Source organism: Excalfactoria chinensis, chromosome 2, assembly GCF_039878825.1.
Source record: "Excalfactoria chinensis isolate bCotChi1 chromosome 2, bCotChi1.hap2, whole genome shotgun sequence".
In the NCBI taxonomy this organism is placed as follows: domain Eukaryota; kingdom Metazoa; phylum Chordata; class Aves; order Galliformes; family Phasianidae; genus Excalfactoria; species Excalfactoria chinensis.
Genome location: NC_092826.1, coordinates 112,349,424 through 112,493,602, shown reverse-complemented (window position 1 = coordinate 112,493,602; position 144,179 = coordinate 112,349,424). Strand labels below are relative to the sequence as shown.

The window sequence follows — 144,179 nt, the reverse complement described above, 5'->3', positions numbered from 1 at the left end:
GCAGGCCTCGAGACTTCAATGCATGGGGCTTTGTGCTGTTGTAGAGTAGGGCCAAGGGCCTTGTTAATAAAAACTATGAAACGAGTAGAAATCAGACATCTGGGTCATCCCAAGGAAGATGTAATGCTTCTTATGTACTGCTCTGAAGCATTTCTACTACTTCTTTGATGCATATTTTATAGAAATAAATACATTTTGTGTAAGCTTCAGAAAATAATCTTAGAATCATAGAATTATAGAATCATTTGATTTGGAAGAAACCTCTAAAGGTTGCCTAGTACCACACAGTGAACAAGGGACCTGCAGGTAGATCAGGTTGCTCAGAGCCCTGTCCAGCTTGACCTTGAGCATCTCCAGGGATGAGTTCATCCACCAGCAACCTGTTCCAGTCCTTTGCCACCCTTATCGTAAGAATCTTCCTTATATCCAATCTAAATTCCTCCTCTTATAGTTTGAAAGCATTTCTTGTCCTGTCACAATAGACCTTGCTAAAGAGTCTGTCACCTTCTTTCTTACAGCACCCCTCTAGATACTAAAATGTTACTAATGTTCTATATTGCTACTCTTTTCCTCTCTCTTTCAATTGTACTGCTAACTACAGGCAGTACATTCATTTAGCACACTGTGGAGATGTGTCCCTTTGTTCAGTTTACAAATTCTTCACCAAGAATGTGTTTGTTATTTGGATTTGTTAAACAGGAACACATTTGAGCTCTGGATTATTTGCCAGAATTTTGTATTAAGCCAAGAAAGAGCAACAACATATAATCAAATCCATTATGACTGCATTAAGATTACAGTAGAGAAAGGAAATTAAACAAAATATTGCACAAGTACAGCTAAGAACAATGAAGATATCTGAACAATGTCATAAACACTTATTACTACTTACATAAGGACCAGTTGTCTGTTTACTCTCAAGCCTGAGACTGACTTCCATTTTAAGGCTGCCCTCAGATAAGGTCATCCTCTGTTAATACGGAATCATATCAAATATAAACTTGTTTGTTTCTCAGCAGCTCTCAGCAGAACTGAAACCATTTCTAATGTGACCAGACTCTTCTTTCAGTCCTGACAATGGACAAACATCAGAATGAAAAATGAAAGTGAGATGATAAAATTGTAGAGGAATCTATCAACCTTAGGAAAAGCAGATAGATAGATAGATAGATAGATAGATAGATAGATAGATAGAGTTAATACAGATACATTTATAACTTAAAGTCATTACTGTAAACACATAGTGGAGAAGTAGAATTTAAAAAACACTTTAAAAAGTGACTCTAGAAGGGGAAAACAGGTAATAAATCAGGTACAGTCAGTTCCAAACAAAATATGCCTTTCTTCCTGATGCAGGGAGGGAACAGGGCAGAAAAAGCAAATGCATGCAGATGAATTCCTAATAAAGACAAGAGGTACCATGCTCCACAGAAGGCAAATGGGACTAGGCATGTCAGTCAAATCTCTCTTCTTGCCAGCGTGCAGACATGAAATTTGCACTTCTAGCCCTGCACCTGGCCTACCAGCCAGAGAAGCATCCTGGTTACCAAAAGGTATGTTTGCAAGCAAATGGTCTTGAGCAGGAAATGCTTTAAAATTTTGACTTTCTCTGCCGGCATCTTTTGATTAAATTTTTTTAGTGCACGTCAGATTATTGGGCTGATTGGACTTTGTTAAACTAGCTACTGTGCTATTAGGGCCAGCCACTTTCCCTGGGTTTAATTTATCAGTTGATCCAGAAAATAATTATTCATGATGTTCTTAGAAGAAAGGATTATATTTCAGTACTTCTCTAGAGAGAACAGCTGAGACAGAAAGTGGAGAGAGACAAGAGAATATATGGCATGCTGTGCAAATGATATGGTTGTCCTTTCTTCCTTGTGTAATTCAGTCCTCACCAGATTTCAGCAGGCAGGCTGCACTGTTTGCCTTTCAGAGCTGATGGTTTAGAAATGCCATCTATCACTCTGCCACAGCTCCAAACATGGCAAATGACTTGCCCAGAGCATGCAGCTCGGAATAGCTGGAAAACATTACTTTTCACCCAGAATCTCCCTCTCCTCATTTGGCCTTTTTAGGTTAAAGAAAACTTGCTAGCACCATAGCTCTAAAACAGTACCTAGCTGCTGGAGATATGAGTAAATTAAACTTATTGCGTCTTACTGGAGCAAAACTGATGCAAATAGTTCTGAAATCATCCCACAGCCATACCAGGAGCATTTCTGCCCAAGACTGTCTGCTCTCATGCATCCATTCAGTAAAAATTAATTGGAGGGGAATTCTTACTCTTCCTAGGCACAGCCCTCTTGATCACAGCCAGCATTGCCACTGCCTTCTGGTAATAACATCAGTGCCTTTTACAATTAAATCACACAGAGGGCTGTTGGTTTTGAAGCAGTTTCCAAGATTTGAAATGTGCTTCAGTATTTATAGAAACAAATCCATGGAGCCTTTTTTTCATATGCAGAGAATTGTATCATCATGTCCATTTTTTTCTGGGTGAACCCTGAAAACGTGCATTGCCTGGGAGGGGGATTGGGTGGCAAGCTCTGCATGAGGGGGGAAAGCAACCAGGGGTCCCACTGTCAGCAGATGGTCCCTAAAAGAGGTGTAGAGCTTCTGCTTTGCCATTCAGAGTTCTACCTGGCCGCACAGAGCTTGCAGTCTGCACAAGCTCAGTGTGTTGAGGACATGGGCAGCAGCCAGAGCTGTCATCATATAGTCCACACTTGTGGGAGCACTGGGAAGCTGGTGCCTGGCAGAGAGCCTGGTGGGGTGCCCCCAGAGAGACCCAGAATTGTCGGCTGTAGAAAAACATGGATGAGGTAAAAAGATCTTATGACTAATGGAGAGTGGAGGGTATGGGGCTTCTACTCATGCACCAATGTATACTGTTATACTCCTTCTTATTCAGATACATTTCCTGAGAATGTATAAATTTGATTAAAAGATAAAGCCTGCCACGTGGAATCAGGCTGCTGAAGCATCTGCACCAGTATCCAGCTGGCCTGGAAAAAAGGCTTACAAAACCCAGTAAGTGGCATGGAAGGGAAAAATAATCCTTCCTAGCTGCTGTCTCATAGAGATCATGCTATAGTTGAAGCTTGGCTTCAACTATATATTCAACTATATTAGAGACTATTCACAAATTTCTCTTTTGTGGGGGTTGGAGTTATTTGTGGCAATAAAAAAGTAACTAGTTAACGAATAACATTTATGTGAGAATTAATTTGTGCATGTGTATGTTTGTACATTTTTATGGATGTGAACATAAGCATCCTCCTCCACAAATTTAGAGACATATATAATACTATATGTAGTACAATACATTCAGATTCTCCTATGATTTATTCCAGAGATCTCTATCTGCCTCTGTCTTGATACACCCTCTTTCTTCCCTCCTTTCATAAGGCTTCAATAAAAGCTCCAAATCCAGAGGAAGATGGTAATGCTGTACAAACATTTGAAATGTGAAAAGAAGTGAAAGAAAAATAGTTTCTGTTACCCAGAGCTGCGAGGGATAAAATGAAGGCTGATCAGTTCTGTGTAAAGAACCAGAGATTCAGGTCAGGTATAAACTTTTCTCAGTGCTAAAGCAGATCAGGCTGTGGAATAAACCACCTGAAAAGATCACTGAGCCACATCAAAGGAGGGATTGTGAAGCTGGAGGCTTTGGAAATTAGGATTGCATTAGGATGCAGCTGAAGAGCGCCAGTGTGTCTGGGTCAGCTGCCTGACCCTGACACCTGCACCTCGGGTCAGTTTTTATTTCATACGCCATTTAATGTGACTTGTGGCTGATCTGCATGTAATCAAAGCTTGTTGGGCATATCCTACAGCAAAGTCTCATATTTTGGCTAAGCTTATGCAACAGCAAGAGCCATGCTCTTAATTCCCTCTCTGGGCCGCACAAACCCAGTCCCTGACTGGTTCACCATGGTCAAACTGGAAACGGGTGCTCCATCTAGTGACAAAGTCTCATTCCCCACGTCCCATCCAAGTTCTTGTCCTGGAAAGCCTTTGAAAGCATCTACAACAAAGGAAGGGGTGTCTGCAGCACCCCAACATCAGTTTACTTCTGTCCATGAAATACTGAAAAAATCTTTACTGCTATCAGCTGGTCACCTGCCAAATGTTTCTGAAGGTGTAGTGAATGGTGCAACAGTAACATATTATAACAAAGGTACCTAAGAAAGAACTGCTTAAAACTTGTGAAGGGTAGAATTGATTGTTAGGACAGGTGGACATGATGTTTTCCTAAAGTACTGTCCCAAGTATTGTAAACACTTCAGGCAGAAAGTCTTAGAAGCCTTTCTGTTTTCAGATCGATTAACCATTTTACTGCAGGCAAACAGATAAACACGTCTTGCAAACACTGCATCTGGCAGAGAGGTTTGTAATGAAGACAGTGGGTTCCTAATCTGTGTGCCAAGTTGCTTCAGGCACTTTTGGGAGAGATAACACTGATGTATATAAATAGTCGGTACAGAGGGCATACAGGGTGGTAGCCTGCAGTTTGTAGTTATCACGCTATGTGCATTGCTGGCTGCTGCTCCTTTCAAGGATGTGCTGGTATTAATGCAGTTGGTCTCCTAGGCTGGGCATTCAGCACTGTAATGCTGAAGAGATTTCCCTTTTTGGCTTGTATTGTGTTTGTACTGAAATTCATCATTATATCAAAAGAAAAGGAATTACTGGCAAGAGAATGACTTGAAAGGTTCCAAATGGTTTTCTGAGAAAGAGGCTGTGCTAAAAACAAATAGCTATTTACGTACATACATAGTGTGAGGATTATCACCTCGGGAACATATTATATAAAGCAGTCAAATGTGGAGCACACAGCTCCACACCTCTACGTGCCACGGTGGGAATTAGATTCCTTTCCCCTCTAAACTCCTCATTGTGCCAGAGAGAAGGGATCTGGAAGGCAGCTCCAGGCACTAAATGAGTTGCACAACAGCCATCACCTCATCCTGCTGGGCTGCAGAGACTTTCTATTTTCAGCTTTTCACTCCTGTAAAGAAACACATTTAAGCCCAAAGAGGACTGACTTGCCATAGACAATCAGTGCCTCACCTGGGCATAGCTGTGGGCCTTTCCTGTTTATTCTACCATGTCCTAGGGAGAATAACTTGCTAGAGAAGAGCAGGGCTTAGTCCATCACATCATTAATTTTGCTTACTAAGATATTGTGCTGTTCTTCTACAGTAGAAAACCCAAAGTCACACAGTCATCTGGAAAGCAAAAAGAAAATGTAATTTATGTATCGCTTGTCAAGTTTTACTAACTGCAGACTGTTGTGTTCTGCTTAGGATCAGAAAAATTAGTGTGAATAAGTATTCAAGAGAAACGGCCAAGCAGCACCTTGCAGTTAAAAGGTTGCTCTTAAAAACTGAAGGAAAAATAAATTCTGTGTGTATGAATATGGAGCAGAGAAATATAACATAATACTAGCTGAATCTTACCAAGAAGCCCCAGTCAAGACATTACCAGAATGAAGCACCTCATGCAATATGCCTGAGAACATTTTCAGCACCTGTAGCTACAGATCTGTGCATATCAAGTTTGCCTTTATTTGAAGAATAATTAAATTGCTCACATCTTCCTGGAGACAGATTTCAGGGGCAATAAATTACAGGGGCCAGCAGGTAATTAGAAAGCTAAATGCTGTCCTTTCCAATTGCATTTATTTAACTAACAATCTTTTGCTTACAGGACATTGGAAAGAGGGAAAGTAGAATCACAGCCTGTTTAAAAACATTAGGTCCATGGTAGCTGACTAGATCTGAATTGATGTAACTGTGTCCAAGCCTGGAGCCCCCAGTACAAGAAAGATGCAGAGCTCCTGAAACGAGTCCAAAGGAGGACAACTAAAAGGATCAGAGGGATGGAGCACCTCTCCTACTAAGAAAGGTTGAGGGAACTGGGCTTGTTTAGCTTGGAGAAGACTCATGGGGGACCAAATTCTGGCCTTCCAGTACTTGAAGGGAGTGTATAAAAAGGAAGGGGGACAGCTGTTTACCAGGGTGGATAGTGATAGGACAAGGGGGAATGGTTTCAAATTCAGACAGGGGAGATTTAGGTTAGATATTAGGAGGAAGTTGCTCACACAGAGGGTGGTGACACACTGGTACAGGTTGCCTGGGGGGGTTGTGGATACCCCATCCCTGGAGGCATTCAAGGCCAGGCTGAATGTGACTCTGGGAAGCCTGGTCTGGTGGTTGGCAACCGTGCAAATAGCAGAGGGGTTGAAACTAGATGATGATTATTGTCTTTTCAACCCAGGCCATTCTATGATTCTATGAACACATTTTCCTTTGCATTTCTTCCCATTATGCTTTGTAGCAGACCCCATTCTCAACTGGTTGTGTCTGAATCACACTCTCTCCTTGACCACTGCTAGTGCATGGTTGGTCTGTCTCTCCCATCCTTCAGCCAAAACAAGCACTTTTTCTCTCTGTAATTTGTAAAATGCCTCAGCCTATAATATTCTACCCTAGAAGGTGAGCTTGGTTAGGAAGCCACAGGCACTGAAGCTCAGATATTTTTTGTAGAAATACATCTGCTCTAAAAGTTAGATGCTTGCATCATCCACTTTTCTAGCCTGGGGTGCTGGGTAGCTAATACGTGCAGTAGCTAAATAGCAGCCTTATTTTTTAAAGGTTACATTGCTTTTAGCTTATCTACATTATGCTGGGCATAGTATTACTGGCATTTCATGACATTGGGGTTACCTTTATTCTGACAATAGCACAGAAATACCCATGAGCTATAGCATGATTTAAGCTCTTTGTGATGGATGTACTTAAGGGAGACCAGCAGAAAACAAAGATTAAACTTGAGTCAAAGAAGTAAACTTTTTCCAGGTCTATGGTCTAAAATTCCATTCTACTCATTCCCAATCACTTAGCCCAGCCTGATAAACTACTTTACATGTGAGATACTCATAAGCTTTTAATGTCCTATTTTATGAAGCCCTTTCTGTTGAAAAGAAAGAAAGCAACATATTAGATAGAGCACCCTTCAGCTATAAACTAGAGGATGAAAAATAAGTTTTTCCCTGTGTGAAACTTGGTGATTCTTAGAGATGCCCTAAATGATTAAGAAGTAAAAAAAAAAAAAAAAAAAAAAAAAAAGGCAAAGAGCCAAAAGGTGGACAAGTTTCTGTCTCTTTTCTGTGCCTTTGAGGAAAATAAAATTTATATATATATCATCATCATCATAGTATCATAGTATCATAGTATTGTGCGAGTTGGAAGGGACCTTAGAGATCATCGAGTCCAACTCCCGGGATTCGAGCCCTCTGTGTAGCAGAGCGGCACTTCTACCCCCTGCTCCACAGGGGGGGATTCGAACCCGGGCCCCCTGGTGTTGCAGACGGGAATTCTACCGCTGCACCACCGGAGGCACACAAATATATATATATACACTTTTACTTAAAATTGTGCAAATTTGTGACATGGGTCAGTTATTAACACTGGTTCAAACCAGCTCTTTGAACAACATCCAGAAAACAGCAGAAGGCCTGCTAAATTTGATGAACTGAACATTTCTGTACTCTAACTTCTACACTGAACTTCTTTTAACTATTATCTTTTACCTATACATCAGTGACAGCTTCAGCTTAATCAAGAGAAAAACAAACAAACAAAGTAACACTGAAGAAAGATTCAGAAAAGGCTGCTGTACATGACTTTCAGGCTCTATCTTCCTGATTCACAGATTACAGATCATCCGAGATCCAAGGTGAGCTGTGGAGATGAAGCAGAGAAATCTGGCAATACTGTGTCATCACAGATGAAAGCACTGCTATTTGTTTTGGTGCCATACGAAATTTCAACACAGACTACAGAAGCATTTCCTTCTCTGGAATTCATCAAAGCTTTTGGAAGAAACAAGTAAGTCAGAGGACACTACTGAACAAGGTGAAACGCAGTAGTCAAACCAATCACAGCTCAGACTACGATGGAAGAAGTGAGATGTTGACATGCTTTTACTTAGTATGGAATGGATTTAAAATAAGCACTTATCTACTGTCAAGCTTGAAAGCGAAGCTGAAGAAGAAATTAGCTGAAGATGAGACTACAAGGAGATTTTCACTCTATTGACGTCAGTTCAGGTGGTTGAAATAGGAATGAAATTCTAGGAAATACTGGCAATAGATAGCAATAAATACTTAAGGATGTGAAAGCTCTTAGTCATGCTAGGTATCTTAGGAGGCTTTATCCAGAAGGAACATAGTATCTTGAAAAAGAATTGGGAAACACAATCTGGATTTCCAGGATGATATGTTGGATGGAGGGTAGTTGTAGAGAGAAAAGGTCGCACCATGTTAGACAACATAAATAAACAGCAACATAGATTATATATAAAGGAAATGCATGTGCCTCTTGCTCTGGCTGAGGGCATGTCACTCTGAGTGCTGTATCCTAAAATGTAAGTACTCCAAATTTATTGATGTTAGATTAGTTCAAATGCTCAGTCATCCCTTTTTAAAAAGAGACCCTTTAGAATAGAGACACTTAATGCTGTTCAAGGGCAGTTAATGTTAAGGAGACCATTTAACTGTGTGAGAAAGGCTTTTATTTATTTATTTATTTATTTATTTATTTATTTTATTTATTGGTTGTTTGGCTGGTTTTGGTTTTGTATTTTTTTTATTAAGTGAGCAGGCAGTGTTAACAGGTAACTGATTTGACACTAGATGTATTGGTGACCTGCAAAGCTTGATGTAGAGAAAAAAGTTGGCAGAGGAGATAAAGAGAGTGAAAGCTGGTTTAGCAGTTGAATGTAGACCTAAAAACAAAGAAATTCTTAGATCTAATTATACTGCTCCTACCTGTTTATTGGGTGGCAATGGGTGCTGATAAAGCTTAGCAAGTCTTGGGAGTTGGAGAACTGTGTTACCATTAAGCTGATGCAACGAGGCTTTAATGGGAGTGAAACTGGCTACTTCTCTGCTGAGATGGTTTAACTGTTTTAAAAGAAAATATATATAAATACACTACTGATTTTGAAAAGAAAGCTTTTAGTACCTTCAGCATGAAATCTTGAGAATGAGTCATGAAACAACTTTAGTAATTATTAGAGATTCTTATATTTTCATAAGTGCTAATGTTGCTATCAAAGGTAGATCTACTTCTAATTCATAATTCCTTCTGACTGAAAAGATTACTTTCATCTCTGTGCAGTTGATACAAACCAGTGATTTCTCAGTACAGGGGTGGGAACTTGGCAATATTTCCCTTCCTGCTTGAGTGTTAAGTCAACTCTGACATTTTATACAGTTTTAATTAAATCACTGTGATCTTTGCAGGTCACTGTTTGGTCTGACAGTGTTTTAAAGCTTAACATTCAGAAGTAAATTATTTTAACAAATCCACACAAAGATTCTGAAATGAATCCCTTCAGTCTTGAGACTGCACTGTCTGTTATCTCTGTTTTGAAGTAAAACAGATGGTTCATATTGCAAATGATGCATGAATAGGACTTCCCCAATGTGATGCAAATGGATCATTGAAACTGGAGTTGTGCAGATGAAAAGAGGCTGCTGTTGGTAAAAGCTTCCTGGACAAACATCAGTATTAAATATATTCTTTAGTTATGTTTCACCACCTTCTAAAAAATAAAACATGTTCAGAAAAACAGAAGAACACAGAAAAATGGTTCCAAGTGACTATTTCAAGGAGAATGAAAAAGCTCAGTAAGTCAGCTCCTGATTCTACTGCTGATCCCTGTTGTCAACTTAGGCAAGCACGCTCACATAGCCTCTCTGGGCCACAAGGTATAACTTTGGGGTCACAACCTCCTGCTGTGTATTGTCTGTCTCACACATTCAATCCATGCATGTTTGGAGCAGACATGAATTTGCATCATCTGGCACAACCTCTGTAATCCAAAGATGAACAACATCTGTGGAGCAATAGCATGATGGGAGCAATATCTGCCTGTACTAGAATGACTTTCCACATGCACAGAACTGTATGAAAGATCTGTGATCCCTTATAACAAAAAATAGCCATTTCATTTTAGCAGACCTTACTGTATTCACCGCAATGTAATTACTTGAAATAACTTAGTAGTAAGATGAGTTAGTGAGAAACAAATCTAAGTTCCCCTTCATGTGCCTCATTTAGAAAAAAGGTTTGAGCTTTCAGCCTATTCCTGTAATAGTTAATATTTGTGTTTCAGTGATCAAAATGAAATATATTCTTAGGCTGGGAGTATTCTGGCCAGATTTCTGTATGCTTTTCAGTAACTGATTCCTCCCAGCGTTTCCTCTTTCAGAGGAGGAAAATTCAGATTTATCTCAAGAAACCAATATTTGAATGAATAAGCTTTTGCCCTACTAATTTTGGCACTGAAAGTGCACAACAGCCATCTTTTCAAATGCAGTACCCAACTCAAGGTATAGCCAGCTTTTTTTCTTTATTTCTTTTTTTCTTTTTTTCTTTTCTTCCTCTTTTAATTTGTTTTTAGTTTCATTGAGTGTGATTTTAGTTCACAAAATAATTTAATGAATTATTTATTTTGGTGTTTGGGCCTGGTTGCCCACAGGTTTTGCTGATTTGTGAAATATCTGAAAGAGCCAGCTGCAACAGGTTTATCTGTTTTCCTATTTTTTTATGTTAAAAATCACATTGTCTGAGAACTACCCCCTCCCACACATGCTTTTGCCCAATTTATCATAGATCTGCCAAATTTCAACCTCTTCAGAGCACCCAGCTCTGAAGGAGGCCTAGCACATACCCTGCCAGCAAGAAACGAAGAGGACCTGGAGAAGCAAAGGTTCACTGTATGGGAAGTGAGGGTTCATGCAAGGCTGAGAAAGAAGCATTACAGAGCATTTAAAAGAAAGAAGCTATACAAAATAGAAATGACAGGGAGAAGAAAATTTTTCAAGTGCTGTTAGTATTTTCTGGTTCCAGCCATTGAACTTTATATGTATGTACTACTTTCTCCACAAGCTTGCTGAGGTACCCAATGCTTGTCTCAGTGTTTTTCTGACACCATGGGTACACCTGCTTGTTCTTACATGCTATGGAGATCATCAAACTGGTGGACCCACTGGGGCTTCTTGCCTAGTAAGTCAGATTATGAAGAAGGCAATTTGTCTGTCATAGCAAGTGATGCAGGCAAGCCCTATAAAATGAAATGATCAACAATCTGTGCATGGAATCATGCCCATTCTCACAACATCTAGAATTATTCCCTTGACTTTTCAGGGCTCTTTATCTTCAAGGCTCCATGAAATCATTCAGCAACTAACAGTCACTGCTTTTACTGGAGTGGGAAGAGAATGTACATTTTTGCATCTGTTTGCTTGGCTCCTGGGACTTTTTCCTGCTTTTAACATTCCCTGGCAATGTGTCGTGCTGAGTCTGTGCCTTTGGTGGCAGCCACTGCACAGAGGGACCATGCAGGCAGAATAAATAACAAGAGTGCTGAGAGGCTTTCCTTGATACAAATGGCTGTAGGTTGGGAAGAGGGAGCATATTTCCTTAGTACAGAAAAGGCCCCTACGGCTGATGCTGTAGGAAACTAATTCATTGTTGTCACTCTCAGTTCTGGGAAGGGGCAGAAGAGCTTTTTCGTATTCCTTTGGTTCTGCTGTGTAGTCTGCCACAGCAGTCAGCATTGGTAAAACCAGCCCTGCTCTCATCTGTTCAAAATATCACTGTTATTTCAGAATGCTGATTACTCAGACTCCAAAGCAGAGCTGTGTGAGTCTCATAAGCCAGGCAACAAATTGTTGTGCTGAAGTGGCAATGGAATGGAAAATGGAGGCAGGGTACAAGCAACTCACTTAAGGGACCTGGCAAAGCTGTGGGGAAAAAGGGTTGTGTCTGAAAGAGAGCATTTAGCTAAAGAGAACATTCAGTCAGCTCTTCAGCTGCTAGACTCCATATAGAACACTGCATCCAGCTTTGTCCCCTCCTCAGCACAGAAAAGGCACCTATACCCAAGAGAAAAGGGCCCTGCAATCAGGTTAGGAGCATTTGCCCTCTAAGAAGAGGCTGAGGGAGAGGGGCTTCTTCAGCCAGGTGATGTGATGATGGCCTGCAAGGAGATAACTGAAAAGTTGGAGCCAGGCTGTTGGTAGTAGGGCACGTCAGGCAAAAAAGAGAAAGTGGATTTCTAAGTTTTCATTGCACAGAAAGTCAGGCAGCAGAGTAGGCTGTCCAGGGGATTTGTGCAGTCACTCTCCATCCTGGGAGGTTTCTCCAGGCCCAGCAACATAAATCCCAGAGCAACCTGGTCTGAGCTCAGAGCCAGCCTTTGTTTGAGCTAGAGACCTCCTGACATTCCTTCCCACCTGAGTTACACTGTGATTCTGACTACCAGCTGCTCTGGTCACACTAGATGTCATGGCAGCCCTGCATATCTGATGTCCAAGAAACACCTCAGTCATCACCTAAAAGAAGAAGCCATCAGACTAACTCCAGATCACAACAGGCTAATGCTGAGGCCTCCAGACTATAAGTTTGTGTACATATATATATATAAAAATACAAAAATAAAATAAAAATAAAAATAAAAATAAGGAAACCTTGTGAAGTGAATTCTGTCACTTGATCTTTGTGTATTCAATGCAGTGATAGCAATATGGGGCTGCAAAGATTTCAGTCCAGAAAATTTTCCTCCTTGTAGGAAATTAAGACTCAAAATTCCTGCCTGGAGGATCACTGTTCTCTTAGAGGTAGGCTGCTGTCAGGCACTCTGCAGTTTGCAAACAGGAACTCTGAATACCTTGTATCAATAGAAATAGCTAATTATTTCAATCACCTGGTGATGGTGTTGTAAAAAGGAAAAATGCATTAATATAGGAAATCACCTTTCTAGCTTAACATGAAAAATGCATTAATATAGGCAATCACCTTTCTAGCTTGACATATGTCCCTTACAAAATAATGACAAAACTGAGACATTTAACTGATGAAAATATAACTGGAGATAAAAGTGTGTATATTATTTCATGACAGTCAACATGATGTTGCTAAAATAAAATAAAATAATAATCTTGTCAGAGAAGCCCAATTTTATTGGGAATTACATGTTTGTTTGATAAAGACTGTTGTGTAGACGTAAAAGATTTCTGTGGCTTAATGTGTTCTGTTCGCTGCCTTTGAATAATCTGAGCTAAAAAAAAAATAGTAAAAAAATAGTAAAAAAGAGCAACTGAATGGCAAGGCTGCAAAATGAGCAATTAGTGTCAATAAAGCTTGTTGTATTAGGCGAAATACGGGGATATCGGGCTGTCACGCGACAGGCCCTCCCTAATTTCTGGAAGGATCGATGACGCGTACAAGAGAGGCGTACACGAAGGGCGTAGGTTATATAAGTGTGTGTTTGCTTTAAGAAATCGCCATTTTACCGCTCACCCTCTTGGTGTTATTTCGGTAATTGGCCCAGCTGCGGACTTCTAGGGTCTTAAAATCTACAAATGGTGACCCACCGACGTGATAAGCTGCGATTTATAACAGTGTAGACTGATAAGGAAACTTAGAAGACCTAGAAGAGACGGGGGCAGCTGTTAGCATAACGGCAAGGATCCTACCACGGGCGGCGGTTCATTTCCCTTTGCCGCGGGTGGTAGAAGCCCGGGACGGAGAGATCGTGGCCAAGATTCTTCGTCGGGGGAGAGACAGAGAGCGCTCAGAATCCCCAGGATCTGTCTGGGAAGCGCCCGGGGGCGGCCGGAGACGTGGGCCGGGGCGACATGGAAGCCGTTATTAAGGTAATTCTTCATGCTTGTAAACTTCACTGTGGAAAACAAACTCCTTCTAAGAAGGAGGTTACAGCAGTCCTCTTGCTGCTGGAGAAAGAAGGACTATTAGTATCCCCCTCTGATTTATATAACCCTGACAACTGGGATAGAATTACGACCGCGTTATCTCAGCGAACGCTAGCCATCCGTAGGGTGTCGGAATTCAAGGTCTGGGGATTTATCTTAGAGGCGTTGAAAGCGGCTCGGGAGGAGAAACTCGCAATCCAGCGCGCTAGGGAGCTATTGGGGTTGGAGGCGGGGGGGAATCTTGTCTCTTCTGCAGGTTCGGAAGGGGCCAAGATGGCGCCGACCTCCTCGTCTCCACCCAATGCTTCACCTTCGAGAACAATCCAGAAGGAAGTTGCGCAAGACCGCTCTGACCAGGACGACACCCAGCCCCCACCTCCTTATCCTGCTCGGAACCTATATCCTTCCTTGAAACCTTTTAGGGACGAAGGGGGAGGGCGGCCCCCTGAGGAATGTGGTGATGTCAGTAATGGAGCTGATAACAGCGGGCAGCGGGTGGGCGGTACCTCCCCACCGTCAGGTTCTGCCTGCCAAAGTGTTCCCTCCCAAAAGGGGGTGGATCACTCCGCCCCACAAGATAGTGAGCGTGGCTGTGGGTGTGGTGATCTGAAGCGGGCAGCCCAAGAGCCCGCCCAGGGGGGATGTGGCCCCACAGCACCCCCCCTCGTGAGCCCGCCCACACTCACTGATTGGGCTCGGGCGACAGAAGATCTCCAGGCAGCCGACCCGGCAACAACAACGTTTGCCCTTCCGATAGTTGTAAAGCAGGAGGGTTCAGCGTGGACCCCTCTGGATACCAAGGCGATTACTCGCCTTGCTGAATTAGTTAAGAACAAGGGTCTGCGTTCTCCGGTGACTATGTCGGCTGCTGAGGCTCTTATGGCCTCAAGTCTTTTACCGTATGATGTGACCAACCTGATGCGGGTCATTCTTGAACCCGTGCAGTATACTCTGTGGTATGATGAATGGAATAGATTGCTTCAGGTTGTGGTGGCAGAGGCGAATCGCAATGCTGACCACCCAGCCAATGAACGTGAAGGTGAGGGCCGAGGGGCTAGAGTCACCCGGACCACTCTCCCTCGCCTTCTGGGTTTAGCAGATGGTATGGTGGGATCTCCTGATGGCCAGGCAAGGACGCTTAGAGCAGGGGAGCTGGCTGCGCTTACAACTGCAGCCCTCACAGCCCTGCGGACAGTGGCTAAGGTCGCAGAGCCTGTGCTCCCATGGACTGACATCAAACAGGAGCCCTCTGAGTCATTCTCTGATTTTGCAAATCGTTTGCTTCGTGCTGTTGAGGGGTCTGACCTGCCCGAGGACGTTCAGTCCTTGGTGGTGATAGATTGCCTCAAGCAGAGATCGCTTCCGGAGATTCAACAGATAATTAGAGCGGCGCCTGGGACTTTGACCACCCCAGGGCAAATTATTAAGTATGTGTTAGACCATCAGAAAAGCACCCCACTGACTAGTGAGAGTTTTGCGACCTGGGGTCTGATTTTGGGTTCTCTTAAAGCCTCCAGGATGGAGGGGAAGCTTGTTGAAGCGTGTTTGTCGCTTGGGCTTGTACTTGACCGGGACCAGCCGGGAAAAGCAGCTGAGAGATTGGATCAGGGAGAGCAAGTATTACAGCCAGTCGCTGCTCCAGTGCTAGCTGCACCTCCCGGAGAGGGAAAAAAGTTGCAGTCAGCTGTTGCTTTAAGGGCGCTGGTTGCACCCCCACAGGGAGATGGCGAATTCCAGTCGACCGCATCCCCTCTCGACCCCTCTCCTTTGTCATTGGGGGGCGGGGAGTGCGGGCGCGCGGTTAATTCAAGTGGTTGGAGAAGTAGGCATGTTCCAGACCCGGGGGGAGCGCAAACATGGTGCTATCCCGGGGGGGGGAGTAGCCAGGTCCAAAGGGGACCGACAGGGCCCGCAGCTGCAAGTTGTTCGCTCGCTGTGGCTCCTGCTGCCTGCCTGTCAGGCAGGGGACCGGGGCTCGATTCGCCGGCGCGGAGCCGCTCCGCCTTCCGGCATCGGGCTGCTGGCTGCTGCCGAGAGTTTTGTTTGCCTCTAGCTTTAAACACAGTGGAAACTTTGACGGTGCATGGCCCTGTGCTCTCTCATGACACTGAAAGCCTCGCATGCGTGATTCTCAAGTGGGTGCAATACACACTCTGGAAAGAAGGGTGGATGACAGAGCTTGGGAGAGTGTTGGCTGCTGAGCAGGATGATTCCTTTCACCCTGTGCATGGTATAGGCATGCAGGGGAGGATTGGAGCAGAGTGCTTGGGATATAAGTTTAGTCCTGAGATAATGCAGCTGGTGGGTCTTGATATTCAACCACATGTAAAGACACTATGGGATGTGCAGAATATGGTAGGAACCCTCCAGTGGGTTCGGAGTGCTTTGGGAATGCCTTCAGGATTGAGGAAACCCTTGTATGGTCAGCTAAAGGGATCCGATGCAGAAGAACTCAAAAAACGGTCTAACGAAAGGCCTGCAGTTTGGCAAAAGATCGTACAGAGCTGCATGGAAGGATCGCTTGTGCAGCATGAGACTCTTAGTCTCAGGGCGATGGTTTGGCAGGATTCCAACAGTAGTTGGCAGGCTGCTGTCTTCACAAACAGAAAGGTCAGCGTGCAGATGCTTGAGGTGATGGCTGTAACCGCTGCAGTGCACCTCTGGCAAATGATACCCTCTAACATTGTTGCAGAATCCATCTTTGCAGTCAAGCAGTTGGCCCGGATGGGCCAGGAGGGTCTCTCAAGTACAGAGGCTGCTGAAACTCTGGAAGAGGCCTTGGTCTTCCGCACAGCTCCTGTTGCACCCTTACGTGTGTGTGATCACTCTGGGGTGCCAAGCCTTTTGCCACAGGTAATGCAACAGCAGATAAAGTTACCAGCACACCTGTCATTGGCCTGGGATCGCTGCAGATCTGGCAAATGGATGTCACCTGGGAGCCTTGCTTGTCTCCCTGCCAATGGTGGGTTATTGCTGTGAGTACCTCCTCTACTGTCATTATGGCCACTCAGCATGTCAGGTCTGGCTCGACTGCAGTCCGATACCATTGGACAATCGCTGTTGCTGTGGTTGGTTTACCCAGTCACGTTAAGGCTCACAATGGGTCCTGCTTCATTTCTCGCTTTACTGACTATGGGAAGTGGGATAAGAGTTCCTTTACAGGAGCAGTCAATGGGGAATCTGGTACCTGAGGTTGTTCTGCTCCTGTTGGTCTCAGTGATAGGTATCGCTCGAACAACAAGTGCAGGGACCTTTGGGATTCAGTGTGGAATTGTTGGGTCTCAGCCAACTTAATCTGTGGTTGCAACTTCACTTATCTCTTAAGGTGTGATCTTCTTATCCTATAGGTTGAGATTCTAGTTACCTAGTCACTACATATCGAGTACGCATTAATGCAACGATGGTGCATGTTGCTGTGTGCTGATGAGCTGATGGACGCTATCGAGGATATGGACAGAAAGACTTTGAGGGATGTTCACCATACAGAGAAGATGCATCAGGCGTAAGAAGAATGAAGAGGGATGGAAAACATCGCGGACGAGAATTGCTTCTCGAAAGGTTCCTGACAACAAGAGGACTATTCAATTACTTGCTCCACACAGTTGTGGTGGTGTTTTCATAACATGGTTGTGCCTTATGCTACTAATTATATTATAGAGAGTTTGTTAAGGTTTAGTTAAGGGTTTGTTAGGAATCTGTAGTCTTGCGTATTGTAACGGGTTAAGTTCTCTTAGCATGGGGAGGGGGAGATGTTGTATTAGGCGAAATACGGGGATATCGGGCTGTCACGCGACAGGCCCTCCCTAATTTCTGGAAGGATCGATGACGCGTACAAGAGAGGCGTACACGAAGGGCGTAGGTTATATAAGTGTGTGTTTGCTTTAAGAAATCGCCATTTTACCGCTCACCCTCTTGGTGTTATTTCGGTAATTGGCCCAGCTGCGGACTTCTAGGGTCTTAAAGTCTACAAAAGCTCAGATATGATAAATTTAGAACTTACTAAACGGCAGATTGCAAAGCTGTTGCTAATGTGAATTTTCCTCTGAATGAATCTGTTTCTAGTGGCATCCCGTGGTGGCATGTACCAGAAACAGCACTGACCAACAAATTTTATCACTGTTCTGGAAAAAATGTAACATTCCTGTTGATGTAAAATAAATCTGCGAACATCACATGCTGGTAGAATGGAAATAAAAATGAGAACAAGAAAATTACGTGGAGTCATAATTGGGTGTATGGAGTCTGATCAAACAAAGCTTTGGTCAGGGTACATGAGCATAGTTTGCAGGCAGTTTTTGTTGAGCAGTAACACCAAGAAGAGTCTTGGAGTTGTCACGGTGCAGTACAGGCTGCCACTGTCTGATTCTGGCAATGTAAGCAAAGATAATGCCCAGCTTCATGATCATGAGATAAATAGCAGGAGCAGGCAAGCAGTTTCACTAGAACTGAAATACTGAGGGAAGTTCTGATACTTGCACATTGAAAAAGATAATGTAAAATGAAAAAGGCACATAGATGATATAAGACCTAATGGCTGAATGAAAGCACTATATTCTGAGAAGTCTTGGTCTTTGTGTTGTAAGTGGTTCAGTAATAGGAGGTAGTCTGAGAAAAGGGAAGATGGAACACCTAAAGTGCTTAATCTAGTTAACAGGTTCAAATGTTGGAAGCCAGACATGACTGTACTAAACAAGATGTACTTTTTTAACCAGGGGGTTTGAACATTTGAAAGAAATTACAAAAAAAAAAAAATAGGAATTATGAATCTTTGACAAGAAGAAAATATTTTGAAAAATAGGTTTTATTTAGGCAGATATCACTCAGTACAGTATAGAAAAAAAAACTTTAACTGTCTGAACTTATCTGGAAGAGAAACTTTTGCTATGTAGATGTACCTATCCCAAAAGACAGGAGCAGCAAAGCTGGTATCAGAGTTGAAAAGAAGAGACACTATGACACCCTCCCTCCTATCATCCCTTAAGTCTCTTGGAAATGACCAGTGGATGAGCTTGTGAAGACAGTCTTATGGTTATGATTACGTTTTTGGCTTACTTGCCTATACTATTAACCCAGCCAGTTTGGGGCTGGCTGTGCTTTAGCAACACTGGCTATAAGTTTTGTTGCATGCTGTATGGTTGTCATAGTCACAATTCTTCTTTTTCATAAGGGAAGAGGGCCATATGCGTCTATTCCCTTCCTCTGAGCAAAGAAGAACCATTGGAAAAATATCTTGCAAACAGAAATCGATTTTCTGAAATCTGGAGGTAGTAAACAATTTGTGAAAGAGATATGAGGCACTGTGCTTTCTCTCTGGAAGGATACCTCTCCATATAACTGAGACTGGCCTTATAATAGCTATCTCCAGCTGGTAGGAAAGTTATATATGTACTCAATAACAGCAAACATCAATGAAATGAGCCTTTAGAGGTACCCTTATACTGCTTGACTCACCTTTATTGATGTTGTGAGATGCAAACTGCATTTCTAATAGCAGTAGCTGATGGACCTCAGTGACAGCCAGGGGAGGCTGCAACAGTATGGGGAAGGCAAATTTAAATTGTTTCTGGGTGTCCTAAAATAACCTTTCAAGGGACCACAGGTACAAATAGGCAGGTAAAGTCAGTATCACTATGGATGCTACTCAGTTATGGAGTGGAACCTCTTAACTGCAATTGCTTGAGTAAAACGGGGATGGGAGTTGTCTGCCTAAATGGGAGTCACCTGGGCTGCCAGTTGACCAAGGCTTAGCCATCACTATAGCCCAAAGTGTGATTCAGCTCAGCCTTAAAAAGGCATCCAAAATAAGGCAGAAGTATACTGTCTAAATGTTCTCTCTTCTCTCTCTGTTGTCTTTGTAAGGAGCTTGTTAGCAGCTCAGTTACAGACAACTGTGCTGCAGATGTCTGCCTGTAATCAGCTCAACCAGCTCCTGGAGTCTTGTGCTCTTACGCCCAACTAAATTTCTCCCATATATCAGTGCTGGGAAAAGGCTATGATGTGCCACAGTCATGCTTGTTATGTACAATGAAAAGGGGCAGATGTGATTTCATTGTCTTACACATGCACAAAAGACATTTATGCAGGCTGATGAGCACTTACTGCAAGATGCATATGGAATCAGTCCAAGCTCTGGCCTTTGTTAGCAATCTTTGGACACCACTCATGAGACCATGAAAGAAATTTCTGATTTTTTTTCTTGTTCACTATGAATGAGGATTTGTCTGGTACTGTTATCAAAAGATGACAGACCCATTCCTTTAGAGATACCTCACTGCAGCCTTCCAGTACTAGAGAGGAGCTTATGAGCAGAAGGGAGAGCAGCTTTTTACATGGGCAGATAGCGTGATGACAAGTAGGAATGGCCTTAAACTAGAAGAGGGGAAATTTAGGTCAGATGTTAAGAAGAATCTCTTTACTCAGAGGGTGGTGAAGTGCTGGCGCAGCTGCCCAGAGAAACTGGATGCCCCATACCTGGAGGCATTCAAGTTCAGGTTGGATGGGACCCTGGGCAACCTGAGCTGGTGGGTGGCAGCCTTCATGGCAGGAGGATGGGAATCAGAGAATCTTTATGGTTCCTTCCTACCTAAACCACTATTCTACTATTTTTTGATTCCTCTTACTAAATGGAGACAGAGAAAGCCAGTTTGAACTTTACACCAGAGACACACAGATAACATGATGGTATGGTTTTGCTGTGCTGTTATAATCTGCATCACAAGTTAATGTAGGACTGCCATATTAACAGATGAAAAATGTAATTGGCGGCATTATCTGATGGCTGAAAAAGGAGCAATGAGTTATTTCCTGTAGCTGTTCAGTGGCAGTAACAGCGTCACTGGAAAGTTTGCACAGAGCTCTCGGGGTATCTGTGCTCTGTGAGATGCAGTGCTATTTTGGAAAGCCATAAAACTAGTCAAGTGTCTTGAAAGTATTTCTTTATTTCTTTTATTGGGAAAAATATCCTCTCCTTCAGGGATGGACTGTGAAGCAGTATGACAGAAGCCAAGATTAATTCAAGATTCCTGGCGTTTGCAGTAGCCAGATAAGACTGTATTTGTATTTTACATTGAAGACCGCAGTTACAGCTTGATAGAAAAGAAGGGAATTTGCACGTGACTAACAGAGCATAACACGTTTAAAATAAATGATTAACTACCTGATAAACCTTTCAGAATAACAACAGCAATAAAATATTCACTAAATACCTTATGAATGTATATTTTATCATTTTAGCTGCTGACTTCAGTGGTCAGTTATGATGTTCAGGGTTTGAAGTGGCCTATAAAATGTGCTGTAGGAAATCAGAAACAGGTTTTTGAGACATTTCAAATAAAACCATAACACCAATAATTTTTTTACATAAAATAGGGCCTTGACTTCATAATACAGAAGTAACGGAGGGCCTAAGATAAACATTTTTCTCTTTCCAAGGCTCATTTTCTGCCTTCCACTGAAATGCTTGCTTTCTCTAAGAATTGGCTTTACTGTCTGAGACCAAATGAAGACTTAATTGCAAATATCCTTTTTCTGTTGTCATGTGTTGCACAGACAAGGAGATGCTGAGTGCCCAAAATTTTCTTCATTTTCCAAGACTAGATGCAGTAGATGAGTGGCAAGAGGAATCTAAGTGAATGTATTATTCCTTAGTGAGATAAGGGAATAACCTGCAATAGTTGCACTAGTGGAAAGCATCTTGTTGATGGCACCAAATAAAAGAGGATAACTGCATCTGGCAAGTACAATGTGTCTAACAGAAATGTGAATGACCCCATACTCTCTAAAGTGAGACCCAGCCAGCAGGCAATGGAAGCTATATACACGCAAATCAGCAGTGATGTAAGGGGTTTGTTCCTGTGAGAACAGAGTTTGGACTTGGCCTTCTAACACGCAAGCACAAGTGACTCATCAGAACTGCACCTTTGTGAACTGTGGAAGATGCTAATGCAGCACGTGTGGCTTTTAGTATTTGAGTGATTCCCAAACACATTTGTCAGAGTCAGTATGTCACTACACACACACAGATAAAAAAGGTAAAAAGGTAAAACCTTTTCCCGTGGGAATTGTTTTACTTTGATTTCCTGTTCCCAAAGCCTTGCTCAGAGTGATTTCCACCCCATTTCCCCACAGCAGATTCTTCTCTATCCCCCAGTATTTTCAATACCATTGCAGGGAGTTCACCAGCATGATGATATCTGAAATTACCCTGCTTTTTCATTATCTTCCTGACTGCTAGTCAGAGGATGTTCTCACATGAAGGAGGATTTGTGAGAAGACTGTCATCTCTGCATGCTGCCCCTGACTTGTTTCTTTTCTGCAGTTCTCACCACTGATCTTTGCTGCTCAATCTCAGTTATCTGATGAATCTAATCTGCATCTTCCCCCTGATCCTTGACTGAAGGAAGATACCTTCAAAACTGCAGCTCAGCACATAGCAAGGAAGACAGTTCCATATTACCAATCTCTTTTAAAAGCAGTATCTCTGCATGCAGTATTTTCTTCCCTTTGAAATCACTCCTTCCTTTGCAATTTCAGTGATTTTCATCTGTCAGCCCAGACTTCGGAACCCGATGCCTGAAAAGAACTGATACTGCTGTCACCTTCCCCCCTACCACCAAAGCCATATGTAATTTGACCTGGTATATTTGGGTTCATTACTTTGGTGAAGTCCAAGTGCCTCTATCTTGACTGCAAGCACATGTCCATCCCCAGTGAGGTAAGAGTTTAGAGGCAGAGGCCAGAGGATTTACCTCTCAGACTCCATCTCTTTCTTTCCATTGTGAGACTCCAGAACATCCCATGCTTGAGTGAAGATGCATGTATGCTATGGTTCCTCTCAGGTCAGCTGAGTGTCCAGCTGTCTGTGTGCTGCATTCAAGCGTTCATTAGCATGAGACAAATATAAGCGCTCAGCACATTTTTCAGATTATTTCTTCCTTTTTCCCTTCTAAAAAGGAGCTGCCATTGATATCCTTTCTCTTCCTAACAGTTCAGTCATTGCTTGCCATTGCTTACTCAAATCCATTGGTATTTCACCCTGGGGATGACCATGCTTTTTGGGGTCATGTGGCTTGCAGCCAAGGTGAGCAAATTTGCCTTCCAGCTCTATTTGCATGCTGAATTGTCCATCACACTTTTATGGAGCTGGAAATTGAGTAACAAAAAAGCCTCCTTAGTGGGGTGCTCTTGGAACAAATTTTTCCCTGCAAAAAAAAGTAGGAAAGATGCTGAAATGTGAAATGATCCTTACCATTCCTAGTAGGGTTCACAGTGTATCTCGACTTTATTTTTAGATCCCTACATCTTTTTTGACCATTTATTATTTATCTCACAGCTTGGGAGAGGTCCCTTTTGCTCATCACTCTCTGAACTTTCAGATAGTCAGAGACTCCAGCTTGTGCCTTTTCCTGCTTTGATTAGGTATGGTCCAATAATCCTGACAAATGCTGGCAGACTCCCAAAGCTTGACTTGCTATAAAATAAGCTTAATGCCCATTATTTTATCCCCAAGGTACTTCAAGTTTCTAGAAGGCTCTCAGCTTCAAGTTTGGGAGGCATGAATAAGACAACTGATTAATTACAAGAGGTATTTCATACATCTTTGGCTTCAGGAAGAGGGGGGAACCTCCTTACCTGCCAGAAACATGCTTGTTTGCTCATGTGGCTACCTAGCATGGGAGCAGTCTGCTCTCTCTTTAAAAATCCTCTCAACAAAAATGAAAACTTTTCCAGCATTTTTTTTGTTATTTGTTTCCATGTATAAGACAGAGTTCTACCTTAAAATCTCAAGCATCTCATTCCCTCACGTACATTTCTGGGATCAAATACACCACATTTTCTTTAGCAGGAGCTAAATCCTTTTCCTCCAGCCTAGAAAACTAGCACTGAAATTTGCTGTCAGATAGTAAGTGTGCCACATCTGCCAAAGTACGGAGGGCACAACCCAGGGTGAATTCAGGAGTTATATTTTATGACTCATATGACCTGTATGAAAGAGGGACGTTGCTGAGCCAATAGAAAGCCCTCTGAAGGAGATTTACTTCACTCTTCCTCCTTGGTCTTCTACTAGACAGTAAAAATTTAGTTCAGTATCTGGATATCTCCAAAGAGCAGTACTTTGAAGCCACACACAGAAAGCCAGGATGAGCACCCAAAGAAACAATGTGCTTTTTACATGTTGCTTTCATTTCCCTCTCCTTAGTTTGTTTGAGTCTAAAAAAACCTGTGTCAATTGAGCACAGACGGAGATCATCTTCAGCAGAGACACATTGGAAAAGCCTCTTTCCTGCTTTCTCTGAAGAGATGCTGCTCTGTCGCTCTTGCAGTCATTTCCAGACTGTGTGTCACTCCCCTCCCCATCTCTGTAGTGATATCTTGCTTCAGACCCATCAACCTGTCCATGCCGGTGGCCATCATAGCCCACCCATGGCATTAACAATGGTAGGAGGGTCATCCCTCAGCTCCTGCCAATTCAGCTTCAGAGCTGCTGATGTTCAAAACTCTCTGTTCCAACACAGGTCTTCCTGCCTCCTACTGGTACTGACCTCTGGGGCATCCCTCTTCTCACATTGATGCTTTCCCTGAAGGTGCACTTGGCATCACCTGCCTTTCCTCCACCCCACCCAGAATGCCCTCCTCTCCCAGCAGTCCCCAGGCTGAGGAATATAGGACAAAAAGGGAGGACTGTAAATACAAAGGGTTTACCTGTGGCACTTCCCTAACAGCATCCTAATCCTTTGGGCAATTTCTTGATGCATTTCCCCATGGACAGAAGTTTTCAGCTGGGTTGAAAGAACATCATTTTTTCATTAAGTGAATTGGTTTTACTACCAAAGCTAAAGAGGTGACAAATGAATGACATCTGCTAGTTTCCCCCCCAGCCTAATTCCAAATGTTTAGATGCTCTGAGTGCAGAAGCCTGCAGAAAAGGGGGCAGGAAAACTGAGCAGTACTATGAAAAATGAAAATGATCTTGATATCAAGAACACTGGAGTATAACTGAAAGCAGATGAACTTTTTCTTTTTTAATGCCCACCCTAGATACAAAATGAAAACAGTAGCTTTTCTAATATAATAAAGCCTGAAAAAACCCCTTCTAACTAAGAGGCCTCTGAAGGATGGTAGCAGAGTCATCTGACAAATGCCAAGTGATGCTATATCCTAAGGTTTCTAAGAAAATCCAGTATTAAAAAGCTAAAAACTAAAAAAGCTACATAAAATTGTCCAAAATGATCTGAAAAATATTAAAATTTAGCATAAAATGAGATGTATGTTTAGACATATAAAACATGTTAAAAATGAAATGAAATTAAATGAACTCTTAAAAAAAATAAAAAAAGATGACAGTAAAACTCACCTTTCTCCTGTCCATGGCCAGTGGTGGACATAAATGTCCAAAGCATGTGCACTGGAAATGCGAGTCTGTCCTATAAAACAAAAGAACGAACTAGACATGGAAGGTAGTACCAATAAAGTCACTATATCCATATTTCAAGTGATTTTATGACTGATGATGATAGATCCTTTTCTGGCTATGAGGACTGGTATATAAAAGAACTCATTTTATTTCATTTTCCTTGAGCATGCAGAAAACGAATCAATCAAACATAGATAATATTGTTGGAAAGTTTCTTCTCTGAATATTCAATAGGCCATATCTTTAGCCTGTGTGTATCAGGCATCACTGTTTTTAAATTAATTGAGCATCTGGCCCAATATATTGATGGTTCTGTTTTTAAATTATTATTATTAATATTTCCTTTTATTTTTTAATAGGCATTCATAAGTATTCTAGCAAACAAATCCCCCAAAGAGCTGTTATAAACCTGTGGGCAAAACCAATATGCCCTCTTGTGGAAAAAAATATCAGAATGGTGTTAAAGAGTTCCAGAAGCAACTCAGCCTATTTTTGATGTTTGTTTTTGTATCATTATTTATTTATTTATTTATTAAAGAAAAATGAAGGTTTAGGGCTCGATCAGGTTGTTTGTGACTCATTTTGAACCTCAAATTCTATGTATGCATGCCTTTTCATACTAAACAAAATCCAGTAATAGTATTTAAAATCTTTTCCAAATACAAGAGGAAAATGGGAGTGCTAACTGATATTAGATGTCTCAGAGTACATTTCTGTCTAATCCTTTACTTGTTTTCTTCTATTAATCATTAATCATAACTATTTCTTTTGTTTGCTTGTTTGATTTTTTGTTTGTTTGTTTCTCCAAACACTGTTTAAATATAAACTGCTGTGCTCAGTTGAATCAGGTGAGGAATCGGGGGTAGAATGTAGGTGTTGCCATACTTCTTAATCAGAAATCAATCACTTGATATGTTCTTGTCTATGTCATTACATCTTCTGGGACCTGAGGCCATGCCTTCCCATATGCTCAGATACCTGCATGTTTGGAGGCCTTAGCAGCTATACCTAGGAAGAAATCCTTTTATTATTTCAATGGGTATTGAAGCTTGCCTCTAAGATCCACAAATTCATCTCTCTCCAATTTATTACCTACTTAACTAAGGGCTGCACCCTGATTCTCTTGTCCTTCAGTCCACCGGAAATTCTTCTCCTCTTAATGAGGTGACAAAAATGATTGATAGTGCCTCTGTAATTATCTGCCTGCTCTTCAAGAACATTCAGGTAAGACTATCTGTCCTTGCACATATACGTGCATTTAGTTTGTGATCATCATCATCACTTTTTTCATTCCTTTTCACAGGCCCAAACAACTGCTTCCTTAATTATTATCTTACTTGCTCACCAACTGGATTGAAAGTATAGCTCCAAATGCAAAGCAACAAATTCTATGCTTGCACATACCTTGCTTGTGAAGCCTCAGTAAGGTCAATGACAAGTGCAGAATATGAATCAGAGCACACATTAGCCTTAGAGAAACACACTCTTGTATGCTTCAATCTATTACTTTCATTTAACATGTCTGGGTCCCAAATTAGCTTTGAATCCTGTCCTTTCATTTGATGTGCCAGTCTGCAGGCCAGGTTTCCGTATTAGCATCCAGAGTCTAACCTTTGATGGATGCAGTTTTTCTCCTGAAGGGTTTTGTTTGAAGTCCATGCACAAACCAGATGGTAAAGACAGATTTACAGACCAGGACCTTAATTTTGTGTGGATGGAATGCTTTAGAGAACTGAATTTGAAGTGAAAAGATAACGTTATTTGCTTTTTATGTAGGTAGAGAAATTGTATCCATTTATTCAGATTACAGCACCTAGGAAAACATGATTACAAATTAAGTTGGGGACAGGAGTGGGGCTGATAACACCCATTTTCAGTGAAAAGAAAATTTAAAGAAATGTTGCTATGTAGGATATCAGAAAATTTATTGTGGGTTTCATCTTCATAAGAGAGTGGTAGAAATTCAAACAGACACAGATCCATTTACTTCAGTTTCCCTTGGCTGTAGGTAAGAAACTTGTGACTGCATCACTTTTTTTTCACTGAATATTTGAAAGTGTTAATTGCTACTTTTCTCAAATGACTGAAAAATTAAGGTGTTGATGCTGAGCAGGGAAAAGAACATGATGCAATTTTACTAAGCATCAGGTTTAGTTCTTAGGAACACGCTAGGATTCCTTCAATAGATTTTAGTGCACAGAACTATCCATACAAACTCTGTCCATGCATAAACATACCAACATATCTGCAGAGAATTTTTCACTCTGCCATTACAGAAAAGGCTTCACTGATCATGTCTATCTCAAGAAGCATATTCCCATATATTTGCAAGAAGGCTCACCACAACCAGTTTTAAACTTTTACAACATAGACGTCTACAATAAAGAACTCACTGTAGTCTCCCTCCAGTCAGTGCAGTGAGATAGGCATAGCTTATCTGTCACTCAGGCATCATTTCCAGAAGAGGAGGAATCATGCCCTAAAGCAACTTTTTTCTCTCCTACCTGGGAGATAACTCCTTTTGGTCAAAGGAATCCATTCAGAGCTTTCCTTCTCTGCATTTATACGGGTTGGATCTAAAATCTGGGCTGATATAAAGACAAGATTTTCTTGGGCTGTTTCAGAAACCTTTCAGGGTCAGAGGAGACATCTGGATGGAAGGCTGATGGCCTTTTTTATTATCTTACTTGGAGGGAGAAAGGAGTGGTAAGAAACGGACATACAGCTATTAGCATCCTTGCAGCTACTCTAAAAGACTGCTACAGTATATCCTGTTATTTCTTATGGTTCAAGCATAATGAAATGTGCAAAAGAGTTTATTACACTACAACCTTTTAAGATCTGTTTTTTGCAATTCAGATGCAGCATATCAGGACTACAGTTTCACTGCCATCATTATTTTTTCATAAATTCAATCACAAGGTTCTTTCAACCTATCAGCTAATGTCCATACCTAAATATGTTCTTCTAGCCACTGGAACTAATCATTATGTGCCCCATATTTCTCCTCCAGACACTCCCATAAACCCCCTTTCAATCCTAATCTGGTTATTCTAATCAGAACAGATGAACTCTGCAGCTGTTTTAACTACCCAGTCAGTAAGAAGAGAAGGCTTTAACACTGGCACCAGTGTGGATTTTGTACATACCAGTTTTTTTTTGCCCCGGGAACAGGAGAAAGAAAACATTAAACTATTGTTGTTGATTGGATGTATGCCACATTGAAGAAAATCTTGCTGTTACACATAAGCAGAGTGACATGTCCAAAATGATGAGCTTCCAGTTTGGTAGTTTTTGTTATGATGTCAATGAGCTTTACAGCAGTCATCATTGCCTAAAACATAAATGCACATACTAGGCAGAGAATAGGAGTGGTTAGATGATATTCAGTACATTTCAGTGATATCATTATATTACATAAAGATAAACCAAACTATTCTGTTCACTTTAAGCCAAGCCGATGAAAATGGAGATGCAAGATTTGACCTTGTGGTTTTTGAAGAGATGTTGAAACATTCAAAAATAAGCATGAAGAACCAGTACAGATAAAATGGGTGCTTGCTATATCTTCAATGAAGGCAAGAGTTTTCATCTTAGTAAAGAAGGCCAAATTGTTAGAATCTGAAGAAATCACAATTAGGAAGAAATTATACAGTCACATAAATGCACAATAAATTCTCCAGTGTTTTTCTACTCAGTTTGAAGGAGCTACAAACTACCACCTACTTGCCACTGGCCATAACATCCATTCAGTGGGGACCTGCAGTATGATAGCTAATGAGGTGCTGGTAATATATATTCAGAAAGCACCAACTAATTGAATGTGAGCTTTCAGGTCTTGCTGCACTGAGACCACCTGCCCAGGGCACAGCTCTACCCTTTAGGCATGTTTTTGGCCTCTGCAGCTCAGTGGAGAAGTTTTCTGGCACTTCCTGGGATGAAGTCTTCTGTGAGTAATTAGCCTATATAGATGTATTTTGAGGTGAAAACACTGAGCTTCCTCTCTGTTAATTGTAAAATGTTTAGCTTTTGGCAGACTGTTGTTACAGAACAGGCTTTGGAAGCATTAGCATTAGAGTAAATAGCACCAAAAAGGCAAGCATGTTACCCTGAAAAAATGGTATGTTATTCAGCTATCCATGTGACTGAAATGTTTAACTTCAGTGCTTTCTTGTTTTAATGAAACATGCCCCATTCTTTCTTTCAGGAAGAGAATGTCAGCTAAAAAGCATAATGATAAAAAAAAAATTAATTATTCAGAGTTGCTGAAGACAAAGAAAGATTTCTTTCTCAGTCAATTTACAGTGAGTCAGTCTGTCAGGGCCAAGAATTAGCACACAGTGAAAAGAAACCCGAGTGGGTAATTAACAGGAATAACAGCAACACCAGTGATGAGAGTTCAAAATGCCAGAAGCATAAATGTTCTTCAGATGCTTTCATTGTCCAGAACACTAGAAAATGAGAGCAGTGCCCTTTTTTTCTCCAGGAACTCAAAGTGAAACATTTATCTTTATGACATAATTCATGCCAACCTCACTCTCAAGTCCTAATCTTAGGCACATTAAAATGAATAAGGTCTTTTTGTTCGTATCAGTGAGTACTTCATCAGACCCTTTGCTCTGAGGAATGGATTTTGAGGAGAGAGCTGCTCTTGCTTCTTGAGATATATGGCTTTACTTTTGGACCCAGAGATTTCTAGTGCTAGTGGGAGGTGGCTACTTGAACTACATATCTTTCTTCAAGACTATGATTCCATAATCATTAAGTATGGAGAGGATCTCTGTTTTTAACAGGGCAGTAGTTTTTAGTGTAATTAGGTATCTGCTGTGCTGGAAGTTGGATACAGAAAGGATATAATATTATAAAAATATTAAGAAAAAGTTCACACTCAGAATCCTAATTCTGTGACGGCGTTGACGAACAGGTAATTCAATCCAACATTCCTAGCATGCCAAAATCAGTGGCATGTCTTGGAAGAAGGCTTCAGATATCACTGGTAAGAATTTATACCCATTACTACTCTTCTATCTGTTACCATGGTATTAGATGCTCATTTCATCACGGTATCTTAAGAATTCACACAAGCAAAATTCACTGGAACAATACTTTATTGTTAAAGTAAGACAGAATCAAAGACATAGGAAACTGATATCCTTATTTTGATCATGGTAAAATATAGACTAAATGCTCATGTGGAGAACTCTGAATATTGAATAGCCTGCTATTATGCAAATTATACATGCTAGTACAATAGAAGATTTTGGGGGAAGAGTTTCTGTTTCTTGAACTGTAAATGTATTTGTGCATATGGGATTACCACTACTAAATCTGATTATTGAAAGTATATTTAAAACCAACCATACTTGTGAGTTATTCCAGTTTTATTCTTGTACAGATGCATGAGCAGATGTTTATTTTTAAGATGAACTATGGTAATTTAAGAAAGAAAGAAAAAAAGAGACTGCACAAATAAAGCCACATATGATTGACAGTAAATTATATTAGAAAATGTCAAATGACAAATTCTGCATATATGCCCAAGACTCCAAATACCTATTCAGATATTAATCAACTACTCCATACAGGAGACTTTTGGCTCTTGGCTGTTACACTTGGTTATACAATCTTGGTAACTCAGAGAAAGTGTCAGAGGGTCAGATGCTGACTGCTTTGGTTCCCTTCACATTCCTGTCACAAGCAGACAGCCTTAATGAAGACAGAGACCAGAGCCACCTCTAGGGCTGTCCCTCACTCTGCTGGCATCTGGTCATGTGTAGTTGGCAGCCGCTTTGTGAATCAAGTGATCCCTTTCAAGAAATGCTTAAGCCAAAGATTAGAAAGGAAAATCAGCCCTTTGTATCCACTCCTGGTGCTAAGGATACCACTTGGAGGTAACAGTTGGCTTTCCAGTAAACACTCTTTTAAACATCGTCATTTTTCACCCAGCAAAGGTTACTGAAGTAATATGTCGGTGCACAGCATTCAGTGGTAAGATAGGATCTTACCATTAATCTCCTCATTTAAAATGAAAAGTCTCCTCCTTACGCACAAGAGGATTTTAGCCTAGTCAGGGTCAACCCATAGGTCTCCCATTAGTGTTTTTTGCTCAATTAATTCTTTCAAGGAACTACTGAACCTACATAAATATTGTGTAATCTAGGTTAAATAAGGAAATAGTGTAATCAGAAGCAGTCACAGGGAAGGAAAGACAAAAAAAGCAGCAACAGGAACTCAGTAAATATGAGGATATAAATAAAAGGACAGGTGCTATCTTCAGTCATATAACATGACAGGGACTCAGTAATTGACCTAAAAATAGAGGCGACTAGAAGAAAATACTCTGAAAAGCTCAGTAGAGGCCACAACCTCAGCTGGTGTAATTCAACGTACTTCCACAGAAATCTGCACAGAAGTGAATCACTACAGCATAATAATGACTTATACACTTATGGAAGTGGCAAAAATAGCACTTGTCAGAAAAAATTACTCAAAGCTACAGAAAAATGCTTACTGATGTAGACCACGTTCTGTGAACAGAGCTGTGATTACTATGTTACGCTTGCAGTAAAGGCAAGCAATGCATAGACCAGGTTAATTTTAAATACACGTTAAGCAATAAACATTTGGTAACTATGATACAGATGGTAACAATCCTAAAAAAGAAGGGATCATGTTTATATTTTCCTCCATGACAGTATTTTTGGAATGACAATGGCTAAATCAGAATAAATACTTAAGTGGATCATGCTCAGCTGGATATATACCTGATCAGATTTCAAACTTTGTCAATTTTTACCTTGGATATAATTATACCAGGCTCTGGAGAATTGCTGAAGTAAAATTACTTATCAGAGGAACTGCAGATTTTAAAGGACAGACATTCCACATCAATCTATGGACTATAGGACACTGGAAGTCCGTTTCAGATGATCTAAATCTGAATTTCATATCTTTTGATATTAGACCTCAGTTTTATTCTGTTTCAAAACCCAACTGTTCAGCTGCTTTTGGATCCCATCCCGGGCAATTTCACTTTTGTGAAACCTCAAGAGAGAATAGATGAAGCAGTGCTAGTTTTCTCTTTGGTAGACTTTTTTTTTTTTTTTTTTTTTTTTTTTTTTTTTTTTTTTTTCCCCACTTGAATAAAAATGTTTCATAAAGTAAGAGAAATTCAGCTCCAAAAGGAGTAAACAGGAGAAGCATGCTTTCTGCCTTTCATGCCAGCCAAGAATACTGCTAAATCTGTGATTTAATCGCTGACATTTTATGCAACGGTCTATAATTAAAAGCAGAGTTTTCACCCGAAATGCATCTTATGCAAGCAACATATGTTTTGTGCAATTCAGCTTAACTGTTCTGAGTGACTGAAGGAGTAACTTCATTCCTGGAGATCTGAGACCGGGCTGTTTCCTTATAATACTGCTATGCTACAGGAAGCCAAGCTCAGCATTACCCTTGCCACCATTACAGATGCCCTTGTTGCATATCACTCTAGCGCTGTGAACTTTCACAGTGATGCACAGATTTCACCCCCGTTAGTCCTGTTTAAGCAGGACCATTTGACTGCTGAGACTCCATGCCTCACGAGGATAAATGCATACAGAGGTGGTTTTCTCCCAGAGTAGCTAAATGCAAACTGCTGCAGCAGACTCAGCTCCTCAGGTGCCTTTCTGGGTCACTGCATCCATTTTACACATTCATAGGTGAGCAGCCTTCTATGAACCATTTCAAAATGGCATACTTAAACACAATGGAGTAATGATAAATGGTAGAAAATGCTCTATTTTCTGTCACAATTATTCTGCCCAAGCTGAGGAATGGGTGTATTATTTCTAAAGAATTAGCTTAGCCAGAAAGCATTATGGAAGCACGACGGTTACTGGCTTTAAAAGGAAGCCAACACATTTTTAAACTAATTAAACCAACAGCTTTGATTCATTATTTGCAGTTGAATAGGCTAAAGTGAAATAAAACTAACATGAATGCCTTTAGGTTACAAGATAATTTTTCAAAAGAACAGTACAGTAACACGCATACAGTTCTTCTCCAAGCAGCAGAACCAAAATAAATAATAATAATAATAATAATAAAGCAAGCAAATTTCAAAAAAAAAAAACAACCAAACCAAACAAACAAACACACACACACAAAACAAACAAACAAACAAACAAAAAACAAACCAGACAGAACTATGTGGAAAACATCAGCTTCTCCAAAAAAAGAAAATGCAGATATATAGTTTTTTCCCCATCATTTTGAATGAGCTCTTCTCAAATGCCTGGAAATCTCTTTTAAGAGCCAAGCAGAAACTTGGCACCATATCGATTTTTTTGCTGCATGATCATGAAACCCCACATAATAGGATAATATAATAACATTTCTTGTAATATGTATCCTTTGGTTTGTCTTGTCCAGAAATGTCCTAAGGATTTTTAAAATGTTTTCTTTTTTACCTGAAATACTCACTGAGCCTGTGACCCAACTACCTTGTCATCCACAAAACATGTCATCAGCTGTCACTGAAAAGCTCACAGGATGGTGCCAAGTGAAATGATAGTCTGATGTGTGGCAAAAAATATACTGATGCTTTGATTATTTGTATTTAAGCATTTTATGCATTTCTGAAACCACACAGCTAGACACATGTTTTGTCATCACAGTTTCTTGTACTACATCCTATTTATGTAGCACTTTGTCTTGTCTAAAATGAGCAAGTACACACATGCATGAGTATAGTCTGCCTTCTTTTCACAAGAGTCTTCTGTTATTTTGTGGAAATCATGGAATCACGAAGTTTGGAAAAGACCTCTAAGATCATTTAGTTCATCACCACTATTCCACTAAACCAAGTCCCTCAGTGCCACACCTGGACATTTCTTGAAGACCTCCAGGGCAGTGACTACCATCTCTCTGGGCAGCCTGTTCCAATGCCTTACCACTTTTCTGAGAACAAATGTTTCATAACAGCCAACCTGAACCTATTGTGGTGCAACTTGAGGCCATTCCCTCTCATCCTATCACTGTTCCTGGAAGAAGAGGCTGTCTCCCACCTCGCCACAACCTCCTTTCAGGCAGTTGTAGAGAGTGATCAGGTCTCCCCTGAGCCTTCTCTTCAGACTGAACAATCCCAGTTCACTTAGTTGCTCCCCTTAAGACCTGTGCCCCAGATCCCTCACAGCTTTGTTGCCTGTCACTGGCCATGTTCCAGGGCCTCAACATCTTCCTTGTAGTTAGGGGTCCAAAATACAGCACTTGAAATGTGCCTCACTAGTGCAGAGTACAGAATGAATAAAGATTACAAACACTGCTTTGAACTTTATAAGCAGTTATGGGAGATGGGCTAAGGATCAAAAAGAGGCATAGAAATGCTAGGGAAGCCTCGCAGTAGTGTGCTTATTTCTCTCCTGGAAGAGGCAGGTACATCTAAGACTATGCAGTACCAAGATTGCAGAGCAAGTCTGTAGCAGTGCACCATCTATCAGCAAATCTGTGCACACGTTTGGTTAATAAAGGGAAAATTCTTTATTACCATTTTGTGAAAAAACAAACAAACAAACAAACAAAAACAACACAAAAACATCGCATTCAGATTGTTTGAAGTCATATTTATTTTATATTCACCAGTCTGTGTGTTCTCCATTTTGACAGAAAATATTGTCTTCAATATTGACACTGGACTAGAACAAGGTTACCTGGCAAAATGGTCAGCAGAGCTGGTGTTGTTTTGAGACACATTTCTAAAACAAGAAATTGATTAATTAACAGTGCTCCACCGTGGCAATATCAGTGCTGTGATCATGATGAATACTATTTGGTCTCAAAAGCTGAAAACACCGCAAAAGCTGAAAACACCGCATTTTTTTAAACAACTACAGCATTGTCTTAGATGAGATGATATAAGGCCTCTGGCAAGGTACGTGGGAAGAGCTGACATGTTTTTGTAGGCCAATTGACATAATTGGGAGACAAACAAACAGCAGTTTCTGCTGCTTCTGCAGTTTGCAAAAGCTTGTCTGTTGTTTTTTTTTTTCCCTATTTTATTTTCTTCTCAGTTATATCCCCAAGTTTAAGAAATGACAGTACCTTCCCACTTCTAGAACAAGCACACTAACAAGGGAAAGTGTGAACATGCTTGAAGACTTAGAAAAATGCAAGATTTTGACAACTTAATTCAAAACCAGCAAACTAAACAGAAATCTTTGCATTAACCTAAGTGCTTTTATGGTAGTTAGAGATGATCAAGAACGCATTGTATTCTCTTTTATGTAAAGTTTTGCACTTGCTTTGCTCAGCTGAACACCTGTTGCCAGCAGTGGAATATCTTCGTAGATGTTCTCAACATTCATAGGTCTTAGTTGAGGGAAAAGAGTTTAGATAGGTGGTTACATGTGGGGACTATGTAAAACATAGTTTGTCTTAAACCTAAGATTCTGATGTGTAGTATAGGCTTTCTTTTGTTTTCCCCACCTTTTCTTTTTTTTTTTTTCCCCAATGATAACTGCAAACACATGAGGAAGGTGAAACAGGAGAATCATACACTGTACACCAACAAGCCTCAGAAGTTTGTCTCAGAGCAAACAAGCCATTCGGTCATCATTTGCTTTTGAAGAGCTTGCAGATAGGCAAATTTATCTTCATGATGAATGTGATATGCAAAATGGAAGCATTTCAGTATGTGACATATTTCTAAAGCTAGATATTCCTGGCCAGCTGGTTAATTCAGACTCCATTAAGTTATGATCTGACACCAAGACCTGTGGTTGTAATGAGTGGCCAATTATCCAAATTCTCTGAACCCTTAACCCTCGTTGAGACATTCAAGCAAATGTAGAGACAGTCTGGAGATAGTCCTTGAATATACAATCCATAACCAGTGTCCTCTCCTTAAGAAGTGGACATTAACAAGCTGCCTACCTTTTAGAGGGTAGGTCTTGTTAGTTCTTGTTCTCACAGTGTTGCAGCTTAATCATATGCACAGACAATATATTTACTACATCTTATTTAGAAAACAACATCTTCAAAGCATGCAGCTCATTTTCCAAACATGCTTCCTTCCATTGTGGATTTGAATGAATAAATAAGGAAGATCGTTCTGCAGGGCTTGGATTTGCACATATCTTCAGAGCACTCTGCAGACCTCATCCCCTACTAGGTCTTGTCATTGCCCTGTACTGATCTACAGGATCCAATCTTGCTTTCAGCAATACAGGAAAAAACAAACTGAAGTGAAAAGGGAAGAAATAAGTGTTTGACACAAGCACCCTTGTGCTGGTGATCCAAGAGAATAAATACATGAGCATTGTAAAAGCCCTATGCATGATGGGGCTCCAGACTGTGAGGCAGGAGCAACATGAGCTCTTGCTGATGACCAGGTTGATATGACCCACCACGCTGGCTGGCAGAGCTCACTCTGCACATTGCCTTTGCCCCACTTGTAGCTTCAATGAGCAGTTCTTAGCTGCCCAATTCCCGTCCACTGACTCTCCATTAAGTTCACTCAGTAACTGTGACTTCTGTAGCTCCTGGATGCAGCACACATAAAAGGGACCCTGGACTTGGCTTCACTCTTATACGCTACTCTGTTGTTTTGAAATGAAGACTTGCTTTTATTATTTAAAAGTGTGCTGCTTTGGTTTCTGTCTTTTACCTTCTCCATGAACAGACATTTCTAAACTTAGGATCATTATAACGAAGATCCAAAAGGAACATTTCTCAAGACAAGTTCTTAATCCCCCTGACATCCAGAACAATCTGAGTAATCCAGCTCTGAGTCTCCTCATTAAGGCCAGATTTATAAAACCTTAATCAAATTCTTGCTTGAGACTGTGTAAATCTGGTTTTAATTCAGATACTCTGAGCTGGAACTCAGATCCACTCAGAACTTTGGGAAATTAAAATAAATAAATTAATAAATAAATAAAAATTAAGGCAGCAGATGAAGCCTGTGCACCAAATATTTCTTCCACTGTAGGTGATACGAAAGAACAGGCATATTATGTATTGAGCTTGTCTCCCTCATCTATTTGGTGGATAAATTACAGCTGTTGTATAGAGAATGGATGAATAGTAAAAGCTAAAATCTTCCTAAACTTTTTACCTTAGACCTATCTGAAATACCTTGAGTGTAGTTCTTAAGTCCTTCCCAGCCCTCATAAAGGATATATATTTTGAGTTCTTCCATCTCCTTGAAGAAGCATGGTTTTTATTAGAAACTTTAAGATCTCTTTTATCTGATGTTAATTAATCACCAAGAATAATTACATGCTATCACAGTTTGAATTAAAAACCTTTTCCAGACTCTTATTTAACATCATCTCAGTTGGCTGTGGCAATTTACCACTTCACTATTTCTCCAGACACTGTAAACTTATGTAGTTCTTCAATTTCAAAAGTGAAAAACAGGCAAGGGAGAAAGAAAATAAAACTGAGCCATCTGTTTCCTGAACACCTCTCCAGGCATCCTCCATACATCTTTTCCTTTACAGGTGACCTTTACCAAAGTACATTTGTCTAAAAGTTGAGCAACAGTCCTGTATTTCATCTGGATGTTCACAGCCCTTGTTAATATCACACACCCTAGCAGACGGCTATCACATCCACAGCATTCACGTTTAAGAATGATAAGTTCTAAGGAGAGGCAGGCAGCAGGTGACAATGGCCTATGTTTACAGTCCTTGATTATATTTCATGGAATTATAGTGATAACATCCCTGGAGAAATTCTCATTTCCTTTGCAATGATAAGGATCGCAGGTAGAATTGGTAACTGTATCTTAAAGAAGTCATGTATGCCTGCAAAACAAGGTCGGTTTTAAATGCAGAATGATTGCTTGTAAACTATTCCTCTGTAAATTCCTCATAAGAACAAAAAGGACATAATATTGGAGTTATAATCACTAAAGATAATTCACATCTGGTTCAAAAGTACAGATTTTAAGTTAAGCCAAAGCCTGATACTCATATTTTAAAGTTGAGTAATACTTTTAAATCATGTTAAATTAGTAAGGTACCTTCAGAAAGCTAGGGAGGTATGTCCTGAGTCAGCTGAAGAACATTTGTCTTTTAGTGTGAAAGGTACAGCACACCAATTTTAGAAACTTGATAATCAGACCCTGTTCACTAACAATTAACATGAATTGTAAAGCATTTTCAGGGAAAATGTAACTGTAACAACATGCTAGGAAGGGATGTGAGAGTAAGAAAGTGGGAGAAAAATATTGGAAAATACAGTTTAGTACAAGTCATTTTGCATTAACAAGATACCACTCACCCTTCCAAGTACAAAACTATTCACACACACACAAACATATATGTATTTATATTCAGATAGATTAATTACTTCACTGTCAGCTTTCCAAAGGATAAATAAATAGCAAAACTAGTATGGTCATAATAGACCTTCTAATAGGCATACCAGGTATACAGATTTCTCTCACTGTCCCTCTGTCTTTGGAGTATACTGTCATGCTTTTACAGGAAGGAACAGAGACTTGGGACTTCCATCTGTCCCTAGTACTTTCTAGTTAGATTATAACTACCTTGTACTAGCCTTGCTTAGTTGGCCTTGCAGTGCAGGAAATTACATTTTTGATATTGTACTGATTCCTCTAGCAGGAAAAAAAAAACCACAAAATTCCTGTTGGCCTCCACAGCCTTTGGGCTACCAGCCAGGAGTACTGCTGCCTTAAAGATGGGAAAAGAGTTCACATAGATACTCCTTGTCCTTCTAAGGACTGATGAAATCATAAGACTTTTCAATATTTACTGGAGATCATAATTATAATGAGATTCTCTTTGTTATCTACCAAGCCTTGAACCTTTCTCCATTTGAGGGGAAGCACAAGTCTCTATTCCTCTTCTGTTTAGATGACCATTAAAGTTTAGGCTGAAAGAAGTTTGTGCCAACTAATCCCTTGTATCGGTATCTTTTGCCCTAAGAAGAATTCCTAAGCACAACTGAAGTAGGAACAAGAGCTTCAAACAAGCTGAGCCAAATATTCCCTCCAAATTACCTCAGCTTTCTTTCTTTCATGCTTGGTGAAGATGTTAGCAGTTGGAAATTTGTTCTGTAAGAGGATTTTCCCCACAATAAATGAGAATAGCTCCTTTGATTTTAGTGGAATTACATTAAAATTCTGTACATAAGGATCTGACTCTCTACTCTTTTTCCTTACATCCAGGAAAGCAGCACAGTAAGGGCAGGTGATCTCCCTTTTTAAAAGAGCAGCTGAAGAAGGGAGAAGCATGAAAAGGATGATTTGATTTATATAGCCAGCTCCCTCCTCCACTACATCTTCTCTGCATTTCCAAATACTAGGATAGCTGGTTTAAATGCCTTTATGTGGGAGAGCAAAGCAGGGACATTATTTACAATTCACTGTGGGGAAAGAGAAATATCTCTCTTCCTCAGAGTTGATGGGGATCAGGCAGGGAAGATCCAAGCCTTACCCAAGAGGATGCAGTGGCAACGTGGCTGGGTCTGATTGACTCAGCAGCCACCACAGATGCTGGCACATCATCCCCACCACTCTGCTTATTGGATCCAGCCTTGCAGTGGCTGTAAGCAGGCCTCGCAGAGGGATATATCCTTCTGGCCCAGGTTCCCATGCTAAGGATGCCTCAGAATCTGCAGCTGGAGAGAAACTCCCTGACTGGAACAGGTCAGTCTGGGCAACTAATCTCTGTCATGGGGAGCATGGGCATCCTAGTATCCTTCCTCACCAGTGCAGCCTTGCTCCCAAAGAGAAAAAATGGCAGTAGTGTAATGGGAGGTAGAAAAGACACAGCATCAGCAAAACTCCCTGAATGAAAAACCTTCACACAGAGCATTCTTGCCGGTATTTCTTCCCTCTCTGTAAGACTGCTGGACTTCTCCCGTTTGCACACCACCAGGTTACAGGGCTGTTCTGGCTTTCCCAGTCATTCTCCTAACCTTTTACATCTATTCAGATCCTCCTTCATCCATACCAGCTGCTCCTCTCTCCCTGGGAACACAGGGACCTGATTCCTACCACTACTCACCCTGCCCACTGCTTGACCACTCCATTCTCATAGAAGATGAAGTCAATGCATGGAAACACACAATGCCTGACAAACAAGCGGATAGGTTGCCATGCCCACTTTGCCATTAAAGGACACAAAGAGCCCCCTGATTGCAACTGTCAGACATAGTATGTTGCTCAGAGGCAGGTGCCCCATGGTTGGGCATAGAGGACATGGCTGACTCCTCTCCCTGAAGAAGTGGCCCAAAGCAAAAGCAGCATGGCAGGCTCAGACATGACACAAAACACAGAGCAATTAAGTGTGTCTTTGGTATGGAAGTGATAAGTAATCATTTAATTACTGTGCTTTCATTTTTACAGAAAAAGTTCCAGTGTTAGGCTGCTAAGAAAACAAAAGACTTTTAAAATAATCAAGGACCTTTTTTATCAATACTGGAGTAGCACAATCATGGTGAGCACACTGTCCCTCTCCCCACCCATGCCTACATGCTTGTGGATAGCTTCCCTGGGACATTCCTAACACCCAGTCTTGTCATCTGAATACAACTAATTAAAATGCAAGGCATTTTGATTCCCACTCTGCTACCAGCAGTACCCAGCTGAGTCAGATGAGGCTGTGCCCATGCAAGTACACACACGTGTCGGACAGGAGGCTGAAAGAGCTGAAGTACATGGTCTTGATCCAAAGAAGTTCTCCACAAGGGCTAAGAACTGCTGTTTCAAATCAACTCCATTATAAACAACTTCATCAGGCATGCAATGATGGGTGCCACCGGCCCACTCTCCTACTCATCAGCCAGATCATCTTTCACAGGCACATTTTCATACTTAAAAGATGCTTCTCCATTACTCTCTAGTCAACATCTGCAGCAAAAAATGCATGCTGCCAGACACCTGGTGCTCACTACACATGTGCTCAGTCACCACCTATACACCTCTATCAGCTACAACTGACTGCCACACCTTTAGTTATAGCCATGCTATGTTATAACAAATCTACTGCATCAGAAGGGAAAGCACTACAACACTGTTTAAAGACTTGCCTGAAGGATTTCCAAATGTAAGGTGTATTTAATCATTGTATCTCTGTGGGCTTTCAGCAACAGTGGCTCATCTATGAAAGACTCACTTCTCAGCCCAAATGATCTGTTCTCTCTGTTAGGCATGGCCTCTCTTTACTGAGGCTGTCAGGGGTCAGAAATGAAATGCGTGACAGGTCTTCTCAGGTCCACAATTATGTACTATCAAGTTTCTAATTGAGGTAATTTCCATGAAAGACCTCTCTTCCATGCTCTCAGGAGAGCCAAAAAATTCAGAGCTCATTTTTTTGAAGACAACTTTTTGCTCACCTCCATAGTGCTGTTCATGGAGGACACGATGGTGCAGAACAACAGTAATTGAGGAAAAATACTGGAATACAGGCACTTAACCAATAACGGTAGTTGTTTTCCAGAATCCTGCTGACTCTAGCAATTTTGCTAAAAAGTAAAAAGTAACTTTGTGACTGATGCTGACTGAACGCGTTACTGGAAGCCAATAACTTGCAGCCAACCTACTTTTAATACCATCCTTTTTTTTTTTTTTTTTTTTTTTTTTTTTTTTTTTTTTTTTTTTTTTTTACTGGCTGAAAAGGCCCCTGTATCCATTCACTTTCAGATTCCAGAGAGGCCTATGTACAGCCAGATACAAAATGGTACCATCTGTATTTTATCACACAAGCTATACAAAGTAAAGACAACTGACACTGCTATTGTCCACCAGCTTAAGGTGGTCCCTCATTGTCACTACGAAGTCTGAAGATGCACTACTGCAAAATGGTGCAATGCCTTTATTTAGAGGTAAATACACATTAATACCTGACGTATAATCACTCCTTGTGCTCTCTATCAATAATTCATTTATTGGAGAAATACTAATCCCACTGAAGGCATTGGCAAAACTGCTAACTTACATGCAGCCCAGAGTGTGTTCCTGGATTTGGGAAAGAAGTCTGCTGACAGATATCAACTGAACTCCATATCAAGTTAGGCCAGGAATTTTGTTACATCACAATGTTAGAACACAAGAGAAAAATTTATTTTATTATATAAAAATAATTTTCAGCATTACAATTTGCATCTAGCACAATGTTTCCAAATATAATTACAGAGCTGTCAGTTTCTGAAGAGAAGTAAATGTTTCAAGGTACTGCAGATCTTGTCTTTTGAAAGGGTACCTTTATACTTCACCCAGCCCTTCTAAAAGTTGATCTTCTCTTATGCAGAAATAATAAATTACACCTTGTTCATTTATTGATCAGCCATTTTATATTAAAAATTCATGGTGTAGACATAAATCTCATTTTCTTTGCAAAAATTCTACTGTATTCATCAGCTCACGAATCTAGTAAAAACTGTGAGAAAAGAGCAGAACTCCGCCCAGTGGAGTCACTGCTCATAGCAATAGGAAAAAAATGTTGATAAGTGAAAAAAACAAACAAAAAACAAAACAAAACAAAACAAAAAACAACAAAAAAAACTTGTAAAAGTTTAAATGTAAAGATTTACGAAAGTACTTTAAAGCATTATACAGTAACAATAGATGCACTAAATAACAGTGACTGCATGCAGATAAGAGTAGGAGGTTTTGTATTCTGTAACAGCAACCAAGTCTACCCGTAGCTCCTGAATTAAGGTAGCAAAAGGATGTGTGGGTTGCCCTTCAGACAGCCACATTAAGAATACAAATGTTAGTATCTACCTGAGAATCTGAAATCTCCCCAGCAGAATCTTAATTCAGCATCTCTTTTCTTTTGCCACTAAGCTTAATTAACAGGGCACAGAAGTGTTGTCTAGAGCTTGTTACACTCACAGTTCTTCCTTCAGTCAATGTGATATGCTTCCATCTTCTCTGTTGCCGACAGCCCCCAGAGTCTTTGCAGAGAGTGAATGTTAATCTGGCTTAGGTAGAGAAATGAAAAATTGGTAGACCATGAAATGCAGTGTTGAGCACAAAGCTGATTGCTGAAGGAAAAAACAAGAATGGGTGTTTGCTTGTTTATTTGTTTCTCTTTTTGACTTTGTTGAGCTTTGATTTATGAAGAGGATTTGAAAATTCTGATTTTTTTTTTTTTTCATTCCTAGATTTCTCTTTGCTTTGTTATATTAAAAACTTCCAGAGTCATCTGAAAAAGTGCAAAGTTTCATAGCCGTACCTACATAAGGAAAATTATAATTTTACATGCTAAAATATTACATATATTTCTGTGAACACAGACATACAAATAATAGACCGTAGTGAAGACAAAATTTAACTAATATGTTAAAATTAGTTTGCCTTTTTAGTACTGATAGATTAGATATGCCTTTGAATACATGTGTATATATATATATATATATACACACTTTTTTTTTTTTTTTTTGCAAATGAAGAGACAGCCTTAAAAAGGCTAGTGATCATAAACGGTAATTATGAGACAAAGACTAGTAATTACAATGGATAGAGATATCTAAACAGGTTATTCAACATACAGATTTTTTATTTTTTTCACCTCAAAGGCCAGTTTAATTTGCCACTAACAGGCTTTGGAAATTTCTCTCTCTACGAATTCTGCATGCAAACTGCTCCACAGAACCAGCAAGATGATCAAAATGAGTGTTTGAAACTTCAAAGCAGCATTAAGAATAATACAGATATTTGAATTCCCAAATAACTGACTATTTCTCAAGTTTCCCTCCAATAGGGAAAGCTTAAAACCATCCAGTTTTCATTCCGGAGCTTATGCAGGCTTTAGCAGCTGTATTCAGATGCACAGCCATCTAAAGAAAACTCCTTCAAGGGGCATAGCTATCTCCTAGGAGAAAAACATGGCCAAACACACTGCAGTGCCAAAAACCTACTCATTAATAAGTGTAGAAGGGAGAACAGATCCAGGGATATTAGTCACATTTCCACTCTCTAGCCTTTACAAATGGGACTGAGCTAAGAGTCATTACATCATTCACCCATCCATTTTTCTTTCTAGAAATCTGTATCACTTTCTGTGAGCCAGAAGGAAAACAAGATTGTTCACAAAGGTTGGTAACAGCTCTATATGGTAACCGATGGGTTCAACTAAGGATTTAGAAAGAAAGGAGGAGCTATGCCGCTCACCCTGTTTTCTTTCTTGTTCTGTGCAGTTGGTGTTGGGACTACAGGAGGCACAGACTGCTCAGCTCAGAAGCAGCACCAATTGCATTTACAATCAACAAAGCAACCTGCTTCATGGAAACAGGGCAGTCCAAAAATACTTCATGTTTTATCCACATGTATAGATGGGGAAACATTAAAGAATTTGAGAGACATATGGATGAACTGCACACATGCATACTCACATTATATTTTACACGCACAAAACACATACTTCATATACTGACACGGAATGGCATCTGCAATCTGTGTTTGATACTTATTGGTTGCTTTCACTCTTCAAATTAACTGACTTGTGGATTAAGCAATACGAGAGATGCACAGCTATTTCTCCATCACTGAAGAAATCACACTTTCCACAATCCCATCTTTGAATATTTGTTGTTTTTGTTTTTGTTTTTTCACTACAGTGTCTTGTGTTTTATGACTTAAATGCATGCGCTGTAACAAAATATGTATTTTTTAAAAAACATCTTCATCTTTAATCAGAACTGCTATAGTTACTGTTGCAAGAAACAGAGATAAATCCTTCTGAAGTTATTCTTTGTGTTCTATTCCAAGTTGATAGTTGGACTAGATAGTCTTATTGACTTTTCCAACTTTAATGATTCTATGATTCTACCATCCCATCCTCTCTCCTCTGACTCCATGCTGAAGAGGCCGTTTGATCTCATCTCCTATGAAAACCACCTCATATTCCTGATGATCTTACTGCCCTTCTTCACATCTTCTGTAGTTCTACATGACAAATTTTTGGAGTGGAACTTGAAATGAAAGCAATGTTCCAAATGTGGGTTTCTCACAGATTTTATGCAATGGTTTGTAGCACTCCTCAACTATGGTACTGAGTGATCTATTTCCCCTGTAATAATTTCTGGTGTTTATCATTCAAAGCCTTCTTCTGTAACATTCGTCCAAGTTATCCAAACTGCTCTTCCAGTAACCAGATTAGTTCTTGAGCCTTACTAAGACATTATTTCTATTTCTGGTGTGCTTGGAAAAAAAAAAAAAAAAAGTCCCTTATTGTTTTGTTTGTTACCTTGCCTTTATATCTAATCCTACCACAATTTATGCCCCACTTCTACCTTTCTCCTATTTCTCTCCTACAATTTAAAGACTATGTGTTTTATTCCCGAGAGTCTCATTTACTCCTGTTCAGCAATGCTAGCTTCTTTTTCCAAGTGTAGAAGTAGAATGACACTCTTTTTAATTGATTTAGATTTATGTTGTTACTAAGCATCATACAGAAAGATGCTGCTAAACTCCATGACACCATTAAGCATTTTAGCCTACAACTAATCCTGTTACTTAACCTTTCAAATCAAGATATACTGTGATGGATATTCTGCATGGCATCTCTTTACTAGATCAGAACTTTTACATTTCCTCACTGGTCTTTCCATCGCTGTATGCTGTGTATTTGCAGTGCCTCAGTAGCACTGTAATACTACGCAATTAGTTTGTCCCTTCAGAGAGGATCATGAGGACAAACACTGAATGTATGAATAAAACTACCTAAGTATCAGAGCTGCATACTCACAAAAATGCACATAGAAAATAGATGCTACAACTGAAAAGAATTCCTTCCTCAGCAATGCATACTAAAAGATCTTCTGCCCATCAGGAAATTGTTTCTCCTTAAAAGGACTGGTCAACATGTCTACCCACTACTAATGCTGCCTGTTTCCTTCTTCCTGCTTTGGACTCATCCAGGCTTACTTGGAATAAAATCTGCCCCTTGATGAGGAGTCCATGGCAGCACTGAGCTCAGTGAAAACTGCCACAGGGAGGGCAGCCCCTGAAAGTTATGGCAGTGCTGATGCAAAATGTTGCTACTGAAGAACCACAAAGTTCGGAAAAGAGCTCTAAGGTCATCTAGTCCAACAATCAACTTGGAACTGAACATAAAAAATAACTTCAGAAATTATAACCACCATGTCATTAAACCATGTCCCTCAGTGCCACATCTACACATTTCTTGAACACGTCCAGGAACATTTCCATGGGCAGACTGTTCCAAAACTCCATCACTCTTTCTTAGAAGGAATTTTTCCTAATATCCAACCTGAACCTCCTCTTGTGTAACTAAAGGCCATTATCTCTCATTCTTTCACTGTTACCTCACAGAACACACTTAAAACACACTATATTTAAATAATGAAGGTATTTTTACCTAATTCCACACAAAGCTGAGAACAGAATAAAAGCAAAGATTGAGTAAATATATAAAATATATCAAATAAAATACGAGTCTGAATAATGCAGCCCAAATGCACCATCGCTCTTCTCACCCACAGAGCATAGTAACAGTACAAATTAGCACAGAAAAAGCAAAATTAGTTTTAAGGTGAATCAAGCTGAAAGAGGTATCTTTAACCATTTAGAAACAGAAACCAGGACTTTATTTAAATCAAGAAAGTGAAATAAATCACATTTAAGCTGTTGAGCTCTATCCCCGCTTTTTCCATCAGTCACTGTGATGTACATTTCCCTCTTTATTTTCTGTCATATACAACCTCCTGTGACTATGGAAACATCCAATTCCTATTATCTGTATTTATGTGCTAAGATATCACAGCTAGAAACAGACTGATTTTGACTCAGTATTGAGTGAAACTATTTTGGAAAATAACCCCTTAAAATGTTACACCATCAAACCTTAAAAAGCTTTTGCCAATGACACAGAGAAATTTTGGGCAGAAAGTTGTGCAATAAACATGATGAAAACAAGTATCTTCTTAGTCTAAAGGTTTCTAATTTTTCTGCTTCTTTTCATTGAAATAAACAAATGTAACTCAAATACTTGAGTTGCCGTGATTACAAGCACTACCAAGTCCACATAGCTGAGGCACAGTAATTTCATTCTTTTCCCTCATCAGCTAAGTTCATCTTGAGGAGTTTGCATCTACTGGCTATCAGAGCACTCTGTTGATTCTTAGATTTTAAACAGAGATTTCACTACTGGCTTTAAAAGAAAAGAGAAAAATATGTGAAGAGATGTTTGATAGGGAATCCACTACAGAAAATCAATACACCCAGAGAACTGATATGAAACCAGCCTTTGTGAGCCATTCTACAAAGTACAGGTGAACTGGGTTTAAATTGGTTTCAGTCAGGATTTACAATACCTGGAGTCATTAGCTCAGCTGGTGCAAAACAATACTGTCCAGTAAGGTCCTTATGGACCATGTGAAAGAGGAGAAAAAAACAGAAAAACTAAAAATCTTTTGGTGTCTCAGTCAGTTTGGGGGAAGAGAGTTGTTTATGTTTTAAGGGTTTACCTGCTTGAAAACAAGTTTCAAAACCTACAAGTGGCCGACTCTCAAGAATTTTGTAGATGTTGCTATTTAAGTCATTTTGTCCAAAATTTCTGGAGGAATTCCTGTGCTTAGTTGTGAACAAAGAACACTGAGTTCCAGAATAAGTTAGCACCTCCTGTTCACTCTCTTCCTTTATGAGTTCCCCTGCTTTTTCAGAATTAGTACACCAGCCAAGACCCAAAGTGCCACTTGAGCAGCAAAGCAAAGAAACAATATAAATCATACCCTGAAGGTGATTTTACAGAAAATAAGAGAATTATGTCAAGGCATTAACTTGGCTCCACCTATACAGAAGCCCCACAGACATGTGTGTGTGTCCTCACATAGAGATGTCCTGCTGGGCAAGGTTTGGTATGCTGTCTGTACAGTATAAAATCTTATCTGACTGATCTCTTCAGATTCACATTTGTATTTACCCCAACCACTACTGGCTCCTCCAAGAGGTCATGCAGAGCTGGATGCACTTCTGCAGCAGTGGAAGATTTGCTAAGACAGAGCCTGAAAAACTGATCATATAAAATGCAAACTTAACAAGATGTGTAACCACCCACCTGCTTTCCTCAGGGAAAAAATAATAATAATAAATAAAAAATAGAAGGACAAAAAGTCCCAATTGTTTCAATGCTTTGTAACAAATGTTAAAAGTGTTTTTTCTTTTTTTTTTTTTTTAATAGTTCTCCTGAAAAAAACAAAACAAAACAAAACAAAACAAAAAAAACCCAACCACGTGCCCTCAAAAATGTAAAAGATTATGCTTTTAACAGAAACCTTCTGACAATCTTATGGGAGATACTACGTTAGATTTATTTATTTATCTATTTTTGATTTAAATTTAAGTCTGTCTTTTAAAACTTGTTTTTGCAAAGCAAGATTTTGTACATTTTTAAATCCATACTGCTACAATCCATTTTTCCATGTAACTTAGATGGGATTGGGATCTATAGGGACTGAGAAATAAACATCATTTCATTACGCTGATAAAGAACACGAGAAACGGTGTGAATTTGTACCTTTCATCCATGGAAAAAAAAACAAACTACCATATTGCTAAAGACAGTAGGGCTTCAAAATAACCATTTTATAATCAAGGCTGAGTTAACATCATTATCTTGCTACTTCACTAAGCATTAATCCATAAAATAATATAAGAATATTTTTTCTAAAACACAACAGAATATGCTCAGCCTACATCTTCATTTCCTTTGTTCAGACTTTTAAAAAGATGATGCCACTTGGAGTTACGAGGCCATATACAGATTTTTTTTTAAATGAATTTTATTTATTTTTTTTCCCATCACTGTCAGTCCTTCAGTTTGAACAGTATGATTAAGTTTGTTTTTGTCATCCTGCTGTCTCCTCCAGTCCTCAGGACACCCACTTGAAGCTTGTGGGTGTAGGATAAAAACTGTCCCCATTTCCCCACTTACCTCTCATTGGTATCCTGAAATGTTGCTCCTTCACCTTGGTTTCTCCCCAGCACTGCCGAAACACCCTCCAGGTTCCCACACAATTTTCCATCTCTTTCTCCTGAACTCAAAGCACTCTGCTATCTCCATATTGTGTCCCTCTGCTAATACGAGGAACAATCCCAAAAATCAGCTTCCATTCACCAGCTCTTCATGTTGTGCCCTGGGGAGAGAAGTGCCTTTTGGGAACTCTCTGCTCTTGTACCTCTCATTGCCCACTTCATCATCGCTCTCATCCTCCACCTCACAAGCACTGATCATTTTCCAAGGTGCCCTGGCACCAGACAGGTTTCTGATCAATAAATAACTCTCTTTTACATGGTTCAAATTTACGCTTTTATTCTTTTTTTTTTTTTTTTTAAATTAAAAAAATAAATTTCATTATTAAATAGTGGAATGGGTCTAAACTAAGGTTTACATATTAATTCACTTGCTTTAGAATACCAGAGAAACAATTAGAGTATACCGCCCAGACAAAACTCTCGGTTAGAAAGCTTGACAGTGGCGTAATTCAGTTAAACGGGGAAAAAAAAGTCTTAATGTTTACAATGAATGTTAGAAGTAAACCTCTGGTGTTAGTGTCATCCAAATCTACTTTCCATCCCAAAGACAGTCATTGTATTCGGAATACTATACCACAGTGCTAATGTCATCAGCTTCATCTGGTTTCTTTTGCCTGCTTGGCAGGGATTTCAAGTATTCAAGGTGCCTCCTTGCATCCTCCTGATTTTGCCGGACATAATAAACCACATATGAGATCACCATGGTGAACCAGCCAAACATAGTGACCAGCATGGCGTAATCAGTAGTTTTTTTGGGAAGGTTACAGAGGTCAGCATCATTGGCAGCATTGAGGAATGGTCTCCCAGCGTGTTCATCCAGCACAGAGGTCTTGCAGATGACATTGTTGGCTGTCTCATGGTTGACGGCCATACTCCTCAATACCTGCTGCAGTGTGCAGTCGCAGTGCCATGGGTTGTTTGCAATCCTGGCTCTGGCTTTTAAGTTGTTGAAAGCGTTTTTGTGCACACTTTGAATCCGGTTGTCGGACAAATCCAGAGTCTGCAAAGTTTCTGCCACCCCTTTGAAAGCATGTTCATCTATAAATTCAATCCCGTTTTTTGATAAATTGAGGACTCTCAGTTGGTGCAAATCCTTAAAAATTTCATTGGGGATAGAGGTTATCTGATTGGAGTCCAAATAAAGTAAGACTGTTTCTGGCGGAAGATCTCTGGGTATCTCCTTGAGGTTCGCATTGCTACAGCTGACATTTAAACCTCCGGAGTGAGAACAGAGGCAGCCTTTTGGGCACATACTGGCAGAATGAAAGCACAGTATCATGAGGACAAAACTTTGTAAGAGTAGACACATGGAGAGGGAACGAGTTAACCACAGGTCTACCAAATGCATGCTGGGGTGTCAGCATAATCACACGACCATTTCTCATTCAGCCAACAGTGGTGGGAAAAGGACCGGCAAAGCTGAAGTGTGGTTTCATTTTCTTCAGTGGGATTAGTAAAAATTAACTAACATGTGGACTTCCTCATGGTCAACACTCTTCTTAAAAATACACCTGCAAAGAAGAAGAAAAGTTTCTTATACCATAAATTCCAATCCCAGCTTCTTCTTCTTCTTCTTTTTTTTTTTTTTTTTTAAGAAATAAAATGAAGTAAAAGTGAAAGGCAACACCACAACACTAAATAAATGATCTGCTATCCTATCAGTGCAACAGAGTATTTATTCAACTACCTCCCATTAGCATTAGTATGAGTTTAGTTCATAAATCCCTGAGACATTTTTAGGAGGATAGACTACAGCCGGTACAAATTGCACTGGTTTAGGCTTTAATACTTATTGGAGGAGGCGCTGGTTTTGTTTTTTTGTTTTTTAAACCAGACTTTTCTAAAACATCCATAAAAATAAATCACATTTTCCCTTACTAGTATAGGGGATGCGTTAGCAGGAGTTGGAATTTGGATCTCCAGAAACAGTGACAGGTAAGTGAGGCAACAGTGGTGGTTAATGTGAACTTATCTCAAAGCAACTTATGTTATTTTTGGTCCAAACCAAAGTATCACAACAGGGAAATATTTTAACTATATCCATAACAATATCATCAACAAATCAGTAAAACAAATAATATTGGAAGATACCACAAACATTCATCATTTCCCTGTTGTCTGCCCATTTCTTTCTTGCTGCATGCTCATTTCCTGTACCTCTCAGTATCTTGTGAGCTACTGTTGAGACCCACAGAATTCACTTATACCACTAGTTTCTTGAAAATTTTCTTTACATTTAAGATAGAAAGAAAGAAATGTAGCCTTGCCAAAAACTCTCAGCCTCCCCACACTAAATAAACCTCACACAAAACTATGTGCAAGCCAAACAAAAAAAAAAGTTATTCATGGCATGTAATTTGCTAATAGAACACATGAAAAATATTGTTTCTTCTCCTCCTTGCAAGTTGGCTTAAAAATAGTAAATATCCAGAAGCTTTCCCATTTTCTTCTTTAATTGGAACACAAATACAGAAGTCTGAAATGCTGACCTATAAGGTTTCAAAGACAACCTCATTTATTTTTTCCCCTATTATGGTAAACTACAAATTTCTAACCACAACAGGTCCATTTGTTTTCATGCACATGCCCCCTCTGCCTTAGTAGTAGCTTGGATATTTGCAGCCTTCACACTGTATTTACATATAAATGAATTTTTTTTCTCTTTTTTCCAGCACACAATGTAGTCTACTGAACAACAAAATCCCTGCAGGGAGGTTGTGTGCAATTCTACGGGAAAAACGAAGAAATTGTATTGCAATCATATTTGCTTGCAGAATTCACATACTAACTGCAGTTTTGGCACATCACAGAAATATGGATTAAGTGTGTCACAGAGTACTTCAAACCTACAGTTCAGTTTTTACTTAACCCTTCTTGATGACTGTCAGAATGTCAGTAACCCTACAGGAAAAAAAAAAAATAAAAAAAATTAAAAGTATGCATATTATGTGCAGCTACTTCATTTCTATGGTTTGGGAATCAAAAAAGCCCACCTCTTACTGCAACTTCCTGTATCACTACTTGTCTTCTTATTTACTGATCAAGAGAGAGATTGCCCTAGAACATAAGCAGAAAGCTTATGCTTGAGCTCAGTAGCATGAACATCCCCTACCCTGAAATTTCTTTCTTTTCTTAAATAGAAAGAAAATTAGCAATTTATCTTGCAGAATTAACCCTAGCAATATAAAATCATTATAAAATGATCATGTTCAAAAGCTGAACATGAAGAGGAAAGGGAGGTGAGGCAGCATCTCCACAGTCAACAGAGAGCCCTTACAAAACAGGCCTCACAAGAAAGAAGACTATTGTGCTGGGTGCCATTTCTCCCTGCGGCTCTTTGGTCAATGCAGTGGCAGAAATTCAGATCAGACAGAAATCTGCTACTGAAGGAGACAAGCTACAGAAGTTGTTTTTTCCCAGCCTGCCCAAAAGTGCTAAGTACTTGCTAAAATGTGCAGCCCATTTGGAGGCCAAGCTGGAGGCGGCGACAGTTCACTCTGGCAACTCAATGCTGGCAATCTGCTTCACCCTCCCACAGCCCGGGGTGCTGCAGCAAAAAGGGCTGTCCCCAGGGAAAACAGCACCTATTTTCTTTTCCCTTCACATTTACGGATCTCACTACCATGCTGCACCAAGAGAGTAGAAGAGTGGTCCAACTCACCATCACAGAAGTAGTAGGCATCACCTACTACATGTACACAGTGGCTTTCCACCAGTGATACTGAAGTCCTACTGCCAGAATAGACTGAGGTAAAAGAGCAAAGAGACGCAGTTATCTCAGATGTTTACTTCTGCAGAGGCATAAAAATCTTGCTGTTTTCACCAGACTGTGAGGATTATGCATCGTATTTGCTTTTTAACAGGCTAAAAATGAAGACTACGGGAACCGTGATGAAAAAAAATCACCCGAAAGATAGTGTTTTAACACTGCATCTCTCTACATCTATACCAGCACCTCTGTTAGCATAAGATAGTATCAGTGACAGTTATAAATGTATGAGAATTAGCTTTATGAACTTTGAAGACTTTGATCACTGTAAGTCCCTGGATAGCCAGACATGAGAAATGTAACACCAACATCTCTGCTACCAGACTTCAGCTTTTCTGCATAACAGTGTTCATTAATATTATAAAAGTGTGGGAAAACATTCGTGCACCAACCTAAATTACACCACAGATCCTGCTGAGACCTCCACAGCAAATGTAATGTGTCAAAGATGCCTTATGCACCGAAGATGTGTGATGTCTTCAGCCCAATGAAGACAAGTGAAGCTCTTTTTCTTCAACATATTAATGTGTTTAGAGTGGAAGGAGTAGGATCATTACAGACTGAGCAGGAAAATGTTTAATGAAGCAATGCCTCTTCATAAGAGAATACTGACTAAATGGGTAAAGAGGGAGAAAAACTCCCACTGTTTTAAGTTGTTAAAAAGAGCAAATACAAGTTTAAACCCGTAATTAACAGTCTAGTCAACAAAAACTTTGCTGAGAAAGAATAAAGCTCAGCAAATTCTCAGTAAATTAACTGGAAACAATCCAATGAGACTGAGCATCAGTCAAGGAAAACAGAGCTTTTAAAACTTCCATAATCAGAATATCTTATCCCACATCTGTAGTTTGAGATCCACTAACAAATCCATACCGAACACATCCTTTACTGTCAGGCATCCTACCAACTGCAACAAGAGAAAAGAGAACTAGGATCTGACCTTTAGCAATGCCAAAAGAAAGATTTTTGACTTCTGGAGCATCTATCACATTTTCTCATCCTGGAATGCATTAAATAAAGCAGAAGGTAATGGAGACTGGAATAAAGACAGGAGATACACAGCAGACAGGAAAATTAAAGACTGCAGAAAGAGATGGAAGACAGAATTACAACAAACATATGAGTTAGTTGGAAATCTGTAAATAAAGAAAAAAACACTGAAAAATTAATTATCAATTACATAAGGGGACAGGAAAAATGACAGCAATGCTCAAGGACAGATAGCAGCATGGCATAGAAAGATATTTTGTGTACTCTTCTAAAATACAAGTAGACACATAGAAAACCTAATGTATAAGTCAAATACTGCAGGGCAATAAAACTCCAGAGTGCAGATGACACAAAAGAACTTTTTTACAGCCTTGCCATTATAACTGTCTTTTTTTTTTTTGGGGGGGGGGGGGGAAGGAACACTCCCCCATGGCCATTCTGTACAAGCATCCAGCAACGTGGGAAAATGTGCTTTCCTTGGGGATTTCAAGAGGCGTATATTTGATTTTAACACACAGTGAGTTTTCAACCAAAGCCCCTGGTGTCAGGTTCTTGCAGATGTCTGCCTTTCAGACAAGCAAAGTGTATAAACATTTCTTGGCATCTGAGTGCTTAACATCTATGATATTACTAATTCAAGTATTCAATTAATAACTCTTCCCCACATAAAATTCAGTGACGTAAAGAAGCATTAGTGCTGCTGGATATCCACCTGGAAATAAGGCCTGAAAACTTTGCCAAGTCATACAGAAAGACCATGACAAGATTACTTTAAATATAATTTATGCCACTGTGTCTTCAGAGCAAGATATAGGAAATCCTATAAACACCACAGAGAACAGCATAAGACTGACACAGAAACAAATTGAGAGGTTTTGTTTATGACAGTACTAAGACAGCAAAAGGCACAATAAGACATCATTTATATTGCTAAAGACGGTTCATCACATCTATTTGACTGATAACTGATTGGGACAGTTAGCTGCACCTGCCCCTTGGAGTCATATCTCAAGAACAAGAGAGTGCAGCCCTGCCAATGGGTAAATACTATCCCAGTTATACAAGAAGTTTTAATCCTCTCCAGGGATCGCACATGATTACAAAGGTATGACAGGGTACAACACAAAATGAGTTACAAAAGAAAAAGAAAAGACAGAAGCATGCAAAGTGCCTCATGTGAGAAAAGGGACTGCAGTGCTGTCCCAGAAACATGAGTGATGCTAGGGTCAGCTACCACAGTACTGGGCTCTGTGGGAAGATGGGGAGGGCAAAGGAGCAAGGCAAGCTTGTGGAGTCAACTCTGGCTGCACAGTATGAAAGGTAGAGCACTGTAGTCAGTCACTCACACATTTTTATGTGGCTTCTAGGGTCAGAAGGGTCAGAAAGTCTGGCTACAAAGGATTTTCACTGCTGATCTCTTACACCAAGAGAGAGCTCCATCTCAGGCATGATTATCTGTGTGGATTCCATAAGCTAAATTACGTCTTCTTTGGCATTTGAGCAACTGCACCATGTTAATTGTGTGCCAAGAAGGTTAAATGGCACACACATCTGACTGCGAAGGAAACTCAGTAAAAGCTTTTTCTTTATCAGTAATGTGCTAGACTAATCTCTCCTCTTGTCTTCAAAACTGGATTCCCTGATGAAAAATATTTCATCTCTCATCCAGCAATGTCACTCAGGTCAGTGCTAACAAGATGTGCTCAGCATCTGGGGCTAGCTTGTAGTTGTTACTACTGAAGGTGCCAAGATTAGAGAGGAATTTCTTGTTGCTGGAGTTTATATGCTTAAACCAGCAAGTAAGAATGAAAAGTGGAAAAAGACAGAAGCCAGCCGACCAACCCCAGCGGGTGGCCCATCGGCTGTGTCATGATTGCACTCAATCTGTTTGATCTGTCACTTCTGAGCTTCAGAAAGAACAATGTGGAGAATTACAAACTATACAAGCCTTTTCTATGGACCGCTTTTCTTAGTTATCTGTTAAACTAGAATTTTGAATAAATATTAACATTTTACAACTAAAGATCCATTAAAAGGGAACACTGTTTTATCTGACTTCCAGTCCACTACTGAGAAATTTTATAGGTTTGAAATATTTGACACTATTATTACAATTTTCTTCAAGACACTGACTGCCTTGGTATTCAGAAAAGACACTCTCATTGATAAATCTAGTCTCCTACTTCTCTATTAAAATGGGACATAAACTTGCCATATCTAATACCTTTGCTTTAAATCAGGTTTATCAAACTACCCTCTGGCAAAACACTCTTTTGAATGAATTGTCTTCCTTCAACTCATCTTCCTGTGACACCAGTGTGTTTGTTATAGCATATGCACAAACCAGCCATACTGTCCACATCTAATGATAGCTGTACTTCGTATCTTTTTATTCCTTTTTCTCTTCAACAATTAATACAGACATACACTAGCTTATATCTAAATATATTACCTTGCAATTAGTATTAACAATACAGACACAAGCTGGAGTCTGGAGGTTAAGATTCAGAGGTAATTCCCCTATCCAAACAGTCTAGTTTGCTGAGGAACTGAGGACTGAACCATTTTACCCAATTTTACTGAAACCAAAGATATTTCTCAACAGGGTCTGTGTAAATTGAGGGACATCCTGCCTGGCTACTCTAAGTACAGAGCTGGAAAGCAAGAATAACTGTGAACTGGAGTTGAGCAGGAGCCACAGGACAGCAGCAAACCAGAGAGATGCCATGAACTGCCTGCAAGGTGCCAGGTGATTTAAATTCCCCAAAGAATGTCCCTGGCAGGGGAAGTCTTTCAGGATCTTAGAGCATGCCACAATGAAATCCTAAGGCAGTAACAGAAAAATGAATAGACGCCAACAGCAAATAAGGTGGGGAATGGGGGTGCAAAAGATCACCGATTCAGTGAATAATTGAAATGTCATGATTAATCAGTGTGAGCCTGAACTTCAATTGCAGAATGGATTAATTATCTAATGAAACACCAAATGTACTCAAACTATAATGTTCTCCCTCAAGACAGCGCTTGAAATGCACATCAATATTTTGTTCCCCAAAATTTTCCAGTGTAGACATCTTTCTAACAGCTGCTCATGACAAGATCTTTCTAGTGGCAGAGCAAATAGCATACGTGTAAGTTTATAGATCTTACAGCTCTGAATACTCTCTCTAAACAATTACAGAGTGATAAAATGGTTAAGGAAAGCCAAAGGAACATTTTAAGCTATAATTACTTTCTGACTGTGAGATCACCAAATATATTACTCTTTATTATAGATTAACAGCTTACTTAATTATACTGTGTGGGCAAATGAATCAGCACTTTAAGATTGATGAGTTGTGTTCATGGTAAAAATGTATTTGACTTTTCTCCCTTTTCATCTCAAGTCAAAAATTATTTTATAACTCTGACGATAAATAATAATGTGAAGCTTAGCAGATATAAGAACAGATCAGCGACAAAAGAAAAATATTATCCATTATCTCCTATCTTCCCTGTGATGCTTTTCTCCTGGAAGTTTTCTGTGACAACATATTCCTTGGAATCAAATTTGATACGCTTGATAGAAATTAAAACAACAGCTGTCAGGGATGCTTTTAGCCCTAACAAAGTCTGAATACAGTTTTACTCTTCCACTGTCACCATTCCTTGCTTTAACTCTTAATGCTGCCCAGTTTTCTCAGTTTTCACCTGCACTGTCTTCGTATGATTTAGACTACTAAAACTCTCATCTTTTCCTTGTGCAATACACTGCTGATAAGTATGAACAACATTCTGACTGCATACCTATGCCATCAGAAAAAGGAACCAAGACATTACATACGCTTCTACTGTGTGTGAGTGGCAACATGAAGTGAAAAATGAAAAGCAGAAGATATAAGCTGAATATCATCAACTGTTGAACATCATTCATCTTTGTATTTGCAAGAAATCAGCTTGATAATCTAGAAGTGAATGAACAAAGGCTCACTCTTCAGCAAACACCTCTGCAGAATGGATTTGTTTTACCACTACATCAGTACATGAAGAACCATATTATAGATGATTAATGGAAATGCTCCAACACAGACAAATGATGATCTGATGTGTTCTCCAAGGCCATATAACTTGTTTCTTGATTAATTATTCTTCTGCATTAAACTCAAATCCATTGTTTAGCATTTAAGATCATATTCTATCCACTCTTAGTCACATTTTCTGTGATATCATTAAAACAATTCTGTTCTAGTAAGAAAACCTGTTCCAGGAGTAGCTAAGCCAAAACTCCAGATGATTTAAACTAGGAAAAAACTATTAGGAAGGTTTAAAATTACATGAAATATAAATATTTCATCTTCTTCAGGTAAGAAGATTCAGAATAAAATCTATTCTAAAGCATGGGTACTAACTGAGTGGACTGGTGCTTTTCATGGACAGGCAATGAAGCAGGCTTTCAACAAAACTGATAGACTCCAGTGGAAAATGTTTGCAAAACAGATGGTCAGTTTCACAGTATTTGCTATCTGTTTTATTCTGTCTAACCAGATGAGGTTTAACAAAAGCAAGTGTAGAGTCTTGCACATAGGAAGAAATAATTGCATGTACCATTATAGGCTGGGGGGTGACCTGTTGGTGAGGAGCTCTGCAGAGAGGGACCTGGGTGTCCTGGTGGATGACAGGTTGGCCATGAGCCAGCAGTGTGCCCTCATGGCCAAAAAGGCCAATGGCATACTGGGGTGCATTAAAAAGAGCATGGCCAGCAAGTCGAGGGAGGTGATCCTCCCCCTCTACTCTTCCCTGGTAAGGTCTCATCTGGAGTACTGTGTCCAGTTCTGTGCTCCCCATTCCAAAAATACAGGGATCTCTTGGAAAGAGTCCAGCGGAGGGCCACAAAGATGGTGAAGGGCCTGGAACATCTACCCTATGAAGAAAGGCTAAGTGAACTGGGTATGTTTAGCCTTGAGAAAAGAAGACTGAGAGGGGACAGATCCAAGTCTATAAATATCTGAGGTGTGGGGGGCAAAGTGGCAAGGCCAGACTCTTTTCAGCACCGTGTGGAGACAGGACAAGGGGAAACAGCCAGAAACTGGAACAGAGAAGTTCTGCATGAATGTTCAGAAGAACTTCTTTACAGTGAGGGTGACGGAGCACTGGAGCAGGCTGCCCAGGGAGGTTGTGAGTCTCCTTCTCTGGAGATATTCAGTACCCGCCTGGACACCTACCTGTGTGGCCCGGTGTAGGGGATCTGCTTTGGCAGGGGGGTTGGACTCGATGATCTCTAGAGGTCCCTTCCAATTCCTACCATGGTCCAAGAGGAAAAGTGCCATGTTCTGACTCTACCCAATAGCTCATGATGGATGCTCCTTCAACTCAATTCCACAGTACCATATCAGAGAAAATGTCTTGATCTCATGATAATTACACTGATCACCTCAATGATTACCAGCATAATCAGTGACAAGTCTTGCAATTTAATCTTGATAACTGCATCTGGTGACTGCAGATGGTGTCCTTGTCCAAATGAAAATCTCATTCTTACTTTGCACAGTGTAACAGAGAAGTATTATCAGAAATTTAAAAGCCTTCAAGGTACTATCTTGCTAAGACAGGCAAGATTCAGATCGTCTAGAGACTCTTCTACTTTTAAGGGTACTTATTTGTTTTCTGTAAACTGTTATCTTCAGGCTCACTTAGAGGTTCATCCAAACATTCCTGCAGTTTACCAGACAGTGGGAAGAGAGAAGCTGTAATTAGGCTGGGGAAATTGGGCTGATAATAAAGTCAGCAAGGCAGAAATAAGCCTGCAAACCTGAAGGGACCATTCAGCAAGGAACATGCTAGCAGCTCTGTAAAGCTGACAACGGTTGCACGAAGCAGCCAGCAAGACAGCTGCTGGCTGCTGATACCCAAGCACTGGGGAGCCCTAGAAGAAATAAGATGTGTTACAGACTTCAAAATAAGACAGTAAAGGGAGGAGGAAAATGAAGCAGAGCATAACTAAAAGTTGCTTCTCTTTGCCATAGAAAAGAACTATGTAGCAGGAACTGCTACAGGTCACTGCAGTCGAAACCACATCTAAGGTAAGGCACCTCAAAAAGAAATAGAGACGTGAGCAGGAACAGTGCCATAGAGATAGTTCAGCATCCACTTCCACATATTTTTGTTGCTAACTGAGATCTGTGTTACCTTAATGTCTTAAACCACAGGAAACCAAGTCTGTTTCTTTCCATGCACAACTGCACTGTGTCAAAAAAAAAACAAAACAAACAAACAAAAACAAACAGCAATAATCCACGGCACTAGGTGTTTGCAAGGAAAGTAGCTGCAACAGTAGAAGCTACTACTCAAATGAAACAATATGATTAACATCCCCAAGATGAGACTACAAATAAAAGAAACATACTTCCAGAGCAATTATTGTGTAAAAAAATAATCTGGAAGCAGTGGTAAGAAACCACAAGCTAAATTAGTTGTAGGGGACAGTGCTTTAGAAGAGCACCACAGCAGATATTTATTCAGCTCCTTGTGCTTTGAAATATGCTGGATGTATAATAAAAGGACATCCATGAGGCATTCAAAAGTAGATAAAGTAGTAGTAAAAAAATAGTAGTTAAATTCAACAAATTTCATTAAACTGTGAAAGAGAGTGTAAGTATGGAATAATTATTATCAATAAACAATTAGGCAGCTGTGAGATGGCATTGAAATGACCTTCTGGAATCAAGTGGCATACTGAGTTAACTACAAGCCATTTGGGCTTGCTGAAGAAACAGTTTGATCAGTGATGCTGGTTTTGCTGGGTCAATGGTTATTCAGCTGGCACAACCAACTTGCAAAGCTGAGAGAGCAAAGAGCACATCTGCAGCAATGCACAAATATATATACTTCATGTTTCTGCACTAAAGATGTCAAGCAAAGTATCATAAACCTCTGCCATATCAAACCACCCACCACCAAAACCACATCCTCACTTTTAATATTTTAATCCACTAACAGCTTCAAATAACTATCATTTCTTTTTCATCAGCTTGCCAGAGAAGCATATCTATTTTCTTTCAACATATGCAATAGTACCAGGCTAATAATAGATTCCTATATTTAGCTATCATTGCAGCTGTACAAGCTGAACATGCAACAGTCTGGAAGAGTTAGAAATGGAGCTTTTGCATTTCTGTGAAAGCAAGGCTAGCAGCTTCTCATCAAGACCCAGAGCATTTAGCTCTGCTGGCTGCCATCAGCATTAGAGCCCAAGGAGAAGGCCAGCTCACGCGCAACCTCCACAGCTGTGTTTCAGCTGAGGATCTCCCAGGCAAGTGAAGTCTAGCAGTGGAAAGCTTCAATGCCATTTGTGCTGGCAGCATTTCCCTAATTAAGAGTTTAAGGCCAGATGGAGCCATTAGATCATCTAATCTGACCCCCTGCCTATCCTATGACGTGCAGTTTTACCAGTCAACTCCATATTGAGCCCAGTAATTTAGGTCAGACTAGAGCATGGCCGAAGTGAGGAGACTGCCATGTGCACAAGGCAGTACCTCTTACACTGGGTGTACTTGTACCATCCCACACCAAGTGGTAACAGGATGCCTTCAACAGAGACTTCACCCAGAAAATTCACTTCCACCAGCACCTGCTGAAATAGCTAAACACACTTCTCCATCAAGAAATTCATCGAGCTGATACATCTACTCCACTAACACCTAGGCAGTAAGCAAAAATAACAACAATTAAAAAAAAGAAAGAAAAAGAAAAAAAGGCTATATTGAAAGATTCTGTTTTGCTGCTCATCAGAAACATTTGATTGCTACCACTTGTCTCCAGATGAGAACAAGAACACTGGTTGTTTTTGTGACGTGCTAGTGAGTTACCTTAGGCACTCGGCTGCCATTAAAGGACTCTACATATTACATGTTCCACCTAAGCAACAATCAGGATGTCTTCCATCCAAACTAACTGTCCCAATGCTTCCCAGGAAGTCAGGTAGAATTCTTTTATTTTTTAAAATCATGTCGTATTTTTTTAAAGTCATAAAAAACTTGCAGTCTACGTTTCTCTTCTGAGGATGTATGATCATAGGAAGTTGATTTGACAGCTTGACATGGGAGGCTGAAATCCTCTAAGGGTTCTCTGACTCTTACTCAGCAAAGTATTGAGCCTGGCTGCAACCCAGCAGCTTGGTGAGAGGCGAGTCTTCAGAGTTCAGGGGACTGAAATAAAAGTTGTTTATCAACAATTGCTAAATAATAGGAACAGCTCTAAAGAGAAAATGGATTGGCATTTCTCAGTGGAAATAAACACCAGCCTTTATCAGACTTGAAATCTAACTGTGCTATAAAAACAAAGCCAAGACACAGCTGCTCAATACTGAGTGAGCAGAGATTTTCCACTCAGCCAGTCACTCTTCCCAAGGAAAAAAGAAAAAGAAGGAAGAGTCAGAAGAAAGTACTGCAATGGCTGCCTCCAAGATGAGAACAAAGCATAAAAGTCATTTATTTTCTAAGGGAAGAGAGGTCTTTACTAGCAGTTACTAGAGCACAACAGGAAGAGAGTCAAACTCAGTTCAATAAAACTCTTATTTTAAAGACAAGAATATATCAGCTTTCTGTGTGTCCCCACAGAGTTTATACAGCCAAGTTGACTTTGGCAAAGCTAGCTGATACAAAAAGCAAGGGTTGTGAAGAACAAAATCTTGATTAGCTGGGCAGTGATCCAATGAGCAAGACACTGGGGGCTGCAAGTTCACAGGTGAAGAAACTCAGGGAGAAATAATTTATAGTAAATTAAGTTAGGTTGTGATAATGAAATTTAAAGACATGCAGGGCACAATTTATTTTACTAAGGCTTTTTAAAAAGTGAGAACCAAGCAGAGGCAATGGTAGGGAAAACTTAACTCTAGTTACAGTTGGTACTGGCACTGAGATAAACTTAAGTTGATGTATTTAGAGCAGGAAAAAGAATTCAGGAATTCTATGTTTTAAAAACAAACAAACGTGGCCCCTCTCCAGCAAGCTTGAAGCAGCCCTAACACAACACAAATGAGGAAGGACTACCTCAGCACAGGCACTGGATCACTACCAAGCCCTTACCCACCAGCACAGACCAAGAATGGAAAACCCAAATGGGAGAAGCCTGTGTAACAGCAGCAGTTCTCTCACAGGTCACCAGAAGGCACTGGCCATAGTGCCTCATCCTGGCCATAGTGCTCAGTGCCTCATCCCTGAGGGCTATGCGTGGTTCCCCAGCATGGCAGCAGCATGGCTTGGTTCCAGGTGGGCAGGGTTGCAGTGCTGTTACATCTTCGACTGTACCTCCTGCAACCCACCTGCCTTTCCCTCCTCACACTGTGAGAAGTGGCAGGAGAGGAGAGGAAAGTGTGAGCCACTTTATAATGGATGAATGCAGCAGTTTCCAGGAGGGAGAAAGAGAGAGTAATGAAAAAGCGTTAATATTAAAGTAATAAAGCTTATAGCCATTTTTCAGCCCAAAATGTGTAACACCATAAAACAATGCTTAAAGGCACTCACTTCTGTTCCAAACCACCTGCACGGTAAGGCACCCTGCTATCAGCACAGAAGTTGTTTATTACCATTCTCATTTCAGTCTGATTCCAGGAGAGTCATAAAACTGCATTTTTTCACTCACTACAAGACTCCAGGTGGCCCTGGAGTTTTCTTTGCTATGCCAAGTCTTGTCGTGTCACCTGCGATCCCTGCCCAGTTGCTAATCCATTCATTTCTAACAAGACGAATACAAATCACACTGGATGAAATGAATTTATCCCCAGCGCTTGGTACACGTATTCTGTTCTTCTTTCATTCCTGAAACAGCAGCAACTCTTGGTGAGATGTGTTTAGAATAATTACAAGAGTGGCTTTGTCTGCCAGTACACGTCTCATGCATCCACACACTCCCTCAAAACATTCTGGTTGGTGATAAGTGAAACATCACTAGTTCCTCATCCACAACAACTTCTGAAAAAAAATATATGGAGAAACAATGAAATGTAACAGCAGAGCAGATAAGTAATGGGCATTCTTTTAAAAATCTAAATCTATCTTTCTCTATTTTTCTTTATGCTTTCCATCACAGGAAGCACTACACTGCTCATTCCCCCACCTCTGAGTTGTCACAGATGTAGTATCACAGTGTTCCACCAATGTTGGTCCTTCCTCCAGAGTCTGGTTCCTATCTGAGCACCTCCTGCACTTCTGAGTTCTTCCCTTCTTGCTTTCAGTCAGCCAAAGGCACCTTCCAGTTCCACCCTGCTCCTCCTTATTGATGGTGAGGGTAATGGACCAGTTCATACATGATAAAACAATTTCACAATGCAGTGGTGTCACACATGCTTCCAGTGCTAGTCAGGATGTGGTTCAGGAATAGTTTTTCTGTGTCCCATAAGAATGCTTACAGAAAATGTTAGGTTTTACATCTCTTGCAGCTGCACAGAGAAGCCTGTCCTTGCAAACCATAATTTCAAACCTTGCAACCTTTTCTAGCCTGAGGAACAGTCTACTATTAAGCCTCAGCTAACACAGCATTGACAACCAATTTTCAAGCTGATTCATGATAGATGAACTGAATTTGAAAGTAGACAGTGTCTAGCAGAAATCAGCAATGTTACAGCACCCCTAGGGCTCTCATAATGCTCTGCACTCCAAAGTGCTTTCCTGGAGCACATAAGGGAGATGCTTGCAGCCACAGTACAGGTAAGTCACTGCATATTGTAAATCTTGGATGCAGACCCTCATCAACAGCACTCCTTCAGACCTCAGACCATTCCTGTGCTGTATTCTTCAATAGTTGGTTTCTTGTTATCAGTTGCCCTGCTCCCTTCAAAACAGTCAAACACCCTCTCCAAAATGAGATAGTCTCTAGATAAAGGAAAAATAAACTACCTTTGCAAAAAATAAAACAGCTGTTGTTATTCTTGAAAAGAACAAGCACAAGGATATGTCTCTTTAGCATGAAAGCTGCACAGATTCAGCTCAAGTGGGAATATTCCTCAGTAAAGAAATCCCTGGAGTTATAACAGCTTATCCCCATAATCAACAAAAAGAGCACTTGAAAAAAAAAAAAAAAAAAGAATGCTAGGGCAAGTGGCACGTGCTACACTGAATAGAAATAAACAAATCAAGGTGGTTTCATGATGTTCACAGCCATCAGGAGGTGAAGGATGAAGAGGCCAGGCTGGTAGTCATGGCATGACTGTGCTATGGCAAGTCAGGAAACTGCATGCTGGCAAGCAAGTGGTTCCTTAGGGCATGAGCCCTGACAAGTCCTACAAGCAATTATGATGACTCACTTCATCTGCTTCCCTTCTCACTGAGATTCACAAATTCCTTCTCCACCAAAATATGTCCTCATGTAAGCAACCCTCCTAAAATCCTTCAAAGTTCCAACACTGAATGGTCTTTTGCAAATGTAAACACCTCATGTTAAACTGGGAAAAGTAGGCAAGTCAGCTATCAGACCCAAATGTGTTTGGCAACTTCTACTACAACATTAACCCACAAGACCATTACTTCATTCTAAGTTACCGTTATGGTAGCACAAACAATTTAATGAGTGATTAGTTCTCCATCAATTATTTTAACAGCTGTCTTAATAGAGCAATCATTTATTTATATTAAAAAAGAAATACTAGCCTTCTCTTAGAATCAGCGTTAGTAGTAAGATGAGAGAAAAAAATGTGCTATTTAAACCTGCTGGTAATTATTTTATTTAAGGTTAGTAAAATTCTCCCCGGGCAAAATTATATATTCCACATTTGACTCATTAACATTTGCAACTGGCTCAAAGTTTGAGCTGGATGAAGAGAAAAAAAGAATTTCACAGCCTTCCCTTTACAGTGACACATTTTCACTTAAGTCATTTCTTAGTTCTCCTGCATTTTTCATAATGTTTGTATCGAAGGTGTTACTGATATCGCAATGGATTTTTTAGTGTTATTGGAATACATGTTTTCTCATAACAATGAATGATATGTAAGTCACATTCTTATTGAGACAACTTAAAAAATAATAATAAAAAACTCTACAAAAAGTTTAGAACGCCTGAGAGATAGATAAACCAATGTAAAATGCCACAAAAATGCAAAATTTCAACCAAAATGCAAACTTTTAATCTCATTCATATTCTCCCCTCTCTCTAAAAAGACTACTTTTTGAGAAGTCCTTCCATCTGTAGCTTTTAGTCAGCCCTCTTCAAAACAAAAGGAAATTGCTTCTTCAGCGCACTGGAGGTCACAGACCCCTGGTGTAGGAGGAGAACAAAGTGGCCCTGTTGACTGCTGCTTGTCTGGACTTGGGCTCAGGATGTTAGCAGTGATCAGAAGCTGAACTTTGAATGGATGTGGTGAGGAGGGGATAGGATATGTCTGTAAGTCAAGATGCTCAATACAGGTTATATTGTAAATGTCCTAGCATGAAACAAACACACACTGCAACCCTGACTCAACAAGTCACCTTAACAACAGTAGACTGCTGAGGAAAGTAAAAGAACTTCTCTACATAACACTGCCAGCAGAAAGCAGCCCAGAAGACAGCACAGCTTCTCTTGGGTCTGATTACCACAACACCCATAATCTTCCGCTGGTTTTGAGGCAGTGCCATGGTTCCCACTCTGCATGCAGGAAGAAGAGTAAATCTGGTAGGCCGTGCCAGGCTGAGTTCTCATTGTTGTTCAACCCACTGAGAGCTGCTGGGTTTTTAAGGAACCCCGAGAAACGGAAGGGATTTTAAAAGTCATTATTAATCTAAAGCTGATGGAGCCATGCTGGAAAAGCAGAGGAGATTTGCCAAAGATGGGCAGCCTCTCAGTTCTCACTCCACTCAGTGGGAATGTTCAGTCCTGGGCTGACTAACCTATGCTTCCCACCGGCAGCACACACTCAGCAGGAGGGGAATGATCCATGCCATCCGCCCCCAGGAGCAGCAGGATTGCCAAGTTGCTGCTGGGCCTGGAGCTTGTCAGAAGTGGGAAGCCCAAACTCTGCATCTGTACCCTTGCAAGGCAACAGCTCAGGGTCCTGCTGAGCTCAGGAGCTGTCAGGGTCCTGCTGAGCTGGATGAGCTGGAAACAGCATCTTTATGTTTTCCAGGTTTTCTTTTTTTTTTCTTTTTTCTTTTTTCTTTTTTTTTTTCCCTGCTTGACAGAGAAATACGTGTAGACTGGGACTCTTACAGCCATGCTAGCTTAAATAACCCTGCTCAGGTACAGATGACAGCTCTCGACTGCAACAGGAACATGACTACAGACTAATCCACCTCGCTGTTCTGACACATTCAAACTAGCTCTGAAATCCCTGCACTGCCTGTACTTGCTCTGTTACATGCCTATACGTAGCCTAGCTTGCACACAGACAGGTCAAGCACTAGAGAGGGAAGTGCACACAAAAAATTCATGTGATGAAGACTCCCTGACATTAGAGGAGGATAAAGCTCGGGAATGTTTAATCAAACTGGACATGAACAAACCTGTGGGCCCTGATGGGATGCCTGGCCCATCTCATGGAGTCAAGAGAGAAGTGAACGTTATTTATCTTGACTTGATGGAACTGAGGACTTGCAAAAGCTGCAGTCAGCAGCACAAAGTTCAGCTGGAGTCCAGCCACAAGTCAGTACCCCAGAGGTCAGTAATAGGGATAGCATCATTTAGTGTTTTTGTGAATGATCTAGACAATGAGACAGAGTTCTCTGCAAGTTTCCTGGTGATACAGAACTGGAAGAATCAGTTGATAGACCAGGTGGATGTTGCTGCTAAAAGGCAACAAGCACAAACTGAAATACGGGGAATACTACTTGAATACAAGAAAATAATCATTTTCTTTTACTATGAATGAATAAATTTGGAACACGTTTTACAGAGATGATTTAGAATTTCCATCTCTTGATCTATTCAAAACCTTGCTTGTCCTGAGCAACCTCTTGCAGATTCACCTTCTTTGAGCAGGTAGGTTGAGCAGAGCCATAACCACAGGTGCCTTCCAATCCGAAACACAATGTGATTACTTTCTCTTACATTTGTAAGAACGAAAATTCAAGGGAAAAAATATATGAAGTATATAACTTAACACAGAGATAATTCTAAGTTATGCAGCACAACATTTAAATCCTAATGAAATGCTTTTATTTCCTATTTATGTTATACATAGTTGTACAGTCTGTGTTGTCTTTACAGAAGAGATGCACTTCACAGGGTGACTTACTTGAAATTGGGAATTGTAAGTGCATACCCTAAAAGCAGAAATTGGATGTATATGTTTTATACTACTTAGCTGGGTTTACAAAATATCTAACCACTGTGCATGTTTTCACTATGAATTGTGTGGGCAAAAAAGACCAATAAAAGCTGTTCTGTTTTTAAAATATCAATTGTAAGGCACATGGTGGAAAACATTAATTAAAATTGTGCTGGTTTCCACAGCAGTGCTCCTTAAGAAATGCATATCTTACCAAACAAATGTTGAAGGTACAGAATTATTGCTTGGTGACATTATACAGTAGAGAAAATTAGTGGTCTTCTATTTAGCTTACACCAACGTCTAAAAGCTAAGGACCAAATCTGTAAATATTTATTCATTTATGTCATAAAAATTGTAATCAACAAATTGAGTAAAAGTTAATGAGTTGATAATATGGTAATAGCCCCTAATAAGTGAGAATACACATGCACACAAAAGAAAAAACGGATCTGGAAATTCTTGAAAGGAGATTTTAGGAACGACAGCAAGTCACACATGGCCAAACTTCTGGTAAACAAATTTTTATAAACCTAATGAACCAATTAACTGATATCCATGCATTAAAAACACTAATCTGAGTGCCTACTTTCAGACAATCTGTTTGAAGAACGTTGCCAAAGGAGGGAAAGAGGAGAGAGAAAGAAGAGAGAAAGAAGAGAAAAAGAAGAAAGAAAGAAGGAGAACGAAAGGAAAAAAGAGGGAGAGAAAGAGAGAAGGAAGGAAAGGAATAGAGCAGAAAGCCTTTTGTACAAGGCTTTTTGGCAACAAAATGACACTTAACCAGAAAACAAGCAGAGATTTTAATTCCATTTTCTGCACCCAAATTACAGAACAAAATCCTATCTAGTTTAATTAATTGTTATTAGTTTTAAAAAGTCAGCCAAATGGATTGTAACAGGAAATGCATTTTTCCATCCTTCATTTACAGTCCTGTCTTGGAAAATTTAAGGCCAACTCATGTCCTTCTACAGAAATAGATGCAGTATGTGTCAAGGGAAAAGAACAACTCCAAAGAAACAAGCCATCAAGGTTTTCCCTGAAGTCTCCTGGTGGGTTTTGTAGCCTTAAAAGGAAAAAAGGCTTTTTATCCTGCTGGTCTCCAGCTTGCCAAACTGAAAATCACTGGGTCTGACTTCTTATCTTGTGACTGCGTTCACTGAAGGATTCTCCATGGTTTTCTCCTGCTATCTTCCAGTGAAGCCAATATAATTGATTTCATCTCCTGGTATCAGTTACATTTTCTACCAGGAAATTTGCTTAAACTAGCAATCCTGGTGGCTCCCAGAGCACCAGACACTGAAGGTGTTCAGGTACTCCAAACCAATGGAGAAGCAAGAGTTATTACTGCAGAAGGTCCAGATGATCTGCAGTTGAGAAGGGGAGTGGCACTGCTGACTAAACCAGGGAGAGATTCATGGAAGAGGATGAAGGCAAAGGAGCTACATTAAGAACCATGTACTTAATGTTTTGAAAATAAAAAGGCATCATCTTAATTTCCAAGTTTGCAGTAACAAAAATATGTTTGAGATTAACAAAAGACTGACAGCAGAGAAATTCCTTTGAAACACTTGAAACAATTTTGGTTTAAGTTCCAAGGCAACAGGTTTAATTTCTACTTTTTGTGGATGCTGAGTAGGAGTTCCCTTAGGCACAAAGCCTAAAAAAGGCATCTTTGCGCAGTCATTGCCTCAGAGTGCAAGCAACCACTGCCTGCTGCTGCTCATGGTGGGAAAGGGGTGATGGCGAGGAAGCAATTAAACACACAATTCCAGGTAATCATCATGTGGCAAGATGAGGCTGCCCCTTACCTATCACATCTGCTGATGCAGATTGGTACAGCAGCACCAGTGAATTTTTATTTCTGTTTTATTTGAGAGAGTTCTTTCTAACCATAAGGCTAGAATGCTTAAAAGTGGTTATTTGTAATTTTTCCCCCAGGGCTTCATATTTTTTTCTTAATATTTCTTTCACCACAAAAAAAAGTTCATTCTCTTCTGTTCAGCCTCATTACTTTGACCAACTGGTTTGAGTCCACTTGAAAGCCTATTTTCTGGACAGATGTTCTATGTTTTTGTATGCTAACCTCTCCCTCTACTTATTCCACTTTATAGTATCTTCATTTTATTTGACAGATAAAAAGAAAGAATTGCAATGGAAAAAATTATGTAGAAAATAACCCTGCAGGAAGTTATTTTAGAAAGGTACAAAAGCGGAGGGAACATATGTATTTATGTAGAGGAAAAAATACAATTGAAGTATAGAACAAGCAAATAATGAGTTGCTCTGATCTTTTAATTTAATTTCATCTGAAATTATTTTTTCAAGCAGTCTTTAATTCATAGGCTAGTTCATAAGAAATTCAGATAACTCATAAAAATACTTCTTAAAATAGCATATTCGTGCATGACTACAGAAGGTAAGCAAGATTCAGTACTACAGTACAGAGAGAAAATGAAGTGTAAAAATATTTTCCCGTACAACATCAAGTGGGTCACATTCATTTAAGTAAATATTGCGCTGTCTTCAAAGAAGTGCAATTCACGCTTTTTCAAAGGCATGCTGTAGGTTTTCCTTGCAAGCTACCCTGCTTTTTTTTTTTTTTTTTTTTTCTTTTTTTTTTCTTTATAAAAAATTACACAAAAAGTCTGTGATCATAGAACACTATCGGTGAAACGTCTTGTGCATTTTATGGGTTGTTTGTAACTAACTGATATTTCTTCTTTCTCAAAAAGGTGAAAAAATGTGATCAGCCAATGTCTTTGCCCATGCCCTGTTAGGATACTTGTTCTTGGGAGAAACAAATTCCACTAATTGTAGTAAGCAAGCCATAATGCCATGTGGTAAAGTCATGATACACACCAAAACTTTACAGCCTTATTCCAGTGACCTTACAGTAACCAGTAAGATACAATACAATTTGCTCCCTGAAAACTACTGATTTCCCAAGAAGCATCTGGATGGCTTCTCTTTTTGAACTTGATGCTTCACATTCAACCCTTGCGCACCATTTTCTCTAATTTTTCCTATATTCTAAACATTTTTCCATCAGTCATTTATTCTGCAATTCAGTAGTGACAGTTTCTTCCTTACACTCCTACATATATTTTGCACAAGCTGTTAAACAGAATTAGTCCATGTTCTTCTTTCACACCAGTCTCCGTTGGCCAAAAATTTCTTGGTAGAATATCACCCAGCTGACTTCACTGCTGGAAAATCTCAATGTCAGTTGGTATTGAATACGGTGAAGAAGGAAAGTGATTTTAAGTGATAATCCAGCAGACAGTTGGTGGCAAGGCTGTCTTTCCTGTGCTCTGAAGAAAACTAGTAACTCTACTGAAGAGAAACTCCAGCTCTGAATCTTGTAACTGAACTGTTAACTTCTGCAAGTACAGCTCAGCAACCAGGATAAAGGAAGATTCTGCAAACCGTGGTGATGTATGCCCTCCAAATGGCTACAACAAGTGTTTACGAGGTGAAGACTGATCACATGTGGTTATCAGAGAAGTGGTATGAACGCACCATTTGGAGAACACATTGAGAGCCCTCAGTGTTAATTCTATGTTACTCTTAAAGGCACCATAGAGGCACCACTTATAAGCAGATAAGAACAAAAATTTTGCCTAAAGTAGCTTGCTTGCAGTCTGAACAATGCAACGATCCAGGTCAGCTCAAAATGACCCTGTCAGCTAGATCACTGGCTGAGACCTTTACATAAATACAAAAAAAAGATTCCTTATTTACCCTGAGCATAAAGGCACTCTCCAAAGTTCCATGATAGCTCCTCTCTGCAAATTCCTCCCTACCATTCAAAGCTAGTAGATAAATATCTGAAAAATGAACAAGCTAGGATTGCCTAGATAAATTAAAACCTGTGGTCTACACAGACCTAGCAAAGTAAAAAACATTAGTATAGGCAAATAATCCCATTTTAAAAAATCTACAAAAAGGCAAAATTATATCTTAACAGTTCTTTCAGCTGTAGTCCACTATTTTTAATAGTGAATGGTATCAGTCAGTTTTAAGGCAACAATCTGAGCCCTAAATGCTGTTTTTAAAAACTAAATAAAAATACTAGAAGTGATACCAAGAAGAAAAAAAGTGATATTAGAAAACTGACAGATTCTGGGAGACAAAATAATTCAGGTCTGAATGTCCTTCCTCCACCATGTGTTAGGACCACATGGCAACTGAAGAAAATCAACATGTGCGGTCTCTGAAAACCAAATCAAAGCACAAAAAAAAACTGCTGGATAATAAAGAAATAGTCTATTACCCAAGTGGTGATTTCTGTCTAATTCTGGAGACACAATATTCCTTATTGTAGAGTTCTCTCTTACAGGATTCACTGGGAGATAATTCCCAGTAAAGATAGAGTGAGAGGAGCCTATCTGGGACATACTTAATGCTGTCCTCAACACTAAGGGTGCGATTCCAGGAGGAAAGAGTTGGTCACCATGTCTCTTTCCACCACCTATCTATTTATTCATCTCTCTCACTTCTCTTTATCCAACTCTTTGGAGACGTGTTCACACCAGCAGGTTTCTGCTAAGTCACATGGGGTCACTGCATATAGAAAACTGCTCTTATACAAGAAACTGCAAATACAGCAGACATTCCACTCGGATTATTTTCTTTACATGGATTTCCATGGACTATGAGATGGATGTCTCCCATTGTTTCACTGCACCCTGCACTTGAATATAACCACTTTTGTTCCTTGCAAGCTGATTTTTCTCATGCATACTAGAAATGAGCAGAGGACATTTTCTTACCTACACTGTATGAAGCCCCAAACAGGCAAAATAAAATAATCTATAAACAACTTTTTAGTCACAACCACCCTTTTTGTCTTTTTCAGTAAAAAAGGAATATATATATATCAGTGGAATTACAATCCACCCTGAATGGTGAAAGCACTTCTTGCTAGCTTTCCACAAAAACTAATCTAAGTGTTTTATCCCAATAAGATCAAGTGCAACTACCCAGTGAAGGAAGGGAATGAGTCATCATTCTGCAACCTAAACAACAGACCAAATTGAAGATTCAGACCAAGGCAAGCATAATAATGAATGAAGCACCAGCTTCTAAATTACACCACTGGAGAAAGCTGTCTAGGACAGTAACTCATAAACACGCCTACCTGGCCTCGCATTAAAAAATACAAAGGGAATCCAATGGACCACCGAGAACAAAGTTCTGTGGCATTCAAGGGAGAAAACATCTCCCTGAAAAACATTCAAATCAGCTGAAGAAATCTGATTACATCAATGTACACCTCTGTAACTAAATCGGCAAAGTACTGTATCCTATGTTTTTACAGGTGTCATAAATACTAAAGATTAGGAAAATGGCATTCTTTAATAAACAAAGTACTTCTAATTAATGTATAGAGAACTCTATTAGTTTTGCTTCTACAAGGATTAGTACATTAGTTCTTTCCCCATGGAAGAAAAAAAGACAACAGTGCAAATTGTCTCATTTTATATTCAAATAGTATCTTCTTTGATTAAACAAAGACAGCAGGCTCTCACAAAATGAGAGTACTTCTCACCGCACTGATAAAATTGTTCAAATTCTCTTTGCAGTATTGCTGGTCTATATGCAAATAATCTAGTTAGTAACTGTAGATTTCCACCAAAGCAACTGAAAGCAACTGAAAACAAAACACATCCCAAGAGATCTATACTCTGATTACCAATGATAAGTTGAGATAGCACAGCCCCAGCTGCTCAGTATCGCACAAAGAAGGAGGTGGGAAGGTTCACTGAAAGCTGCACTTGTTGGTTTCTCTTCTATTTACAATTTACCCCTGTTGTTTCACTCAGCAACTCTCTCTTCACCAAAGTACAAAATGCAAGTTGTTTAGATTTAGGCTGTTCAATATTCAGCTACAGTCATCACAAATTACTAAGTAAGTTAACAAAATGCCACTATTCCACACAGTAACTTCCAAACATCACACAAGCCAAAAGTACATTCAGATGCTTCACTGTTCCCTCCAACTCCTCTGCCCTGCTGTCACTGAACCAGCCACACCATCTGCACCAACCACAGCTCTTGCTCCTTCACCAGAGCAGCATGCTCCTCCCTGAGGATCCTGTGGGCACAGTACACATCAGAGTACTTTTCCCCCAGGCCTCTACCTGCATTTGTACTGCTCTGAGCATTGCATCGTCCCATGAATTACCCCTTCAGTTACTGCATGCTACATAGGCCATGCTTATCACTCTCCATCAACCCTATCTGTAGCCAACAGAAGGTTGCCTGATTAACTAAGCCCTCAAGAGACACATGGAAAGAGAATGGGAAGAAGGAAAACATGTGAACATGTGAATAGGCTCAGTTTTTTGGGAATCTTCCCCATCCAATGACTGCTGGCCCACGTACAAGATTCATAAGTTCTATTTTGGTGGCTCTCTCCCTGCTGACACTCTTTGAGTCCAAATATGCTGCAACACATATTGCACTGACTACATGAGCCTGAGTAGGGTGAACAAGCTCAAAGCACGCAGCTGGGAAAGGTGAGGACCTCACTAAGTAAAAAATATACGGATAGTGATCAAAATGGAGCAGTAGAGAACAATACACCATTTAGGGACTTCCAACATACACCAGCAAGTCCCCAAAAGGATATAGTACTGAACTAGTTGACCTTTAAAAGTCTTTTCCAACTCAAGCAATTCTGTGATTCCTGTATCAGTCCCTCCAAACCTATACTTTGATAACTTAATAGGAAGACAATTTTGAAGGACATAAAGACTGTTTCTTTATAATCTGAATCTGCTTCTTCACCTACTGTTTTTTAAGGTAGCTCAGCTTCCATCCCTGTTTCATGGCTTCTAATTAACTTGGTCCTCATTCCATGTATTTGCAGCCTGGAAGTGGAAAAAACAACAACAACAACAAAAGCAACCAACAAAGGGAAGGTGATGAATTGAAGGAACAAAAAGTGGCTGTGCAGGAGGCCCACTCCAGGACCATCTCACCAGAGGGCAGCATAGAAAACAGCTGAGTAATGTCTCCCTCCTGTACACAAAAAGAAAAGGGGCTGTGAAAGGTCGTTTTCCCACCAGATTGTGGCTGCACCCTCATGCAGTGAGCTGGAGCACCCCTGCCACACACACAATTAAATTCTGTCAAGCCACTACTGACCACCCCTCGTGCACAGCACATGGCACACTTTAATTTAGCATTTGCAAAATACCAGTGGCCCCTGGAGGGACTTGGATTTAATTCCACTACAAAAAATACGTTCACTACACTAGAAACAAAGCAGCAGCAGTGAATGATAATTCTTAATTGTCAACTCTTTGAACATTTTCATAACTATACTGACTGCCTTGGAACAGGTAGCTCCTCCCTTGTAGGATTACAGAAACAATGTCCTGAAAAGCAAGACCATTTCAGAGTGCCAATGGTAGCACTATGTTTCCTTTCTAAACTGTTCAGATTTTGGAAGAAGAAGAAATAAAATTTTGGTATGTGAAAATGCAGCTCAAAGATTTTCCACAGCACAGCAAAATCCCCTCGCACACATTCTTGTGATTCAAACAACAGATCTGCTGTGAGGCACAGTGTGTACTTCATGGCAACAGAGCAGATTTATGCTTATGTTCTCTGGGAAGTCACTGCTATGTAAAAGGATATGACTGTCTGCACAGGTCAAGGTAAAATCTATTGTCGAAAATGGAAAACAGATCTAGCAGTCTGAACACACAGAGATACCGGAAGGGTCTGAGAGATAGGGCACATCACCGTTGATTTATACAGTTTAAATGGCACAGTCAATTCCTTTCTCTGCATGCTCCTCCATTTGACAACTTCTCTTTTAGCTTTACATTTTCCTTGCTTTTCATCCTTTTGGAAACACACACAATGGGAAAAGACGTCACATTTTCCCTGGAACAAAATTGGCTTATGACACGCTGTATAATTCCAAAAATACATAATTTATTAATTTGACACACTCTTGTCATCAAGACTAATTTCTAATATATTCTTTTCCAGATACAATTAATATAATTCTCTACCTTAACCATCTAATTTGTACCACTTGCAGAGCAAGAATTTCTTTCCTTTCACCCCAAGATCCTTCACTTATTAGGTCCTCCACCCAAAGGGGAAAGGTCTGAGCTTCCTGCTGAAGGCAGTATGTTCTCAACCCAACAAGTCACTATTAGTGAACTGCTTTCTGTGCCAACACTTCATACTCTAACTTTGCACTTTAACCTCTATTTCTGTACATTGATGTTTCCCCTACAGTTGTGTTTCGGTGTCTCTTACCATGATTGTGCTTTCTAGATCTGTGTTCCTCCTTGTCTGTACCAACAGACTACCAAAGAAGATACGCAAAATTTTACAAAGGATGATAGCAGTGATTCTGTGCAATGTTCTCTTCCAGGAATCCTGTCTGGCAACAGCTCAGGATGCTTAAAACTTAAATGGGGTACTTTCTGTAAAACAGATGCTCTTCTGCTACATAAACTTTATGCCCTCATACCTTCTCTAGATTTACAGCAGTTACTCTGTTGATATAAAAAGACAAGGAAAGAGGGAGATGGGCTATCTAGATGTACTGAAATGCCATATAAAATCTTCTAAGGGAAAACGAACTATAGTCTGTGAGTCAGTGAGCTGTAAGAGATCCACCTGCTAACAGGTTTGTGTGTTGTACGCTACCTCAGACAAGCTGCCATTTCATCCTTACAACAGACCTTGCTTGGTTTAGTATTACATGTATATGGCAGAACGCAGAACTACTTCCAGAAGCACCATTAAAATGCAACAGATTTTTTTTTCTTTATTTTCTTCCCATGACACTGAACTACCCCTGCAGTGACCCAAGATGAGCTGAATAGGAGGGGACAGACTCTGCACTCTCAACGGTACCACAGGCAGCATTGTCATGATGTGACAGCCACTCTGTCTTTGCCTTATATCCCTCTTCACACATCTTTTGCTCAATCTGCATGCCCTAATTATATGTACGTACACAAATCAAAAAACCTGTTGCTTTTTATTTTTTCTTCAATGGAACATCCAAAAGTTGAATTCCCCAGTTTCAGAGCACGATGGTGCAACGAGTAATGTGAGATCCTCAAAAAACAGAAACCCCAAGATATAGCCTGACACTGCATGCATCAATCTTACCTATTTAAACCAGCTCTAAATTAAAATATCAAAAAGGAAGGATGCTTTCCAGAGATACAAATACTAATCATTGCTTTTCATAGCTTTCTACACAGTCATTTGCACTTGTGAAAGACGAGTACAAAACACTATTCTGCCTCTATGCATCATCAAATCAAAATAGAGAATATAATGTCCAAGCCTACTCCCTTTGCACTGCTTCTTGTAATTATTTGGAGATACTGGGAAAAACACAAATCAATATTAATAATTATAAAAATTCTCTTTCCTTTCCTCTTCCATATGTTTTTGTTTAATCCCATCACAATCTGAAAATCAAAGCAACATTCACTGTCACAAAGCTGCATACTGTACATAGAAAAGAAAGCCTTTGGCGACCAAATCCTTTAGATGGAGAACATGAAAGTGACATGGTTGTGCCATGTAAGAAAATCATAGGATCACAGAATAGCTTGAGTTGGAAGGGATCTTAAAGACCAGTGAGCTTCTAACCCTCTGCTTTGAGCAGTGCTGCCACCCATTAGATCAGGCTGCCCAGGATCCCATCCAATCTGGCCGTGAACACCTCCAGGGATGAGGCACCCTCAGCTTCTCTGGGCAGCAGTGCCAGTGCCTCACCATTCTCTGAGTAAAAACTTTTTTCCTAACAAGTAGCCTAAATTTTCCCTTTTCTAGTTTAAAGCCATTGCTCCTTGTCCTATCACTATCAGACTTTGTAAAAAGTCAGTTCCCCTCCTGCTTATAAGCAATCCTCAAGTACTGAAAGGCTGCAATTACATCTTCCCTGAGCCTTCTCCAGGTAAATAAGCCCAGCTCTCTTACTCTTTTTTCATAGGAGAGCTGCTCCAGCCCTCTGCTCATCTTACCACCCTTCTCTGGACCTGCTACAGCAGCTCCACATCATCGTGTGAGGGGCCCCAGGCCTAGACACAATACTCCAGACTGGGATTTACATGAGCAGAGTAGAGGAGGAGGCTGGGAGGCAGGGCATCATAGAATGAATCATAGAGTGGCCTGGGTTGAAAGGGACCACAATGATCATCTAGTTTCAACTGTCCTGCTATGTACAGGGTTGTCAACCACTAGATTAGGCTGTTCAGAGCCACATCCAGCCTAGCCTTGAATGCCTCCAGGGATGGGGCATCCACAACCTCTTTGGGCAGCCTGTTCCAGTGTATCACCACCCTCTGTGTGAAAAAAAAATGAAATCATATAGGAATCTTATGATTTCTGGGTCCAAAGAGAAGGTAAAACAAAGGCAGCTGCTGGTAGCTGCTGAGGATGTCTATGGAATTACTATGGCACTGCACATATGAGCTGATCCTATATTTCCTTCCCACATGCCTGGGCAAGCAGCCCAGCTAAATGCACACAGCACTGGCATGGAGCCTTGGTGCTCAGTGCACTCTTCATACAGACTGCCCAGGGAGGTGGTGGAGTCACCATCCTTGGAGGTGCTCAAGAAACATTTAAATGCTGTACTAAGGGACATTACTGATGTCCCTTATTGACATTAGAATGGCTTAGTGAGGAAATATTAGTGGTAGGTGGACAACTGGATTGGATGATCTAGGATGCCTGGTGATTCTGTGATTCATTCCAAACACATAAAACAGTTCTACCAAAAAAACCTCTTTACTCTGCCCAGTGCTGAAAGAATATATGAAGTACAGCTGCTTAGGCAAGCAGGTCTGAAAGGAACAGGGAAGGCTGGAAGATGTGTCTTCATAGAGTCAAACAGACTCTTGGTTGTGTCTCTGCTAACATTTTTCTGCTACCTTAGCATATACATTGAAGAGCAAATTGTTTGACATGCTATTTATTTTTTTTTCCAAAAAAAGATTAAAAACAAACAAACAAACAAAAACATTAGACTAGTAAAGCTGTAAAGACTAAAAGCTTCAGATTATAGATTATACTTTCGTCTACTTCATTACACACCTCATGTGGAAATTCATTATGGTAAAATGTTACCTAATTTAATTCATTATGCTTTGATTTTTTTTTTTAAACTTATTTAATTAAAAACTTCCCAAATTATGTAATTTATTATGGCATGACCATTGTTAATGGAGCTCACAAAAGGTTCTGTTGGATAAATTCATGCAAAGGAGATGAAGCAGAACAGAATGAGGGATTATGTTTTCAGAATTCTGAGGCAAAAAAAAGCCTGAAATAAATGCAAGTTGTGAGCATTTGGAACAGAGGGTGTTTTCATTGTAATTATTTCAGACTGCACACTGATTGCAGAAGATTAACATACGCAGGAATTTTTATTGCAGAGGTTTCTATTCTTGCTAGGAAATCCCTTGAATACAGGAAACAGAATTAAACCCATGAAGACACTGTACCATACCATCATAGATTTTTGTTCTCTTATTTTAGATATATAAAAAAAGAAAAAAGAAACCAAACATACAACAACAACAAAAAACAAGTACCCACCATAAATAAAACAACCTTGGGCCTTGAAGGAAAAACACCACTGGTTCTCCAGTAACATGACAAAATAAAGATGTAATCTCGCTGCTCAAGAGTGAGCATTTTGGCAGATACTTGCACCTTCCTTCCAGAAGCGCCCTTGTAGTACATGACATGAGGTTATCCTCCAGAGCCTACAGTTCTAGCCACAGATTGTATAGTCAGTGCAATAAAAATCACTGCAACTAACAGCTTTTAACACCCTTCCCCCTTCATTCACAACAGCTAATTGGACACATAAACAATTCACATCTAATTTCAGTTATTTCTTACTCCACTTCCACATTAAGCAACGGTGAAGATTCATGTACTACAATCCATTCAGTCTAGGAGAAGAAAAAGCACCTTCTTTCTGAAAATTTTCCAACAAATAGAAGTAGATAAAAACATGCAGTGATGGTACTGGAGGTGTGCGTAATACATCTCATTATATCTTCTGCTTCACTCCTTCACTTTTCATAATTCATTTTGTTGTGTCAGTAGGATCACAACATACAGACAAACAAGAAGTAAATGGCTCAAGGCAGAGTTCTCTGAATGTATCCTTAATCTGATTAAGCCTATTTTTGTAATCACTTTCTTGTTGTTCTGTTCAGTTTTAAGGAGAATGAGACAGCTTTTCAAGCTGTTTGGTTATCTGTGCACCAGCTGTGTGAAGAACAGTAACACAGAATCACAGAATTGTAGGGGTTGGAAGGGACCTCTGCAGATTACCCAGTCCAGCTCCAGTAAATTGGGTTCCCTACAGTAGGTTTCACATGAAGGTATCCAGATGGGTCTTGACTATCTCAGAAAAAGAGACTCCACACAGAAGGAGATGCATACACTCCATGAGTGTAAGAGGCAAAGATGCTATCTGTTCAAAGGAGTGTGACTACAGTTGTCAGTTTCATATCCCTGTATATGATGAACATTGTTTCCTATTGTTCTGCACTGACCGTGATACAAAAAGGTCGTATGGACCTTTTCATACATCTCCAGGTATGCCACACAATATAGTTGCAAATAGCACAATGGTCAGACACACCACCACTGGCCAGACCCCAGCCCTTCACCCAGTTGCCTGGAGACCCTAGGGGTTGTAGTATCTTTCCTTTACATTCTTCAACCCTGTGCTTGCCTTGTACTGGATGGTGCCAGGAGCATGGGTCATAGAAGCACAGAATCATTAAGGTTGGAAAGACCACTAAGATCATCTAGTCCAACTATGAACCCATCACCACCATGATCACCGACCACATCCTTCAGTGCCACATCTACAAGTTTCTTGAATACTTTCAGGGATGGTGATTCCACTGTCTCCCTGGGCAGCCTTTGCCACTGCCTCACTAGGCTGAGACCTAAGCCTTAAGTTCTTTGCCCAGGGAGGACCTGTGCTGCCTCATACCTGCTATGCCACAGGGGCGGCACAGACTGGAAGATAGAGTGGGAACTCTGGGTACCTCCACTGCTGTCCATAACCAGTAGAAGGGTCTGGCCCCTTCCCAAAGACAACAGAGGAGGTCACATTGTGACCATTTGAACATGGCTGGGAGCCAGAAGTCCATGGAACATGTCTGTCTCACACCACAGATGCACATACTTGTGCCTCGCCAAGGTAGTTTTAGTAGCAAGATCCACTGTCAGCATAGTACATCTCAAACTCCTCTATTTCAATGTTGTGAAACAGTATCGTTGTCTGCAGTTCAGGTATGGCATTAAAATAAAATGTACCAGTGAAAAAACAGCAGCCTTGTCTAACATTTACAGAATGACTCTCCATGAGATTTTTTAAGTCTTTTCTAGCCAATTGTATAATGCCACAGGTTTTCACAAGCATAGCTAAGGGCAGAGTTCAGGTCCCTGTACGTGCATTTCTTCTATTCACTGTCATCTGCAAGGGGTCAAATGCTGACAGCACAGAAGCAATTCCCTATAAAAATGTTACAGAAAAGGGGAAGATCTGCTGAAGCGGCAGAGGGATTCACCACAAGCAGGATGAAGCCACTGGGGTTTCAAAAAGAGGCAATAAGCAAAAAACAAAAGAATTGTTTCTCCCCCAGTTCAGAACAGAAGGGCCGCAACAGAAATTGTACCACGCTCACAGGGGGGAGGGAGAATTTATGGGCACAATTACAAATTCTGCAAATCCTCTCCAAAGGACTGTCCTTGAACGAGTGAAGCAAGATCCCAATCTCCCCAAACTAACTACATAACAGGGCTTGGCAGAAATAAAACACATTGTACAACTGTCACTTTTATCATTTTGAGCAGAATCTTGTTTTAGCAGGCTGTCAGATGACAAGGGTAGATATTAAGTCAGTAGATAATGCTGAAGTACCAAAAATAGTTGTTTCAAGTATTGTTGTATTGCAAATTAGAAACAATAATTCACTTTCCTTTTGGGTATATATAGTAGGTCCAAATCAGTATGATTAATATTCATTCTTAAGGTGTATTCATTATGGTTTTTCACACAACTAATACAAACTGAGACAGCATGCACATTACAGTCTTATATCTTCTATGGTTTACACCCACTGTAATCAAAGCAACCTTAGTGAGCTCAGATTTATGCAGGAATACCTCAAATCTCTAAATGCAATTGATTCTCAAGCAAGAAAAGCAGTATTGAGGTTTCCAAATCAAATAGCTACTGAATGACAAATGAGAACACCTCTGAAGAACTCCTAGTCTTGTATTTGAACCTACAGACTTTCCCATGGCTCGTCTCCCCATAAGAAATTTCTGAAATGGACACCTTCAACACAGGAGAAACTACGGCTTTCAAAAAGCAGCAGCAATAAAAAAGGAAAAAGAGAGAGTAAGATAAAAATAAAATAGTAAAAAGATTATGGACTGTAAACATTCTCATTAGTATCCAAATATTTGCCTGGCAAATTACACAGAGTTTACTTTTGATTAACCAAGTACACTGATACGCTATAATAAAACATTTCTGCAGCACCAGTTGGAAAATGCAGAGGATCTGCACTTGTTTAAGCCTTCTGAAGACTATTGTCAACTATCACTTTAGAAAGCTTTATTTTCCCTTTCAGAATGACCATTTTCCCTTGAGAAATGGAAGACATACATCTCAAATCTCCTAAGGTGACTTGCATCTTCTAGAACTATTTCTCTTGGTTGTGTCAATATCTCTAATGGACTTTGTTCTTTAAACATGACTTACGTTCAGAGACAAATTAGACCAAAGATTCACAAGCTGGGGGGAGGGGGAGAACTAGAAAAAGAAAAGGGAAGGGAAGGGAAGATGAAAAGAAAAGAAAAAAGAAAAGAAAAAAGAAAAGAAAAGAAAAGAAAAGAAAAGAAAAGAAAAGAAAAGAAAAGAAAAGAAAAGAAAAGAAAAGAAAAGAAAAAGAAAAAGAAAAAGAAAAAGAAAAAGAAAAAGAAAAAGAAAAAGAAAAAGAAAAAGAAAAAGAAAAAGAAAAAGAAAAAGAAAAAGAAAAAGAAAAAGAAAAGAAATACCAGGAAAGGTAGAGATTATAGACCCACCCCACACAACAGTCACATGGGACTCCTACGCTCCCAGAAACACTGAAAGCTCACCAACCCACCCTCCCACAGCCACACTACTAAGAGAAAAGAATTGAGCACTTCTTCTCAGTGAGGTTTTGGAGGAGCACTGAGTCAGAACCTTGAAGGCCTTGAGTAAACCACACAGTTTAAAACATCTTTGACTCACACTGCTGATTCTTGTTAATAACTCAAATGCAAGTATGTTACAGTGCAGTACACATAGCTAAGCTTGGCACTAGCAGGTACTGAATACTGGTCATGCTTCCTTTTACATCCAGGACTGGTAGCACATCCCACATAGAAATCCTTTGTTTATAGAAAAGTCCAGGCTTTAACTTGAACAGACTTCCAAGATGCCAGCTTCTCATGGAAACCCACTGCTGTTCATGGCCCTCAGCCCTTTGTGCAGAGACAGAGCTCTCCACCAAGAAGCTTACCTGGGATTAGAGGCTCCACAAGTTGCTCCTTGTAACAGTGTCCTTGTCTCATCCCTGACAAATACCCACACCCCATGCTCATCCAAAATGCCAGTTTTCCCTGGACAAGGAATACACCTCCAACAAGCCCACCAAGAAAGAATCTGTAAGCTTAGCAAGGAAATGCATTAACAGGATGTTTTATCATTTATTTCTTGCCAAATAATTGCAAACTTAACAGAAAATGCTTCAGAATGCCTTGGTATTTATGCCCTCCTTTTCTTCAGCTAGGTCTTCTTAGGCAGATGTTTGACCTGGTACATCCCTCTCAGCTCTTCATAGAGAACACTGTCCTTTCATGTCACACCAAGCCTGAAAAATTTAAGACGAAACTGAAGAACAACAACCTCTTCTCATGTGATCAATTATAGCTGTCAGAGGCTGGCTTTTAAGTTTGGTTGGTGATAGTGCTGTGGTTTTCATTCTGGACAGGCAAAGAAATCAAGTTTCTTATTCAAATGAATCCATATTTCCTTAGAGGTCAAACACTCAACTAAAAGCAAAAGCTTTCACCGGGAAGAGGAACTACAGCACAGCCTAAAGACACAAGGTGAGCTTTCCAACACCAAGAAGTGCCCCTGAAGCAAAGAAGTGTGCCTCGAAGTGATGCTCCAGCATATTCATAGATGCATCATCACCCTTGTGATGACAGAGCTCATTTTCCTTTGCAACACTGAAATCAAGGTTCCAGAACCACTCCTGCCGCAGAGCAGCAGGTTACTTGACTTTCAGTCCCATGTTTCATTGGTTATCACAGTTGTTGAATAGTAATTTTCTCCTGATCACATTTGAGGAATACAGTGTTTCTCTCTAATCAGAAAAGGCAAAGCCTATGGCAGAGGAAACAGATTTCAAAAGGCTTACACATAGGTGCTCTTCTTTTTCCTATTCTGGTGTGAAAATGATTAAAGGAGAATATAATTAGCACATTTTCCTATTGATTTTGTTTGGGAAGTTAAGACAAAGAGCTCTTACTTTTAATTTTGTTTTTTTTTTATATTTTTTTTTCCAGATTCATTCTTTATTTACTAAGAACTATAAAAATCCTTTGAGAAAGTAATACATTCAAGCCTAATAAAATCCAAGCACAAAATATTTTCAAAGGCAGCTTAGGTACAATTATTAAGTTGTCAAATAAAAGCGTCTAGCCTAAGTTATATTGGAGAAGGGATAAAGTTTAGAGTCTATTATTCAGAATGAAACAACTATTTCCAGGAGCAAGCCTTCTATCCAAAAGTGCCAGGAGGAAACTCCATGAACAGCAAAGGGCGTGGGTGACAAAACTGCAGATGACTGCTGGTAGCAAGAAGTCCCCCCTTCCCCAGTCTCTGATTTCCACTACCACAAACCTTTCACCTCAGCAGTCAGCCAGCATTGACTCATACCAACCAACCACATCACGCTCATTATCTGCAATTAAAAACAAACATGTTTTTTTGTTTGTTTTTTTTTTGTTTTTTTTTTTCCCCTAGGCAGAAATATTGAATTGCACTTCACTAATAGCTGATCCTTACCAATTAAATCTCTGTCAATTGCGGTATCTAAGTCACTGAGAAGTTGTGCTGTCACTGTTCTTTACCTGCAACTGAGTGCTCCAAAATGAAGAAACAGACTCCACTCCAGCAGAGCTTGGTTAGCTCCTGCATACAAATCCCATCTGCATTTACACATTTTGGATACAAAACAGATATTATTTAATTCATCAGCATTTTTAACCATATACTGCAAATATTTTTAGAAGAAAGATACTACTAATACATATATATATAAGTGAGGAAACAGCAGATACATGGGAAATTGGGAAGGCCTTGGTACAGGAGACAACTGAATGGAAAGGCAAATGGTCACAGAATCAGCCTCTTCTTCCCCCCTCACTACTGCTGAAGTGTGACTGATGCTGCATGGAGCAAGTGGAAAGCACTGTTCTTCAAGCCTGAGAGTATTTGTGGCCATCTGCATGAGTCCAAGATTACGTAGGATTCAAAACTGCAATGCACATCTTTTAGAAGCAGAATTAAAAACTAGTAACTTTAGTAAGCATGATTAAAACTGCTCTGTTAAAGCATCAAACATCCAAGACACAGTAACTGAAGTCAGCAAGACTGTTTTTGGGAACCTATGGAAACCACTGATTACCTGCTCTGCATCTCTATGGCAGGAGGAAAATAAAGGAACTGAACAACCTGCAGCCTCCTCATTCACCCCATGGTTTTCTAATGATTTCCCAAGCTAACTCAAACAGCCATAAACTTTTTAAAGCAATTTACTTATCACCAAGGCATTGCTTGTCAAGTCATGCATGTCACAGTGAAAATACAGAGAAGAAAATGCACAGAGATGACACTGCATGGAGAGAATTTCTCTATATTCTTTGGAGAAGGTAGAGTCTGTAGAGGTATGTTTGTGTGCAGTGACACACAGCCACACAAACATTCTAATTGTGAACGGTGTTTTCACTCAAACTCACACTGAAATTTATGCAAAATAACTAAATAAATAAATCGCTTATTGTATCCAATCTGCAGTCTGATTCCATAACAAGAAAGGCACCAAGCACAGCAGCTTTTTGCCTGGAAGAAAAGAAATAAATACTCATTTGTGAACTGAAGTCAGCGTCAAAGGTGTAACAGCGAATATCCCTATTACTAGTGAGAAAGAACCATTCTTGGGCAGCACAGGCAGAAGGCAAAGGAGTGTATCAGTTACTGCCATGCAAACCAGATCAAAAGAGCAGCGCGCAGCTGATACATCCACAGCTCTTCATGCAGCATGACAATGAGAGTTGAGATGATAGTAAATGATGCAACAGCATGGATTCAATCTTTAACAGATTCATATAAGTGGTGTTTTTTTTTGCACACCGCCAAGGGAAGCTGCAATGATACTGACGCTGCACAGTTGACGGTTCTTGTTCAACGTGTTAAAAAAAAAAAAAAACAACAACAGAAAACCACACAACTGCTATAATTAAGGGAATTGCTTGGCCTCTGTCCATTTTGTTCCACACTGCTGCCTCACACTTGTTTAAAGAACTGAGAAAATTTGTTGAGAATGTGGCAGATAGTGGGAAAAAAAACCCGTTCAGCTTGGCTGGTTCAAATTAGGCAGTATTTGTACAGATGGAGCACCTGCCGTGACTGGCAAGACGAACAGTCGTGTCGCTTTGCAAGAAAAGTTTTTGGATCGAAAGTTATTGAAATACCATTTGTATCCATCACGAATTTTTTTTCTGAGCCAAAGACTGAGGTTTCTCACACACTTAAATCCTGTCGTCTCCTACTCTAGCGAAACAACTATTTATGCATGAGAGCTGCCAATAAACATACCATGTAATTGATGAAAATGATGAGCATAATACATATACGGTGATGTCTGTCAAAGGGCAAAAACCACAAAAGACTCTGGAAACAGTGAGTGACCGATAGAATCTCTTAACAGTAACCATTAACACTTCAATGACAACGCTTAGAACAAGAATAGGAGATGGAATTTGGTCTGCACGGGCAAAGCTTTTCACTCAGCTGCCTCAATTCTCACCCACAGGGGAAAGATTGCCCACCGATTGTATGATTTCATCCCTGCACTGCTTTTATATCAAAGGTGAGATGTTCTTACTCGATTTGAACTGGTGTGCTTTAGTCATCTGTGATGTTTGAGAGGTGACAAGTGAAGTTCCAAGGTACGCTGTGATCTGCTGTTTGGGGAGTTGTTTCATTCTTAATTTGAAGATTCTAGAAAAGGACAATTTTCCACTCATACCCCTCTTTACAAAGTCATGTTGATCATTTTCTTTGAAACAGATTGGAATTCTCAGCTATAAAAAGGAGGAGATATTCTTGCAGGACGGACTGAAGATCCACATACTATTATCTTCAGAACAGCACCAGACATATCCAGGGAACAGCAAAATCCAAAAATGAGTACTTGAAAGCAGATATCCTCTGATATATGCTTTCCCTTTTAGTGCTGCTGCAGCTTGGCAATGATGCATATGGAAGAACAGTAACATTCTATTATGAACTTTGTTAAAAAGAGCGTTTAAAAGCAACCAGTTTTCATCACAAGGACTGGGTGTCAACAATACTGGAAACAAAGGCAAAACGGATGGTTGGAAACTCTGTCAGACTACATGAAGGTTGCAGTGGCAATTGCACTCTGTTTACTTCAGGAAGAAGGAACCAAGGGTCATTCTCTCTTTTGACACTAATAAGGATAAATTATGTTTAATAATCGCAATAAATTTTAAAGACCATTTGCAGCATCTCTAGAAACAATAAAAAAAAAGAAAAAGAAAAAACAATAGCAGCAAACTCTGGCCACTCGTGCAGATAAGACAGAGAGAGCCCTGGATTTATCGAGTCCTGGCCTGCTGAGTAGCCTTTGCCTGTGAGTTTTTAGTTTCTTCTGGATCTCCTAAATTTGCACATATTTATTCAATTTTATTTTATTTTTTTTCTTCTTAGCAAACACCATTTTTGCCCAGACTGAGGGAAATAGAAGATACATATTTCAGAAAAAAAAATACAACAAACCCACAACTTTAGGTTAAAAAAAACAACAACAACAGAATGACTTCAGTATCTGTTTTCAGCAGCACATGAGAAGTCTGGGGTTTTGTAAAGTTAACACAATACTTAAATACTGCTAGATGAAGAATTTGAAAAAACAATGCAAATGGAAGTCTAAATGAATCCACTGTCATTATTCAACATGGACCACAAATGGGCTCTAAGTTCAGTAAACTGAATATCTGTTGCTTAAACTTTTGTGTGTTCTTTTTAATATCCATAAGCTGGAGTATCATCAACCAGATACACAACCACCGCTGCTCACTAAATGTCATGCGATGTAGTGAGAATGTTCATGGAAGGTTTTGTTGCAGTTCTTTTTCTTAGCATTGTTACAAATTCCATTCTTTAGGGAGGAAGAACGCTGGCAGGAACCAAATGTTGCACACCCAGTGCTTTTGTTTATTTTTAATTAAGATGTATTCTGCAATAGTAAACAGCATCGATTCATCTGAATGTCCAAAGGTTTTTGCTGCCTATTTTTCACATGCACATAGAAGTGTATACTTTTAAATATTACAAAATTGCTTCTCAACAAATTATACATGGAAGCAAGTCCTACCCAAGTAATACACATTTGCAATCTAGATGAAAGAAAATAAGAAACACATACAAAGTTGCCACATGTGCAACTTTGACAGAAGAGAAAATGATAACACCGTTAAAAGAGCACCTACATTGTACACCTCTTAGGATAGTCTTTTAGCAAGATGTGCACCTTAAAACACGTGCCCTATTAGCTGCAGTTGAGCATCCAAAGGAAAAACAGGAACATGAGGCGACCCCTAAGAGAAGAATGTGCTGTCTCACACTACCACCATTTGAGAAGTCAGGCTGCTATGGAAGCACTGCACTACACTGATTTATACAGATTGCATTTTCCCAATGAAAGCCCACCCTCTGTCCATCCATATTCTACTTTCCTTGTGCCTTATTTCCTTCCCATAGATTTCTGTTTATTGTTTGTCTCCCCTTTTACTGTATAATCAGACTGTTTATTGTTCCTTAAATAAATAAGTAGTTTCCATTTGCTTTCCTACTTCCTAGTTAGAGCAGCAATCCATCTCTGTGCTATCGCTCACACCTCTCACCTCTCCCCTTCTCTTGTTACTGTACCTTTACAGCACTATTCAGCAGGCAGAGTTCAACTTTCTGCTTCTTTTCAAAGGACAAGTTAGCGGCTTTACAAAATTGCTATTAACGTGGGACAAAATGTATTTTTAACACACACAAAGTATTTGGAGTGATCCTGAAAAGCAAAGGTAAACCATGGTCAAGCGCATAAAGATCTGTAGTGCTAATTTTCAACTCCGTTTAAGTAAAAATTCCAATTACTCTGTTGAATGTCTCTCTGAAAAGGCCCTTTTCCAGCACCATTTACTCAAGAGGCACTTTTATCTCCTCTCAGTCTGTGGAGCGGAGGCACAGAAAGCTCAGCCTATTCCCTCAGCAAGGTTCCTACTCAATGAAAACAAGTAAATGTGCCCAACCACATTGTCTTCCCCAAAGTCCCTGGGCGAGCCCCAGCACAGCAAGCCAAACCAAAGGGCTGTGCTACAGTCATACCAAATGCTTCATCTTTCTGAAAGGCTCAACTCAACCATTCACCTGGAGCTTTTTTCCTTGCTGTCTTTTGCTTTTCTCCCATTTCTAAGGCATCTGGCCTACTTTGTCTGTTCCCATTTCTCTCTTTTCATTTCTTTTCATCCTTAAGAAGTTCACCAGAGAGAAAAAACAAACAAACAAAGAAAACAAGCATCCACAGACACGTTACAGCTACCGTTGCCACTTCCTTGCTGATGGGAAGCAAGACTGGGGTGGGGGAAAGCAATCCAAACGGCAAAAGACTTTCTCCATGTCCAGTGCTTAAGTCAGCACAGAATGAAACTAACTTAAAAACAAACCTGCTTGCTGAAGGAACTTGATAGAGCATTAAAATATCTAGGGGACAGGAATAAAAGTTATTTCTTGGTCAGCAGCATTAAGTACTGTTTTGTTCCAGGTTCAGCCTAGGTCGCTGTTAGACTCACGGCAGCACAGGCTCTAAACACAGTCTCATCAATAGGGATAAACTATGCCAAACATTAACAGCAAATATGGGCACATGGACACCAGCTACCACAGAAACCTTCATTAGGAAGATGAATCTTTAGTATTTATGAAATAACAAGAACCTCCTCCACAGTGCGTTTGGCAACTTCTTATCCAGGGCATGAACATAATCAAAGCCAAGAGTAGAACCAGTTCCACACTGCACTGCTTTCCCTCCGACGCACACAGACATTCAGTGTGCACCAAGGCCAACACACTGCACCAGAACAGAGGAAGTACAGAGACTTCTTTAAGGAAAGACACTGGATTAAAACTAGAAGCAGAAATTTAAGTTTGCTAGGAGAGAGGACCTCTGAATGTGATGCTACCTCACCTGCAGCACACTGCATTTAAGACCAGAAGGCACTCTTGCTTATAACTTGCGCCTATGGCAGTAATCTATCTAAAAATATTGAGTGTGCTGAGAACTTCATATATCCTTATTGCTTGGAGTTCCTGTAGATGTATCAACTTTTGATTTGTATCAGTGCTGAAGTATCCAACCCAATCTGCACTTTCAGGAGATGACTTTTAGTAAATAAGCTAATATTTAAAAAGAGTTGGTCAAACAGGCCAAGGTAAATGCTATACTTTCCATGAACTCCAATAATTTATTCTTGGCTCAAATAGTATTTTTTTTAAATAAGGTTCTCTTTGCATTATAAGTTTCTGGATTTCAGAGCTTTGTAAGAGTTGTTCTCGTGCCTACTAAAAAAAAAATCACTGGGTGAAGTAAAACCACAAGGATGAATTTGCTGGGCACAAAACACTGATTTAATTCACATTCTCGAGTCAGGACTGATCCAAAGAACTTACATGCAAAGAACAAGGATGGCAGCTACACAGAAATCCTGCAAGTGATCAAAACCACAGTATTCTACATTGAGAAATGCTCCTTCCTTTGTCCACCTCATCAATTGAAATGGAAACAACAAATATTCCTACATTTTCCTGCTTCTTAAAGGATTCATTTCATTAAAACTTTTGAATCATTCCTGACAGAGATAATCCCTTGCTTGAGGCATATAAATATATGGAATGGTATAACATGAAACTCCTTAAAAGCAAGATTTAGAAGTGCCTTATTATTGAAAGTGAGCATCTAAAGGTGGGTTATGTAGTAGAGCAATGCATGTTCTCTGGGGTTTGACACTCAAGTCTGCACTGTAAAAAAGACCAGTTTCATAAGCTCCAGTTCCACTGCTGGGAGATTATTTCCTGAGCTGTCTTATGATGCAGTTGTTCTGAAGGTAGCCAGGTTCTAACGTAGCTTCAGCATGAGCAGGAAAAGATTCCTCTCTTCCAAAAGACTTTAAATAAAACCCTGCAAAGCACATGGCAGAGGCAAACCACAACACCTTACGATTCTTTTCATGTAGTAGCAAAGCTCCCATGGAAACATCTACAACTATTAAAAAGATATTTCTTTTTAACAAATTTGATTAATTTGAGCCAAAACATGCTGATTCTTGACAGCTGCAGATCTGATCCTCCTCCTTGATGACTCTGGTCCTATTCTCTGAGATGCTGAGCAGCTTCAGCTCGCTCCAAGCCAAAGGAAAGCCACAATGAGCCACAGAAAGCTCATCCTGCTCACACAATAGGCAGTGCTCCCTTACAGCAGACCTTAGAGTGGTAACCTCAGCAGCAACAGCTGAATAAATGCAAGAAATTCAGACTCAGACCCAAGGTGTTCCCTTACCACAGCCAGGGACCTCCCATCAGGGCCAAGAGGCATATACCCTCAGCGCACTGTGTGCAGGACTGTCTGACAATGGGGCCAATTCTGCTGCCTTAAGTCACTGTAGTACTACCTGTAGGAGTGATCCCTCAGAAACCCACAGCAACTCACAGAAGCAAGGGCTGCAGAACCAGCTCAGCAATCACACCGCTAGCGTTAATTCCAAGCGAGATACAGAAACTCGACTAGAAAACTAGACTGAATGCAGCAAAGGTCTTGCAAATTAGTTTATTCTACAGCTTAATCACTTTCTTCTTTCCCTCTAAATCAAAGCTGAAGCCCATTATGTGTCTGTCCTTTCTAATTAAATTGCTAAGAAAAATAGCAACACATAAGCCAGCGGAACGCAGTAGTTTTCTGTATCAAAGCCTTCCAGTTACTGCTTTGTATGGCACACACACCTTGCAATTTAAATGCACAAATTGTTAGACAGATTACCACAAGAAGAAATTATTCCCTGCCACTGTTCAGCACTCAGAAGAGGCCGTCCTAGGAAGAGTCAGAAGCTCTAAAAACACTCATTTTTCTTTCCTTGCCAAATGTGTAACAATTTGTCATTGTTATTAATTTTTAGGTATTTACAGTCCTCTCATGTTTCTTATTTTGTCATTTCCATATGTATGGAAATACCTCTGGGCTCATTTCTTTTAGACAAACACTATACGTTGGTTGCTCGGTTTTCATTCCGACTCTGTGAGGAGTTGGCTTCTCCATGCTTCTCAAGTTATCCTACTGTTCTCTTTCCATAATCACACCATTTCTGCTCTCTAGGGATGCTCAGCAAGTCTGGGTGATAACCATCAGCCTGAAGGGCTTCGCGATTTTCTGACCAATGCTCTAAAATCTTCTAAATTTTAAGGGAAAGAGCCAAGAAGGAAAAGAAAAAATCCCGCTGGCACATCCGATACACCTCCTGAATTTTTGGGGAGGGGAAATTTTGGACGCACAGATTCCCAGAAAGGCGAGGGCACAGCTTGCTGCTACCCGCACAGCACCCAGCACACACGCTCTGCCGGCCGCCTGACATTTCCGTGCCGCTCTAAGGTCCCGGCCGTGCTCCGCCGGGGGTTCCCCTCCGCCCGCAGCCCGACGCCGCGCACACGGAACACTCCGGGGGGCTGCGGCTGCGCCCGGAGACCGCAGCGCCCCCCGCTCCACTGCCCTACGGGGCTGCGGGCGGTGCAGCTCACCTGGCCATGGCCAGCTTCACCACCGCCCCCGCTGCCATTTGTTGCTCGCTTTCGGAGGGAGCAGCTCTCCTCCCCATCACCTCCGCCTGCTCCGTAGCAACTGGTCCGGGTAGGTCTCAAAGTGGAAAAATCCCACGGCAACACCAACGGCGTCTTCCCTTCGCTCCGCGCCCCAGCCGCCGCCCGCATGCGGATCGGCGCGACCTCGGCGGTGAGCGGGCGCCTTGGAAACCCGGGCAGGGCGGCGGGAGCTTTTTCCTTTGCTTTTCGGGATCGGGAATAGAAGCTTCCCCTCCTCGTCTTTCCAGGGCTGCGGGTGGCAGCCCCACTCCCCGCAGCCTCCGCCCCTTAATTCCCCCTTCCCTCGCTGCCTCGGCTGAGCCCCAGCCCCGGCACAGTACGGCAGCCCCTGGGCAGCGGCGGCAGCGGCAGCAGCAGCAGCAGCAGCAGTAGCAGCGCTGCTCGCCTCCCTCCCTCCCCGTCGACTTTTCTCGTGGTGCCGCCTCCCCCAAACCGTGCCCGCAGGACCCCGCAACTCACATCGCAGAGCGGCGGCGCCTCCCGCAAAACTTCGCGGTGCGACTCAGCTCGGTGCGGCTCGGCTCCGCTCGGCGCGGCGCAACAGGCAGCGCAGCCTCACCTGGCGCGGAGCCGCCGCGCCATGGGAGCGCCGGGCGGAGCCTGCCGGCGGCGCGGCCGAGCCGGGGCCGGGGCCGGGGCGGCGGGGCCGGGGAGCAGCCACCGCCCGCCCGCCCTCCTGCCTCCGCCGGGCCGGGCGGCTCTGCCTTGCCGCCGCCGCCGCTCCCGCCTGCCCTGCGCTGCGGCTGTAGGCAGCGGGAGGGAGGAGAGAGCAGAGCAGGAGGCAGGGAGGGAAGGAGGAGACTCCCCTCGCGCTCCCGCAGGCACGGCGGGAGATGCTCCCCCGGAGCGGTGATGCTGGCGGGATGCCGCTCCCCTCCAGGCCGGGATGCTCTGGGCTCTCCTCGCAGGTTCCGAGGCTGGTGTGCGAGGGGGCTCCTGGGGGTGCCCCAGCTCTCGCCCCGGTGCCCTCCCGGTTCCTCCGCAGATCCTGAATAAGGCTTGTTGCATAGCCAATGTGAATGAAAGAATAAAAAATTAAACTCTTACTGCCAGCTGATAATACTCGATTTGGCCAACTTGCTGCCACACCATTTTGGCTGCAGTAGACGAGCCTGCTCTGCACCTAACCCAACCAACACTTTGCCACGGTCATGTGTAGAATCCCTGCTTTGATTTTACCAGAGTGGGCTTCTCCTCTAACCCAGAGGGGTGCTTCTGTGAAATGAACATTCAGATTAAGCTTGAAGGAACATTACCAGTGGTTTTCTGTCACTCAATTAGACTTCATTTGGCACTTCTCTATGTGAGCTATGAAAAGTGAACTTCCCATTTTACCTTGTGCAGGAAGGGTTCGTCTGGGCTGTCTCCCACTGACAATGCCTTCAGAAAGAGGATTTGGGAAAGAATCGTCTTCATTTTATATCTGGTTTATTTGCTTTAGGGTGAAAGTCTTCTTAAATGCTACACAGAGCAGAAAAGGAATTGGCTTGAATTTCCTTAGTAGTGTTTTTTGCCTCTAACTAAACAAACCCGTGTTATCTTCATGTAGGCCATTTTAAAGAGAAACTGCTGGGTCAGAGGGACAATTGTTATGACCATGGATAGGTGGTCTATTTCAGGAGTAAGAAAGAAAAATACACTATAAATAAGCTGCTAAATGCCATTCTCCATCATTAAGACTCAATCCTGAGAACCTCTAACCAAGTAAATACCCCCCTGAATAATTTGTCTGAATCATACTGACAAGATAATGTAGGATCAGACCTTTGCATTGTACTAAACTCTGCCTTCTTTGCTCTTAGGAATATTTGCAAATCGGCTCATAAACATTTTTATACCTGGTCACCATTTTACATTCTTGTTGGTATAACAGAAAATAGCAAATATGACAGAAGTTGAAAAAAATCACTTTTGTCAGTTTCTTACATGTTCCTCTCATTCTCTGACTGACTCAACTCAGCTCTGAGGACATAATCACACAAAAAAAAACCACCCAAAAGCTCAGCACATGAGCCCACATTCCTGCTGACAATGGGTTGGGTATTGCCCCAAAGGCAGCACTAGGAGGAGCCATGACCAGGCTGCCAGCCTTGTGTTGTTTACAAAGGGGCATGCAATGAGTTTCTCATTGGGACACAATGAGATTCTCAGGCTCTGAGATTTTTATTCCTCAGACTGAAGCTTAGATTCATTTTAAGACATTCATTTAGATAGTTGCTGAGAACCCAAAATCTATAATGCAGGATCTATTTCTTTTCAAATTAAACTTATTACTGTTCAGAATGTAGGCATCAGACAACAGGGTACGGCACCCAGGGTGGATGCACTTGTTAGACCGTAGCCACAGTACAGTATTCATATCAGAGGCACTGAAAATCTCCTTGGAGTGACTTGCTGCAAAGTATTTTTTAAATGAAAAAGCTTGTCCGATCTTTTCATTTGGGTAAACAGCAAAAGATAATTCTTTGATTAGATAAAAATCCCATCTCGCCATTGTGGTAAATTCCCTTTAAAATTGAATCTCTAGAAGCATTTTGTGGACTGAATCATTTATATAATTATTGTAACAGTATAAGGGAAGATGGATCCCAGCTTGCATGACTTTACTTGCCACATTACCCGTGGTGTTATTCATCCTGTTGACTTGTGCGTGATTCCTTGTACTAAGAAAGAAAAACATCCCCAAGGACAGAAATATTTATTCTTGTTGATGAAATCTCAGTTCTGCAGTTCTTAAAAGAAGTTTTCTGACCGGCAGCATGCGAGTAGCTGGTTTGAAGGTTTGTATTCAAAGACTCGCTCCTGAGAGCAGCTAAGCATCTGTAACTTCAGCTGGAATTAATGGGTGTTTAGTATATCTTTGTGAAGGAAAAGAAAGTAATTTTTTTTTTCTTAGGAAGATTACTATAAAGTGATGCACAGCTACTTGCTGTTAAAAATGTCAGAGATTTGTAAGAACTGAAATACAGCTGATGTCATGCTCCCCCTCAGTTGTCTGTGTGTGTTGTAGGAAGAATGTGCTATTATTCTTGGTGGAAGAAACTTCACTCTTGAGAGCATGCGCCATGACCAGCCACACTAGTGGATTTCTCATAGGCTTATTGTCTCACACGTCCATTTCATATGATAAATAGAAGTCAAAAGAGTAATCCTCTCTTAGGAAGGAATATAAGTCTAATGGAGAAGGTCATTTGGCTGCCCTCAGATAAGAAAGAAATTGCTAATACTTGCTGACTTTTATGCATAGCTATTGAAATTAAGCAGCATGAAATGACAGGTGATGCCAGATGGTTCTTAACTTTACCTCATAAAATAATTTTGATCAGAGTTTATAAATATAAACTCAAATAATATATATATATAAGCCAGTACTACCATCCTGGTTATTTTTTTCCGATGCAAATGAACCAATGTAATTCATCGAGACAGTCTGTGAATAAGGTTTATTCATGCAAATATGACTTCACAGGATCAGACTCTAAAAAAATTATGAACGTTAACAAAATATTTAAATGGCTAAATCAAAGGATGATCTGGTATTACCAGTCCTTAAAGCTATCCACGTATTCACAACCTTGTGCAAAACCAACTCTTCTTCCAGTGCTGAAATAAACGGAGTGACCTTCTTCTTATCCATTTACTAATATTCCTTTTACTAGAGGGTTCATTTTTTTCATAGCCAACAGCATATGAAATCCATATGCTAAAAGTAGATACATCCAAGAACTAAATCATTTCATTACCTTATCTCAAGCCATATGTGTGTAAGAGTTTAGAGGGAGTATTTTTTTCTGTTCATGGGCCATTATAAATTTTTGTAGCGGACAGTGCAAATATATGTGTCAGTGGGACGTTCTCCTTGACATTACTCTGTGCTCAATTGGAAGACACAGACGGGGACCACAGCAATAATCTGCATAACATAACAGCAGCAAAACGCGTGAAATGATGCATCGTGGGAATTCTAAAAGCAACACCAATTCCAGTGTTCACACTATAGTTGTGTTTGTAAATTGGGTATCTGCTTCTACTGCCTCCGTAGGTCAGTGATGTCATCAAATTTTGTGCTCCTCTCATGGGCACCGTCACTGCATTTGTAGTTGCTGAGGTTTTGTCCCAAGAAGAATAATGGAGAGAAGTGATCTTTGCGGAGGGCCACCACAAATCCTTTTCATCTTGTAATTTCCATTGGTACCTCTGGTAGCAATATGCATTGTTTTGGAGTCCATCTTGCTTCGTGATGCTGAGCTTACAAGGGCTGGAGGATTGGATCTGAAATAATCTCTTCAAGACGTACCAGTAGTTCCTGATTTCTTGTATTTGACAAGTTCTGTCATACTGAACCATCTTGCCAGCTTTGCACACACTCCCCTTTGTACATAGCGAGGAGCTGTTCTGTATTAAAGAATAGAGCTTCTGGTTTATATAACACAAAATCCTTAGACTGTCAATAATTCATTAGCTTTGAAAGAGAAACAGCAGCTGTAAATAAGTGCAACTTGTACAGCTCATACTCCACCTAGCTCTGATTTAGAGAAAAATGTAAGTGGTGAAGAACAGTTTTCTGCTATGCACCATCCACTGCCTGAAACTGGTGCTTGGGCAGCTCACAAAACAGTGTGCATTTCTGGGATGCTTAAATATTAGAGAAAGAACTGGAAAATAGATATATTTCATGCTAATCAAACTGAATTAGTAGGGGTTAGATCTTGTCAGACATTCCAGTGGAGTTTTTGGTTATTTAGGAGATTTATATAAAATAAAAGTAGTTGTACGGATAGGACAGACTTGGATTTCTGTAAGGCACTTGGCTTAATACCATATGACATTTTGATTTCCAGTCTTGCATTACACAGAATTAACAGCTCACCCATTATGGGGATTAAGAAGCGTCTCACTGACAAATTTTAAAATGTAGTCTTTTAATGGGGAGGTTTCATTCAATGTGGGGAGCTATCCCAGCAGAGCCAGAAACAGTCTTTATCTAATACAATTTTATATTGTTTTCAGCAGTACAGGCCAAGATAAAATCTGTGCTTTTAAGGCTTGTATATGACACAGTGTATTTTAGCACAGTAAATAAAGAAGATATATTGCTTCTGCAGTGATTTGATTTGGCTAAATGATCACTGTCCAGCAGGCTGCACACTAAATTTATTTTAATGCATTCAAATGCAAATTAATACCTCTGGGGAACAAAAGCTTGTAGGAATGAGTACTGTCTCAAAAAGCAGTGACTTGAGGAATGACAAAAAAGTGATTACCCTGGATAATCACTCCTAGCACAAGATCTCAGTGCAAAGCTATGGCAAGGACCCAGCACAGTCCTTGCATGTTCCTAAAATAACAAGCACAGTTCTGGTACTTGCACTGTAAAGAAGTTGAGAAAATACTGGAGAATATCCAAATAGTTTGCAAGTCAAGCACATGTCTTGTGATGGGAGGCTTAAGGAGCTGGGCATATTCCACTTACTCAAGGAAAGGTTGAGGATACACGGAAAAGACAACAGACAGCGGTGAGCTTTTTCACTCTTGCTGACAAAAGCACAACTAAATCCACTGACTGGAAGTTTAAGGTTAGATGTAATCAACCTTGAAATCAGATGCAGTTTCCTAGCAGTAAAGGTAATTAAACTCTGTAAGAGCTTACAAAGGGAGATGGTGCACTCATCGTTGCTTGATACTGTCCTAAAAACTGTCTTTCTCTCTTAAATATTGGCTATACTTCAGCTTCTGGGAGAACTAATGGCTAAAGGAGCTTCAAACAAGGAGGGAAGGAGGGTCATGTCAGGCAACATTCCCTAGTGATCCCTCAAGCCCTACATCCATTAGAATGTCACATCTATGCAACTTCTTCCATTATGGTTGAAACAAGATGGCTTGAATTACACCCTTCCCACTCAGACATTTGCAGGTTGGCATTAAGGTAATGAGTATAATCAAATTCTGTACTCAAGGGCTCCAGTTGGCTGACTACAGAGGTGAGGAAGAATCCTTTCCCATTCCTCCCAGAGGATATTTGTCCTGATATATTCTGCAGTAGAAGTTTTCCATTCCCTTGAAGCATGGATTATTCATTTTGCTGTAGCCAGGAAGAGAGTAAATTGACGCAGAAAATGATCTTAGACATCTGATGCCCAGGTCTGAATTTAGTCAAGTCCAAGAGGAGTAGAGAATTTTCTAGCTCAAATTGGCAAGGATGGTGAATTTTTGCAGAGATTGTGATTATCTGGACATATAAGGACTAATAGGTTCTCAAGGATTGCAAGAGTCTCGGATACTGCTTCAGACACACAGCAGTTCGGCTTCTCAAGGAATAAAACACCATGCGCCAATGAAAGTAACTGTCTCAGCCTCAAGGTATATCTACAATATCTAATAGCCACTGGCACACAGGACATCAGACTAGACAATATAATAATCTCTCTTGGCCCTAAATTGTGGAGAAGTACAGAGCTTGTATATAACAGCTCCAATTTTACCAGTGCCCCTGGGAATGCAAAAAAGCAGGCGTTCACATTGTGAGTCACAAATGCCAAGCAGTCTCCAAAACCACTGGTCAGGAACAAACAGACCCACAGAGAATTCAAAAACAAAGCAATACCTGACAAAATTTAAATTTAAGGAAAAAGAAAAAGAAAAAGAAAAGAAACTTAAAATATGGCTTTTTGCTTGAAGGTCTTTGCCTTTGCAAGCTTGGAAAGGATGCTTCAGATGTGTCTGCCTTCAGTAGCAGAGAGCTGGCCTATGACTTCCACCATCTGCATTACCTCCCTGCCTATACTGACAGGACAGCTAGACAATGTGGTTGTGAAGAAGCCCTGTTCAAAGCAGTTTTCATTAAGATTTCCAGCCCTAAGCTGAGAAGTGGTTCATTTTCATAGCATGCGAGTGTGCTCAGCATCCTTGAGTGAGAAATCAGATATCTAACACCTTGTCTGGCAAAGCATTCATAAAGGCACTGTGGTGTTCTACTGTAGCCCCATATGGAAAACTGAATACACAGAAAGCAGCTGTTCCTGTATGTAGACTAACATAGCTGGTGGTAACTTGTTTTAAACCTCTTACCCAGATAGTCACAGAAAGGACTGAAAGAAAGCCAACTCATATTGGTAAAATAGGACAGAAAGCACATAAATATTTATCACACCAGTAGGGACACACATCTCCTCAACTTATTGCCTCTCAACTGCATATTTACAAAATGAGAATGTTGTATTAATCACTTATAAGTGTAATTAATAGTGCAGCACTGCAAATTATCCGTTATCAAAATGAGTGTCGATTTGTAATGTTCCAAAATGTTTACACCTGGCAACATGCAGCAGCACAGTAAGTATAGCTTCATGTAATGCTCACTGTCACAAGACTGTGACTGCCTTTTTCTGCTGGAGCACAAGAGGCAAGGATGCATTATTAGCCTCAGCTCATCAAAATATTTTTCATGGTTTAGATTTATCACAGGTTCCTCCTAAACTACTGATGTATTTAAGAAATGGGCTTGTCTCCTTGAGCATATGTGCAGACTGTGAATGAGGTTTTCCAAACAAATCTTCTGTGGCATAATTCTGTCTGCCATTTTTAATAGCTAGATGGGAAAAAAATATAGCACTAAGAATCATTGGTTATGATGGGACATACAAGGAGCAACCAGAAGTATCACACAATCTGTTTGTAGGACATCTAGGCAGCAAATGGGAAACTTTGGTGGATTTATTATTTTCCTGAAATAGAAGAAAAAGAGATGTAAGGAAAAAGTAATCCAGATACAACTAACAGCATCATGTAAAGTTTTCATTCTAGGCTTGGACGTCTAAGACACTGTTCAAGAGGACAGTGAAGATATTTCTTAAGTTGTGTACAACAACTTGCGGGGCAAGTCTCTTCTCACTGGTGACAAGTAACAGGACGAGGGGAAATGGCACCAAGGTAAGTTTAGGTTGGACGTTAGGAAACACTTCTTTACAGAAAGGGTAGTTAGGTACTGGAATAGGCTCCCCAGGGAGGTGGTTGAGTCACCGTCCCTGGATGTGTTTAAAAGCGTCCCTGGATGTGTTTAAATGCCGTTTGGATGTGGTGCTCAGGGATACGATTTAGCAGAGGGTTGTTAGAGTTAGTGTACTATTGTTAGCCAGCAGTTGGACTTGATGATCCTTGAGGTCTTTTCCAACCTGGATAATTCTATGATTCTATGACTTAGAAAAATGTCACTGCTCTGGAAGAAGAGTCATGGTACCCGGGATATGTTATTCGGAGCCTTTTAAAATAATCAACTCGATGTTTTAGGTTGGATGTTTAAATTATATCTATTATTTTTAATTATGTTTATTATTTTCATGTAGAAAACTGTTAGCTGAACTCTTTGAGGTACTGTATGTATTTTCAGAAATTGCATATTTCACCTGACATTTGTCAGATATTTTACATTACTAAAATGAAAAGTATGGTGTGCCCCATAGAAAATGCCAACATAAGATCCTGATCTTGCAGATATTTCCACATCTGCTCTATATTACACTCTAAGAGTAATGCTATTGACTTCAAGTAAGCTTTTTAAAGGATTTAAGTTAACAGAGTGTCTTAATTGACTAATATTTTTAACAGCGTAAATGCATGCACAGGTTGAACAAAATATGTAAACTAAACAATCCCTCATGTTTAATCACTCCATCATCCAGATAAAATGGGAAGGTATATGCAATTTAAAATTAATTCTTGCTCACAAGATGAAAAATGCTACAGAAAAGTTGCTATTAGTATGAGATCTTTCTTTTTTTCCAAACAGTTTGTTAAAAATGTGCTTTTATCTCCCATTAAATTATTTTATATTTACTCAAAATTAGCTAATAATAGAATGGGGGTATATGTTATGGTGCAGTAACAGGTATGACTGAAGAAATGACCTGGTAGTACCATACGTATATCCTACATGTGAAGATTTCCCTCAGTTCATATATGTTAGATATCAGCTGTCAGCTATTCCTTAGTACTACTGTTCTTCGGTACTGGTTATCAAGAAAGATGACTGAAACACTAAGAAGACATACATTTTTCCTCACTTGTAAACTATACTCTAAGGAAAAGCTGTCAGAGATTTAACATAGTATCATAAATATTCTTCAAGATCCTTCAGTTTAGGAGCATTCCACTAAAGAAAGTCTAATGGGAACCTCTCATTGAATGAAGCTTTGCCAGTGCAGACTGGGTGGAGCAGCACTATGAACATACCAGAGGTCCAGGGAAAATGAGAAGTATGAACACTGTCACCATGCCTTTAGGAAGGGAGACAAGCATGACTTTATCCCTAAGGAAGCTCAGAAATCGATTTTTTGTTACTAATCTCAGGCTAATTGCCAACACTGATGTTACTGGCTCTCAATCTATAGATAGTGATCCACAAGACAACTGTAAAAGAAAACAAAAGAAGAATCAAGTAAGCAGAAACATTTGAAATGTGATTGCTTCCTTTTTGTCTGTCAATAAAATCAGACTTTTTGCTCTTGTTTAACTAGTTGAGTGCACAAATTATGGCTAGATGTCTCATTAACCGTTGTGCTGAATGGAACTAATGACTGTCATCCAAAGTGTTTAACCTGAACCAATGTTAGACCCACTTAAAATTGGTGGTCTGCCAGGAACAATTTCAGGCTCAGTGGAGTATCCAAACCTGTTAGTTAGAGCTGGCCACCAATCACAGGAGATTAATTGCTTCAGATGCCCAACAGGCCAAAGCAAATACATCACAGATGCATGATTTTCTCAGTTGAAAAGTTTGTTACTAAAGGTACCAATGATCTATGTCATCTCCCTCTCGGAAAAAACATCTGGAGCTTAGTACTTTTCTGTTTTAATATATATTACAAAAATCAATTATCCTGTGATACATTCATTTAAATTTATTTAAATTATAAATAAGTAAACAGGATTTGGCCTGACTATTGTTAGCTTGGAGGAAGCAATGAGACAAGGTCTCCAAGTAATTACTGCCTCCAGTACTGGTTCACCAAGAGGATAGTCTTGTAATGATAGTCACAGGAGAAATGATCATCTAAAATCATCTGAATTAATTTTAAAATGGTCTCTGGGAAGCAGCTGAGCGGGGACTTAAGAGGAAGAGAATGAGAAAGGGAGAGAGAAAAGTGAGGACGTTAAAATGGACTGATTAATAAAATACGAATGCAGACAAAGCTGCGCAGCTGGGGTTTTATACCAGCATTTAAAAATAGCAACACATATTATTCTGCTTCTGGACCTATATCACTTTAAGTCTTTTAGAAACATATTAAAATTACTCAAAGAGAATTTTGTTGAAAAGCTCCCTAGAGTTACACATGATAATTAAAAAGAGGCTCATTGTAAATCCTTCTGTCTAGTTCAACAGTATTATCTGCTTACAGACAGCCCTCAGAGGGCAAAGTCGCAGCCATGGTCTGGCAAAATTATTGCCCAGTGATGATGCATTCTTTGTGCTTACAGTAACTCAGCATGATCACAGTAACAACAGATCTTATATATGGCTGCTACAGCGTCAGGAGAAAAAACATCAATACTGTTATTGTTTATATTAATGAGACATTTCTGAAATAGCATTATTTGTCTAAAACAGAGGACAGATCAGTTTCAAAAGTCAAGGAGAGCCGTCAGCGGAGCTTGGAGAATCAGATGCAGTTCAGTCTTCCATCTGAGGAAAAATACTACAGTTCTCTAGATTACATAGAAACAGTATGACATTGATCTTAAAACTGAATTTAAGGGAGCTGAGTGATTAAAATCCAGTTATCTGAATGATAAGCTCATTGTGTACATGTGTTGAGAAGATCACTGACTTGGGAATAATATGATTCTGTAAAAAACAGCAAAAAGAAATATTGTAATTAATCTAGAACTTTGTACTGAAGGAAAAAGAAAAGTGAATTTTAAGCTCTTGTTAGTCATCACTGAGGCAAGACATATATTTAAATCAGATCTACAAAGAAGCAGATTTTGGAAGCAACGTACCACCATTCCCCATTGGGCACACAAAATTGCACTGCATTTTGGAACAGCATTCACTCTAAAGCAGAAGACTGGCACAGAATTGTACAGTTCTCTTTCATTTAAGTCTTCAAGACAAAACTGAAGCAATGTCTTCACCCTAATGTCAAGGAGTGATTTCCACTCTATTCATTTTCCTTGTCCTTTACATTCATGAGTAAGAAGGGCTTGAGCAGCACTTCTTAAACATGCTGAGAATTCTCACAGAGGGTCTTTGCATGCAGATCTTCTACATGCTTTCAAGTGTGAGCAGAGATGTGGCCTCCCACGATGGAACAATAATGAAACAACATATTCGCTTCCATGAGAGCTACACAGGCACTTCCATGTTTCTTACAGTTTAGTTTGAATTGTTGCTTTCATTATGGACCTATTAGTTCAGGGCTTTAACAGAGCCAAGCAGCTCTGCTTCAGGCTACTATTTGGCTCACACCACCACCAGTACAAGAGTAATGGTTTGTTTGGACAATTTAATAAAATTCAATATCTCAGCAGTTGCCAGGCACAAAGACAAGCAAAAATGTATGTGCATGATTTCAGATTTCACAAGACAGCTTTGCCTTTGAAGGAAGAAACAAAACAAAAAACAAACAAACGAACAACAACAACAACAACAAAAACTAGTGAAATAAAAAAAAAAAGTTCCTTAGTTGGAGGTAATTTCCTTGTCAAATTAAGCAAAAACTCTGCTAAAATATTGTCTGGCATGTGAATGGGTAAAAATAATGTTCAAAGACGGCACAGTAACCATTAAGAATTCCACAGAATTTATCTTTAAATATCTAGCGATGATTAGATTATCACAATATGAGTCACCTGACATGGTGAGGTGTGATGATGAACTGCATGCTTTGGTCCTTTGTAAAGTTTTGAGGTGTGCTAAAGAGCACTTCACACCTGAGTGTTAGTGTAATTGTCATTGACTGAGAAAGATGTAGTTCATTAACAAACTAAGCATTTTTTGTCATTATAGATCATCAATGAATTCATCTTCTGAAGTGCTTATTAAAGCTAAACTCATTACAAAACAGAGGAGTTTGAAAGCTGCTGCAATACACGTGCAAGAAACATCATACATGGTATACATTTTATTGGAAATATATTTAACTTTTTATTCCTGTGCCAGTTATTCAATACATTATCACATTTTCAAAACTGAGAATGAAGCCTAGTGGGAGTCATGGTGTTTAAAGCCTTCAAGTGACAATTTTAATTTAGAGCCTTTGATTCAAGTGAGTGGATGACTCAGGAAATTGGTCTAGACTATACAGTCCTTACCGGGGTCACTTGTTAAGAGTCAGTGTGAAGCATGGGTGATCACCCAACTTCTGCAGAGGGCTGATGAACAGCCCTAAGGAACAAGTGCTCTGGGCTATGTGGCCTCTCTTCCACATTGCAAATGAGCAGGCAGGTTAGGGCTGTTGGACAGAAGGTGCAAAGACAGGGGAGGTATTTGGGTTCTCTTTTGCTGGATTGTGCTGTTGAATTGTCTAGAACAGGATCGTATTGGTACAAAAGAAGATGGAACATCTTCACAATTTTTTTTTTCTCTTCTTTGTAATAAAGAATGAACTTAATCTTTAGAGGATAAAAGCTGTCTTAGTTCCACTGACTTCAGGAAAGCTCTGACAGTCTATGCCAGTATCTACAACTGGTAGCTTTGGAATCCTAGAATCATACAATCACCAAGGTTGGAAAAGATCTTCAAGATCTGGTTCAACTGACCACCTACCAGCAATACTTCTCCACTAACCATGTCCCTTAGTATCACATCTACATGTTTCTTGAACACCTCCAGGATTGGTGACTTAACCACCTCACTATGCAGCCCATTCCAGTGCCAAATCATTCTTTCAGAGGAGAAATTTTTTCCTGATAAACTGAATCTCCTCTGGAGCAACTTGAGGCCATTCCCTCTGGTCCTATTGCTAGTTAAATGGGAGAAGAGAATGATCCCCACCTCATCAAACCTCATTTCAGGCAACTGTAGAGAGCTACAAGGCCTCCCCTGAACCTCCTCTTCTCCAGACTAAATAATGCCAGTTCCCTCAGCCAATTCTCATAAGACTTGTTCTCCAGACCCCTCAAAGCTTCACTGTCCTTCTCCAGACACACTCCAGGTCCACAGTGTCTTTCTTGTTGTGAGGGGCCCAATACTGAAGGCAGTATTTTCATTATCATTGAAATACATGCATATAAACACTACAATTGTGTTTTAGGGGAACATTATTGAAAGAGGCTGCAAACATTTCATAAAACAGCACCATTTTCATTGACTGTGTACACTGCAGTCATCTTTGCTGCAGATTGCTGGCAAATACATGGCTATATTGCAGCATGTGTGGATAAATGCTCTGCCCTCACATCCCCCTGGACTACATGTTGGATGAAGAAAAGAAATTCCCCCAGTTCAACTTTCTCAAAATGTCGAGCTTCGTATCTCTTTGGTAGTAGTACACAGTTCCTTTACAAAAGCCTGGCAATTACACTCATACCTATTTTTGGAGCTATCTAACACACTTCATGAAGCTGCACAAAAAAGCCTGCAGGAATAATGTGTAACTCTTCAAAATACAACACTGTAGTTGCCCTATTTTTCTGCTTTACTGCTTGTAATATAGATGATGGCATTCATGAGACTTTTTCCCAGGCACTGATTCTAGTGATGTTTAGTCCCTCGATTGATATTCATTTCAGTTTCTTGGAATGTGAAAGCAGAAGATGATGGGACAAGAAAAGCACCATTGAACAGAATTTTGTTCATTAAAAAACATGGTTTCATAGATACTCCCAAAGGTGCTTGCAGTCTCATCATCATCATTATTATTTTTTTTTAATAAAACATATTTTTAAAACCTACATTTCAGTATAATCAGCACAAGTGAATCAACACTTCTAATAACCTGTTGAAACCAATGTATTTTTTGACCCCATTAGAATGTGTGTTGGGATAATCCAGATAGAGTAGTTCCACATAAGCAAGTATAGTATGGGGAATAGGTGCCCTTACCTGTGGGGATTCATGGAGTTTCAGTCACATGAGGGAAAAGGACTAAGTAGAAGCTGAAAGTAAGTCTATAATGCAGAGGAAGTACTTGGAAGAGATCCTTAATTTTCATGCTATCCAGGATAATAACTGAGCTCAGCCATTATTTGCAGCTGTTCTGGGATATATCACAATGAACAGAGATTAGCCATTATTATTCAGCATCTGCTTCAGTGTCCTCAATATCCTATAAAATTCCACACTTTACCTAATTGGGCTAGAAGGAGAAACAAACCAATAAATCTGGTTTTATTATAATTATGTTACCAGTCTGGGAGTAAATGAACTTTAAATATAATGCTTGGGAATACTAGATAATCATCTTCCAATCATAAGAGTAGCTATTAAGAAGTGGACTGGGGGATAGAAATGTTGTTCAAAAGGATTTTTTTTTTTATGTTCTAGCAATTAGAATAGCCATTTATTATTAATCATTAGTGCCATCCGTCACTATCAGGGCCAGTGGATGTCAGCACAGTTGGAGGAATGCCTATCCTCTCCTACACATGGAACAGCGATTGGAAATGCATCATGCCAACTCTACCAGTCAGCTCTAACCTAGTATACCATAAATGGTTTGGGATCTTAGTAATGCCCCTCACCTCCATGTCCCAGTGTCCCTGTGGAGACAAGCAGAGTATTGGCATACTAAGTTTGCGTTTCTAACAACAACCAAAAAAGTGAGAGAAATGCAGAGCTTCCAAGTCTGAGCTTTCATGATCAGCATTTTTCAGTGGTGAGATTATTGTGAAATAAACACTGGAGAGGCTTGGTAGTATTCCAGGCTAAGTAGTACGAATAGAGGTACATTAATCACTAACACCGGTGGCTAACGGCTCAGTTCTGTATGTTCAGTAACTTATTGCATGAAATGTTTCATTTTAAAAGATGCAGGTGGAGGACAATTTATGATTTGAGGAATATATTTTGTAATACATACTCAAACCTCATAATCAAAATTAAATGTTCTATCTTAACAGTGTATGACTGACTTGTGAGGATTATTTTCAGGACCGCCCTAATTGTCATGTGTTTTATTTTTCCACACAGCTATGACAGAAATCATGACTGATGAGTAAAAGCCCCTAACACCAACCCTTTGAAGACTGTCAGATTTTATGAGCTAATGCTAAGTCTGGACTCCTTTTGTAAAACATTGAGCAAATTTTCAGACACTGTAAAAAAAACCCTACAGAGATGAAGTAAAATATGTTAATGACCTGAAACAGTGAGTATATCAAATGGGCTTTATATAACATAATATATGTAAAATATAAAAATTCGGTAGCAGATCAAGCATTAAACCTTTTTTTTTTTTTTTTTTTTTTTTTTGTCAGCTGCAAGAATAAAGAGATAAAATACAGCTTGAACCCCCCTCAAAAACCTCTCATTTGTAATATAAGTGAGTCTTCTAAGTGAGAATCTTTGCAGAGAATGAATATTAGAAACGATCAGTCATCAAAATGGGGTCATGAAACATAAACCTTCGGAGAAGGGATCGGTATGCTTCACTCTTACAACAGCCTCCCAGGCAACCAGGCTGCTCCAAGTATTTATATCTGAAACGATCTCTGTTTGCAGGCTTCAGATCAGCGAGGAGGAACTACAGTGCCTTCTCTCTTTTTTCAGCCCTATCTGGCTGCCACCGTGCCAGAACTGTCAAGGAACAAATGCTGTGATTTTAGGCGGTGTGCTCACTTCAGTTTCTGACAATGCCTCTCAGGTTCGTAGGCTTGTCAACTCGATTGTAATGATTGTCACTAAAACTGATGCACTGAGGAATTAAAGGTTGAGATGTATGTTAAAATTGCCTTCCCTATTCATGAGAGGTGCCAGGCCTCGGAAAGAAATTTCAAAGGAATGAGAGCATCTGTAAGGGGCTATTTTTGGCAACTACAGATAATATTTTGTATAAAGTAAGCACTTTCCATTCCGATTTTCTTATCAGAGGAGAGCAGGATACAACCTGAACTTGAAAACTGGCAGAGTCTTACCATTAAAACTGTTACAACCAGAAATCTAATAGCTTTGCAAAGGAGCAGTGAGATTGCATAAAACAGGATCACACCATTTTTAGTTCAGCATCCCATCCGAATATACTTTGCATTCTCAAATTATTTTTGAGGTGTTTCACAAACATAATAAAGATGATGATTAATAAAGATGATGATGTAAAAGTCAGCATGCAAAATAAAACTACCCTCCAAAAACGGAAAACAACAACAACAAACAAACAAACAGTGCCTTCAGGTGGAATGGTTTCTTATGAATAGAAAATGTTTTATACATAAACATCCCAGGGGTCCATCACCTTATCTCAGGAAGAGCTCGTAATTGGTTTCATTTAGGAAAGCCTTTGGGATCTCTATTAAATGAGTTTTATTGGGTAGCTTCTATCTATTTGAGTTTCATTGAAGTACTTTTTTTAACTCTTCTGATGCTTGCAAAGTGTTTTGCTTATTAAATATATATATATATATATAAATAAAATAGGAGGAAGATGAGAGAGAGAAGGGACAGAAATTAATATAAATTGAACAAATGTCATCTCCAGATGACTTGACCTACATCAAGGGATGATTCTTTTCAGAAGGATATTTTTGCTACATACAAATTTTACAGCCTAATTTTGTGAGATCAAATTTGGAAATATTTTCCTAAAATTCTATAATCAATACCTCCCCATCCATACTTCACCCACAGTCACATCCCTCCTTAGTGGCTCCTGCATGTCCAGCAGTGTAAAAGCTGCTATGAAATGTCATTGCATGGGACTGAGCTCTTGAGTCATTACAGCTTTTGGAGGACAGCTTATCTGAGCTATGTTCCAAGCTCAGGACTTTGTTTTTCCTACAGTTCAGTAGTTGTCTGTCACAGTCTCCAAAGCCTGGCTCTGGTCCACAGCAGTCTGTGTCTGAGCTGAAGACTGCCCTCGTGCAGCATCCATGGCTTAAATTCCTTCTGAGATAGATCAGCCCGGCCCCGAGTGCTCTGGAGAAGAGCCTCTATGTGTCATACTGCCTGGCCAACACTGACTTAAGCTGGCAAGGGCATGCTGCAGCCCAGTCTGCCAGCAAATAGCCTTAGTTCAGCCCTGAAGCAGAGCACAGCTGCTCTGAGCCAAGGCTGAACTACAGCCATCAGCAAGGAAGGGAAAAGAGGGGCTAACAGGGCTCAGTGGGTTTATGCCTGCTCTCAGATCCTGACCTCCATGGGGATTACATAGCTATCTTTGTTGGAACGAGAATTTTCTGTTAACACTGAAAAAGTTCAAGTGGTTTTTACACAGTAACAACACCACAGTAGGTCTTGGTTCACTGCCATTCTTAGGAGTCTCCCATCAACTGGAGTCCAGAACAACACTGCTATCTACTGTATCCAGCCACAGCAGACAACTTCAAGTAAATCTATTAATGTTTTAAAATACATGCGGATATCCAAACTTTCCATTGCCTTTTACCACCACCAAATACATATGAGTTAGGATCTGCCCCATACAAGTTACTGCGATGGCACTGATTTCAGCTTGTCCATGTTTATTTACCCAAGGCTGAGATATATGGGACATCAGGATAAATGAGCAATTGTCTACATGCAATTTTTAACTGACATGTTAACATAATCTCCTGAGCAGCAGACAACATTTAAATCAGATTTTCTTCAAATTTGCTCTTGTTGGAAACATTTAAAAAAATAAACCCAATAAAAAAATCCCAAACAAACCAGCCAACAAAAAACAAAAACCAGCAACAACAAAAAAGATTTTGAATCTTTACTCAGATGGGAAAATTCACAGATAGATCTCTTTAATTAATTTAAACATCAGTAATCTAAACCTCTAAGCTCTCCTGAGTAATTCTGGTAACAAGGCTTAAAAATAACGCTCCTGTGAAGAGCTCTACTAATTAGGAAAATGAACAGAATTAATGTTACTCATTTCACAAAGAAAAAGAAGATTGTCTCCATTGTGGCACATACAGGAAGTTCCAATCTACTAACAAAAGAAAGATAAAATATGAAGTCATTAATACTGGCCAAAACAAACAAGATTTTTATATTTAAATATGGAATAATGGAAGGAAAGCCTGAAGAGAAAGAAAAAAAAAAGTGTACCCACAATGAATACATGATTGAAAAGCACATCTTTCAAGAGAAGTTCCCACTCTTTTGCTTTTACAGGGGTTCAGCATATTCAGTGCAACTGAGGTAATGATGCTTTGGATTCTCTTATCAAAGGTTTGTTGTTCTTCCCAGAATGTAATTCAGTTTCACTGGTGCATCAGGGAGAACCATTCATGCAAGGAGCCAGCCTGTAGGCATGTGTGATTAAGTGTTCTTGGCTGACTGTCAAGGCTATTTGTTTGTGAAATTAAATATATAGATTTACATCTGTAAGAGAGATCATCTTTGAGTGGACTTAGTAAATGCAGCCAGCTAGTTACATGACACTTCAGTTGCACACACTCAAAAAATGAAGTATTTAAATATTCATAGAAAAAAAAAAAAGAGGTAAGTCAAATGTTTCACAGGTTGGTTTGATAGGAAACAAGATGTATAAATATAACTTGTGCAGTGCTGTAACTGTTTCCTACTACAACCATGCAAACTCAGCCAACGCATATCTTGCCTTCTTGGATGATGCTCATTTTTTGTCCCTGGTTGTTTAGGGATGGTAACATGGGTATATTTATTGGTTTTACTTACAAGTGATCACCACCATGTCCATGATCAGATTTTTTTTCTGTTGTCCTTCCATTTCAAATTGCTTTAAAATCTGGCTCTTAGGCTAACAGAGAAGAAACAGCAAGTTGCAATTTTATATTAACAGATTTAAAAAATGAAAATATAAAATGAATAAATAGATTAGATGTGCCGAGTTGTAAATATTTGCTATGCCACGTCTGGGTGTTCACATTTTAAACTATTATTCTAATCTTAACTTCATGAGTTGTGAGGCCAGGAGGGTGTAATATACAACGAACAGAATAGATTACTTACCTTTACAATATTGTTTATAAGAACGCATCTACTTCGTCTTGGCATTTGAAATATATTTATAGCGCAAGAGCTCCTTTTTCATTGCAAGCTGAGAACAACTATGTGAGCCACTACATTTTTCTTCTGTTGAAATTCAGAGAAAATGAAATTGCTGCCTTGAGCCATGCTTTGAACTACAAACCACTGTCACTTGTACCAAGCAAAGCTTTAAGACTTACACCACAGGACTTCATCAGAAGTCACAGTATTCACCTCCAAACCCCTACCAAGTCTTTGACTCATCTGCTGATGGGAACAGACTTTTTCAGACTGCCCTACAAGGTATTTGCCTTTCAAGTCAGAACATCACTGAGTTCATAGTGCCTTGACCTTACATGGATACCTATTAAGTACTTACGATAAGCACTAATGTGCCTAAAGTGTGAGTGTGCCACAACTATATATATATGTGAAAAATCCTTGAGTGTAAAGATTCGGTGTGTCCCTATGCAAGGTGATAAACAAGTATTATCCTTTCCAGTTTTTTAATCAAAGAAGTAAAACCAAGAGAGATATCTTTTGTTCTGTAATTGCATGTGTGTCAGTGCTGTGCCTTCCCCAGTTCATTTGTTATGATTTATGTTTTCAGAAAGCGTATGGTTTTACTGCATGGGAAATGTCTCTGTTGAATTGAGCTCCCTGACTGCAGTAATTCTGTATGAGCTCAGCCTTAATCTGCCAGTGATTTCTTGGTTCTGTAAAACCAGTTACAGTCACTGCATTATTTATACTAATTAATTTTGGTCTCATTCTGCAAGTTCTTCACTGTGTGAGATTTGCCAGAAAACACTGTTTTGTGCATGTAATAAGGCAAAACAATATACCAAAGTCAAGTTTCTATTTAAAGATACTGCCACAGTTCAAACTCTGCTTTAGTTGTCTAAGTTCAGATAAAATATCAAGAAGCCCAGAGGGAACAGGAAGAATTTCTAAAACTTCAACAAGTCTTCCATAATCACTGTCATTAATATACCAAAATGACCGAACATTCAAGGTGACTGGAAGTTCACTGTTTTTATCTCTGATATCTCTGGTGCAGGTGAGGAAAGGACATCAAAGGAGGAAGTAAGAAAAGCAGAGTACGAGGACTGCAGGAGCAGAGGTGGCCTGAGTTAATTGGATGGGAAACTATCAAAGCTGGTCTCTGGGAAATTATACTATAACTGCAGCGCTAATACTGTATGCTGGCAGCAAATGGCCCACAGCCAGTACTTGTGTAGCAGACCAGTGAAAAACAACTAAACTCATGTGTGGCCAGATTGTAGCTGGAAACATGTCAGCAGCAAAGTACATATTGTGCTAGGGCACCCATCACCACTTTAAATCAATTGCTTTCTCCAAAGTAACCAAACTGGGCTTAAGGCCATCAGGATTACGGCAAATGCAGGCAATGTTATAGAACAAAAATATATCTTAAGAACACAGCATATGTTACATATGAATTTTCCATGTGGACTTCAAGAAGCAGGAGATGCAGGACAGTAAGGAGATCAGACATTGTGCTTCCATCACAAGTGCTGCTCCTTACCCCTACACCCCAGTGTCAGGTACTGAGCAGTCGGCCTTATTTTAAGCATGTCATGTACTGACAGGTAGCTTTTCCACTCTTTGCTTTCCAGCCCTCAGCAAAAGGAAACTTTTTAATATACACAGCAACCTAATGCTGCATGTGATTTTGGGAGTGTGCCACTTTATCTCTCAAATTGGAAGAATTATTTTTGAACTAAAAAAAGAAAAAAGACAAAAAAAAAAAAAAAAAAAAAAAAAAAAAGAAAAAAGGAAACCCTTTGGTAAAATGCAGTTTGAAGGCTTTGAAGGCAAGACTTTCACTAATGGGAAAGATCAGCTTACAAGTCAGTATGGCAGAGATATCCGCCTGCACCAGTATTGGCCTGAAACTGGAATCACTGTCCTCCCCTGCCTTTGAATATTCAAAGGTGACAGCAGCAAAATAACCCAGTTTATATGTTCGTTTTCTGCATCCTCGTGTTGCTAAAAGTAAAGAAATGACAACTTTGCAAGCAGGAGACATAACCCACTCATTAGGTAAACTGTGTCAGGAGATATTTGTTCAGTTGAGAACTTACGTTCATCTTAACAAACTTCTTCAGGATGCACAAGGTAAGTGGTTCAGGATTTCCTGACTGTGAGGAAGAGGAAACAAACACAGCAGGTGCCCGGAGGAGACCACTGTCCCGAAATACTGAAAGAGAGGAAGAGTTTGCACATATGTAGTCCTTATGATGAAAGGGAGCGACTGATCCTGACACAGGGAAGAGAAGACAGGGATACCTGCAGGCTTGGCATCATGAGGATCTGCTGCTGTAAACTGTACTGAGAATGGGGTCAAAGGAGCATGTCCTATCAGCCTCAGGGGCTGGGAAGGAGTCTGATGGCTGCAGGGGGGACAAGATTCTCTGACATCTGTTTGTTTAAAGTACTTGCTTGTTTCCTAGCAGTTCAGCTCTCTTTGCACAATTCTGCACAGTCACCACTGGTCACATTAGCCAGGGACCACGTGTTGTGTACACAAGCACAGGCACACAGCAGTGCAAGCCAGGCAGCCTTGCCATTTTTCCATACAGCTACTGTTACAGGCTCCCAAAACACATTAGTTATTTGCTCATTATTGGCTGCCCAGTCCTAGGCATGGTGCTTTCCAAATAACAAATCCAAACACAAGTCCTTCCCAGCAGAACATATGATCCAAAACAGGAAAGATAGTTGGAACAGTGCTAAGGGATACCAAATATAAGCAAAGGCATCAAGGCAGTTAGCAATGATCACTCTCTTAAAGCATTTTTGCTACTCTTGTCATGACACATCAAGTTTCTACTCTCCCATTGTTTTCATATCACATAACCATTTAGTTCATCTATTCCAACCTCCATCTACTGGAAATTCTAACTACAGTTTTCCAAACAGCTCAGACACTTTCTTATTCATCTTATTCATCTTATTCATTTCTTATTCATCTTATTTATTTAAACAGAAAAATCCTGCTCTAATAACCCAGCTCATGTGTAATATCAGCTGGGTGAGAATTCAGGACTTCAGTACAAGGCAATCATCTTAATTGTTCATGTGGCAAGAGACTATCTAAAAGAACAGAAAAGACAATGTTTGGTTGAACCTCTTTTTTTATGAATTAGCCTCTTCTTTCTACCCATCAGGAGTTGCTACATAACTGTAGCACAAGCAGGTGCCATCTTGCACTGGGCAATGAGTGAGCTGACTGGCCATGATTAATGCATCCGGCAGAGAATTGCCTCTGTTTGAAAAATGTTAATGGGCCTCCCTGTCTGAAATATGACCACTTTCTCAGCACTGGTGGAAAAATGTGCTGAAAAAAATATTTCAGTAAGCAGAATGGCCTATTCTCCTGAGCAAGATGCTGAGAAAGTGGGTTAAACTGTGGCTTGTCAGATGTGTTAATAGATGAGCTGTGCTCTCAGTGCTGATCCTACGAAGAATATGCAGAGCAGATGTCCCTTTTACAGCTACTAATTGAACATGACTATAGCTGATAGCATTTTCCCACCTCCTCTGCCTACCCCCAATGACTCTGTCCTGATTGTTTATTGGAAATAATTGTGCTTCCCCAAAGATTCAGCAGGGACTGTATCTCTCTGTCAACAAGGCCTTTTATGTGGAGCTATTACTCTGCATTTGCCTCTCATACTTGCCTGATCCAGCCAAAGTGAATCATATGTCCATGCAGCATCTCTCAGCAGAGGATGGAGTGCAAATCATGCCTAACTCTGTATTTGGTTATGCAACTCCCCAGGGTCATGAAAGCAACATGAGGGAGGTCTACATTTAACTCAGAATATCTGACCCTATGTAACTTTTCCTATGTATATAGGTCACAACAAAAGTAATGTCTCCAATTTATTTCCATGGAAATTACGACATATACAAAGATCACAATAACACTATTTGATAGAGAAAATTCTCAGCTACAACACGTTATTTTTCAACATAGTCACCACCACTGGCTATACATTTTTGCAAGCAATGAACAAGAGACTGCTTGCTGCGCTCATCAAAATTTACACCAGTGCAGGTGACTCACTGTTTCACAAGGCTTCACCACCAACCTCTTCACCGTGCTCACATCTACTCTTTGATGTTCATAAACATTCTCCAGCATCCACCTCTGATGTCACAGGCCTATATAATAAAGTAGGAGGCATTACTTTCAGTGCAACCCTCAGATATGCTTTCAGAGTAACAAATAACCCTGGGAAAACTGCTGAGCAATTAGTGTTCATAAGAAGATTGACAGTGAGAAAGAGACATCAAGAAAAGTAGTATGGGTTGAAGTGACACGCATCAGGAAAACATCCCTTCACAAGGCATCATACCCTGAGATGACAACCTGTGACAACCACATGGGTTATGACTTCCTCATATTTTATACATGGATCTACCTAGACCCAGTTCATGTTTCAAGACACTACTTGGCTTCCAGCCATCAGTAACAGCCACTAGCACAACAGAAGTCCATCCTAACAGAAACTTTGTTAAAATTTAACGCTCCAGTTTGTCTGTATCTCCAGAAGCAAAAGATAAAGTTTGCTTCTAACTGCAGACTGCACTTTTCTGCCCTGCTGGAAACTGGCTGACAATTCTTCCCACGAGACTTCCATTGTGCGCTTAGTCCCAGAAGCACCACATTTCAGCAAGATGGCTGCCACCAGCAATACGTCTGTAATGCCAACAGCAATTAAAACCTTGAAAAATAGCATCCAGTGTCTCTCCTTTTATGAATAATGATGAGTACCTTGTTTCTCATAGACTCTGGAGCTGAACACAAACCTCAGGTAATTTTTCATCACCTCGCTATCCTTCACATCCTCAAATCAATCAATCCACAGACATCTAAAAAGGCAGAGCAAGATATCTCAGGACATTCAAAGGCTCTCATGCTCTGCATACACAACAAGGAAATGTAAGCACAGCTCACAGTGGAGCTGTAGCACTAGCATAAAGCATCATAACCTATTTCAGCCCAGCTAAAATGCACCCATTGTTGCATGATTTATAACAAAGTATTCTCAGTGGAACTGTTGAAAGACATTAATTCTGGAAAGTAAGACAGATTAAAGAAGCTGTTTTTCTGCTAAAAAAAAAAAAAATAATAAAATAAAATAATAATAATAATTAAAACCTATACTTTTTTTCCCCTTTCTTTAAAAAATAAGAGAAGATAAAGACAGATGGGAAGGGCTGCTTTCCTTGCAAACAAACCTTCCTTTACACACAATCAAAGTCAGCCATGGCCTTGCACATATTCGTGTGCTATGAAGCGGCCAGAGAGAAACGGACATGGCACATTATCATGTTTTTGGCTGGGATAAAGTTCATTTTTGTCATAGAGGCTCACTTGATGCAGTGCTTTGGATTTTTGATGAAAACAGTGGTGGTAACAGGGGGATGTTTAGTTGTTGCAGAGCAGTGCTCACAGAGCCAGGGACTTTGGGTTCCTACTGCTGTGCTGCCGGCAAAGGGCTGGGGGTGCACAAGAAGCTGGGAGGGGACACAGCCAGGACTAAAGAAACAGGAAGAACATCACCACACAAAGTGGTGGTGTTTGTCATCCCAAGTAACCATGATGTGTGAGGAGCCCTGCTTTCCTGTCAGCAGCTGAACTCCTGCCTGCTGATGGGATGTAGCAAATTTATTTCCTTGTTTTGCTTTATTTGTGTTCATGGCCTTTTCTTTACCTAGTAAACTGCCCTTATCTCAACCCATGACCTCTTGCACTTTTCCGATTCTCTTCCCCTTGGTGCTGAGCTGCTGCTGGGGCTAAACCATAGCACACATGTCCAGATTCTTTTCCCAGCTGGTAGATGAGACACTTATGGCTTCTAAACAAAACAGTACAAGGCTTCAAGTACAGTGCCCCTGGCATCCAGCTTCAGCCCCTGGCATTCATACAAATAAAAAACTAACCCCTTATCAAGAACAAACAAATGTGAACTATACAAAATGCTTTAGCTCTATTTCTTGTTTTTAAAAAAGGGGGCTGGAGGGGGCGTGGGGGGAAAGGAGGGAAGTTTTAGTACCAACATCTGCTTCCAACGTCTCCTCTTTCAGAGACCACTACTGAGCCCAGTAACAGTTATAGCCAGTAGAAGTGCACAAGAATATGTGGCATTGAAAAGCCATTAGGTTAATGTCTTTCAAGGTACAGTTTGAACAGAAATCCCAAGGGTCAGTTTTGAGGTTTATAAATGGAAGAGAGGTGTGGGATCAGTTCTTTAAAGAATTAACATCCCTCAGGGCATCTCCTGCTTCAGAGACCCATCAGAGACCACAGGATGAAAACAAGTATAACTTCTGCTTTGGGTCTCCGGCTCAAGGAAGAAGATGTACCTGCCTACTCTTTGGGAAAGACCAAAGAAAAATGGAAGAGCAGACAGGAGTCATAGCTTTTTCTGCAGCTGAATTACCAGGGTTTTAAGATATTGTCGAATACTGAAGGTTGCCTTTAAGGATGAGGAGGGTGACTGTGCCCTGATTCAACATCACTCCAGTCTATAACAGGCTGAACTGAAGCCATTAATTCATTTCACATGGCCAATAAAACACAGACATCAGTTTGGTTACATCAATAGCATGATGGCCAACAGGAACTTAAAGATAAAATGTTTAGTGACATTTTATTTTTTCCTGTAGTTCCTGGAAAAATAAAATGAACTAGAAAGCAAACATCTGAAAGAAAGAAATTCAAGTGGCATTTATGGATTATATATTTTTTTGCTAGACAAGTTCCACTAATAAGAGATACTCTCTCAAATACATGATACGTTCTACTCCCCCAAGGAGACTGATGTATGTGTGTGTGCTTACCTTGTTAAAACCACCCCAGCAGTGTGTCATATTATGGAAAATTTACGTCTACGGGAAGCATTCAGCTCTGACTCATTATCCGTACCTAAGTGCAGGATCATGAGCTCAGAAGCAAAGAACAGCTCTCACATCAGCTCAAGTAGCATATGGCATTCTTTCCCTTACTTATTTTATCATGGGGCATATCATTCTGTTTAATTTTTCATCCCAAACATGGTTACTGTAAACATTCTAAAGTTATTCTCCTACACATTTCTGTACTGAATTCATGAATGACTGAGAGTGCATGGATGACAGAGGAAGGCTTTCTGGCAACAGCCCAGTTAAACAACTGCCAAGTTACTTTGCTTAGGGTGAGGAACAGCAGCACAAAAGCACCTAGTGCTCTCTCCACCACGATGTATCAGGAGACATCTGCAGCACTGTTGCTAGGAACCCTGCTTGCAAAGTGCAAAATGGATGAATAAAGTAGGTCAAGAAAATTACCATTACATGCCTTCTTGCTGTTTTCTAGCCTGCCCCTCACCTGGCCCTGTGCTGCTGTGGGATCCTCCTCACAGTCTGGTCCTGCTGTGACTCCCAGGTACCTCATGTACCTTCCTGCACATTGGCCCACCTGCGCAGAATAGGCAAAAGTCTTTCTTTCAACCCAACTAGGGGTGTTTTCTTGTTGTTGTTTGTTTGTTTGTTTGTTTCAAAAATAAAAAATAAAAAAGGAGGGAGCTGTTGGGTAGAAGCCTACAGGACAAGGAGCTCATAGACTTCCCAAGAGACCCCTACGGTCACTGTTGTCCCTTCCCCTTCTATCAGATGTGCTCTCTGGTAAAGATTGAAAAGTAAATAGATGGATTTATTTCAGGTGAAACCCTGATGTAGAAGACTGTTCAGACATACATTTGTTGTGCTGTTCTTATTTGGCTGACCAAGGATCTTCATCACTTCTTCAGAGCATTCAATATTTTCCGTGAATGTGTCAGATCTCATTACATGAGAAAGACAGACCCATATTTCTTTGAGAAAATATACCTCTAATGAGTTAACACCTGGTATCTAACCTAGGAAGCCCCAGGTGCCCACTTCTGCCCTGAACATCCCTTTGCTGCTAAATTTATGACTTTAGTCAATTCACTTAGGGATAGCCTCATGAATCAGGCAGGGTTCAGGACCAAGACAACATATCCAAACAGCAGCAGTTTATATTTGTGCAGTACCTACCTAATAAGAAGAGGTATGAAGAGCTAAAGGTTTGAAAAAGGTTAATTTGGAAAATAGTATGTAAATTAACTCCTATGAAAACAATAAGCCTTTCATGATTGTACAAGGATGTTTTATTCTTAGCAGCATTGCTGTTGTTGAGCTTTTTCATTCTTGTCATAAATGCCAAGAATCTGAGGAGAAGGCTACTTAATATAGGTGCTTGTGGTACACAGCCTCTATCTTCATCTCTTAAGGGTCTTGGCAGGAGGTAAAAGTAGTCATATGCTCTCTGGTAATAGCAAAGCACAAAGTGAAGAAAATAATTACACATGTATCTTGCCATCATTTGCCTGAAGGCATAGACAGCATTTTGGATCTAACTCTCTTGTGTTTATGACAAAAAGAAACAGACAGTGTTTGTCAAGTACTTTCTTTGGTGCCCTCCTCTCTGTTTACAAAGTCAGCATAGGGAGTCTTATTGCAGCAGAAGCAAAGTAGCGTCAGTCTCTGTGCTTAGAGATCCCTAACTTTGCCTTCCCAAAGGAGTATGTGCTAAATATTGCTACTTCCATTTCCTTCTGACAGATTCATGCTGTTTTGTTTTCTATATCTTTTCTGTCTTTCTCCCCATACAACCATTCTGGAGAACAAGTCCCAAACAGCCACCTCCACTAACTGTCTCGGGGGACTCCTCTCAGATCTGCAGCTCAGTAGCTGTCAGGAGGGCAGAGTAGCGGTAATTTCCTGGCATCTCCTAACATAGCATAGAAGTCTATTTAATTGCTCCATCTGATTAGCTCAAAACTCCAGGATGTGTACAGCTGTTCCCTAGAAGCAGGTATATAAGCATAATCAAGGGCTCAGAGACAGCATTATGAGATTTCAGTGTAAAACTGAGAACTCCAGGAAAGAAGGAAAAGGCTGAGAGTTTCAAAGTACAAAATTTATACCTAGAACAAGATGCAGCCTATGTCTGTTGTGCTCTGTGACTTTGTCATCTTGTTTTATTTTATCTCACAGTGGTAGTTATGGTGCTTTGATTCTGACAGGCCATTGCGCTTTTTTTCCTCAAGAATTCTATTTGAATTCACTGGACTAGATTTATTTATGTAAAAGCATTCCTTTGGTCCTGCTGTTATGTGTTTCTTGCCTAGATTTTTAAGTACCTGGCAAGAGAACTCCAGGTGCTGCTAACAGCCCTTTAGATTTCTCTTTGACAGATATGCCAGTTCCAATCAGACCAAACAACCCAAAAGAAATCAATCTTATACACAGTAGCCATTTCAACCCTGTCCCGTGCTTCGCTCCTTGTGAAGTATGCCTTGTGGCCATCTCCCAAGGATGATTCTAATTTCCTTAAGACCTGCAGGAAAGCAGCACTGTACTCACACTTTTCTGTTTCCACACACTCCACCACAGTCAGTGCTGCTGTTGTGATGGTAGGACAGCAGGAGAATACAAGGGGTGCAGTTGCAATGTATCATTTATTTTGGCACCCCACGCTTTCCTGCTATTCTTTTCAAAGCTGGGGCATTTAACAGAATACATCGACTTTGTAAAATGCTGGTAGGAAATGTCTATTTTCAGCAGTCATTTCTAGTCATCATTTCTGATCTACCTGCTGGCAGAAGCTTTTGGGAACAGAAAAGTGAGGTCCTGTTTTAACAAGGGATTTCAGGAAAGAAATCAAACAACAAAAAGTGCACTCAGTACTAGCAATAGGAAGTAGCACATCCCACTGCTCCATCAGAACTTCCACTGCAAATAATCTTCAGAAATGCTAGTGGATGTGAGGATTTAAGGAGACAGAATATAGTACTTAATGCCCCATGGGTGACAAATCTGGACACAGGCAGGACACGGGGCAGCTCTTAACTGATGTATATCCAGAGAAGCAGGATGAAAATAATGAATAAAGATCAGACCAGCTTTGAATGGCACTTACATAAACATCTTCTTAGCATTAGTTAAAAAGGGCATGAATAAGACCAGAATTCACAAAAGAGTAGGACCTCTCTGTTGGGTCTAAATAGTACTGACTGCTGCCAATGTTTCTCCTGAGAAACAGGTCTAACCCATTAAATATAAACTTACCACGTGTAAGGGTTGCCATAGGGACATACTGAGATTGTATCATTTTAGCGTTTTTCTTCCAGATTCCTCAATACAGTGACAATGTAGCCTTCTAGGCCATAAATATGCTTTTAAAAACATTAACTTACAAACCAACCCATCAAGCAACTTCAAAGCTGTGATATACCCCATCCTGGCAAACTTGAATTTTGGGTGCTATTTGTACAGTAGCTATGGGAGCATTTGCTGTCCCCAGATCTTCTCTGCTATAAATGCAAAAAGAAAAATATGTTTTGGTGAGTAACTTAGAAACGTAGGTACCTTTCACAGTGGGTCAGGATAGGGAAGGAGGGAGCTGTGCAATGTTTAGAAGAAGATTCTGAGCATCTGTAAATCTCTACTTGTTCTTTACTTATGAGAGCTTTTCAGCAGACTCTAATTCTTTTGTCTGTAATGAGAAGACGGAATCGACACAAAGAACCATAACCTAAGCACTCTGCTGGGCAGGTGAGAAAGGGAGGCAGAACCACCCAGAACTGCTGCAGTTTCTCAGCATTCAGCTTTTTTTTTTTTTTTCTCACCAAGCCTTAGCTGGAAGTGAAGCTACTGGGAAAAACAGCAACAAATCAACAGGAGAGCAAGGTGTGGAAAGAGAAATGGAAGGGGAGAAAGGTGGCAAGGAGTCAGAGAAAAGGGAGAAGGATGCTGCAGCTAATAGTAGCTGATGCAGCCTGGGATCCATGTCCTGTGATAGAGGATGTGACTGTGTGGCAGCCCTCCCTAGGCACCCATTCTGCTGCTAAAACTGACTGCCAGAACTTAAGCTGTAAAGAATGGAGGAATCTTTTGGGAAAAGCTAATAGCATCACTGAGGTAGTGAAAATTCTCTAGGGAAAAAACTCTAAGGGAAAACTGTGCCTAACGAGAATGATACAGCTTGGCAAAAAAGGGCCTGTGTTGATCCTCAAGCCCAGAAATTGAGGGTATGTCTGCAAAGCATGACATAGAGTTACCATAAGCTCAAATCTTCACTGCTGCTTTCAGCAGCATGCAAGTGCCCTTCAACACAAAATCTTGTATTGCAGCAACTCTGGAGATGCACTTCTACTGGTAACAGAAGTGGTGGTTGGATGGAATTAGAATACAAAGTGTTCTTGGCAAATTAAAGGAGGTTCCTGGGGAAAATAAGATGGTTCTCCACAGGGATATATTCCCTGTATTCAGATATTCCAGTATTCAGATAGACACAGTCAGTTAGGGAAAAAAATATACGCCAAGATGGACAGCAAGCTCTATAATTGCATCTAATAATTAAAATAGATTATAATGTTTGTATGAGTCAGTGCTATTAGGAAGGGAAAGCATCACCCTGCACTACCAAAAAAAGAAAAGGGGAGTAAATACCGAAAGACATCCTACTGGTAAAACCTCTCAGCTGAAGAAGTTTGTCCACATTAGTGCAGAACGCTTCAAAAGAATGATCTAGAACAGCTGGAGAGAATGAAAATGTCCAGTGGAATATTAGAAATCTAGGAGCCATCACCAGTGGACAGTGATTGAGCTAATCTTATTAGTTCAAAGGTTGTCTTAAAGTATATACAAGGCAATTGCAAAGGGGATGGGAACAACTTGTTATTGTCCGTACAGATAAGACATATAAGCATTACATTGTGACAAAGCTTCAGAGGCAAAATTAGGAAATATTTTATGTCACTAAGGATAATGAGCCACAGCAATAGATATGACAGATCTCCATCACTGGAGCCTTTCACTGGGAATAATGTAGTCTTTCAGAGGGTGAGATAAGAAGGGAGAACATGTAAATAGATCTGATACATTTCCTAAGCCTAGATAACACTCACCAGCATATTTTATTGAGCCACAACTCTCTCTGAAAGGTTGTTCATTTTGTTTTTATTTAGGAACATGACTAACAAAAATGAAGAAACTAGAGTATCAAGAAGTTTTCAGACCAAGTGTAGGTCTGTGCCTATAGGTGTTATATGACTAAAAAGGAGCAATTACTGCAAGCTGAGTCTTGGCACTCCCTAGGGAAACCATGTAAGAGTGCAATTACAGCAAGGAGTGAAATACCAGCATGATCTGAACAGGCTCATTATCAATGAAATCTGAAAATGGCAACATTCATTAATAAAATGCACTGTGCATTCTGAAATTCTAGCATGAATTTAAACGAACTAGAGAGGCAAAAGAGTAAGTAACGAAGCTTCTTTTTTTCAATTCATCCAAGAAGCCAGCATAATCTTTTGACATATGATAAAGGAAAAGCATTACTTTTTGATGTCTTCCATGTGTGGTGTGTTTCTTAGGAGACTGGGTGGTTCAGGTAATAAGTAATTCAATAGGTGAAGTCATTTTAAAGCAAATCCCATATCAATCTGAATTAAATACCTATGTCTGACATCTGTGATTAAGTTGGATGAGGAGGTAGAATGGTAAGACTGAGAATATACACTGGCATTGGCTGGACCTGAAACTACCATAACCCACCCTTGAAAGCCAGCTCTGAGATAAACCAAGCTGCTGTAAACTGATTCTTATTCCTTCTTTTTGACACAGTATGCTATTTAACACTCAGAGGAAGAGATTTAATAAAATAAATAAATAAATAATCCTAAATCATAGCAAAATTTCAACTTGCAGTTCTAAGCCACCTAATAGTGTTGCTCAGAGGAGGAAAAGCACGTCGCTTTCTGCAATGACACTAGAATTGAAATTTCAGGTAGGCTAGCCAAATTTATCCTAATTACTCTTGGGTGAGCAGATCAAAGCCAGTAATTTAGGAACAGCATCCTACAGATTTTAAGTTTGCAATCAGATAAATACTGTAGGCAGAGAACAAGAGATTTGCTTTTCAGTTTGTGCCATATAGAAACATATATAAATAAATAAAGCAGAACATTCTGGCTTTGTGTTTGTTTGTTTGTTTTAATAGAAGATCATGGCGGTGGCTCTGCCCTTGCCAAGAGGCCCAGCCCCACCCTGGGTGTGCACCAATTGTTCATGACAACCAAACATCAGTGTGCAAGTGGTACTGCCTGGGTTGAAACCAGGACATGGGGAGGAAGCAGGACTGTGCTGAGTCAGTTATAGCAAAGTCTTTTATGAGACACAGGTGAAACACAGCCCTGCAAACAGCAAAACATATGCAGCCATGCTTTCCACTGTGAGAAAGGAATTTGAGAATAGGTGACAAGTGATGAAAAAAATCATCATTTTTTTGGTATATATGTGACTCCATTTTCAGTTGGCAGAAATATATTAGCTGCCACTTTTCAAGTGGGATATACAGAGTTGGAGTCAGATATTTAACTCAAAATATTGATCATATCTCTCTACTAGACATTGATAAGCCCTGTCTTAGCAGAGAGAAATATCCCTCGCTTCACGATCACGCCTTAATCACATCATCACTTTCTAGCAGTACATACATTTGTGAACAAGTGTTTCCAAGGATAAAGCAAAGGAAGAGTAAAATTTCTTCAGAAATCTCTTATGAACGCCTTGAGAGCTCACTGAGAATTGCAGCCACTGCCATTGAACTACACTGATGTATTAGTTTCACAGAAACAATGTCAAATATCCCAATAGATTTATGTTTTTGTTCTTTTTTTAAATGTTTTGTTTAAATGTTTTGTTTAAATGTTTTTTAAATGTTTTGTTCATTTTTTAAATTAAAAAATGTAACAGGCAATAAAACAGGTTTTGTTGCTTATATACATGAACTATACTATATATTTCACATGTGGCCCAAGACAATTCTTATTCAGTCAATGCAGCCCAGGCAAACCGAACAGTTGGACACCTATGGACTAGAGGAAGGAGGTTTTAGATGACAGAACCAAGAGCCCATCCTTATGGCAAGCACCTTTGGTACAAAGAACAATCTTGAGATGTGTCATTTTGTGCTTAGCAAAAAAATACAAAAAAGAAAAAGAAAAAAAAACACAAACAAACAAAAACCAACAACAAAACAAATCAAATCTACAGTCATTGTTGAAAATGAAATTACATCTGAAAAAGTAACAAAAGTGTAGAATGCCCGTTAAACATGGGGTATTTGCTTTATCTACATTGTTCCATTTTTGTCATTTAGTTTCACAGAATTTGTCCTCTTCAATTTTGTTGTGAATAATAAGAGAACCAGCACCCAAAGTCCTGAGGCTGGGGCAGGTAGAGATTTACCAGCTTTTGATGAATACTGAGCAGCTCTGTTTTCATACTGCAGTGATAGCACTCTAGCCAGCATTCTCACCAGGAGAGCAGATTGGCAGGCATTTGAAATGAAGGATTATCTTGTGGTTGAGCAGAGTAGTAGGGCTCCAGAGACCTGATTTCTGCTCTTTGATCAGTCACACAAACCCTGCAGGACACTGGGCAAGCCAATTAATAGCGGTGTCACAGTTCTTCAGCAAAAAATTGTAGGGAGGGCTGTTTCCTTCCGTTTACTTCTCCTTTCTTTTCTTCTCACATCTCTGCAAATTGTTTCTTATTGATCGGAACTGTAAGGACCTGGTTTCCACTGTGCCTCACAATATTTTCACACTTTCAGGATTTTTTTTTACACGAATACTGAAGAGCGACCAAGTACCATTTTATTTCAATTTCGCTGAGAGATTTCATCATTATTTTTTCACTATTATAATTTGCTTATACATACCGAACAATGACTATAAGACCTGGGGGAAAAAACAACAACTAAAATAAAATAAAATAAAATAAAATAAAATAAAATAAAATAAAATAAAATAAAATAAAATAAAATAAAATAAAATAAAATAAAATAAAATAGAGATAGAGAGAGAGGGAAGAATTATTTTACAAACGCGATCCATACAAACAAACTACACATATGGGTGACAGAGGTTGTTTTTGCAGATTGAAAAATAGCACTAAGTTTTCTGCACCCAGAGGGGTCCAAGATTATACACAAAGCAAGTGTTCTAGGGAGGCATATCATTCCTACACCATCAGTGTGAACTAGACAGCACAGATAGGGTGCCAAATATACAAGCCCTTGTTCAAGTATCTTCAGGCACACACAGTTCTCAGGATGGGAATCTGGAAGTATCCACTGAAAGCTGAGAGGTAAGGCCATGTGCCCTCCTGCTCTCATCTCCCACCTCAAAAAGCATCGGTACCTGTGCTGAAGTACCAGCAGGTGGGCAGATACCGACCTCCTTCAGACACTGCATCTGTGCACATGACTTTAATATATGAGTAGCTATTACAGCAGCAGGGAGGAGAGTTCATTCTCATTTTCTCATCCCTACGCCACAGCTGACAACTCTCCTGAGCTGCAGTGATGGACTGTGATTGTGCCATGCTTTCCTTTCAACTTTGCTTACCCAAGATGCTGATTATTTGGACAGTTCAGCATCAGAGAGGAATAACATACTGCTCTGCTCCTCAATCCTACTGTATCAACTCTCATTTCACTGCAGCTTACATTACTGAAAAGAAAACATATTTTTATTCTGATTTTCTACATGCTTACAGGAGAGAGTCATCATTGCAGTTATGATTTAATAAAAACTCCCTTGGGCCTGGGCCAGGATAATAGATGGGTGCCAGGCTTAGCTGCAGGAGAAGCCTAAGAACTTTCATTTTTCAGGTTTAGAAAAAGCTTAATGCATCAGGATGTCAAACAACATGTTCCCTTGTCCCCCAGTTACTTCTAATGAGATAACCTCAGAACAGATTTTCATCTGGAACAATTCAGGTGCTTAGCTTATCCTACCTGCCATTGTGCCCCTGGCCCCTGTCAAAAGGAGACATCAAAGCCTGTTTGCTGTTTGTTCCAACAGTATTTCAGAGGGCAAAGCCATCTGCAGTTTTACTAATGGAAAAGAAACCAAGGCATTCCTAATTTGTAGGGAGATGTAGCCACTGCTCACAGCTAGATTTGAGACTAACTTGACAATGACCTTTTGCTTAACGTTGTTAATTTTGCTTCTGGTAGTTTTTCATTAAAGGAGGATAATGAAGATACAAGTCCATTGATGCAAGTCATTAAGGACTCTAACTAGCAGCACAATTTCAAAAGGTAGATCCTTCCTCTCCCACTTTTTTCTTATTCATATTTAAATACGCTCACAGTTTTGAGAGTAGAAGACTCGGTGCCTTAAAAAAATAAAGATGTCACAAGACACCACATTGTAAGAAGCCACTGTTCTATTGCCACTGGTGAAATTCAGATCAGTCTGCAGCTGAAGTACTTTTGAATGAAGACCACATGTGCAAGCAGAATGGCACCGTGTCTGGAAAGCCATTGCTATCATTCAGGACTGAACCACATCAGCAGTGTTGGACACACACAGGAGCTTTCAACACTAGAAGGCTCCAAGATGATTGTTACTATCAGCTTCCTGACATACTACTGCTGAAACAGAGAATATACAAGGTATTGCTTGCTAAGGAATCATTTGTGTGCACCCTTTAATGCACTGCAGCCCAACCTGCTGTCAAGAAAATGCATTTCACAGGTGCCTTATAAGCAATCTGTACACACATTAGATGAGGAAATTGCAATGATTTTGAAACAGGAGCAGCTTCATGCTGCATTATCACCATCAGATATACTTTAAATACCACATTTTCTTTCACCAAGGTTAGAAAATGTTTTCTCACAGTCTTCACTGTGAAGGAATGAGTTAATGGTGTTTCTGTCTCTTTTGAGCAAGATCAGCTTTTGCGATTTTCTAGACCAGGGAGTACTTTTCCTGAGCTTTTTCAAGATAACCATTTCTCAATTATAACAATTGTGTTGGAGGTAAACTGAAATGTTTCAATTGTCCAACTATTTTCCACATTCTAGCTTAACTCCTTGTAAACATAAAAACCTAATCTGACAACAAACAAACACACACACACACACACACAAAAACCCTCAAAATTGAGAAAAATGGCAGAGCTGACTAACATAGTTACCAGTTTATTAAACACAGAATCTTAGAATCATAGAATCACAGAATCAGAATCACCAAGGTTGGAAAAGATCTCCAGGATCATCCAGTCCAACCGTCTGCATGTCACCAATATTTCCCACTAAACCATGTCCCTCAGAACACCTAAACTTTTCTTGAACACCTCCAGGGATGGCGACTCTCTCTGGGCAGCACATTCCAGTGTCTGACCACTCTCTTGGAGAAGTATTTCCTAATATCCACCCTGAATCTCCCTTTGTGCAACTTGAGGCTGTTCCCTCTGATCTTATCTCTGGTTATGCAGGAGAAGAGGCTAACCCCCACCTCACCACAACCCCCCTTCAGGTAGATGAAGAGAGTGATGAGGTTTCTCCTGAGCCTCTTCTTCTCCAGACTAAACAATCCCAGCTTCCTCAGGCACTCCTCATAAGACTCCAGACCCCTCATTGGCTTTGTTGTCCGTCTCTGAACACACTCCAAAACCTCAATGTCTTTCTTGTAGTGAGAGGCCCAAAACTGAACACAGTACCACAGGGATGATCACTTCCTTGCTGCTGCTGGCAACGCTATTTCTGATACAAGCCAGGATGCCATTGGCCTTCTTAGCCACCTGGGCACACTGCTGGCTCATGTTTAGCCAAGCATCAACCAACACCCCAGGTCCATTTCTTCCGCACAGTCTTCCAGCTGCTCTGCCCCAAGCCTGTAGTGTTGCCTGGGTTTGCTGTGTCCAAAGTGCAGGACCCAGCACTTGATCTTGTTGAACTTCATCCCATTGGCTTCATCCCATCTATCCAGCCTGTCCAGATCACTCTGTAGGGCCTCCCTACTCCCAGGCAGATCAACACTTCCTGCCAACTTGGTGTATTCTGCCTACTTACTGAGGGTACACTCAGTGTCCTCATCTGGATCATCCAGAAAGACACTGAACAGGACAGGCCCTGGTACTGAGGTCTGTGGAGCACCACTTGTGGCCAGTAGCCAGCTGGATTTAACTCCATTTATCACCAAACTCTGGGCCTGGCCATCAAGCCAGTTCTTCATTCAGCAAACAGCGTATCTGTCCAAACCACAGGCTGCAAGCTTCTCCAGGAAAATGTCAAACTTTGTTTCACTATTATGTTATTACAGGATTCTCGTTGCCTATAGCAATGGAGCTGCTACCTCAGATACTCTTCTGTGGGTGAAGTGGGCTAACCTAAGCATACCTGCAAGGAATAAATAAACAGAACATGAGCCATAACCTTAAGTTGTCCTCTTGTGACATACTAAAGCTTCCACTGTGAAGGAATTTGTAAATCTCCAATATCCATAAGCCAATTCTATTAAATAATTATAAAACACTAGAATGTTTTCAGGAAAAGTACACATCTACAGATAATTGACACTTCCAGTTTGTTCAATAACCTGGATATTGCCCTGAAATGTATTAAAAATACAGTAGGTTAGAAGTAGCTGAAGATGTGCAAATTGAGCCCAAAGGACAGCTTTGTCCTTCAAGAATCACTTAAAACAACAAAGGTGAGTTTGCATTCAAACATGCACCATAAAACCATTCAGGGGGCAGAGTGCAAAGCACTTTGCATGATATAACTATTCCCATTGCAACTACAAAGAAACTGGCAAACTTAGCAAACTTTCAGCAGCTGTTACTCTTGACCTTGTCTACAATCTTCCTATGGCCCACTATTGATTTTGTGTTTTGTTGGTTGCTTTTTTTCCCTGTATGAATGCCTTAAGATTATGATATGATGTTGTGGAGCAGTTAGTAGTTTCTGTTGCCTATAGTGTCACCTTAGGGTATGTCTGTTCCATGGTTTTCAGTGAAGTAAGAGAGAAGACCCTCTGATAACAGCACATATTTCCAGCTCAGTGTTCCTAGATACCCAGGGCAATGCCAGAAAAATTATCTCCCCAGATGTTATGAACAGAAAGTGATAAGCAACACTGTCAGATGACTGTGAATTCTTAAATATCATATATGGGCAAAAGGCTGGACTAACCTTCCTGATGTTCACACCCTACTTAGGCAATGCTTTTTCTGAAACCCATGGCAGCTTTGACTGAATAAGAGCAGCAGGATTTGGTCCCGTGACAATAAAAATCTAAATTTAAAATGAGGTATATGCTAACAAAGCTCACAAAAATCACTTGTAGGAGAAGTTTGTCATCTTTTTTACAAAGAAAGAACAACATGGCAGAGAAACAGACTGTCAGACACTTTCAGAGCCAGTATTTCTAGTACAACAAATATTTGTTTTATACAATCGAGTACAAAGCTATGAATCATCTTGCATATGAAGTGCAAAATCAAGAAAAAGTCATGAATATAGATAGTTACATGCTTTAATCTTAAGTCATTCAAGTCTCACTGGTAATAATTCTTGGGTTAGTTTCATATTCAATGGGATAATAATTTTTAAAGGGATTTTGGATAAATAATATTGTTGGTTTATTAGCTATGATTTCATTATTTCTATCTGATATCAAGTATTACAGAAGTTACTACTAGACACACAGTGCAAGAATGGAGACACTGTTATAACTGATCAATGTGTAGTGCTCCATCTGCACCTTATTACCAGCAAACAGCAGGTTCTGTAATGGAGGAAGGCACATGAAACCTTGATTATGGAACAACTATAGAAAGATCATTTCATTTTTTACTTGGACAAAGCAACAAAGCTATTCTGTAGGCTGCTCTGGCTATAAGCTGGAAGAAACTGGCAGAGGACACAATTGAGACAGTTCAAGATGAGGAACTAAGAAGTCACAAAGACATCAGTCCAAAGAGTAAAACTGTTGGGAACTTGGTCCAGGATCACAGTCATAGAAATAGGCATCAGAACAACAGGGCTGACTCCAGGAAAGGAATGGGCAGAGAAAATGTGGGATTGTTAAAGTAAATTAGGAGCAGATGCCATCATCACACTAGCAATGCAGAAGATATCTTCAGGAATAAGTACTGGCAGCTAAGGAAATGGGTTTGATAGAACATCAGCAATGATGGATAGTAACCAATACGAAGCACAGAGCTTCTAGCTCTTCTGCAAACTGCCAGAAAGACTTTGCATACACTGCCAGTTATTGATATCTAACATCAAGGTCCAGACCTGTGCAGAATAACACCCAAGTAGCTGCCTCTGGGCAATTCAATTCCTTCATGTCTTAGAGTTTTCCCTGGTATTTCCTATGGCAAAATAGTATGCTGAGAGGCTATTTTTTTTTTCCTTTTTTTTTTATAAGTTATCTTGCAGATGTCCCCTCAACTTTAAAGTGAGCCATCAGACCAAAATGAAGATCCCATGGTGGGAGGACCCCATGATGTTGCCTTTAAGGCAGCCACACTAAAGCCAGTAATGCTCAAAAGGGCAGCATGTGCACATCCAGAGATGTAAGACAGACTTGTTCCCAGAGAGCCGATACACATCAAGATCTCTAGCCTGTGACTGAGGCAGCTGTTTTTAAAATTAAGAATATAATCCAAATGCAATTTTTAGGATGATCTTGTTTTTCTGTGATTGCAGTATTTAACAATCAGTTGAGCATTAGATGTGCCCAGTATGTGTTCCTGAGACTGGTAAAATCTTTACAGGAGATGGGCTGGATAAACAGGTGCCAAATCAGGATCAGAGTTTTAATCTTTAATTAATAGGGAAATACAAATAAAATAACAATTTTCCATTCTCTCAGCATGGGTGTGCACACATATGCGTTTTCCTTCTGGTGAGTAAATATCACACCCTGACTTTGGGCCATCATTTGCCATATGATGTGTGAGAACATTTTGTTGCTCTCTTTTAGGATTTATTCCTATTTGGAAGAAAATGGAGGTGCAGCACTGCTGACAGATCTGCTAAGCCAAGTGTTTTGTTCCTCATGAGCAAGTTGAAGTAAAATTTGCAGAGTGAGAGCTGCAGGATGAGGCCCTGAATAGATGGCTGCTAAGAAAACTACTTGAGTTTTTGGAGGCATTTTGAATGGGCAGTGCACCCATCATTACTTCTCTTTTAATCAGACTCACCTGAAAGTCACCAATCTGTCTGTCTGACAGCAGACTGAAGTGTAAATCTCGTAAGTAGCACAGCTCTTGCATTCCCTGTTTTGCCTTGAAGTTGCTTTAAAACATACATTTAAAGTTTTTTGGAAAGCATTAAAGACAACGTACTAAACCATCAGCAGAAAAATTAAAAAAAAAAAGGGGGGGGGGGGGGGGGAGGGAAGGTCCTTGTTTGTGAGAAAATCTGTTCTATCTCAAGTAATGCTGAGCATCAGCCAAAGTGAACAGTGTGGGAAGTATAGTTACAGAGTATCCCAACTAGAGAAAGGCAGTGTCAAGAAATAAAGCCTATAACTATGAAAAAAAAAGAAAAAGAAAAAAAAAACAAACTAATCAGAAAATGCCACATAAACATACACTTTTGTTTTTTGATATTCTGATTCATAACCACCGTGGTGATAGATTTCAATGATTGGACTTCAAGGATTTCTCCAGACTCCGTGAGGATTCTGCATTGCCCTGGAAGCCTGAGTGGAAGCAATGTTTTTTCTTTAGGAAAGCTTTGCAGGTCACTTGTGCTTCTGCTGAGGGTGGGCACTACATACTTCCTGCTGATACTCATCTCATTCCACTCAGATACCTCCAAGGGAAAATATCTCATTGGGTAGTCCAAGAATTTCTACAGCTTGTGCATATCTGCATTTCCCACAGCCAGGTCAGACAGTGTACTCTGCCTTCTCTGCTGTTCAAGTAAATCTATCACATCTAGTAGAGAGCTGGTCATTCAGAAACAAAAGTTAATAAAGCATCTTCTTTATTCCTGCAGCCAGAAGATGTTACTTCACTACAGATCAGAGGCAGCAACTGAAGAGAACAAACATTTCTGGGGAAGAATAGCATCATTTCAGTTTATTAAATGTTATGGAACAAAGTAATAATCACGGCCTTCCTTGAAGGACAGTTAGGTAACACATTCATTAGAGCTTAGTTGAAGGAGCCTCTCAAAGATCAAAGACTTCATCTGCGGCATTCAGTAATTCCTGCAAAAGTGACATTCAGGACTTCCAGATATTTTTATATATTGTACTTAGTAATTTTCCTTGCAGAAAAGAAGAAGACATACACAGAGAAAGCGAGCCACGTTTCGCTACATTTCATCTTCAAATGATCTCAAATTAAGCATGCAAATATTAATATAAAAATACATAAAGCTACACATACAAACTGAACAAGTGAAAAAAAAAGTATAAACAACAATACTGAAGCATGGGTCTGACACCTGACACCATGGAAGTACTTCCTGTGAAATTCAAAGACCTGTGACACTGCACACCTAAGCTCTTTTCAAAGGAACCTAATGTCATTAGATGCCAGAATTCACTGATCCTCTTCTTATGGCTTTCATCTATTCCTGCCTGAATAAGCAGCAAAAAACCACTTTTTTTTCCTTCCAGAACAGCCATCTTCTGTTATAACTTAAAAGACAGAACATGGTATGGGGTTGATCCATCCAGTAGGGAATATGTCTTCTGCTCCTGGCAATGGTATGGGAATACTTCAGATATAGGACAAAAGTAATTTATCAGTAAGTACATCCACTTGTCTTATGACAAGGGTATGAGTACACACATGATGGAGACCACTGTTATATCAGCTCTTCCACTGTCTCACTATACTGTTTGTTTCACACAGCCAAGACAGCAGGAAGGAATGTGCAAAGAAAGGCTCCCACCCTACTGCCCCTTCACACAATCACCAGGCAGGTGGTGAGAACATACAGCTATCATTAATATACAATCATTACAGTTGGAAGAGACAACTAAGATCATCTAGTCCAACTATCCACCCATCACCATCATGTCCACAAACCCATGTCACTCAGCGCCACATCTACATGTTTCTTGTAAACAGCATCTTCTCACATTCTCATGTCCAGGGTGACAAAGGGGATAAAAAGTTGTAAAGATAGCCTCTTTTCAGCTTGCTAAAGATCATGGATGCATCAACTACCACAGATTATCACTTGTCAGTTTTTTCTGACTGCTAAAAGTAGGATTTATGAATGAAACACCTGGAGGAGAAACTCCTAAGAACTGTGCCTGTTATTCAACTACATTTTTCTGAGAAAAAAATTAATATTATTTAAGCTAAACCAATCTGCATATGCCACAGCACCAAACACAGACGGCACAAGGGGACTTTTGACAGCTAGTCACTTAATGAGCTCCCTGATGGATACTGCGCTAGTTAGGTTATCAGGGACTGAAGTGCCTTGGTAGCTCTGTCAGCATTACTCACACTGGGAAAGGAAGAAAAAGGGGAGAAAAGCTGGATGGGAGTAAGAGAATGAGAACATAGCCAGGTGCTTAGAATTGAGTACTTAATAATATGGTGATTGCATTAAGTGTTGCTTCAGGAAACACTTGGAAAAGGAAAAGGAAAAGGAAAAGGAAAAGGAAAAGGAAAAGGAAAAGGAAAAGGAAAAGGAAAAGGAAAAGGAAAAGGAAAAGGAAAAGGAAAAGGGGGGAAGGGGAGAGGAGGGAAGGGGTAGGGAGGGAAAGGAGGGGAGGGAGAGGAAGAAAATGGAGAGGAAGGGAGAGGAAAGGAGAGAATAGAGGGGAGGGGAGGGGAGGGGAGGGAAGGGAATGCAAAGGAAAGACAGAGCCTTTTGAACAACAAAAATATTTCTTTTTCCATTACTTGAATGAGCAAAATAATGTCTGTCTGGCAGCTTTATTGCTAGCTCGCAACGCATCCTTTTCTTGCAACACACAGTACAGTACTATCCTGCAATACTCTGTTCACTGTGGTTCAGTTTTTTCCCAGCAACTATAAGACAGATCAGTATTTCATTATGCCAGTGCAGTAAAAATACAAAGCAAAGAAATATTGTTGCAACACAGTGGTGTTAATGGTCTGAGGAAGATAAAGGGTGAAGGAAAAGAATTATCACTTATGAGAGAGAAATGAGGGAGCGATATACTGTAATCATGATTGCAAGTGGTAAGTGTATGTACTGTTCTGTCTGCTCCTTGGGGAGAAAAGGAGCACTAAACTCATACCTTTGATTAGCCAAGCCTAATGGAGAGACAAAAATGCTGAAAGAAAAGAAAATCTTGCGGAAACCACTCACGCAATTCTAGAGTTTATCTTTCAAAGAAACACTATGGGTAAAATGAAATGCCGCAGAGCACACTGCATCAGTTTGGCAAAAACAAACAAAAAAAGCCACACACAGATAAAATCTGAGAGTTAATCTAGAAATGATTTTTCAGTGCAGAATTGTTTTTCAGTGGAAGAAACGTCAGCAGTTTTTAAAAATCTGTTCTACCTGCACAGAGAACATTCAACAAACCAGAAGAGAAGTATTTAATCTTCTGACCTGGGGGCACTTACCTCAACAACCAATGCTTGCAACCAGCTGCCTGAAAACCTAACATGCCTCAGCACTCAGTACCTGCTGGACATGCCAGGGGTGAATGCTATATGCCAGAAACAACGCCCTGAGGATGATGGCTGTGACTCTGTTAGTTAATTTTATCTAAGGTAATGCTAGCACTTCTTCCCTGATACAATCATTCACAGAATAGCTTGAGAAATCTACACTGCAGGAAGCATAACCATCACCTTCTGACAATACGCGATAGCTATAACCACTCTTTTTCTCTTGTCATATTCCAAAATGTTACACAGTAGTAATCAGCCCAAAGTGTCATAGGAACTGCTGTCATGGTATTGTAATGCTGAGGAGTTGTCTCTCTAAAGCCATCCCTTCAGGCCATTTCAGTACCAGTGCTGTTTTAAAGTGGTTGAATAAAAAACATCTGTCATATGTTCTTCTGGGCCTTCAGGTATTTTTATTTATTTTGATAAAACAAACAAACAGAAGGATCGCTGCTATTGAATAGAATCATAGAATTGTTTGAGTCAGAAGGGACCCTTAAAGATCATCTACTCCAACTCCCCTGAAAAGAACAGGGACACCTACAGCTACATCAGGTTGCTCATAACCCAATCCATCCTGACCTTGAATGTCTCCAGGAACAGTGCATCCACCACCTGTGTGGGCAACCTGTTACACTGCTCACCATCTTCACTGTAAAAAACTTTTTAATATCTAGTTAAATCTCCCCTATTTTAGTTTGAAACCATTTCCTTTTATCCTGTCACCACAGACCTTGCTATAGAGTCTATATCTCCTTTTTTCTTGTAGCTCCCCATTCGATACTGAAAGGTCATCCTCAGGTCTCACTGGAGCCTTCTCTTCTCCAGGCTGAACAGCTCCCAGCTTTCTCAGCCTGTCCTTGTAGAGGAAGTGTTCCATCCCTACGATCATTTTTGTGGCCTTCCTCTGGATGTGCTCCAACAGATCCACATCTCTCCCATACTGAGGACTCCAAATCTGGATGAAGTACTCCAGGTCAGGCCTCACAGCACAGAGCAGAGGGGCAGGACCACCTCCCTTGACCTGCTGGCCATGATTCTTTTGATATAGCCCACGATACAGTTCATTTTCTAGGCTGTGATGGCACATTGTTGGCTCATGTCCACCTTGTCATTCACCAGTATCCCTTTTCAGCAGGGCTGTACTCAATCCTTTCATCCTCCAGCTTGCACTGATAGTGGGAGTTGCTGCAACTCAGTTAAAAAAACTTGCACTTGTCTTTGTTGAACCTCATAAGGTTCTCCCGGGCCTGCTGTACTGCTGTATGCAAATACTGTTATTAGGGTAAACCAGTATTTCCCAATGCAGCACACAGAACACGCATATATGCCTGTATGTCTGATGAAAAAAGTAGTAAGAGTCTAAAATTAGATAACAGTACAGGGCAGTAAATGCTGGTGATGAAGGTGGGAAAGGAAATCCTCACTGAGAAGATACAGAATGTACCAATAAAGTAAAGAAACATAGTTCTGTTTGTTGTCATATATACAGTAAAAACAGGACCAAGAAATATTCCAGCATGCCTGAGATGCACTGAGTGCATCTTTCTTATGATACACATCTGTTCGATGTTGGTGGGATTCAGTCTCAGACTGCACACTAGGAATTAAGCACTAAGAAAGATATGGTGTGAATCATTCCCCCTGTACATATTCTCTTTTAAAAGACAGAGCTTTTCAATAGTTGGTTTTTTTTTCCCCCACATAACATTACACGTTTGCTTGAGCAGTCTACTTCAATAATATATATAGTTCATGCTTCTTTTGTAGTCCAAAGAAAGGCACAGGTTTCCCCTAAAAAGCTAAATTCTTCAGACAGCTATGAGGATTAACAACAAAATCTATGGCAAGTATAGTTGCATCTCAAAGGCAAACACTGAGTTTGGCATGGCATGCCTGGTCATCCTGACTATCCAGATGAAAAGACCTGTTTGGTACTTTATATTGGCTTCCCACCTGGGTATTGCAGCACCATAAAACAGGAGAAGAGGGTGGTGCATGTGCAGGTGTTACATGAGTAAACAGGGATGCATCTTCTCCAAAACTGCTGTGCAGAGACATCCTATGCACCTAGCCTGAATCTAGGGTAAAACCCAAAATTTAGCTAGCCAAAAAATGAGTCTTTATGTCTAATCTGTATCTAGAGCAGCTCTAGCACTACACTGCTCCCACCACCTTCCATTTTGCCTGCTTTAGGTAAAGATATCTACCTACATGTGCATACAGAGACAGAAACTGAAGTGATTAGATGCATACGCAGTGGAAAAGCAAAAGCAAAATACGTAAATAAAGTACGTTGCCTTTCAAAACCTATTTTAAAATCCTTGTGGGTTTCCTCTGATCTCTCTGCCTCACCTTTTCCCCCCGTTAGTACAACTGAATGAGGAATGAAAAACAACACCAGATTTCAGATGTGTCAATTTAACTGCCTGAAGCACTTTTAACTTAGTGTGTACGTGTTACAGCTAAAAGAGAACCTGATAATGCCAAGCAGTCTATCATCATAGGTTGCACCAAAGGATTAATTGAAGATTTATGCTGCAGAGTGCTATGCTATTCTTATAAACAAAACCCGTTACCTCAGTTACTGAGGCTGTAAGTTTTGAGTTCAGGGATTTGCATTTTTCATACAGTTTTAATGAGTAAGGAGAGTAGAGTGAGCTTTAGGGCACTGTTGTGCTGGAAACACTTACTTTACATTTCATGACACATTATTTTTCCTTCTTAAAAAAAATACAGGTAAGACTGAAGAATAAAACCCAAATCAGTACAATGCCGTATTCATTTTGTTCTCTGTCTTTTTTTCCCAAAGACCTCTTGGCAACCATTCTTATCTAGATCCACAAAATATATTCCCTCTAATCACTTCCAAATTTTGTTTGAAGTCTTGTTTCACTTTTCTTCATGCAGAGATTTTTCTTCCCCTGTCAAGAAGCCTGAAGGCTCTCGGGGACAGAATTCTCTTAGTTTCAGGTTAGCATGCTCCCAAAATATCACCATCATTGAACACAGACTGATTATGCAGGTTAATACTGCGTATTATGCAGATAATTGCTGAAATCATGTTAAAATGTAATTCTATGTTTACACTTATCTGGCAACAACTTTAGAGAAGTCTGAACCATTTGTTGTTTTTGCTGTGGTTGCTTGCTTCCTTTTTTGATTGCAGACATGACTCAAAGGAGAGAAAACATGGCTCAAAGAGAAAAGTCCTATTCTTTTGTCTTGGACAGACCCAGAATACAGAAAAGTAAATAAAGATGACTTTGTATGAGAAGCTACAAATCGCTGCTGTTGCATGCACTTGAAAGTATACAGTTCTGTATCATAACTTCTGATCTAGGAAAAGTTTTTAGTATTTGAGTGAGCAATCATAGAATTATTTGAGTCGGAAGGGACCTCCAAAGGTCAGGCTAGTCCAACTTCCCTGAAACAAACAGGGACTTAATGTACACATGATGCACACTTCAGAAGAGGGAGGGAAAAATACACAAAGCTGTCTGGATTTTGTGGTATTTTGGCTTCAGCCCCTGTGCTATTCTGTACTTGTGCCTAGTTTAGGACTGTGACAGTACGATTTATATCATGGGCTTCACTGCATGACATTGAGATTCCTTGAAATAAGGACTGAGACAATATTTATCTTCATAAAACTAAATGGGGGAGAGCAAGCTCTTCACTTTGTAGTCTGGCAAAGTGCTAGTGAGTATTAGAGGGGGTGCTGAACATCATCACATCTTTGACCTCTCTCCACACCACTTCAACAGTCCAATCAAAACTTGTCTCTTCTTTGTCAAATGTCTCAGTGGGTACAAATCCTGTGACAACACTGACATAATCATTTTTTAAAACATTAGATTATAGGATAGGAGAGCACAATCTGCTGCGGTTCATGCTATATATGAGCCAGCTCAGGCCAAACTCAACCAAAAGCAAACTGCTTCATTCCTCCAGGGCCAAGTTTTCTTGCAAAGGGACTCAGTTAACTCTAAAAAGTTCAGCAGCAGATCACTAGATTAACTCTGGAGGACACAGCAAGAGGGGTGCCAAGCCACTGCAGCAATGCTTGGCTCAGAGGAAGATGCAGTTGTGAAGTATTTGTTTATGCCTTAATGTCTGAACAATTTCATGCTTTGCCTCTACTCCTGCCACACAGCAGAAGAAAGTGGTGTGACCAATCTTTGATGACAAAAATTAGCATCCTCCCACATCAGAGTAGTACTAAGCTACAGAATATATCCCTGTTCCTGCCAGTCTGTCACTAGCAATCATTGTGCTACAGAAAACATAATTTGGTATTGTTCAGAGCATTCCAAACAAAGCATACACCATTCTTCTAAAAGAAATCCCATCAGTGATGAAATAAACCCTGAACTGCTTAGTTACAATTATATCACTGTTGTAAAGAAGAATGGGGTACAAACGCATGCCAGTAGGTTATCATATAACTGAGGTACAGTGGGGATTTCCAAACCATTTAGTATTCCACCAATGCACCTTCCTTGATATGTAACAATAGGTCAAACAAAAGCCTGCCTTGGGAACAATGCCAACGTGCTGATATATAATTGAGGATTTTTTTATAAAGCCTGTGTTTAGGACTGTCACTCACACAGTGAGTTGTGTTAGTGATGATATATCTGCCAACATGGATCACCCTTCTGTGTGGAGGTTCTCCTGCAGAACCAGTATTCAGTGGTAGCTGAAGAAGAACAAAAGGTTTGGAGGCTTCGAGAAGTGATTGCTCCCTTGTACTCAGCACTGGTGAGGCCACACCTCGAGTACTGTGTCCAGTTTTGGGCCCCTCACTGCAAGAAAGACATTGAGGCCCTGGAACGTGTTCAGAGGAGGGCAACAAAGCTGGTGAGGGGTCTGGAGCACAGGCCTTATGAGGAGAGGCTAAGGGAGCTGGGAACGTTCAGCCTGAAGAAGAGGAGGCTCAGGGGAGACCTTATAGCTCTCTATAACTTCCTGAAGGTTGTCATGAGCTGGGGGTAGGTCTCTTCTCTTGTGTCATTAGTGATAGGACCAGAGGGAATGGTTTCAAGCTATGGCAGGGGAGATTCAGGCTGGACATTAGGAAGTATTACTTCTCAGAAACGGTGGTCGGGCACTGGAATGGACTGCCCAGGGAGGTGGTGAAGTCACCGACCCTGGGGGTGTTCAAGGAAAGACTGGAGGTTGTGATAAGGGACATGGTTTAGTGGGAGCTATTAGTAATAGGTGAATGGTTGGACTGGATGATCTTTTAGGTCTTTTCCGACCTTAGTGATTCTATGATTCTATGTGCTTCCAGATCATCACCACAAAACTAATGAAGGCCTTTAACATCCATGGCTACTCTGCCATTGTCTTGCTTCATTTCAAGGGAGATCATCAAACTTAATGTAGTTTTTGCCTCATAGGACAAAAACAAGTTACAAATTCTCCCTGTATAGTTTTTATTATACTTTTTTTATCAGTGAAGGATTGTGAGCACACCTTGCTTACTGTATGCTGATAGAAACTGCTCCTACACAGTGAATGAAAATGAATTTTAGCCACTGTCCATTTTTCTAGTTCTTTATATTATAAAAAGAAAATGCTTTGTTAAAGGAATGGAAAACTGAGGGATTTAAAATAACCAGTTACTTAAAAAACAGTCATACTAAGGAGAACAGCAGTGAATGCAAGAGATCCACGGCAAATGCTGTTTTCGTACTTCCAAAAATCTTTTTAAAGTAATATGATCAACAATGTTAACACAAGATATTCCTGATACTCTGTAGTTAAGGGAAAAGATGACACTAAACATAAGGGTTCTGGGGAAAGAAAAGAGGAAAAGAAAAGAGGGAAAGTTGTAAGAAGGTAAGACAGTTATGCAGGAGCCAAAAGTCTTTTGATATTTATGTAGTGAAAAAAACAGTTGGGGCTCCTCAGAAAATCATTATGTATAGAACAAATTTCAGCACAGTACATGAGGACATAATTGGGTAACTCAAATTGAAAAGGGGGAACAACCGTTTTAACACCACTTCTAGGAGAAGAGAAAGGGCAAACTTAGGCTGATGTTATCATAATGCCTTCTGCCAGCTACTTCACTCTGTAAAATATGATGAAAAATCTTTTCAATTTTTCTTTTATTATGCTACTCATTCTTAGGCTGATGGCAATGGAAGGAAGTATGAGCTGATATGAAATTCAGTTGCTCTTATTAATTTATCACGTGATGTAGTTTTTCTCAGTTTCAGATAATAACATAAGCAAAGGAGATAGTAAATAATTTAAATACCAAATATCCATGAAAATAATATTTTCAACTTTATGATCACCTAGTACAAAAATATTCTTTAATGTATTCTGCAATTGTATCTGAAAGGCTGAAGACTAATGAGGTGAACTGAGCAATTCTTTGATGTTTAAAGTTCAAGACTCCTTCTAGAATCCCATTATTATTGTCAGGACAAAATGAAATGTCAATCATTGTATTCAAAAGAAGACTGAAGTCATCTGGCAAGCTAACTAATTCAAGTATAATGCCATAGTTTACTTTCAGAGCATTATTATGGAATATACAATAGATACTGTAAAGCTATCTGAGCATTACTGAGCCAGTTCACAAAATCCTTGCTGACTCATAGGATCACAGAATGGCTTGGGTTGGAAGGGACATCAAAGATTGTCTAGTTTCAAACCCCTTGCATGAATGCATATAGAACCCTTTTTTTTCCATAAATCTCCTGTAAGATTAAATCACAATGACATCTTCCAAAGTACAAACTCAAAAATAAACAACAAAAAATCATTGTTTTAGGATGTAAGAGAGAAAATAAAGTTGTAAACATGAAAACCAGTCAGCCTACCCAAATCTGAAAGTATTGGCTCATGCTACAGAGTCAGATTGAGAACTAGTATTCTGCAGGTGAGTCCTTGTGCCAAAAGAGTTTGCAGACTAAATGGTCAAGGCAAATAGAAGTGGAAGAAATATTCCTTATATGCAGAAGGAAGAATCCAGTAGTGCCAAATCTCATTTTGTTCCATATTGTTTGGGTTGTGTGTGTGTGTGTTT

General features: G+C 40.1%; 1 protein-coding gene across 2 annotated transcripts; it reads right to left on the bottom strand.

The window, feature by feature from the left end:
* Nucleotides 1-46,092: 46,092 nt before the first annotated feature.
* Nucleotides 46,093-94,091, bottom strand: LRRC3B (leucine rich repeat containing 3B). Of its 2 annotated transcripts, none has more exons than XM_072329233.1 (2): nt 93,955-94,091; nt 46,093-50,735 (listed from the first exon to the last, which is right to left on the bottom strand). In XM_072329233.1, the coding sequence occupies exon 2, from the start codon at nt 50,570-50,572 to the stop codon at nt 49,793-49,795; it is 780 nt and encodes a 259-aa protein (XP_072185334.1). In that variant the 5' UTR covers nt 50,573-50,735; nt 93,955-94,091; the 3' UTR covers nt 46,093-49,792. The 2 variants fall into 2 exon arrangements, with proteins under 2 accessions (XP_072185334.1, XP_072185333.1); XM_072329232.1 differs by lacking the exon at nt 93,955-94,091 and adding an exon at nt 93,415-93,840 and having other exon boundaries at nt 48,298-50,735.
* Between the last annotated feature and the right edge of the window lie 50,088 nt (nt 94,092-144,179).

Excerpts from the sequence above, each read along its gene's own strand:
- LRRC3B (XM_072329233.1), bottom strand. The coding sequence starts at position 50,572 with ATGCATTTGGTAGACCTGTGGTTAACTCGTTCCCTCTCCATGTGTCTA.